This window comes from Phalacrocorax carbo, chromosome 3 (assembly GCF_963921805.1).
Source record: "Phalacrocorax carbo chromosome 3, bPhaCar2.1, whole genome shotgun sequence".
Lineage (NCBI taxonomy): Eukaryota > Metazoa > Chordata > Aves > Suliformes > Phalacrocoracidae > Phalacrocorax > Phalacrocorax carbo.
Genome location: NC_087515.1, coordinates 58,415,831 through 58,559,709, shown reverse-complemented (window position 1 = coordinate 58,559,709; position 143,879 = coordinate 58,415,831). Strand labels below are relative to the sequence as shown.

General features: G+C 41.9%; 5 protein-coding genes across 11 annotated transcripts; 2 read left to right on the top strand and 3 right to left on the bottom strand.

Annotated features, from left to right (window-relative positions):
• Nucleotides 1–23,590: 23,590 nt before the first annotated feature.
• CCDC170 (coiled-coil domain containing 170) lies at nt 23,591–69,790 on the bottom strand. Of its 2 annotated transcripts, none has more exons than XM_064447041.1 (11): nt 69,661–69,790; nt 61,708–61,839; nt 58,855–59,111; nt 54,941–55,085; nt 52,951–53,136; nt 42,206–42,523; nt 35,610–35,810; nt 33,639–33,812; nt 32,168–32,410; nt 31,056–31,292; nt 23,591–24,749 (listed from the first exon to the last, which is right to left on the bottom strand). In XM_064447041.1, exons 1-11 carry the CDS (start codon nt 69,748–69,750, stop codon nt 24,549–24,551), a joined length of 2,184 nt encoding a protein of 727 aa, XP_064303111.1. In that variant the 5' UTR covers nt 69,751–69,790; the 3' UTR covers nt 23,591–24,548. The 2 variants fall into 2 exon arrangements, with proteins under 2 accessions (XP_064303111.1, XP_064303112.1); XM_064447042.1 differs by lacking the exon at nt 69,661–69,790 and adding an exon at nt 67,955–69,650.
• Nucleotides 69,791–78,476: 8,686 nt separating this feature from the next.
• On the bottom strand, nt 78,477–88,335 carry ARMT1 (acidic residue methyltransferase 1). Of its 3 annotated transcripts, none has more exons than XM_064447045.1 (5): nt 88,185–88,335; nt 86,467–86,572; nt 85,680–85,921; nt 84,000–84,165; nt 78,477–83,026 (listed from the first exon to the last, which is right to left on the bottom strand). In XM_064447045.1, exons 1-5 carry the CDS (start codon nt 88,259–88,261, stop codon nt 82,259–82,261), a joined length of 1,359 nt encoding a protein of 452 aa, XP_064303115.1. In that variant the 5' UTR covers nt 88,262–88,335; the 3' UTR covers nt 78,477–82,258. The 3 variants fall into 3 exon arrangements, with proteins under 3 accessions (XP_064303115.1, XP_064303114.1, XP_064303113.1); XM_064447044.1 differs by lacking the exon at nt 88,185–88,335 and adding an exon at nt 87,438–87,661; XM_064447043.1 differs by lacking the exon at nt 88,185–88,335 and adding an exon at nt 87,414–87,516.
• Nucleotides 87,568–109,642, top strand: RMND1 (required for meiotic nuclear division 1 homolog). 3 transcript variants are annotated; one of them, XM_064447047.1, is made up of 13 exons: nt 87,568–87,701; nt 89,876–90,039; nt 90,476–90,981; nt 95,535–95,643; nt 98,579–98,654; nt 99,008–99,047; nt 102,519–102,619; nt 103,867–103,973; nt 106,016–106,080; nt 106,949–107,025; nt 108,187–108,307; nt 109,089–109,205; nt 109,450–109,642. In XM_064447047.1, exons 3-13 carry the CDS (start codon nt 90,490–90,492, stop codon nt 109,480–109,482), a joined length of 1,338 nt encoding a protein of 445 aa, XP_064303117.1. In that variant the 5' UTR covers nt 87,568–87,701; nt 89,876–90,039; nt 90,476–90,489; the 3' UTR covers nt 109,483–109,642. The 3 variants fall into 3 exon arrangements, with proteins under 3 accessions (XP_064303117.1, XP_064303118.1, XP_064303119.1); XM_064447049.1 differs by having other exon boundaries at nt 87,570–87,701; nt 89,881–90,039; XM_064447048.1 differs by lacking the exon at nt 89,876–90,039.
• On the bottom strand, nt 102,534–119,619 carry LOC135312573 (collagen alpha-1(I) chain). 2 transcript variants are annotated; one of them, XM_064447051.1, is made up of 2 exons: nt 114,635–119,619; nt 102,534–112,542 (listed from the first exon to the last, which is right to left on the bottom strand). In XM_064447051.1, the coding sequence occupies exon 1, from the start codon at nt 119,190–119,192 to the stop codon at nt 118,281–118,283; it is 912 nt and encodes a 303-aa protein (XP_064303121.1). In that variant the 5' UTR covers nt 119,193–119,619; the 3' UTR covers nt 102,534–112,542; nt 114,635–118,280. The 2 variants fall into 2 exon arrangements, with proteins under 2 accessions (XP_064303121.1, XP_064303120.1); XM_064447050.1 differs by having other exon boundaries at nt 102,534–114,777; nt 115,523–119,619.
• On the top strand, nt 118,788–128,192 carry ZBTB2 (zinc finger and BTB domain containing 2). The gene is made up of 3 exons (XM_064447046.1): nt 118,788–118,907; nt 122,989–123,172; nt 125,153–128,192. The coding sequence occupies exons 2-3, from the start codon at nt 123,000–123,002 to the stop codon at nt 126,513–126,515; spliced, it is 1,536 nt and encodes a 511-aa protein (XP_064303116.1). The 5' UTR covers nt 118,788–118,907; nt 122,989–122,999; the 3' UTR covers nt 126,516–128,192.
• Nucleotides 128,193–143,879: the final 15,687 nt, after the last annotated feature.

Sequence of the window (143,879 nt, the reverse complement as noted above, 5' to 3'; positions counted from 1 at the left end):
ATATGGACCTGTAAATAGCAGGAATAGGACACAAGAGCTATTGTTCATAGTCATATGGTTTTATTTGTATGTTACTTGGATTGAAAAAATTAAATCTTGCCTATTCACTTTTTGCTGATTCTGTCTGTTTAAGGCATACAAAGTGGGGAAGTAACATAATTAAAGCTCTTATTCTGAATTCAAAATTTCAAAATTGCTAAGTGCATCAAGGAGCTCTCAGCACAGTGCAAACAGAATTTGCTCTTAGGAATAGGCTTAATTGCAACATTGTTCCAATTAAAACATATTTTTGGGTTGTTGTTTCTCCCTGTTTACCATTACAATTACGATGACCTAATGGGAACTCAAGCTTCAACATATTCTCCAAAATTATAACCATTCCAGTTCTTCATAAATTATAAAATCACATACCTTCCACTTGCTTGTGGCAGAATTTGCTCTGATTTTGCAAGAAGTGTATGAGCACTGGCTGCTGCACCTAATGAAAGCAAGTCTCATCATTAAGGCCTTCTCATGACAGCTCTGCAGTGATTAAGTGTGAACAGGACTGTCTCACTAGACACTAACAGATTACTACCAAAATATATCACACTGGTGAACTTTAATTTGACAATGCAACTTTTTCTTGATATGCATGTCTCATTTTAGTTTCCTATTAGTTAGTGAAAAGAGGTGGGTCCTAAACTACAGACTAAACCCTTTCCATTGAGAAACCATTCCTAGAAGGCACTCAAGTTAGGTGCTTTTATCTAAAAGCATGAACCTTCTCCTTTGGGTGCAAGCTGCCAGCATCAGGTAAAGAATATTAAAATATATGAGGGCTTTGTTCAAACAGGGAGCTCATTGTCTGCTCATTAAGCAGGCAAAATCTTCTAACAGAAACAGAAGTAAACCACCTAGTAAGAAACAGTAAGAATAAAGATCTAGGTAAACATTTGCAGAAAAATAGGTACATAAAATGTTTCATTCTTTCAAGCAGATTCAAGAAGTAAAATAAAACTACATGCACACCTGCCGATATTGTGAGGGTGGAAAAGCACCATATTTTAATGTGCTTTAATTAAATACTGGTCTGCTTAAAATGTACTCATCAGACACCATGGTAGTAATTCAAATGCAGATGGTAGTTATACACAGCTTTTGCACACCTTTAGGTAATGTCCACAGGGACAGTTTAGTGACTGCCAGATTCACTCGTGTGCTGATCCACTGTCATCCACTCTGCATGCATACTATAATATTGCTGGAGTGTCTTGTGGAGACAACCAACTAATTTCCTTCAAGACAAGAATTAAAAGAACATTATCAGAGTTGCAAAGTCAGGCATTCAAAGTAAAGGAACATCAAAGCTAAAACCAGTTGTCTTTTTTCTTTCCATTTGTATATTTGCACCGCCACTTTGCTGCATACAACTTAAGATCAATTTCATTTTCCTCTTGGTTCCAACTGAACAGCTCAGTTTTAAAAATTATTTTCTTCATAAGTTGTTCTAAAATCTGACATACTATTTAGGTCAGAACAAGAGACTTTTTGTCACCTTCTCCTTTCCATCTGTTTTAAATATAGGTGACCTATTTGGTAATTCTCTAGTGAAAGTACCAGCCAGTGTGATATATTTATTAAAATCCTTTGCTGTTGGCCTTACAATAACATTAAGAGAACTGTGACATGAGCTTTCACAGACCATTCGGTCCCCCTATTTTTTGCATGTGTTAGGCAAAGAGAAATATTTTCAGGATGTAAATAAGCAAGCCCAAAATTAAGGCTCCACAGGGTATTTTATCTCTGGAATCTACTCATTCTGAGTTTCTGACACTGCAGAATTGCTAATGCATTTAAAATAGATGTCATGTAGAGTTTTTTCATTTTGAAAATAAAACCTAATATCCTTCCTTTCACAAAAATTCAATTATGTGCTGCTTTCTGACACCCTCAATTCATGTGAAGAGCTAAGAACTATGGATCCACCACAAAACCCTCTTCTGTCCCTTCCCTTACAGGCTTTCTTAGGCCGGTGTTTCCTCACACATAGATCTTCCCATTTTGCCTTTCTTAGCCAGTTTTGGTCTTTACTGCTTAGCTTTCTGATCAGAGTTCAGTTTCTCATAGACACTGGAGTGGAACATTTTTTTTCACTTTTCCAGTCCCTCCCGCAGGAAACACCTGCTTAGGCTGTATGGCCCACCAGTCCCATTTCTTCTGTGCAAGATTTGTAAAATAGCCTCTTGCTATCTATGCCTTAACTGCCTTCCTTATTCCTTCCCATCACCTCTTTGTCCAGCTGATCTTGACTGCTAAGTCCTGGGATTTTTTACCCAGCGGAGTAACCCGGATACCCAGTTTCCACTGCTGCATAAGCATCCAGTCCCTGTAGTTCATGGTCTTCTACAACCAGATCCCTTGTCCCAGTATCTTGCCTTGGTCTCTGGGGGGCCAAGGTCAGGTCCTCCTCCATTATTCTTTTCAATTGTATAATTTTATGTTATAATTTTATGAAACACAGGCAATGAAGAGAAAAAGGCCCTGGTCTTCACAGCGATGTCCAGAGCCAGCATAGCCAGCAATACTCCAGGAACTTCCGTTACAGGAGAGGTCTGCTCAGCCCTGCACCATCCCAGCCTGGGTGTGCAGAGATAAACGTCAGGGAATAAGGCTGAAAACATCTAGCAAGCATGAGCATTTTTGAATTATGCGTTCTTTAAGCAGCTTACAGCTTTGCCAGATTTGGGCTGATTTCACAGAGATAAAAGCTGTCCTTTAGCCAATGGCCACTTCTCTTCCAAGTGTCAAGTCTCCACTCAGAAAGCACAGATGCACTCAAGCAAGAAAGTTTCCTTTAATGAGGGCCAAGCAGGACTTGAAAATACCTTTGGCAGCCCACACAGCATACGTGAAAAAATCCATTAGGGTCCACGTTTTATACATTAATACAAAGCCTATGCTAACTCTCCTCCCACTAATGAGATCATGAAATGATGACCTGCAGATCAAAGATCCCACAGCTCCATTTAGAGTTCCACAAAGAAAATATTATCCTCACTATGCAAAACAATTTCTCCAGTCTTATTAAAAAAATAAAAGGGGGGGGGGGGGGGGTCAGGACACCAATTTTCATTCATTTCTACATGAAGCATTTCAATTGGAGTTTTCCCAAAAGACCTGCATCAGTCATGCACCCCAGCATAAGGAGTCAGATTTCAACTCAGTCAGTTATAGTTTGACTACATTATAAGCATCTGAAAACAAAATGGGAAGTGTCAGGCAACTTTAATAATAGGTGGGGCTGATATAACCACTTTATCTCAGGAAAACACACTACATATGCAGAGAGATCAGCCATAAAATAACCTCCTTCCCGTTATTGCCCTGCAGATCCAGTAGCTTCCACACTTCAAGCCACTCGAACTTTGGCAGCCCAGTGACTAACAGCCAGAAGCACAATTTCAAGCCAATGATAAAACATGAACCTCTCAAAACAACTCATAACGGCTTTTCCAGCTTGTGATTTTCAATGGGTGAAATTAACAGTAGTTGTACACTTGCTGCTACATTAAATGTTCTAAGTCATCAGTAATTTCTGGAAATTTCTCAAAACCAAAACCTGTAGCTGATAGATATTTTCTGATACACTCCAGAAACACACTTTGAATCTAGACAATAGTTATTATATATTATGAAGGATAAAGTTATCTCATAAGTGCTTCCTCAACCCAGTGCACAATGTAAAAGACTATTCTGAAGCCAATGGGTATTCCTGCAACATGGAACTTCCCTGGGAGCTGTACATAATGTATTTTGCTGGGAGTACAGTAGATAAGCTGTCATTGCTGCTTTGGGAAAAGGGCACCCTACATCTTACTGATTATTGCTCCAGAAGCTAATTCTCCCAAAAGCAGGCTGAGACAGGGTCCTGCTCTCATAGTCTAGAACACAAATGCACAATAGGTGCAGCACAGAAAAACATACATCGCCTTACTGTACATATAAATACAGACATGCAATTAAGTCACAACAGATATGAATCAAAACAGAAACAAACAAAAATTAATTACCTACTTTGACAGATTCATACCTGCAGTCTTCTCATTTTAAAGCAAAAAGCCAGGAGAGAGAATATTCAAATTTCTTGCCCATTTGGATGGCTTCTTTGCACATGTTCCTGAATTTTCAGCTATGATGAGATCCGCTCATTGGCAGTCACCAAGAGGCTGATATGACCATGAAACGAGGAAACACAGTGAATGAAAAATAAGGTACTAGCACCACCATTTGCTGAGGGCCGGAAAAACTAGCAGAAACTTTAAGAGACCGTGTAGACCTGTTTCTATAATGCTAGCTGCTTTTAACTCACTTAGTACTGCTGTTATTGAAGATGCTTGATCAAAACATGCATTCAGCATTAATTACTTGCCAGGAAAATCTTAAAGAAGTCCAGATGATGACTTTTATTCTGAGCATTATAAATCTTCCTGTGTAGAAACAATTCCATACAAGGGGGTTTTGTTAGTTATTTGAGTTAAACAAAAATATTAAAGAGCTAACCATATACTGGAAATGAACATACAGTGGCTGGCAGAGGTGGACTGAAACAGTTCAAGACAATTACTCTGCCCCTGGAAAATGCATATTTTATTGTCATCCCTTTCCATCCCAACACTAAGAAACATGGGATTTCTGTGAAGTGACCCTGGAAGGGATGAGCTCTCCCTGACCAGTGGAGCCCTTGCCTGCTGTCACATGATGTTCCCATTTGTGCCTCTTGTTTCCTGAAGCAAGTCATGTTTGCTTCTAATATAGAAAAGGTCTGTGAAACAGAAAAGTAGCACAAATCTTATCTAAGCATTTTAAAGGAGCACAGTCTGATTTTAAGAGATACTTGTCAAGAAACAGATTTCAACACCTGTATTGCAAAGTGCAAATGAGATCAGAATTGATGTAGACTTTTAAAACCTAATTTGCTTTTGCCTTCTCTGTTGTCTGTTAGTTTCATTTTGCTCCTCTTGAGCAACAGATGTAGCTGTTATAGATGACAACCATCAAATCAATTCTTAAAACTGGATGCACTAAACCTTCCATTTTTTCAAGGAAAAACTGCTGTGGAGGGGAAATGCTTTAATGTGGGATAAAAATAGCTCTACAATTACTACTTTTTTACAAAATTAATACAAACAGTTCTATTGCACTAATATGTTAATAAACTTTTCTGTTATAAAACCATTACTGTTGACCCAAATGACATAGTAAATATCCCTTTTACAGAGGTTTTAAAGTCACATTCTTGATTCCTTACTTTGGTTCCTCCTTTCCTTATTTAAAAAAAAAAAAATTCATTAGATTTAGATCTGTGAAAAGGCTAAAGAGCAAGAAATAGCTATTCCATCTCATAATAATATTATTTTATATCTGCTCAATGCAAGGTAAGTTCAGAAGGGGGTGAGGAAGAAAAACTAAATTATATCTTCCTCTACTTTTTAACTTTCCCGAAAACTATTTAGATTAGTCTCACCACCCCAAGATTATTGTTGCAAATCTGTAGTTTATTTTCTTCTTCTGCCAAGCCTTTCCATAAAGAGCATGCTTTTATCATCCAAAAGCTTCAAAAACCAGATACCTGAAGCTACCGGGTGGGCTAAGGCCCACGTACCAGTGTGGATTCTGGTTACCCAACATCTGAAGATCCCTAAACAATTCCTCACTGTCACAGCCTCAACTTACTTGGGTTAAGAAAGCATCATCTACATTTATTTTTGTAACAGGCAGGATTGCGACATGATGCAGAATGAAGATGAGAAAAAGAGTTCTTTTAAAGAAAACTATTAACTATGGCCTCCTATTTGTCTGGTGCCACCCAGCATAACCCTATGGAAATTAACAGAAACCACTTTGATGTGCACCAATTGAGGTCTTTGCATTAGATGCACAAAAGGACACAGAAAAATATTTATATTGTTTATATATAGACACAATGAAAAAAAAGCAAGAAAGCACAGGCCAATTTTTTAATCAATTTTTTTGATCAGATAGTTTCAAGTATTTCGTATCTTTTATCAATTTGGATAAAAGTTTCATAGCATCAAAATGGATTTAAAGCTATTTCTTTCTTTTCCTCAGAAATTTTCTCCACCTCAGACTTTTCTCTACTGTGTAATTATTTCTAAAGCCACCTTAAATCCATCAATTTCTTGGAGAAGTATTGTCAGGACTTGTCAGGCTCCTTATTGTGATGAACTTTTTCAATCTGAAAAATGCATTTTCCAGTTTTAGTATCATCCCATTTCTTCTGGTCCTGTTGGCTAAGCACTTATTTTTCTCTTCTGACTCAGAAATTGTATTCACACCATTGAAACCAACTCAAATCCTAAAGAACTGCTGCATGCTTTCAATTATATGTTGATTTCTCATCCCCACTGTGAGTGACCCTCATTTTCCTGAAAGTGTAGGAAAGTCCTCAAATCCCATTTCTCAAATATTTTCAAAAATTTTCATCCCCTTCCCAAGTCACAGCTGACAGCTGTATTTGTTAAACTCTCTAAATCTTTCCCAAACTGATTGGGTTTTTGCATCATTGGTAAGTGTATTCAGATCTGGCTCATTTCAAATGTGACTACGATGTGCAGACAGCTGATAATCAGTTTCCCTACTCTTCGATTTCACACACACACACACAGAGATATGTATATGTATGTATTCTCCAAGTAGGCAGGACACAGGCAAACACGGAATAGTGGTACATTTTTTTTACGTTTCTTCTGTATAACTTTTTTAGATTGTTTCTGTAGTTCTTTCTCCTCTTCAACCACTGCACTCTGACTGAAGACTAACATATCTAGCTACATTGAAGTATAGGTCAGCTATGGTAAACACATTTCAAAACTGCTCGGAGTATATGCACAAAATATACGGGGGTCATGAAATAGAAAAACAGAAGTGAAGTCCAGGCTTTGTAAATGACCATACTCCACACCACAAGCAGGCAGTAATATTTTCTAATGCCCCATCAAAATTGTTTGTTTCTTGTCCCTTCCTAGGTTCAGGAAAGTGTGCAACAGCTATCTCTACTCTTACATTCACACGCGCACTCCGAAGGAAATCAGAAATCAGGCTTAAAAAAGGTGTCATTAGGAGCTTCTGCACTGTTGCTGTTTTTTCTTTCTCACTTCAGGATTTTTTGGGAAGGCCACATATTTCTGAACCTGTGGGATTGGCAAGGGAGATAGGATTGCAGTTGGAAAGATGTGTTAGTCGACAGAACCAACTTCTTCTAGATGGACCAGGGCAACCAAGCCCTTCCTTCACAGCCATGTGAGGCAAGTCCCTGCGGGACAGGAGTCAGGGTGTCAACATCCACCTTCTCTCCTCACAGCCCTTTGGTGACACTAAAGACAAAGATGGGAAATAAAGGGAGAAAGATGGCACAGAACCTCAGAGGTCTATCGGACAGTGGAACACTGGGGTAGAGCAAGCTGCCAAACATCCTCTGTGTCCTCCAGGGACATTGAAAGAAAGAGATTGGTGTGATGGCTGAAACTGTAGGCTTCAGGCCCCAAAATACTGACCGCTGTCAAACCACTTTAGAGGAGGTCACATCTCCTTAGACAGAACTGCAGCTTCACACACACAATACTCTCACTGCCATGCACATGTATACAAGTACTGCTAATACACGCATATATACTCAAGTATGCATTTATAGCATGGTGTCACTGTATAAACTGGGGAAAAATACCATCTTGTGTGTTTGGCAGCCTACAGGTATCAACATCTGCTCTACAGTAATGCTGATATTAATGAAGATTCTGCTCACAAACAAGCACATTAACCAGAAATACTTCTGCTGGTTTCCAGCTTAATAAGGGAACAGAAAAAGAAAATAAAGGAAGTGTAAAACCAGGATTTTAAAAAATGTCACTAAATTTGTATTTTCAAGCTGCTGAAACTGGCACCATTTGAGCAATTGAAGAATTAGCGGGCATTTTCAGTAATCATATTTATTTACAGGAATCATGTAAGCAGATATAGTCAGCTTTATTACTGAGGATTTTTGTACAGTGCTTTAACACTGCATTTATGTAGTTTATTCTGTGAAGCCACACATGAAACTCCCATCTCTTTGAAAAGAGGATTATATCCTATCTTAAAGACAGAGTAAATCTTCAGTCCTTTGAGATCTTTGTAAAATCATGACAGTGGTTTTCACTTTTTTTTGAAAAGGCCAGCACAGACGTAAAAACCCCTGTCCTTATGAAAGAAGTGGCTGCAGATAACGGATGCCAGAACTGTGGAAAGTGCAAGGACAACAGACACGGCTAAAGACACCCGCAGCTTAGCAGGGGGAGCAGCTTCGCTCTTTCAAATAAAGAATGTGCATTTCTGGTACTTTATTTTAAAAAATGGATGTTAAAAGAATAAATACATTATTTATCTGTTAAGACAGAACATCCAGTTTGCATGATAGTTATACTGGGAGCTGTGGCTTCCTGATACTTCTGCAAAAACAAGAGCTACGTATTATTTGTTCCCTGGTATGAGGAATGCTGCAACAGACACAAAATACTCCCTCAGGGCAGACGTGGCACAGAGAAATTTAGATCAGCATAGTGATGCAACTATTCAAGCTGACTCTGGAGTTAAACATGTGTCCAGCCGATGATATTGCAAGCAATCACATTTAGAGGATGAGGGGTTTTTTTAATTATTTTCGTAAGAATTCTTTTCTTAAAAGGGAATTGAGCAAGACCATGATAAATAAATTAACTCCCAACCAAGAACATGAGGGAATTTCTTTGTACTCAGTTACTAAGTGCAAACTTCCTTGCATAGGAAAGTTACTTTACAACTGTCGCCTATCTGTGGCGCCCAGCACTGGCCCTTTCCTTTAGTAAGCACCGGCTGTGAGAAAGTATCGATTGGCTCTGCTGGGGCAGGTCCCAAGTTATGTTTTCTAGGCCAACTCTCTATAAAGAGTCAAACCAGTTTAAAGTATCTTCAAATTTAGATAAACAAAAAGCAGTTACAGTTTTATTCTACAATCTGAAATGTAAATCTCTACATAAAATAGTTGCCTATCTTAGGAATAGTCGCCATATTCCTCTTTTCTGCCCCTGTCAGTTTTATTCAGCCAGTTGAACTGTTCGGAAGAGTTTTTTGACTAAAGTAAAAGTAAACAATGTTTTAAAGGAGTTAAAGCATATCATTTTATTTAAACCAAGTTTGTGCTGTCAAGGTACCAAAGAACCACCAATGAAAAAGAATTATCACTGGGAAAGTCGATATTAATATTTCCACTACAAAATTTCATTAAAGTTTTTGTAATTGACGCACAACAGGTGCACCTATGATAACAGTGTATTTTCAAAACAAGAAATGAACTGGCCAGGTTACTTAGTTTGTGTACCGACAAACTGGGTTTTCAATAGTTGACCTTTATCAGATTGGCCAACTGACAGCAATTTGGTTGGTCATTCTGTTGAAGGCAAATGTGTATTTCTTGGCCCCAGAATAAAAATGTTAATTGGTTAACATTATATCAGGCCCTATTTCCCTTCTATACCCTTTTGTTGTTGTTGTTGTTGCTAGAATCAAGTTTCTTTATTTTGGTATTTATCTAAATTACTAGCAATAAAATTAAAGTAAATGTAAATCAATAACTGCCTTCAGAAAATTTATACCAAAGCTATAAATAAAACCCAGTCCTATGGGATATTTCCAACAGGGACTAAAAAAATGCAGGCTACTCAAAGAAAATGTCTATGCCACTAATAACTGGGCTATTCTTATTAATGTCCACATTTTCTTAAGCACAAGGAACAAGACTTCACAACAGAACTCTTTTTAATGCCTACATTGATACATAACATAGTTTAATGTTTTCACCAGGTTAAACTCCCCCAGCCTTAACAGGGCAAATTCTGATACCCTTGGGGACTGAATGCCTTCAGTTCTGCAGGATGTTGCTCTTCCCAGAGGCGCGTGCACTAAGTGGCCAGCCACTGCTGGCTAACAATGCTGGGCTCGCTTTGTTGCATCTGAGAGACGATCTACACCAAATGGCAGTGGAAAAGGCAGCTAGCTGATATATCATGTAAATATGTTGATCCTGTAGTTCTGTGATAGCGACCAACTGATTCAACTAGTTCCGCAATCTTTCGAAGCACTGACTGAGCATCCTGGGGAGTACCAGCACAAGACTTGGGCAACAGCGTCCACATCTCACTGCGTGATAGCCACAGCACTGGTAGCGTTTTGTCTCCCAATGCTTTTGGCTGTTCTTCATTTATACAGTCAATATTTTCCCCCCAGCTGTTCTGAATTTGTGTTGTGTCACTGACAGCTGCTGCCTCCTTCACGAATAATAGTATTGTGCTGACTTTGTACCTGTCACCTGGTTTATTTGTGTTGAAAATTCCCACAGATGTGTGCATATTCTCTGAAAACATATCAGGCAAAAAAGTCCTCAGGTTTTTTCCTACATAGTAACTCCTAAATTGTATTATGCTCTGGCATTCGTCTTCCTACATTATTTCTTACATTATTAGCATGTTTTCATGTTTCACAACAGCTCTTCACACTAGTCCAGCCAGTAAAATGTGACATCTGCAGTAAGTATCCATTTTAGTTTCCTGCTAGTACTTAGTAATGGACTAAAACATACAAGTACACGTATGATGTAATATGTTAAAGAAACTGCATTTGACGATTTAAGGGATTTTGTGTTTCACTCATTTTGGACTACCTAGATTTCTGAGCAGAGGAAACAACACTTAGAAGCAGTTAAATAAGAAATTCCACAATACCCAAAGAATTTAACTTATTGCTAGAATATAATCTCTTTCATTTTAATTTGCCAGCTTGTTTTTTGACTCTTTAAAAAGCTGAAGAGTTACTCTGTTATAGGTAAGACTTTAAAAACAACTGTATATAAAATACTGAACTATAGCTTGTAAGTGCAAACCTGAGGATAGAAACAATACTGCTATAGCTAGTTATATTGTTGAAAATATTGCCAACCTTAGAGAGATCTCTAATACATAATTATGCACTTCTGGATGGAAGAAAAAACCTGAAATCCATCTACTCCAGTCCCTTTCTTGTGACAGGAATGATCAGTTTCTCTCCAGGTGCGGACACATCTGTCCTGCTGATAGGCCTGTCACACCTTGATCACAGGCACTACCACCACTTCATGTGACAGATTTTTCCAGTCTAATGACCATTTTGGTAAACAAGTCTCTCCTTTCTGCCTGTTTGCTACTGGCCTACCACGTATGTTCTTTACCAATCTTTTTGCAAGCTGTTACCATTCCTCTGCTACTAGTCTTTTAAAAAGAAACAAGAATTGACCATTACTAAAGGAATTGCCTTCAGAGGGAGGACAAAAGCATTTTAAGGCACCACAGATTACTGAGAAATGTCATTTGTTTCAAGCAGGCATTGTATCTGGATTTCCAGAATAATAAACCACCATCTAATTGATTTTACATGTGAATTGACAATATCTGAGTTAGATACGGCAAACATCGCCCTATCCTATTTGATGAGCACACACCACAGTCATGTGATTGGATGTATTTAAGGAATATCCATTACATCCACCTAAAGACTTCAGTAGTTTGGGCGGGTCTTCTACACCAGCATCACTTTACCACTTTGCAATCTGGTCCCATTCCCTCATTGCGCACCTCTATGTGACCAATGTCCTGATCCCTCAGGCAAACTGCTTTCACCCATCCCTCAGCGCTTATTAGAGGAACCAGCCTTCATTTACCTCCTCCTTGCTGATACTTCAGGGCTTTTACAACTCTTCCGTTTTCTAAAGACACATTTTGGGCTGTAAGATGCAATGCCTGATTTGAATCGAAGATTTTGGACCTTTTTGCATTTTTTTCATAGCTCGTATATTAAAAACATGGTGGTTTTAATGTGGAACTATGAAACCCGACATGCCCAGCTGGAAAATTATGGTAAGCCTCCAGGAGAGGCAAAACCAAATATAATCTGAGGTAATCAGAAGATCTAGGATTTTAACATTTTGGCTGTTCTTAATTATAAATTCAAAGTCCCCTAACATAGGTTTCAAGAATGTTGCTCCAGCTAAGACCGTCCCACACGGGAGTTTTCTCTTCGCTGCCAGCGTGTAGTGCAGCAGCACTGGCTGCTGGAGCGGCCACTGCCTGGTGTGGGCGCAAGGCTCACCCGCGCTGCCCAAGCAGGGCTCACCCGCACTGTCCGACCCACCGCTGCCCTCCTTACGTCCCAGAGCATCTTTCCCTTCTCTCCGAAGATCAGGTCCCCTTGCCTTTCACCTCTCCTAGTGCATTTAGCTTTTATTCCCTCACTCTCCTCTTCTGGTTCTTTTACAAGTGGCTGCGTGGCCCATTATCACCTGGTAATTAATTGCTGTCTGAATTAACCCTTTCTTTTCTGGACATGGCTTGTAAACTCCACTATGAGATGTAAACTTGCTTCCACTTCTTTCAAGGGCGCTTCTTCACGTAAAAATGAAGCTTTCCAAAATTTTCAGAAGACTGTTTTCTGATTAAGAATGACTGTAAATTTTTTTCTTGTGTTCATCTTAGAACTCCTTATGTAAGCTTGTACTCATTTCAGATGTATTGCAGACATTTTTCACGTACCAATGTTTACTGAGTCACTTTTTATATGGTATGGAACTCACCGATCCATATTTGCTTTTTTCAGAAATTATATTTCTCTATCATTTGCTCTCCAATCTCTTGCCTGTGATAAAAAAACCCATCTTTTCACTAAACCGTGAATCCTGTTTCAGTCTTCTTCTCTTAGAAGCATAAATACAACTTTTTTTTATAAACTGGATATTATCATATTCCTGTTTCTACTTCTAATTCCTCTGGGCCTACTGATATTGATAAACACCCTCTATTTAGGATAATTTACAAATATTTGTGACAATGCTATTCAGATATTTTACAAGGGAGAGTGAAAGCAATATTAAAATTGCTAAATCCTATTCCTGCAGAAATCCGAATCCCTTCCTGCATGGTCTACCAAACAGACTGGAGTTCAAGTGATGGCATTCAGACTGCACCTGAGCTGAACTGCTTTTCATATGTTTCATTGAGAAATGCATCTTGTTTCAGTGAAGCAAACACGTAGTTCCTTTAGCAATTGCTAAACTGGAGGTTTTACTGTACTGCAGGAAGACCTGTGCTCTGTAATAATTTCATGTCGGGAAACACAGCTGAAAAAGGAGCCCTGAACTGAAAAAGGAACCTGATCAGGTCCAGATGCACACAGATGCGTGGCTCGGCACCAGGACAGAATCAGAGCATGCAGCGATCCATCTGCTTTGCGGTTTGCTGCATTTTTCAGCAAGTTACTTTACTTTGTTGTAGTTTCTCTGTCTGTAAAGACAGAAACAATGGGCCAGCAGTCCATTGGCATCCTGCCATAGAAAGTAATACATCAGAGCAAAGTCTTATTAATAGCTAATAAATGACAAGTAATTGTTAATGAATCCTTTTACTGCAACTTAACATAGTCTAGTCATATTTGTAGCTGTTATTTATTGTTAAAGCCTTTGTAAAGAAATATGTTTATTAGAAGTAAGTCAGCATTATCACTTTGTTATCATCATCAATATGACTGTTACTTGATGGACAGCACCGCCTGCATTTTCTGTTCATCACGTCATAGTATTTTTGTATTCTGACACTTCTCTTTACAATGTTAATTTAGTTTACATATGGGCAATGGTGTTAAACCTGCAGTTAAGATCTACAGAATAGGCACCAATTAAGGGAGTACATTACCGTGGTGTTCATTAGTTAGAAAGTTGGTCTCCCAGTAGGTTCTCAAAAAGTAATCAAGGTGGTTAAAAGGAAAATATTGGCAAGTGTCCCCTGTAAACCTTTATTCTTCTCCAGAAACATAATTCCAGCTTGCCAAAGCACAAGAGGAAATGGCAGAAGCTTGGGCAGTTGTGCCTCTGATGCAATTTTTCACTCTTATTTTTATAAAAAATATGAATGTTATCATGAGAAGACTTTTTCTGTTTAACATTGAATAACAAGATCGCTAACCTGTGCCTAGCTGGGAAACAGTGGAGTGGTAAAACCAAAGGAAGTGTTAACTTCTGACTACAACTCTAAGGGAAGCATAGTCTCATTTGTGAAATATTTATTTGAAGTGTACTGTGTTCAGAAATTTATTCTCCAAGGTAGCCCAATTCGCCACTGAACGTATGTGGTCATCTGTAAGACTTTTCAGAACAGCTTAAGCAGGCATTCTTTTAACACTAAAAGACTGTAATTTTGGGGATGTGAAAATTACAGTCCACCTTAGAAATAAATGTCATTACAGTTTATTGTAAGCTAAAAGCAAAACTAGAGGCAAATAACATAGAACCATATTTCCAAATTTTTCTAAAGAAAAAATTCAACAAATTATAGGGAGTCTTATATGTAACCAAATATAAAATCATAATATTCTAGTGCTTCACTTACAAAAATTTTAAAGAACTTTCTGAAGGTGGGTGGGCAACTGTAATTACTTTCCTCTTAAGCAGACAATAAAAACTTCAGTGCTTAAACTTTCCAGAACTGGAGCCTTAGACCATAGAGAAGAAAGGAATATTCTCCTATTATAAAAGAAAAAAAAAATCTCTGGCAAAAAAATAGCTTGCAAGTGTATTAGTGTATTTTGAGGGGTTTGCTGTGACACAGATAAAGGTCAAAGTATGTAAAACCCCTATATTCTTACACATTCTAAAAGGTAAAATAATTCTGATATTCACAGAGTTTTGCAGAATCTCATTTATACAAGTGCTAAGTAATAAAACATATTTGTAACTGGCAAAGCTGGCAAACTTGCAAGATTTGGGGTGGTGAAGGGAAAATATCTAGTTACTAGAGTGCCGGGATTTGTAAAATGCAACAATAAAATATTTGGCATTCATTAAATTTTCCTTTTCAAGAGTAGTGCAAACAGTAATTTTGTGTTGTGTGGACTACACCACTGACGCTGTTAAGGACGTGTGGTAATCACCAGTAATTTTTTCTTCCTGTAAGAAGCATTAATTTATTAAATTTACTAGTTTGTTTTGTTGAGTAGAGTCTTTGTGACAGTATAATTATAATTACCTTTCATCAAAAAGACATAGAAAAAACTTTTAAATTCCTGTTTCATTTAGAAACTATAAAACAAATTTCTCTATCACATGGAGGAGGCACAGGATTCTCAGCCTCTGTTCAAACCTGCACTACCTCCAACCTTCTTGGTCTAATAACATACTGAACGGAGATCCTTCGGTGAAGTGTTTCATCCAGCCGAAACTAGGTGAACTCATCGAGACACCGGCCACAAGTCGAAAGCAATGTCTTTATGTTCTTGTTTCTCCCACCACTGTAATGGGAAGGGTGGGGAATTCTTCCAGTGGGAAAAGTGACTTTTCTTCATGATAACTCTTTTTCATGGAAAAGGCCAGCTTCTGGACATTCTGCAGTTTTCCAAATGGATTAATCAGTATTTCAGCTGTGCCCTTGAGACTCTCACCTCCTGCAAGGGCCAGGCTGTGGAGGGCAGGCAGGGACCAGAAGCCTTGCTGCGGAGAGTCAAACCACAGCACCCTGCGGCCACAAGGTGAAACTGTAGCTTAGTCACCTGTTGAGGCTTAATGCGTGGAAGACTTCTGACTGTGACAGCGAGAAATGGGGGCATTTCCCACAGATTTCTCAGTTTCTCAAAACGAAACAGCAGTTGCCGTTATAACAAGCAAGAAGCTGAAAAGTGCTAGGTGAGAGAAGTAGAACTATTTCTGTCTTAGGAATTTCTGTGTTTCAAAAACTTGTATTTCAAACCAACTTTTCTTCATACTTCCCGCCCCTCCCCCCCTTTTTGACAGTATTGCTGAAGTCTGCCAGAGGCAGGAAGCAGATTATTTTAGCCTTGGTTGTATGTGTTTTCCAAACTCAGTTTGCATCCCTGAAGAGTTTCAGAGGATATTTACCCTCATAACTCCAATTTACTTTTAACAGCAAATATGGGTTCTCTGCACCTCCAAAAACCAGATATTAAAGCCATTCCTATATGCAGAATGCAGGTACATAAACAGAGTGGAAGAACTTCACGAAGCCTGCATGCCCAGTCTCCTGCTGGGAGTAGTGGTGTTCGTGGAAACAGATTTGACTCAAGACAGTCCCTGTGAAAGGTCTACAAGGAAGCAAACTTGCCAAACAGTAGTCTGGCAGCATGCACCACTGCTAGAAGGCACTTGTAGCAACCGCAGTGATGCACACAAAGCAAGAGAGTCCCTGCACAACAAAACACCCTTTTGTACAGTGTTTTCCATCCTATGTCACCTTGCTTCCGCCCACTCTTCCTCCTTCATTCAGACATGTAAGTGCTGATTTTCTCATACAGTTCCTGAGTTTTCCCCTTGCTGCACCCAACAGCCTCAGTCTCCCTCCCTTGGCTTTCCCCCTGTCGTTCATCCTGGTCTGTGACCTGGAGGCTGCAAACTGCTCCCATCCTCACCACTACCAGCTGCTCGTTTCCCAAGCTTCAGCTCTCCTGAACACTCGTCTCCTCATCCCTACACAACTACTGACCCCTCTCGCTTTTTGTTTTCCCTCGCAACCCCCCTTTCCTGTGTCTTTCTCATGAAACTTCCTTTCTCTTCCCTCCCCTGTGAAACCTGCCATAACTAGATCCTTCCTGAGTCTGTCTCTTTTCCCTTGTGGCTTTGAGCCAGACCACTCCTTCCACTCCCACTTGTTTCTAATGAAAAGACCACTGGGAGCCGAGAGATGTGTCAACCTTTGCTCCACCCCAGAGCAGCCAGGAACACTCATTATTAAGGTCATTTTTTACTCTGGCCTGAATTGCTCTGAATTGCCAGATTTTTATTTATGGATATAGCCAAATTATGGGTTTTCCATTAGTCTTGTTCTTCGGAAGGACTGAACCATTTTGGCTTGAATTTTCAAAAGAATAAATTCTGTCAGTTGGCATGGAAGTCTTCACTCCTACTGTAAATAAAAGGAAAGCATCACACTGCATTACAGGCACTGATACTAGTGCTACAGACACATATATAAACTGAACTCCCAAACCAGACAAGAATTTCTTAGGAAAACCAGAGAGGGAACATTTTTGGAGAAGTACAACCTCTTCTTTGACTTTCAGGCCAGGAAGCCACTATAAAGAACTATATTAGAAGTATTTGAAAGCACACTGCTTAAGAATAAAAAAGGTGTTGTAAAAAATATTATCCTAATGGGAGGATTTTGGATCTCAGTCACTTGCTGGAACAGGCATTGCCATTCAGAAAGCCTTGTGAAACTGAAAGGAAGCTTACCCACCTTCATTTGAAAACCAGCTGGGCAGCAGTCCTCAGGCACTTCGTCAGCCCTTCCTCCTGCTCCAGCTTCCCTTTTCCCCTCTACATCATAGGCAGATTTCCAAGGGCAACTAGCTTCTCTTGTTTCTATCCTGAAGCTCATCCACAAGTCAGGAGAAGTTTATAAAGCCCTGCAGTTAAGATTTATCACCAGAGAATTAATCTGCGTAATTCTGAACACATTACATTATTTTCTGTTTAGGTCATTAATCCAAACCCATCTCTGTTTACTGGTTGCTTTTTCAAATATTTATTCTTTTTTTATTTCTGTGCTCTCCATGGCCTGCTATCTTGAACTGTTGAGATTAATAGCTGCTAACAGTAAAAAAGGGAAGTCACCTTCAGGCATGTTTTTAGCCACATGAATCAATCCATTTTAGCTCTGTGACTTTGTGAGATACATCTCAAATGCTCTCTCTCCCCACCTCCTTCCACAAAACCTCAGGCAAATGTCATCAATACATGTTCAGATTTGGATCTATAAATGTTGCATGAGCCACACTACTTCTCCATTCATGCTGAACACTCCCCAACACTGTTGACTATCTTCTGTTCAACTGGTTTCAACCCATATTCTCAAAGGCAGCCAACACCTACCTAGTGGTGTCACACACTGAAGTGACACCATAGAGGCATTGTTTTAAATCTCTGTAATACCAGACAAGATCAAAATGATTAGACATTGATATTATTGTGATAATCTCAGCACTATCTAGAACTTTTCTGCACAGCCTGACTTCGGCTGATCTCCAAGTAAAGCTGTAAGAGACTTTTACACCATAACCTGCAGGATTCCTTCATCTACACAGATGGCCATAGTACTTCTGCTATAAAAATGATTGCAGTCTGCTTCACAGACATCTGCACCTGCACCTGTCTAGTTTGTCTGCTGCCATCATCTTATCCTCATATTATTCCTTATTCTTGCAGCTCCACCTCCCCTACCATGAACCAGCAGTACATATCTGTCCCCTTGTGGTCATATGCCTGACATAGGCTTGCTTAAATATGAGAAAAAACTCCTTTCCTGTGAGGGTGCCAGAGCAGCGGCACAGGCTGCCCAGGGAGGCTGTGGAGTCTCCTTCCCTGGAGACATTCAAAACCCACCTGGACACGTTCCTGTGCCCCCTGCTCTGGGTGTGCCTGCTCAAGCAGGGGGGTTGGACAAGATGGTCTCCAGAAGTCCCTTCCAACCCCTGCCATTCTGTGTTTCTGTGTGGTTCTGTGATTTCACAGGATCCCTTTAGGTTGACCAAAACCTTTCTGCTCTTTCTTCTCCCCACACAAGAGGATACTTACTGCCCCCACCCCAACAGCTCCAGGAAACCACATAAAAGGGGTATGATGCATCTTCAGGTGTCTGCAGCAGTCTAAAAGGCTCTGCAGTCTTACACAAGAAAATGAATGGTATCCTGGTGTCTGCTGAACTCCACGCAATGCTGCAAAGGTCCGATCGCAGCCTGGCTAGAGGTGAGGTGCATAGCGCAGGAGGACGCTGCCAGGGCTGAGGGACAGAAAATGGCAGCAGAGCAAGAGTGTGGACAGATCTCTCCAGCAGCTCAACACAACCCAGCTGACACTGGGGCTTCCTGAAGTGGATGGACTTTAAACCTCACTGGATGAAAAACAGGACTGGCCACAGAGATTTTGCTGCAGGTAAGTGATCTGTGAAAGATCAAGGTGAGAAGGATATTGCTAATGGCAGGAAGTTTAACAGAGCATGTGGAGGCTAAGACAAAACAAATTACTTCAAAGAAAGGTCTGAGAGTTGCTGCAGTATGTATTTCTGTTTGTCCTTTGGGATGCCTGTTGTGTTAATTGTGAGTCTCTGAGAACCCCTAAAGGCAAGAAGCCAGCCAGAGTGGCTGACCATATTAATTTATACTGCTACTTTATAATTTGTACTGCGTATTTTTACACTGTTACTGAAGTATGAAGGATATACAGAAGAAATGCTTTGAAATGTTTGTCTTGGTGCTTCTTACTTCTTCACTGTGCCAGCCTGAGGCCAAGAGGAGTCTGGTCATCAAGGTAAAGCACAGGTTACAGACTGCAGACACTCCCTGTCAGGACCCGAGGAGGTTCTTCGATCTGCACAGATTTACAACGCCATTTGCAAGGCTCTCCTTAACGCCCTGCCTCTTCCCGCAGAGCTGCTGTGGTCATGGTCTTCCTCACAGTACGAAACCATGACCAGAAGGGGAAAGGGCTGAGTCAGCTCTGCTGGTGTGTTGCTGCCTTCATAGCAACACTGGGGCAGGGCTTCCAGCATCCCACAGCTGCCACCACATATTTGTTTTGTAACCAGAGCTCCTAGCACACGGCCTGATGAGCGGCACGGTACCCCAGCTGGCCAGGGTCACGGCCGAGGGGGGCTTGGCAGCCGATGGGCAGAGCGACAGCACGCACCAGCGTGCGCACACCCAGACAGGCCGCCCAGACCCAGGCAGCCCTTTGCAGCGGGCTCTGCTGCCTGCAGGGCTGCTTGCACAGCATGGACAGAGGTTGGCTACACCGCCTGGCAGGAGCGATTGCTCCCAGCAGGCAGCGTCCTGAGTTTGGAAGGGGAAACTAAGCTTATTCTTTTAGGATGAATTCAGGCCTCTTCATTAGAGCTTCTGTCGCTACTAAGGTGTGGTAATAGGAGTATTTTGTAGATCAAGGTTCTTTTTTTCAGATTAAATTGCATTCTGTGGCCTTTTTAAAAATAAAATAAGAGTAAATTGAATGTTTGGTTTATAACCAAGTACACATCTTCTCCACCCAACACACCAACATTCCATTTCCCCCAAAAAAAGCCCAGATCATCACGTTATAAAAACGCCTGTGTACATACTGATATCCAGGGGCCTAATCCTATTCAGCTGCCAGCTTGGTGAGACCTCCTGCCCTCTCATCCCATTCCCAGCATTACCAAAAGCCATCTGACGGTTCGTTTCTCTACCTGGGACTACTTGGAAGTTAACAGTTTGGACCCCATTTGCTCACACTGCAATCTTCTTTTTCTTGTCTCTCCTACTTACCAAAACTGTAAGTAATTACAGGGAAAAAAGTACAAAGACACATCTCAACTGTTTTATTTATTGCCTTCTGAAAATAAGTGTTCTTCTTCATCTCATGGCTCATTAGCTGACACTAAAACTGCCAGAAATGTCATCTATTTTGTTCAAGCAAATTCTCTTGTTTCATCTTTCTTTTATTTCTGACTCAGTTATTCCTGTGTAGTTACGAGTACAGTCTAATAAACTCACTCTCCTTTTCTTTCAGGAAAAAAAACATTGCCATAGAAGATTCTTACTTGTTTTGACAGAAGAACAAAGCAATCTGAAATCTCACATTTGAAAGGATTAAGTTTGAACATTCCAGTTTCTATTCTGGCAAACTAGAATTTTTTCTATTTTCCACATAGTTAACTAATTTTGTTTTCTGTGCTTCAGAAACATCAAAGATCCCTTTTCTCTAAATTCACAGAGAATTTCACTTCATTTTATTCCATTCCCCCCCTTTTTCTCTTCCATGGTCAAGAGAAATGGTCAACATCTGTAGTCTTCAGAAATATTTCAATTTCATATGAGAAACCCTGGGAGAATACAATAGTCTTTTACTCGAGCAATGTGCCTGATCTCCCAACTGCTTTTTTTTATTTAAAATCTATTATGACTTGGGTCATCCATGTTTCCTCTCCCCTGCACCATCATAATGTGCAAAATAATCCAGTAACTGAACAGCCCTAGGAAAACATGGATGACGTACACATCACCCACAAAATGCAAATGTGAAAAAGCAAGCAAACTGCTTTATGCAGTAGAAATAAACTTTAGAGCAACATCGGTCAAAAAGCAATTTAATGTAATCTGTTTTATGCTTCCTAATTCTAATTCAGCAAAGCATTTAAATGCTTTTGCACTTAATTTCTTTAAAGAATCATGGTTCTACTGTATTAATTCCTGTGTTTTGAAGAAGGTATTATCAATGTATTATCAAGAATGTATTATTGTGAGGGTGCCAGAGCAGCGGCACAGGCTGCCCAGGGAGGCTGTGGAGTCTCCTTCCCTGGAGATATTCAAAACCCACCTGGACGCGCCCCTGTGCCCCCTGCTCTGGGTGTGCCTGCTCAAGCAGGGGGGTTGGACAAGATGATCTCCAGAGGTCCCTTCCAGCCCCTGCCATTCTGTGATTCTGTGAACAATATGCTGTAATTCAGTTGCATATATTTTAAAACACTCATAACACTATAACACATTTTTCTATTTGCATTGTGATTTTATTAGTACAATGTTTATGGCATGTAAATTATTTTACTTCAGTATCTACAATTGCAACATTTTAATTTGTTGAGTTTTGCCTTTTTTTAATGCTGCCAATCTGAAATAATGAAGTTGTTGTCCCTGGAGTTGGTTCAGCTATTATTTGGGGGAAAAAAATCTAGCCCTGTAACTGTACCATTCTGTGACTTCACACATATTGCTTTTTTTTAGTATCTATTCTGTTGATAAATCAAGAATCCTTTACCACAGTAAAAGAGTAATTATGAATAGATAGAAAACTCTTAATCCCATACCTTTTATTAATACAAACAAACCCAGCAAAAGCAATCTACTGAAAGAGAGGTGTCTGCTGACACAGCCTTAATACACTTTCAGGTTTTTATCAGATCTGTCTTGTGTTGAATACATCTCCATTTAAAAAAGAAGAAAACATTTCAAACAAATGTTGAAAACATTAATAAGCCTGTTTTAAGTTTGTTTGGGTTTTGGTTTTTTTTCCAAAAGGAGGCCTAAGTTCAATGCTGTATGAAACAAACCTTAAAAAATATTTCAAGTCAGCTTAAACTTTGTTCAGGGGTTAATTAAATTACATAGGTCAAAAATCACCTGAACTTTGTTCATGTCAAATTACTACTTCACTTTTTTTCTTTTTTTGGTATTTGCTTTGGCTAAATGAACAAAGATGTCAGTACTCCTCCAAAAGTAAAGCAAATATAGGGAATATTAATAGTCAGCTAAGACGTCATATTCCTTGATGAGCATTAACATTAATATTTAAAAAAATATGGATTCACTGTGTGGAAAAAAAAAAGAGGCACAGAAAACCCTTATTCTACTTTCTGTAGGCTTAACACACAAGACAGTAATCAAGCTTTGCTACCAGCCTCATGTGAAAACCTGCCTCCTCTGAAATAATTTGGAGCACTTTGCTGATGGCTTGTGTGGGGCTGGAACTTCACTGCTTGTGCCACAGCTGGTCACGGGGCGGCAGGATACCGGACTGCTGAGCATGGCAGGAGATTTTAACTCTCCTGGCAGACATTAGGAAATCATCTCACAACCATAAAATACGGCCAAATATGCATACTTACTTTATGATTGGCACTCTCAGAGACTATTTCTTAAAGTTAAGAATGTACTATCTGGGCTGAGCGGACCTAATTTCATAATGCAGTTTATTTAACTTGGAAAATATGGAAAAATATGCTGTGTGCAATATTTATTAATGTGGATGAAGAAAACAGGTTTCATTGTTTAGGAATAACTCAAGCAGAAGAGAAGTGCCTATAGAATCAGCAAAACACAAGCTGGAACGACTTGTATCTTCTCATGAAGAATTAGAAAATTATTACATCCTTTTCCACCCTCTAATGTCCCAACCAGCATATCGTGCCTAAAAATATTTACATTTCAGTCTTTTATTTTACTTTGAAATTGTGGTGCTTTCCTAAGTTTAAGTCTATATAATTTAATATTAAATTTTTCCTTTATTCCATTTATTAATCTTTACCTGAAACACAGTGTTACATTACAAAACAAGAAAGAAAGAAAACAGATTTTAATCCAGGTAGCCGCAGGAGCGTAAGAATACATGATTTACATTGCCTCCTCAAATGACTGATTTTGCAAAAGCTTGGGTATTTTTTCGTTTTTTACTAACAAGTTACTGAGGAATTATTCTTTAGAGGCAAGTGAAATAAAAGCAACCTATGATGCTTTGAGTCCCTAGCCAGATACCCAAATCACCACACTTACTTGAAAAAGTCTTGTTTTTCTTAAAACAGTGTGCTCAGCTTTACTGAGTGGGTTATCATTTGTTGAGATACTGTACAAAGTCCACAATGGTCAGGCATAAATAGATAAGTCTTCTTTACTGTTCTACACACCCATATAAAACATATAATGGGAAGAGACAACTAAAACCACAGAATCATGTTTCAGTGTGCTATTAAAAGAGATTTATTGTTCAAATTTCTTTTTAAAAAATCATTAAGTTTAACAACACTCAGAAAAGGTAATAGACAAGCAGCTTTCCAGACACCTCATCATTGCTTTTCTGAAAATAATTCAATAATTCAACTTCAGTAATTCAACTACTTTCTGTAGCAGATAAGAATTTTAAAATAACTTTTTATTAACTCAGAAGGACTGCCAAGGGCAAATAAGTATTTGGCCTATGGATTAATTGCCCAAGGAATACAGCATCTAGAAATAAACTTTCAGGGCATCATGACCAAGGGCAACATGCAATTTTACCAAATATATCTATACCAGGCACGTGATTGGACCCTGTGAAAGAGCCTCTGCTGAAAAAGCATAACTTTTTGTTTTGGCACAAGAGCAGACTAAGGAAAACAACAGAAGAAAAAAATCCCTTGTTCCAAAATTGTGACAGTCCTCTAACATCCAGCTTCAGTCTTGAAGCTGCTGAAGTCCTTATGCGTAAAAATGCAGAGAGGTCCCATTTTGCAAGAGGAACAGCAGCGGGACAACAGCCACTTTATTTCATCCCCGTCATCCAGAGGTGAAGCACAAGGAATGCCACTGACGCTGACTTTCATCAGCAAGTACTTCCCAAAACTGTGAGCCCGCCTCGGGCGGCCCATGCCTTCAACGCCTCTGCAATGAAACTGGAGGGCTATACATTGTTCACATATTGCCTATAATTTTCATAACATATTATGCTGCCCAGGGCTTTTGTTTGCTATTTCTAGGCTGCTGGCCTTATTCTAGCCATTCGGCACAGTCTCCCTACTGGAACACTAAAAATTAGCCCAAGTCGGTATCTGCAGAGTAGGGAACAGAAATAAACATCCTATTTAGACATGCTTCCTATGCATGTCTAGCAGTTGAGGAAGCACAAAAGAAAATTTTACTTTGTTCTGTCTCCTTACAAAACGCATGTTTCAGTGAAGAAGCTGTATGTTTCTTTGTGAGAGCTCCTCTGGTGCCCTTGCCGCATCTTTGAGGCAGACACAGGGGAAGCAGCGGTGTTGATGAGAGTGAATCAACCCTTCAAGACGTGTAATGATTTCATAGTCAGGAAGAGCCAGGCTGGCAATGTTGAGGCCCAGCATCTGCGAGACCACCTCCCGGAAATCTGCCAGCTGCAAGAGCAAACAGAAAGGAATTACTAATAAATTAAATGCCAAGCAAATAAGATGCCTCGAAAAACATCTCTCTATATATATATGCATGCATACAAACACAAGCATTTGTATTAGCAGTACAAAATACAGGAATTTCTGCTGTTACCTAATACAGAGAGCTGAAGAGGATGGAAATGGTCTTTTGGGGAGTACCTCTAACAAGAAAACAAGTAAACAGCTGAGGTGCTAAGGATCTTGAATACAAAACACAGTTTCAAGTGCTCTTTAGTATCCTTCACAGGCTGACTTAGCTGCAAAAACTGAGGAAAAGACAGGAAGAGGAGTTGTACTTGACCTAGGTGACTGCAAACCATACAAACAACTGGAAACTTTGGTGGGGACATCCCACAACATAGGCTAAGGTGCTGGTCCTGACCTCAAGCTCCTGACCACTGCCTGCCACCGCTCCCCTCCACCCTGTGCTGTCTTGTGAAACCACAGCAGAAAGGAGGAAGTTAGAAGGAACATGGAGGTTTGGCACATTCTTTGGTCTGACTTTGACTTGGAATCAGGATGCAGCCAAAATTTAAGATGCAGCCTGGGAAATGCTCATTTTTCTTCCGTGCGCAGCTGCTGAAATTGTATCATAGGAAGGGTATTTGGCAAAGTAATTAAAGAAACCAGCTTTCTCTCTGCGGTTCCAAATGGACAGACACCCACAAGTAATTCCCATCACTAGTGACCTCACCAGCTACTAGATTAAAAACTTAAGATCAGATGAACATGAATGCTGATTTACTCTATTCAGCTCACAGTATGGATCATTATAAGTCAAACTTCAATGCCTCTTCAATGGACAATGCATTACACCACCCAAATGACCACTGGCTAAATACCCTTTATCATCAACACACAATTATAAGAGGAAAATACTCCTATTTGAGGAAATATGCTTGTCTTGCTATCTATTTGAACATCAAAATGCCCATTCCCAAGCATGAAAAAGACTCAAAATGTCACAGAAACATCAAAACCATCAAGAGCCTGGAGTCATGCTCTGGTGTGGCAGCACCCTCACTCCATCAATCATGATGACAGCTAACGGGAAGGAGACAAATGCACTCCTGAAACTGAGACAAACCACTCCTGAAATACATGTCCATCCCCAAGAATCACAGAATCACAGAATCGTAGGGGTTGGAAGGGACCTCTGGAGATCATCTCATCCAACCCCACTGCTTGAGCAGGCACACCCAGAGCAGGGGGCACAGCAACGCATCCAGGCAGGTTTTGAATGTCTCCAGGGAAGGAGACTCCACAGCCTCCCTGGGCAGCCTGTGCCGCTGCTCTGGCACCCTCACAGGAAAGAAGTTTTTTCTCATATTGAGATGGAACTTCCTATGTTCCAACTTGAGCCCATTGCCCCTTGTCCTGTCACTGGACACTATTGAAAAGAGCCTAATCCCATCGTCCTGACACCCACCCTTTAGATATTTATAGGCATTTATGAAATCCCCCCTCAGTCTTCTCTTCTCCAGGCTGAACAAACCCAGGTCTCTCAGCCTTTCCTCATATGGGAGATGCTCCAGTCCCCTGATCATCTTCATAGCTCTCCGCTGCACTTGCTCAAGGAGTTCCCTGTCCTTCTTAAACTGGGGGGCCCAAAACTGGCCACAGCACTCCAGATGTGGCCTCGCTAGGGCAGAGTAGAGGGGGAGGATAACCTCACTCAACCTGCTGGCCACACTCCTTTTAATGCACCTCAGGATACCATTGGCCTTCTTGGCCACAAGGGCACAGTGCTGGCTCATGGTAGCTTGCTGTCCACCAGCACCCCAAGGTCCTTCTCAACAGAGCTGCCTTCCAGTAGGTCTGCCCCCAACCTGTACTGGAGGATGGGGTTGTTCCTCCCCAGGTGCAGGACCTTGCACTTGCTCTTGTTGAATTTCATCAGGTTCCCCTCGGCCTGTCCAGGTCTTGCTGGATGGCAGCACAGCCTTCTAGTGTATCAGCCACTCCTCCCAGCTTGGTATCATCAGCAAAGTTGCTGAGGGTACACTCTGTCCCTTCATCCAGGTCACTGATGAGTATGTTCAACAGGACTGGACCCAGCACAGACCCCTGGGGAACACCACTAGTTACAGGCCTCTATTCAGACTCTGTCCCACTGATCACGACCCTCTGAGTTCTGTTGTTGAGCCAGTTCTCTGCCCACCTCACTGTCCACTCATCCAACCCACAGTTCCTTAGCTTGCCTGAGAGGATGCTATGGGAGACAGTGTCGAATGCCTTACTGAAGTCAAGATAGACAACGCCCACTGCCCTCCCTTCATCGACCCAGCCAGTCACACCATCGTAGAAGGCTATCAGTTTGGTCAAGCATGATCTTCCCTTGGTGAATCCACATTGACTGTTTCTGATAACCTTCTTGTCCTCTACATGCCTGGAGGTGGCCTCCAGGATGAACTGCTCCATCACCTTTCCAGGGATGGAGGTGAGACTGACTGGCGTATAGTTCCCCAGGTCCTCCTTCTTGCCCTTTTTGAAGCCTGGAGTGACATTTGCTGTTCTCCAGTCCTCAGGCACCTCTCCTGTCCTCCAAGACCTTTCAAAGATGATAGAGAGTGGCTCAGCAAGAACATCCGCCAGGTCCCTCAGCACTCACAGGTGCATCCCATCGGGGCCCATGGATTTGTGACGATCCAGTTTGTGTAAGTGATCTCTGACCCTATTCTTCTCAACTGATAGTAAGTCTTCCTTTCTCCAGATTTTTTCTCTCTCCTCTGGGAGCTGAGATGCCTGAGGGCCAGCCTTTGCAGTAAAGACCGAGGCAAAGAAGGCATTCAGTAACTCCACCTTCTCTGCATCCTGCACCACCAGGGCCCCTTCCTTGTTCAGCAGTGGGCCTACTGTATCCCCAGTCTTCCTTTTACTGCTGATGTATTTAAAGAAGCCCTTCTTGTTATCTTTGCCAGATTTAGTTCCAAGTGGGCCTTGGCCTTCCTTGTTGCATCTCTGCATAACCTGAAAACATTCCTCCCAAGTGGCCAGTCCCTTTTTCCACATACTGTGAACCTCCCTCTTCCATTTGGGTTTCTCTAGGAGCCCTTTGGTCATCCATGTGGATCTCCTGGCTCCTCTGCCTGACTTCTTCCTCCTGGGGATGCACCGATCTTGATCTCAGAGAAAGTGGTCCTTGAATACTGTCCAGCTCTCTTGGACCCCCCTGCCTTCCAGAGTCCTAGCCCATGGGATTCCTCCTAGCAGGTCTTTGAAGAGGCCAAAGTTGGCCCTCTTGAAGTTCAAGGTTGTAATCCGACTAGTTGCCCCGCTTCTACCACACAGTATCCTGAACTCAACCATCTCATGGTCACTGCAGCCAAGGCTACCACCAACTCTCACATCCTTAACCAGCCCTTCCTTGTTTGTTAAGATAAGGTCAAGCAGCACATCTCACCTCATTGGCTGCTCCACCATTTGCATCAAAAAGTTGTCCTTGATGCGCTGCAAGAACTTTCTGGATTGTGCATGGCTTGCCATGTTGCTTTTCCAGCAAATATCAGGGTGGTTGATGTCCCCCATGAGGACAAGGGCCTGCGATTGTGAGTTAACTTCCAGCTGTCTGTAGAAGGCTTCATCAACTTCCTCTTCTTGATCTGGTGGCCTTTAGCAAATGCCCACCACAGTGTCACCCATATTTGGATGTCCCTTAATTTTTACCCACAAGCTCTCAATTTGTTCTCCTTCCACTCCAAGGCAGAGCTTGATACATTCCAGTTGCTCCCTCACATAAAGAGCCACTCCCCCACCTCGCCTTGCTGGTCTGTCTTTCCTGAAAAGACTGTAGCCATCCATGACCACATTCCAGTCATGTCAGCTATCCCACCATGTCTCTGTGACTGCAATGAGATCATGGCCCTGCGACCACACACAGACCTCTGGTTCCTCCTGTTTATTCCCCATGCTGTGTGTGTTGGTGCACAGGCATTTCAGAAACATGCTTGAGTACACAGGTTTCCCCAGAGGGGTGTACGAGGACCCACTACAGCTATGTAAACCCTTGAGGTGGTTGGTCTCCTGGTTGCCATCGCATGAGGCCACCACGGCACCTTTATCACTGCTCAGGTTGTCCTGTCTTATTCCCCCATTGTGTGTGGTGGCATTAGCATTGCCAGTTTGTCCCCCACCCCCCGGGTTCCTCAGTTTAAAGCCCTCCTGACCAAGTTTGCCAGCCTGCTGCCAAAGATTCCCTTGCCCCTTCCAGACAGGTGGAGTCCATCCCTCCCTAGCTGTCTATGGTTGCTGAAGAACATCCCGTTGTCACAAAAGCCAAAACCCTCACGTCGACACCAGCCACGTAGCCAGGAGTTGATTTGTATTATCTGCCTATTTCTAGTTGCCCGTTTTTCTCCAGCAGGTGGTATGGAGGAGAAAAGAATACTGTGCAGAACTCTAAAGCAGTTACAACATCTGCAAAAGCCATAAAAACAAGATATCGGTTCCAAGACTTTGTCAAAGACAGTTTGTTTCATCCCAGCACAAGCCCTAAGGAGGTACCATCAGTTCAAAAAAAAAAACAAATATGGAAACCAAGACAGTATAGGGCAGAAGGATTTGAGATGAATGGATGGATGCCTTGGATGAAACACTGGAACAACGTAACACCAAAAACCTCCAAGTTCCCATATATTCTCTTCAACACCAAGTTGGGAGGTCACTGGTGTGGGGTTTTGGCAGTGTGCTAGGTGAAGAACTACACAAGGCTCAGGATAAGGAAGGAATTCTCCTTGGGTAATGGTTCAGGAGAAGTCAGGAAAAAAACTAATGTGTTAATTAGCGAGAGATAAAATTTAAAACAAATTCTCTAACAACAGTAGCTTTATTTTAGGGACAGATTTTAGCTAAGCAAACTGATAAGATACAGGACAATATGCTATGAATATTACAGGCAATTCTCATATTCTTAAAATGCCATTACTGCTAATCAGCACTGCTCAAGTACCAAACCGTTGTTTTTGTGAACAGCTTTGCTCCCAGTTTAGCAGTATAGTTCCACCTGCAGGTATTGGAAATGTCCCTGTGATGCGGATGACTGTGGATGCTGGTGAATTTTAAGTTGACATTTTTCTTTCACTATCCCAGACAGCTTAAGAACTAGTGCTATGCTGTGCTTGAGCATACTGCACTTTGTAGCCCACTTACCTCATTTTTCCCATGTTCTTCAAATTTGGCCAAAGAACACTTCAACAGTAGTGGCTTGAGCTGCCTTGTGTCAGTAAAAATTCAACATTTGTGTGTTTTTAGTAAGTACCCAATATATGACTCCATGGAATAAATTCCTGAATATAATTCATACCTTCTTCTGTGTGCAGTATGCTTTGTTGCCTCATGGGACATCTGCAGAAATTAAATTTTCCTGCCAAATTTCTAACCTTCATTATAAAACAAAACAGTGCTAAAGCTTTCCTGGAAGAAAGATCCCCAGGTTGTTGTTTTTTTCTCCATGTGAGCACAACGATACTTTTCTAGACTCATTTTTTGAAATAACATTCTTAAATTTCATCCGAAGTCATTGCTAAGGACAACATACAATGTAAAAATTTTAGCTGGAAAAACTAATAAAGCTCTAAGCAGTTAGAATAAGGAATTTCAAATTACACATTTTTTACTTTAAAGAAGTATCCCATTCACTTTCAACTGTTATGCCATCTATGATGTTGCTAAAAAACCACAATATGCAGGGCAATTACATACATACTTCACAATTTTTTTAAATTAGAATGGAACACACTTACTAATGTGTTTCCTACAAACTCCTTACACCCTCCCCAAAGTGATTTACCACAAAAATTTTTCTCACCTAAACTGTAACGAAGTTGTATGCCACAAATCGATACAAAATGGTTATAGTCAATATTAAGTTTGGTTTGGGTTGGGTTTTTTTTTATTTTCTGATCTTTTCCAACATTCTTTGCATTTATGGCTTACACATGGTAACATGCAAGTAAGTTTTATAGCTAAGATATATGGAAAAAACATACCTTAAAAAGATACTGGGATTTTAAAGCAGTTTTATACTTCTCCAAAACGTGATATAATATTTCGTGGTGAACACAGAAAACAATGCCCGTATTTATTATTAATTCTGTTGCATATATAACTTGAAGAATAGCTTTGCCTCTCAGAATCACAAGTGTGAGCTAAAATTTCCATGTTTAATAATGTTCATGAAAGTTTTCGGCACAGCTGGATATTTGGTCCACCGATACCATGTTCTTATATTCTAAGTGATAGCTGGCACTTGTCAAATACCTATACACCTACCTGTCTCTCTCTTTTTGCTAATTCTGCAAGGGTTGTTTTAAGCACCTTCATCTCGCTGGTAACTGCTTCTAACATATTTTTGTTTTTTTCTTTATCTTCAGTAGCTTTACGCTCCTTTAAAAGAAGTTCTGATTTGACAGAGGTAAGTTTTTTCTCAGCCTTTTCTTTCATTCTTTCCAATTTGCCTTGAGTCTTATTGAGTTCTTCTATTGTTCTGTTCTGCTCCAAAGTTTTGATCTGCAATAACGTAAAGCAATGTTAAATTTGTCACCCTTTTTCATCTAACATGAACAAATAATAATCATAATCATGAGTAAGCATTTTAATGTGGTTTCTTATGGGTTCTTGATGAAATCACATGTACCTGTGAACTGAAAATTATTAAAGGAGACTGGCCAATTTCATCTCAAAGATTTTTGTTTCAAAGACAGTTAGTTCTCTACAGCTTTTGTGAAAAGACGTAACTGAACAGATGAAAACCCACAGTAAGAGTTTACTTTCTGCTAACCCCTGGAAAAATAGTATGAAAAGAGCTGCTAAATGTTTTGCTGGTAAAAGTCCTTCAGTTGGAACATGCACTCACTTATCTATTTCACCCCATCAGCCACAAGAAAAAAACTCACATAAAATCAATCTTCCTTTCTTCCAGCGGTGACAAGCTATCAATGACTACAAACTACTTCTTTTCACTTAGTTAAAGCAGGTAGTTTATTACTGCTGCCATGTAATAGAACACAGGAAGAACGAAAATTTAGCATCTTGCCTAGTTGGTGTGGGAAAAAAAAAACTTCCCCCCCCAGAGGCATCAGAATAGATCTTCTGTAAGCAATGTATGGGAAAACATAAGATTCCATATCAACAGGAAAGAAAGGGATGCATATATCATATTTTTATTACACTTTCCTGAAAATTTACATTGTGCTTTACAGATGCTACTTAGTAAATCAAGACAAATTGCAAAATACCCAAAATACTGTAATACGGTATTTGCTTTCCCCACCTAGATGGATTTGGGCAGTTCTCCATGATCACATTTATTGTAAATGGACTCCAGCTGTATCCAACTGGAACAGAAAAATGGATAGAAGCACAAATGTAACCTTTTAACTCACCTTAAGTTCATTGGTTTCAGACAACTTGGCTTTGAGATCGGTATTTGCTTCCCTTGCTAGATCAAGCTGATTCTGCAATCTCTCTATCATCTTATGTAACTTTCTGACAGTGAGATTGGCCTCATCCCTCTCCACAGCTAAGGCAGTCCTTACTTGCTTCTCTCCTTCCAGCTGAGTTATTTTCTGCCGCAGAAGGTTCACGTGCAGCTCCTTGCTTTCAAGTTTTTCTTTCTGAGTCTTCAACTGGTTTTCCAAACACAAGGATATTCGGAAAAATGTATGTGAAAGACAATGGCACTACACAGATTGTTTCGCAAATTTAATCCCCATGTTGCATATTTAACCTCAACTCCCACTCAACTCTTGAAAACTCAGTAAAGTGGTAAATACATATATTCTCTAACTTGATACCTCTTATATTACCAATTGATCATGCTTCTCCATCCCTGAATTAACCTTTTAGAATTAATTTACATATAGACTGCACCTTATTTTAACATAAATACTCATGCATCATTCATAACATCTGAGACTGTCTGAGGTATAAGACACTAGCCAAATGCAACAGGTAAGAGAGAGTCATTAAGGAGACAGTGGTTTCAGTGGTGGTAGTTTAAGATATTTCCATCTTTAATCAGCTAATTTAATCGGCTAGTGTGCAAGAAGGAGAATCAACATACAGAAATAATAAAACTTTCATCCACTGTTCGAATACAAGGTCCAGCAGCTTAGTTTTGTAATTTTGGTGCTCAGGGAGCTACTTGTTTTCAGTTTACCTCAGCTGAGCTACCCAGGCTTTACTCTGGAACATCTGAGGAGTATTAACATACATATTATACTCCCTGATAGAGAGGCAGTTGCTTCCAGAAAAAATAGTGTTGTTTTAAACTTTAAACAGACCTAATCCGAATTCTCAACCATTCTGATAAGCCTAAAACCAGAAGATCTCACTCTGCCATAACAGGATGATGGAGGGGTGTCTGACCAAATTTGAATAGATTTGCTCCTAAAGGAGCACAGTTCTTGTTGGAAGCGTTGAAATCCTTGGTGAAATACAATCGACATCCTACTAGTTTCTAGAGAAGCGTGTGTAAGATGTCCCCCTTCCCAGCAGATCCTTTTAGATTTAAATGTCGACAGTAGTCCTTTACAGAAGTATATTATAAATGTGTGTTAAAAAGTAGGCATATATACACATATAAGCATGCATAACCTTATATATTTATTTAAGAAGTTGTGAAAAGCAGTATCATGTATTTAACCAAATGGTGGGTTTAGGTATTTTAATATGCAGTCTGTTTACACAGTTTGCAAACATTTATCATCTTCTTTTTATGTAAGGGACATCTTTGAAATTCTTTGTTTATCTATGAAGCTCCAGTCTGCTGCCTCTAGCAAGCCACGATAGAAATATAGCCATAACAATGTTTATCTCTGAAACAAAGAGAAACAGTATGTCTTTTTTGCCTACCTTCCTTCTTAGGCTATATGCCATAGTCTTGTTTTCAATCACTGCATCACCTTCCAGTTTCACTAACTGCTCTACCCGGGCTAGAATCGCATCCACATTCATATCAAATCCAACCTCTGCTGCTAGGCTATCCAGCTTCATCTTCTCATTAAGTTGCTCCAGAAATTTCAAATACTAAGATAAGATGTGGAAAAGCAGGTAAACAAATAATAAGACTTCATTAAAAGTCCTGAAATGCAATTTAAAAGCAATTCCCCCTATACTGGCAACCAACTGTACATAGCCAAGTCCACCACCCACAAGAAATAATGTAATGAAAAGGGTATGTTTATAGTACACACTCCTGACACAATTGCAAATTCTCCATTTGTCCTTTTTTTTTGTCAACATTTATTTTGTTTATAAATCTCTGGACCTACTGTATTTATCTTCTTAGCAAGACCAGATTGTTTTTTGCTCCTCTGCGGTAAGAGGAGCACTAGGTATGTGTGTTGGCTTCTGACTCCAGTTCCTGTCTGTGGTTCTGATGCTTTACACGACCATGCATTGGCAGGGAGAAGTTAGAAAGGATGGCTACGTCCCAACTAATTGCACGTGCTGTGATCACCCACTGCTGTGAGCTCTAAAGAGATGAAACTGGTACCGGGGATGCCATAGGTAAGATCTGATGTAGTCTGAGGAGACGCAGGAATGTTAACGTGGTCAGTCTTTTGCCCTTCTTTGGAACAGCAATGTTTAGAGATAACAGTTGTTGGTTTACAAATTTCTTTAAAGATTATTTTAATTGCATCTCCATCTGGTTTTCTGATGTGAACACATACAGATATAAAATATTATTTAATATGTTTTTTCCTTCCTTTGTCCTGCCTTGCTAGTTCTTTAAAATTGCATTACTTCTCTGGTCTCAGTTAGCCTCTCTTGCAAAATCCAAAGCTCTCCTCCTTTCTAAGAACGGTGTTTGCCCTTGTTTACTCTTACTTCTGTTGCAGGTCACAATCTTTGCAAAGAAACAACAAAGGGGGAAAAAAAACACAAACCAACAACAAACCAGCTCCATAGCTGTTGCTTGAGCCCAAGACGATAAAACATAGCAAGAATATAATTTTGGTTCATGATGCTTCTAGTTCAGAAAGTTAAAAACAGCAGCAGCATAAGAAAGCACTGTAGCTATTCATTAACAGAAAAAAAATCACAACAAAAATCTCTTTATTGCAGCAAAATCTAGAGAGAAATTAAGAAACTACAGCCAAATGTTCTTCACAGAGGAAGCAGAGGGGAAGGAACAGCTCCCTTTTCTGGTTTGCTCCCAATGTGGTGGATGCTTCATTCATAAAAGTTATTGTATCAGAGACTAACGCAAAACAGACAGCACCAAATTGTTGATTATTTGCAAATTCAACTTTCTAAGTGTTGATCTTGGCCGGGTAACATGCTGCAACTTTGTCTTTCTTAGCTGTACTGGATGGCTGGTTTAGCTTTCCAGGTACTATGTCATTTTCAAACTCTTAGCATGCAGATCTGTTGTAGGCTAACAGTGTGTTCATTCATACAATAAATAAAAACACCCCTGGTAGCCTTGACAGTCTAAGGATATAAAAGAACCAAGGACTGCAAGATCTTGAGAGACTGCAGACCAAATGATATATTAGAAAGACAGAGAGATCAGAGAAAGCTTTGAGATCAGAGAATCCTTGAAGGACTTCTGACATATTCAGAGACTTCTTTTAATCTGGGCGGGATGTGGGGGGGTTCACATTAAATTGACTTTGAACTCAAAAGCTTAGCTACTTTTTCCAACTAAAATTGTTGGTAAAAGAAAAGATATTACTACTCCCTACATGATGCCTGACTTTCCTAATTCGCATTACTTGCAGTACTGTGAGTAATACTCCCACTGATCAACACAATATAATTAGCTGTATCTCTGTCTTTAGTGACTTTTAAGCCAAAGAAAATAATGCATGCAACTACTTTCTGTTTCTCAAGCTTCAAACCATCTTGCATCAGATCTACAGACAGTAATTCCTCTTCCAAGTGTTTCAGTTGCTCCTGGAAAGTCTCAGAACATTTTTCAGCTTTCCTGCTCCTCTCCAGAGCTTCTTGGTACAATCTGGTCTGGTTTTCCAAAGCTTCAGTCAACTTCGCTATTTGGGTTTCAAGCTGAGATACCATCTAGGGGGCAAGCAAACCAGCAATACATATGGGGTTAGGTGGGTGTGGAAATGTTAGAAAGATATGAAAGATGCATTCTCAAATTATTAAAAAGAAGGTAAAATATCCATCTTTAAAATATACACATTTAAAAAGACAAAAAGATAAAAATCTACTGTAACCACCAGGAGAAAACTGCAGAAATGGTGACATATGAGACACCCAAGAGTGAACATCAGAAACCATCTTTAAGATGAGTCAACTGATTAAGAGGAGCTTATATCTGTAAAAAATTAATACAAACTAATTTAGACACAAAATTTCCAATGCTGTTAGCAAACCAACAATACCTGGCAGTCAACTAACATTCTTTAAAATAAGCCAGTACAATCACTGGTCTATCGACCAGGAGCTGAGTGGAAAAAACAGATAAGAGTGATTTAGAAAATACAGCATGTAGGTGAGAATGTAGGTATGGATAGCTAAGTCTCAGAGGACTGCTTCCCAATTGTTAACCTTTGAAGAGTGTTTTTTAACTAAAAGAGTTTAACTAAAAGAGTTTTCTAGAAAAAAAAAATTCTGTAATCTAGCGAAAGCCCAAGGCTAAAAGGATAAAATTTCATAACAAGAAACTAGACTAACAATTCTGAAAACACTTCTAGCTCTGCACTGTTAACTTTGCAACACCTACATATAATGTAATTGATTTTAAGTTGTAAACTACTTATAAATTAAATGCTTGAAAACATCTGATTACAGTACTGCCAAATACTGAAAGACAGTTCTATCCAAAATGTTGCTTGCTTCCCTCTTTCCCTCCCTCCTTTTCTTACGGTCATATAATTATTTGGTTATACAATTAATTATGTTGCATTTGTTACTGTGTTCAGACACTCATCTCCAAGCAGTCTCTTCATGTTAAGTATCTGTTTGCCTCCTGTCGATAAAATGAACAAAAAGCACACAAAACTCCCATTAATTTTAATGGCACAGAAAGGGCTCCATCTTAGACTGCAATTAAATACAAACACTAGTTTGCACCCAACGCGCCTGAAAAACACTGAGAAATTACTGCTGCTCATACAGCGGTAGAAAACACTAAACAATAATAAAACTGCAAGAACCCACACACACATTTTATGCTCTTCTGCATCACATATTGCTCAGCAGGCAACAGAAAAAAGCTTTCTGTAGCCTGTGCTCACAGCAGCACACTGCTGCCGGAGACCCCAGAGCCCCTCCATCAGGCTGCAGAGCAGCTCTGGGCACAGCGCAGCCACGTGGGACTTTTACAGGCTTCAGAGGTCCATAAGCACGAGAAGGTGAGGAATCATACCACAGACGGTGAGACCACAAAACCACCAAACTGTCAGTTTATCTTCCAGAGCATCCTGGAGTAACCTTCATCCTTGGCTTAGGGACAATCAACAACTTAGGGATTTCCTAAAATAAAGTCGCACTCTTATTACCCATCCATCCAGAGGCTTTCAAAGACTGCATTTTTGGTCCTGCAGTTCTGACCTCCCCAGTTCCCTGTGCCAATGGCTTGTGCAGCTTGACCAGCCAGTCTGCAAAAAATCACACTTCCTGCTTTTTGTTTCATGCGGCTACCAGGTAATTTCAAACACAGACCTTTTATTTCTTGTGCTACAAGAAGTCGCAAATACTCATTTCCTACCTTGGGGCAGCAGGGTTCATCCCTGCTGCAACTAAATAGCCCTCAGTAAAATCTTCCTGACCTTTATTTTTCTCTTGCGCTAAGCTTTTATTTTCTCTTGTGCTAAGAGGGCATGTGCAAGCACCAGGCCCAGCCCCACAGCACACCAGAACAGAAAGATGGCTACAGCTATGCACTCAGTAGGGCATTTCCCTCAACAGCCCAAAAGTCACAGGGACAGGCACGTGGTGGACTTAGGATGAGTGCAAAAAAGCAGTGCGTAGGACGAAGTTACAAGGTCCATCACATCATAGTGGCAATTTTCTTTCCTCTTTTCTAATATAACAATTAAATATTCTAATCTTCTTAGTATTATCTTGGCAACCAATAAGCTATACTCTTGTGGGTTGGTAATACATCTTAAACTTCCACTGTTTTATACGTACCCATACACATGTGTGCACCTAGTACAATTTGGGTTTTTTTTAGATCCCTACCAGCTTAAAAGCATTAGAGCTGCCACATCTCTTATTACGGTACTTACAACTCGTATTTTGCTTTACTGCATTGCACTCACCATCCCAAGGTGAAAAGTTCTGGCCTTTGAGTCACTCCTTGCATGGAAGCCTCCAGACACTCTCATGGCCCTTCCCAGTACTTTCTGAAGGCCCTTTTTTTGAATGAAATTATCGTAACTGTGTGTGCTACTCAGAATGCAGCAGGCATGGATTTATACAGTGGCATAAGTATGGTTTTCATTTTCTTCTCAACTGTTTTCCTAATAATTTTTAACATTCTAATTGATTGGGGTTTTCTTGGTCAGCCCTAAGTCAGTATGTATATTACTCCGCTTTTATCAATGCTTAGTTTAATTTCCCAAATTATTTCCCACTCAATTCTTTTGTTTGGAAGGGTAAAGTGGATAAATCCCTAAAACTAAATACGTATTTATGACATTGCTATAAAAATCATTAAGAAATGAGAACAACAAAAGATTTTAATGGGAGCAGTAGTAGAGCCTAATCAATTTTGGCATTTAGGAGTCTGTATATCAATATATAATTACAAAAATTAATAAAATTAAGACAAACTACAATCAGATCAGATGTTCCTATCTCAGGTCAGATGGGTAGGTAGTCAAAAGAAACAATTTTGGCCATATGAATTTAATTTGCTGCAACAGATCTGCAACAAAACTTGTCAAACAGAAAGGCCCTGAACCCAGAGACCTCATACCAGGGCTGGCTGAGGTCTACATGAACTGAGAACATTTGCTTGCCTTGGACTCCAGGTGCCCGTGAATCCCTCCAGTGTGTTACAAATAATAAATGACAATAAAACCCAAGAGCTGTCCAAACTTATTCAGATGATACACGTCTTACTATAACTGCTGAAAAAATCATTAGGACACAGATTCAAAGCAGTTTCTTAATCCTGCAATAAAATACCTATCACTGGACACTGTCAAAGCATATGCTGATTTTTTTTGAATGAAATTACAATTTTTGCTAATGATAATGCTAAGAGCTAGTATACAGACTATGGCTAACTCAGATGCCCTTTAGATACCCAAATCACCATAATTAAGAGACATAATCTTCAAGAGCATTTCAGATTTCACAGAAAATCTGACTACAGCAGTTGCAGTGAATAGTTTTCTCACAGGCCTTTTAAAATTTAAACTTTTCACAGCTCTGCTTGACAGGTGCATGTGCAGAGGTAAGCCAGACATAGCTGACCAGGCTTGGATGTAAAGATGAACATTTTGCCGGTTCATCTAGCCTATATGATCCTATACACAAAACTCCCAGAGGGGCTGCAGTTATTATTTACAAATGAAAAGCCAAAACCTGTTTACAGAAGGCATCAGACTCATACAGGGAGGGTCCTTTTTTCTCCCAGATTCTTGCATAGTCTGTGCCGGATCCCATTAATCTAGTTTGCAAAGGCAAGTTGCTTGCAGCAATGTCCTGACAGAAATGAAACAATCTTCACTCAGGGAAAGGAAACATCTAATTGTAATCCTCCTCCCGTTATACATTAGGGCATTCATTAGCACATTTTCAATTTCCAGCAGCAAGACTCTCAGCTGCTGGATTCACACCTACCTGTCCTGGCATCGCTGCTGGGTTTCAGCCAGAAAGGGGCTGTTTTAAAACAAGCTAGCTTGGGCACCAGCATCAGTACAGGCTAATCTACCCTGACAAGAAGTCTAATGACTGACTTTAGGGTGTCTTTTATTTCAGTTTACTGAAAGGTTTATAAGAAATCCTATCTGAAGACAATTAACATTTTTTCTTGATTGACTGATAGTAAAGCATACATATCCTAACACTGATGTTACATCCAAATCCTGGAAAGAAATTCACCCAGAATCATAGAATCATAAAGGTTGAAAAAGACCTCTAGGATCATCAAGTCCAACCATCAACCCAACACTACCTTGTCTCCTAAACCATGCCCTGAAGAGATGCAATAGAAATCTGATCAACACAGATATGCCAACATGTATATTCCTTACAAATGGAACCTTAGAAAATGGGGGGTTTTTAATTCTGATTTGCAGAAAGAAAAGCAGTTCACTGCAAAACAACTTTTTGATGAGAAAACTATGTTCTATTAGAAACAGATTCATAGCTGCATAATATTGGCATTTTAGCTTAGTTATTTCAAAGCCCCTAATCTTAATGTAGGAAATCTGAGATGCCAGCACTGTTTTAGTAACATAGTTAATTTTGGGCAATGTGAATAGTTTTTTCTAAATGAGTCATTGCAGTAAAACATTAAAGCTTGATCATTTAACATACTTAGCAAATACAGTGATCCACAAAACTTTATCATTCAACTACAATGACCAAATTCACCAAGCAATATTAAATTTACAGCTAATATTTACAGTTCAGAAAACTGAGCCGCAATTTTTTTTTAGAAAGGACTAGCATTTTGGGAGTATTGCTAGGAGTATAGCAGGCAATTGCTGTACTTGGTAGCAGAGGCAGAATGCTACACTAGACATACCTGACACAGCTCCTCTAGTATATGAAAAATAAATCAACAAAAGCTGGCAACTGTAAGATCAGCATCTTAGTTCCAAAGCAAAGATTTAGGCAGCGGCAGCTTGGAGCTGATACCTGCTCTGTCTTAGTAACAAAGGCTTCCTTTTAGCATATATATTTAATTTTTATAGTAATAATACTGAAAAAGAAATCTGTCTCCATCTTCAGACCCCCCACAAAAGAGGGAGTTATTTTCCATCGCAAAAGTCAACAGGTCTTTCTGGGCAGGGGGGAAGGAGAGAGAGAAAGGTTAGAGCATAGAACCCAAATAAATGAATTTTAACACTGTTATGGGAAACTCCCTGATTTGCTGAACAACAGTTTCTTTACCTCTAAAACAATGACAGCAGTTTAGAAAAAAAGAAGTTGACTATTGTATATTTTACAGCAGTTCTCTGTAACAGAACATGACTTGTCCAAGCAATGCTGTTACTTGGAGAACCAGTCACGTTCCTCTCAAGCAGCTGGAAAAGTTCCTATCTCCAACAAAATAAAGACCGAGTTTGAATCCTCCCCAGTGCTACCAATCCGCAGGGGCAACCCAGCATGTAAAGCTAATATTAAGGAATAAAATCAGGAACAATAGATCTGAAATAAGTAGCATGCACTATGCATTTTTTTATCCACAAAAAGACTAACGGCTGCCCAGTGTAGTACGCGAATGGACTTAGCCCCAGCTGAATCTTACAAAAGCAGCAGGTCACCTGAAAGCACTCCCAGGCACAAAACCTTTTCACTCAATAGCTACCAGTCAACTTAAATTTCTCTTTTTCAGCAGTTCTCAAAATAATCACCATCTCAACAGAGTATGCCAAAACACCAAATAGTACACACATCCACATAAAATTTTCATTAGATTTCAATTTGAAAGCAGGAGATGCTAGAATCTTAAAATCTGGCACGGACACAGAAGTTGGTTTTCAGTGGCTCAGTAAAAACAGCTTTTGCTTTAGTGCATGACTTCTAATTAAATAATAGTCCTCGCTGACAAAATTAATATCTGTCCATGTGAACAAGCAAGAAACTTCAGTGCAGTGTCGGGATACTGACATTGGTCAGACTGTATTCTGGCTCCCTGCCTCCTGAGCTCTCCCTTCTCTACCTGTACATGCAAACACACCTTTGCAAACACTACCAGCAAAAACCCCTCAAGCCAGAGCATTAGAATACCCAGCTGCCTTCCTATTGCATTTCTCCTGGATGGTGAAGTATATTTCCACAATGTTTAACTGTAGGCTAAACATTGCAGGTGCAGGTTTTGAGAATTTGGGGGAAAGAAGTTGCCTGGGCCAACTCATCAGTTATGTCTGCTTTGAGAAACAGGTCGGTCCTTGAAGTTGCTATTGTAGCAGCAAATCCATACTTGTTCACATGTTCCAGCAAATCACAGGGATCACACAGCCACTTCTGATGTCCGCTAAGTGGCACTGAAACCAAATTTCAATGTCTTAACTGAAAGACCATTCCATGTCTTTTCTTGTTAATAGCATCTATTATTAATTCCATTTCTGACCTCTTCCTATGTAATAAAACATAGATGCTTTTTACCTACTATCTCAAATCAATAGACAACAAAATTAAAGGATTCTGTCATTTCAAAACCTAAGCAGAAGGAAACAACTCTCTAACAGATTAATAAAATGAAAAAGGATCCAAAGAGAATAAATTCACACATTGGGTGAGTACAGCAGCTGTTGACTTACTATTTCTTTACCCTCCTCTTTGGAATTTATTTCTCGGATCCTCTCCAAAATGGCCTTCTCGGAAGGTTTAACTATTGCAGATCCACCACTGAGTAGGGTAGCAATTTGCTCTTTAAAAGTCACTAAAGAGCTCTGAGCAGTCCTGGCCTCTTCTCTGCTGCTCTTCAAGCTTCCATCCAGCTCACTGGAAGATTTCTTCAGATTGTACAGTTCCCGCTTTGAGGCATCCAAAGCTTTCTGGTTAGCAGCCAGTTTATCTTGGAGGTTTCTGATCTCCACCTCCAAACTCTGTCTCCCTATTATAGTGCTGTCAAGATCCTAAAATACATGAAAGATTAAACCAGGGTTTTAAAATTTGTTATAACCCCTCCCCTCCACACACAAAGCAGGGAATAACTCAGAAGCAGGTACTGCAGGTAGAGAAATTAGACCCATATTGTTTATATATGTCAACAATATTGACATATATATTGATATATTATGTACATTGTCTATATGGGTCAACATCATAGGAGAACTCCCACTGAAATTGATGAAAATCCACAGCCTGTTGTAATCACACTATAGACTAACCTCTTGCAGTGGCCTGCAAGAAGTAATACACGAATAAAATCTTCATGTAAACAAAAACAAGTTTTTATTGTAAAACTATTGTTATCTTATTTTTTCATTCAGACAATATGACTTAGAAAACAAACAGTGAACAAGATGTAACACAATAAATCCAAAGTACTATACCTCGGAGGCAAGGGGAAGGGAAGGAAAGGGAGGGGAGTGAAAGGAAAGGGAGAGGAGGAGAATATTTCAGTTGGAAGGGACCCAAAATGATCCTCTAGTCCAACTGTCTGACCAATTCAGGCTGACCAAAAGAATACACACACACTGTTTGAATACAGTGTTAAGAGCAGAGTTAGAGGTAATCTCTGAGATCAGTGACAAATTGTGACAAAAATTCCTGAGAGTATTTATACACAGAAATGGAGATTGAGGGGCCAAACAAAAAAAAATTATTATTTTAAGACAGCATAAAAGAAGGTGCAAATGCTCAAATACCAATTTCACCTCAAAGAAGAAATCCTTAGATTTTGAAACACTTAGAAAAATTTTGAAAAAGGGAACTATTCTGAGCTATGCCATCTTCTGAAGAAATAAAAATCCCTATTGCCATAAGGTCAAATTTGCCTAAGGAATAGAAGAAAGTCAGTGAAGAGCTATGTGTCCTTCCACAGAGCCTAAAACTGTCCCCATCTGCTGCTCAGCTGGGCTGCCAGTGTGCAGAAGCATGACTGGGGAGGACTAATGCGATGGCGGTTCTACCTAGTACCCTTGTAACTATTTTTTTTTAAGAAGTCAGTGCCTTGCATTTCAGAAGTAATACACTCAAAGACGATGTCATCTTCAGTAGGGAGACTGGGTACTGTAAGATAAGGCTACCTGGTGAATAGCCCATAAGATTTACTGCTCATGGACATCCTCAGATCTTTGGCATTTTGTCATGGTTCTCGTTCAGCCCGACACCTATGATCCTTTCCTTCTAAGCCCAGAGGTTTTAAAAGTTATTTCCCTTTATCTTCTGATGAATCAAGACTCAGTTTGGAAAGAAGAAAAAATACCCAGTACATATATATCTATACCAGTTGTATACAAAATATTGACCCAACAGGGCACACCAGACAGACAGAACTGTGTATCCCGACCCATGATGCAAAAGCAAATTATGATAGAAAAATGAAAGAAACCTAACCCATTTAAACAGAAATAAAAAAAAAAATCTCTCATTCAGTTAGCTTGTGAACCTCTTTCCTTTCCCCACAATACCAATATTAAGAGAGCTTATACATTCATATACAAGAACAACTAATAGTATAGCAAAGATTAGGTTTTCATTCCTCAGGGTATTATCTGATTGACGGGAACAAATGGGAAAGAATATTATAAAGGGTGGGTGTCAGGACGATGGGACCAGACTCTTTTCAGTGGTGCCCAACAACAGGACAAGGGCAATGGGCACAAGCTGGAACACAGGAAGTTCCAGCTAAACATGAGAAAAAAAACCTCTTTCCTGTGAGGGTGCCAGAGCAGCGGCACAGGCTGCCCAGGGAGGCTGTGGAGTCTCCTTCCCTGGAGACATTCAAAACCCACCTGGACGTGCCCCTGTGCTCCCTGCTCTGGGTGTGCCTGCTCAAGCAGGGGGGTTGGACAAGGTGATCTCCAGAGGTCCCTTCCAGCCCCTGCCATTCTGTGATTCTGTCATTAGTTCACATAAGACACAAAATCATGCCCGAGGATGGCATATTTATAGAGTGATTGGATTTCTCTGGAAGTTTCAGTTGTTTGGTAGAGGCTCCGTAAGTGGACACATATGAACTAAGATTGTGTACATTGGAGTTAAAGAATTGTTCCTGGAGCAGCTGTGAATACAGTGACCACTCAGGGGTCTCTCAGGGTCTACGTGTGCTTGCTGTGTAGCACTGTAAGTAATTTTTATTAATGGAATATGCCAATCAAGTAGTAAATCTAGGAGTATTTATGTAGATCAGCAGTGAGGATGGACGAAACGTGAGTTTGGGAGGCACCCTTGGAAATAAAATATAAACATACAATACTAAAAATACTAAAATGTTTAAATAGCTTCAAAAAGGCAAACATGCAAACACATAAATCAAAATAAACCAAAACAAACCCTGTCATTTAGGAAATTATTTGTTACTACCCTTCTCTAAAGCAATCGTAGAACTCCCTTGGAAACAAATGTTGGCATGATTCCTTGCCATTTTCTCTTTTCTATTCTAAACACATCCTATTAATAGAAAATTCCCACCTGTGCTCAGAATTACATTATGGTAATTACAGCAAAGAATAAAGAGTGGCTTATTTCAATTACAGTTTTCAACAGTATGTATTTTTCCTTTCAGAAAGGCAGTGCAAAAGTGGTTTGCCACTACCACGGCGCTTACCTAATTACAATCTTGTTTCAAATTGTGAACATCTGCAAACACACACAGCTGAATTAAGAGATCAAGGTATAAAATAAGGAACTGGGAAAAAAAAAAACCCACCCAAAACTAAAAGAAACAAACAAAAAAAAAAACCCAAAGCAATTTACAGAATAAAAAAAACCCATAAAACTCAAAACATTAAAATTCTGAACAAACCTTCTTGTAAACTTCTTGAATGGAGAGCATTTACACTGGGTAGTTTCAGCAAGGTCAGCCTGAACACTGAACAGTATCCGGAAATTTAGGAACTGTGACACGTCGAGGTGGTATCCCAACTAGGAGCAAACCCCTAAGGGCCCAAGAGATCAGTGCAGGTGGATAACACAGCTTCCACTCCAGAAAACTGGAAGGATAGAACCACAACAGCTCGTGTTTTCTTTTTGGCTCCTCAACATTTATGGCTCATGTCTCATGTCTCTGAATTATATGAAGGTTTCAGTATGCAGCTTGTAGGGTCAACATTGACACACAACAAATTTTGAAAACAGGAATAATTAGGGAAATTTTTGTTCATAGGAAACAGAATTAGGCATTAGGTGGATTTACCCGGGGTAGACTGTGCCAATGACTGGCTGTTAGACACAAGAGCTGTGGCAGATCTACCATAGCTGTGCTCACCTGCAGACATAGAAAGCAGCACCAAAGGTTCTTTGACTATCCAAGATGGAGCGAAAGGGCTCATACGGCACAGCGCTGTACTTAGTTACCCACTCCGGCAGGGACACAGTCTACCCGCACTCACCCGCTAGCACCCTACCTGCACTAGACTGGAGAAGAGGTAAGAGTACCCAGATCATTGCACAAGGCACTGGCAAGGCCTCCTTCATGAGAAATCATGTGTTCAATATTACCTCAGCTGCATTCACAGAAAATGTGCTCAAGCTGTAACAGCTGGGGAAAATTACTTCTGTCTTTTAAGCAGAGAAAGAAAGGGACTTTCATATAAAGAACAGCTATAAGAGCTGTATTTAACACTGCAAAACAAAATGAGGGAGATATGATCACATTAAAGAGGCAGACAAAAGAAAGAGAGGAAACAAGAATGGATAAGATCTTTAAAGTATTAATACATATCCTCACTCTGTTGATCTCAATATCTACAATGTGGGTTTTTTTAAGTTGTAATAACTCTTCCTTAATATACTGTATTCTTTCATATATTTCAAGATATCAACTAGCATGTCCTATACACATACACCAGGTCTGTTGGTCTGTCATTTCATCCAATAATCATTTTTTAAAAAGTGAATAGTAGTCAAATTAGTGACTATTTCTGAGGCAGTTTTAAGTGTCAGAGTACATGCTATAACTAATAATTAATTTATTTCAATTTTTAATTACTTTAGAACATCTGAGTGAACACTACCTTCTCCAGAAAGATTCAGGTGTTCAAACTCAGGTTCCCAGGGCTTTGAATTACCCCTCTAGTTCTCCCTTCCTAAAGCAAAAAAAAAAAAAAAAAAAAAAACCCCAACCCCAAAACAAACAAACAAAAAACAAGCAAAAAACCCACCAGCACAACTGAAGCAGATTCAGAGAAAACACAACAGGTCCACATCCCAAAAGCACTGTAGCATTTTATTATGGTTGTAAGTAAGCACAAATTTAATTGCTCATTTACCTAACCACAAACTGCAAAAATAAAAATCTTTAATTTCATCTCATCCAATAGAATAAAACAGGCTGTGAAAATGGTTTTTCTCTAATTATTTTGCATGGCATTACAGAAGTATACCACACCCTATTAAAAAAGCCACTATTGTGGCTTTGCAGACAAGGTTATGATAATACTGATTTTTATCTCCAGCACCAGCTTTTATCTTAACTTCTAAAGAAAAAAAAATAGCAAAGAAGGTACAAAACCTCTCTTTTTGTACTGAAATTTTTGGCCCTAGGAATTGCCTTGTTCAATTTAAAACTGCTGAGAAAAATTGTTTTTATTTACATGAATTTTTTAAGTCTGTGGGCTTCCAATACTAAAAAGTATCCAAACCACATTTTCTTATCAATTTACACGTTGGAGTCAAGCTCAGGTGCTTGCAAGTTTGGCAATGTTCAGTTTCAGAAGCTCTGCAAAAGAGAGGATGGCGTGAAGGCTTCCCTTTCCACTGAGCCCTCTGAAGAGCTGTGAAGCTTTAATTAACAACCTGTCAGGAACCAGCAGCATTCATTTCTGTCTCACTGTTCCTCCACACACAGTAGCTCCTAAAACAATTTCTCACTGAAAGGGAACCTGAATCATTTGCTGTTCAGGTTAAAATGGAGAGGTTTCCCCACAGACTGCACATAGACCACGGCCACCTAATCACACCGTCTGTATCACCCAGCAGCCCTGTGGACAAACTACGTGGACACTCTCCTCTTGAACCCCGTGATCTCAGCCGTGGCTAAAACAATGGGCAGCTGCACCAATGATGTTAGAGGAACTCATTCTCTCCTGATTCAATGTAAACTGTTGTAAGGGTTTCTGTAGAAGAGGTTATCAACTAGGCAAGCCTCTATAGCTCCTCCTTAATTACATACATACATACATCAAAATTACAATGATATTTAAGTTCTGTTATGAAAATATGATGTATCAATTGTGCGCACGGCATGCAATTTTTTCAGATGTCAAAATTATAATTTTCACAGAAACACTATAAGAGAAATTACTCTTCTGAAAGCTATTTTCATACTTGATATCAGCTTTGCTGATGGGGGAAATCCCAAGCCCACTTAAACTGGTAACAAAAGTTTCACTGACTTCTGTGGAGTCAAGATCCCACTGTTTGTTTATTGAACAAAAGAAAATTCAAAGGCACTTTTAGCAATAGTGACAAAGTTATGCTTACTGTAAAGACACTGGCTTTTTTTCCTCAGATTTAAAAATAAATAGAACTTTAAAATATAGTAAATACAATCCAGAATTTATGGAAACATGAAACCTAAGATTTGCTACAGGAAAAGCAAAAAATTTAGCAGAGAACTGAAATGCGAATTTTTCACTTCCAATGAGATAAAGAGAAACACAACATTGTAAGAAGGTGGCCGCAGACTTGAAAGCTCAGGAGACAGATGAGGCCTTGCCCGGGGAGCCCAGACCTTTAACAGCAACAGACACGAGAGAGTGTCCAGAGCCTTACTTGGACGTTGGCAATATAGCTGTCCCACGTACAGAACTGGAGGAATTACTGATTATTTTTGGGCAAAATTCATTAATAGTGAAGGGATTTCATGAGATTTTATGTGAAACATTCATACTGTAAGATATAGTAAGAGCACCAGCTGTTAACATAGAGATGCAACCTCTGATTCAGGAAGCCCCAGACTGATGGAAGCTCAGAAAGTATATGGCCAGAAGTATTTCTGAACACTTGCCCACACATAAGGTACTGGCCACTCTCACAGCTTAGACAACAGTTATTTGGCCTGATTTAGCAGATTCCTGCAAAATCACAGTCCTTCACCAGCACCTATCACTTTACAACCCCTGCCACAACCACAAGTCCATCTTCGCTGTTTTATTTCTTGGAGCAGCCATGTTGTCATGGTTTTAGCTGGGATAGAGTTAATTTTCTTCACTGCAGCTTGCAGCTAAAACCACGACACATGTGTTAACCGATGCCTTTGTTACCATTCCAGAGGAAACTGTGGGCTTTTGGGCTTTCTCCTATTTTGAAGAGAATAGGTGAGAATTTGAAGAGAATTATTTACATTAATTAATTTGGGAGGGTTTTTAGACCAGAGAAGGATTTGAACTTATTTCATCATCATTAATACTGGCACCTCAATCAGCATCAGGGATTCCACACACTAAATCAATTACACATACATATACAACACCCACCATTAAATTAATAGTAATAATAAGCTATAAAAGAGAATGCAGGTATTGTCCAGATGAATTCTTACACAAGCCACATCTCCAGTTACCACTGTTACACCACACAGACTCTAAACTAGCTTGCTCTTATCTGCCATCTTCTCTGATGATTCAACCTGGAATCATTTGTGATGCCTGCTGAAACCTGTAACAATAAAAAAATCCAGGTTCTGAGAAACTTATTACTTTATTTATCTATTGGGACAAGAAAAACCTGTGTCTCCTACAATCGAAGTGTTTGGGTATATGCAAAATGTAGGCATGTTTCTCAAGTTTACTCAATTTCCTTAAATAATAAGTTTATATTTTAATTTACTATGTTTTCATACAATCAATTGATTTGGATAAATTTATACTGATTAGCTGCTACTTAGATAAATTCTATTCATAATGACATAATTTAATACATGTCAGTACTGAACACTGAAGAGCACCTTCATGGTTAATTTTGCATCGCTAGTACATGTAGATATATTTGTATTAATTAAAATTGCTTGATTATATTTCAAATATGTTCTTTAAAGACATTGCATAGTGCACATCTTTGCAAAACATGTTTAAATTAACACTTCAGAGGGAAACACAAATATTTCCAGGTTGAATCACCAACAAAGATGTGAAACAGATCAAGACATTTTACTAGTTCTTGTGGTTCATCAATGGCAATGCTGTACAAAGGGACAATTCATCTGAAAGAAGAATACATGCATCTTCTTCTATAACTTAAATAAATGCTGTACACGAATTTAGGAAATACCAGAAAGAAACTTGGTTAGAGCAAATAAGACATTTTATAAAGACCTACAGACATTCCCGAAGAATGTCATAATTCTGTAATTATGATTACCATAATCAATAATCACTGTCTGTGCATAAAGAAAGAAATAACAGGTGTTCTGATTCTCAGTCTAGAAATCTGGGCAGCTCTTAAAAGTTATTTTCCATCAAATGCAAATTTTATATTCAGCACTGTCAGAATAAAGGTATGCACAATATTTACAGAATTCCAGAAGCAAGCTCTTGCAGTATTTGGTCAGAAATGTGAGAAGTTCAGAATTCTAAAAGAAAAGCAATACATTACAACAAAAACAGCTTGATGGCTTGCTATTGTTACTTATATTAGCTTTGAAATTATATTAGTTTCTGTTGCCTGCTGTTTGATATTATGATGCAGTGAGGCTAAGAAGGGAATAGATAAAATTACCTATTGCTAAAATTATCACTTGCTAATGCTGCTCAAATAAAAAACAGCTAACTGCAACAAATACTCAAGTATCAAATATACTAAAGAATGTTCTGAATTACTGTCACGTATTAACGTTATAAAATATTCCTTGAATGTAACCAACCTGGCTTTCATTTTCTTCATCAAGAATTTCAGAATCTACAATCTGCTTAACTGATGATTAGATAGCTGCCTCCTCCTGGGATATAAAGACAGGCACCTGGTCAAGAATGGGAGTTTAGAGAAATCCCAAGGAGCAGGAGTGAAGAACCACCTAGCAAGAAAAACTGGCGATGATTTAGAGATGTGGCAGGGAACAGTGCCGTGGCTGAGGCTTGCTGGAGAAGGCTGACAGAACAGTGTGATGGCCTCTATACACCTAGGAAGAATTCTGAGACAAAACAAGGGAAAATGGGCCACCATCTGTAATACAGAAATGGCCAATATGTTTGGCCCTGGGAGCTTCAGGCAAACACAAGCAAGAGTCACTTGTACTCAGTCTGTGCTGGGTAAACTCTGCCACAGGCAATTCAATCAATCAAAGCTCAGAAAACAGTCCAGGAACACACAGCTCGCTCTGTGTGTGTCTTCCAGCACTCTGCTTTTTGCTTTCACAGGGAAACATGTCACAACATGTGCATCTCTGTTCCTGTGCTTACTTAAACTGCACAACAAAGTATATGACAAAATCAAACCCACTTTAGATGACTGATGCCCTTCCTGTAACCTAATAAGACACCAGTGAGGGAAGCAGGGGATACCATACATCCTCCTTTAGATATGTGGATTTAAAACATTTTTTGTTTTTTACTTATTGTTTCAATACTGAATTTCTTAATATGCTTTTGTGAACACAAAACCTTCTCAATAGATTTACTCAGTATCTGTAAATTTAAGCAGCTAAACTGAAACAGCACCGGAGGAATCTGCAGCCTCCAGATAAGCTCTGATGGCATACACTTCATTTGAAAGGCAATGCTAGTAATTTAGCAAGACATTTCTGTAAAATGGGTTGAATAAATTACTTATTTGGCATGTGCACAATAATGATAGGAAAATATTTTTCATACAACTAGTTGAACTCTGGAAATGTTTTGGCAGTCAGAGCAGACTTGCAAAACAAGTCACAAATGAAGCCCTTATCTTGGTTTAAAGCATCTCCCGACTGCGGCTTACCTCGAGAGCAACCTACAGCCTGCCCTTACTCACACTCCTGTGTTGGAAGTGAAGTACAAGAACAAAATGTTCTCAAAAAAAAGTTTTTGGTAAAGGTTCTCTCTCAGTCCCATTTGAGTCTTAGAAAATTTTAACACAGCTTGGTAAGAAGTATTTTCAGCAGTAAGTAAAATTTATGACCCTTGCGGTACTTAACATTTATCTTCCCTACAACAAATTCTTTTTTCTCCAGAGCACACTGTCAGCTATTTCTCATCTCCTAATTATTTTGCCTACAACCAAATTAGAACACTTTATCCTTTAAAGTGTATGGTGGCGGTCTTCCGTTCAGGAATAAGTAATGCCAGCGGAGTGGGGAAAATGTTATATTACATTTGAAAACTTCCTTGCAAAAAGTTGCCTTTATGTTAAAAATTTCTATAAACTCAGTCACACACAGCTTAGCTACGTATTTTGCAGTCTAAGTTTCTTCTCTTTTTTTCTCAAGTTCTGGCCATCACTGCTGTAGTACCTGTGGGAAATTTTCATTATGGTTCTAGTAAACTGCCCCCTTTCCACAGTTATCACTCAAGGTAAAAAGTAATAAGGAAAACTGCTACAGAAGATCACTTTGTCCATCCTTTGCAATGTACAAAAACTCTTAATGGTGAGTTCTTCTGGAGCAATTAAATCCTTAAATCACATACTTTTCCTTTCCAAATCACACCTAGGTGAATTTGGTGATACTTGACTTAGAAAATAACTTACATCTCTCATTTAAGCACCGTTCCTGCTGCACAGATTTCCTCTATGGGTTACCCACAGCAAAACAGTGCTTTCCTGCAAGAGCCATCCTACTGCCTACAACCTTCTGGGTATGAGTCAACTGAACATTTACAGTTATGAAATATAAGCTTATAATGTAATGAAACAAGATAATGTAGGGTGTCTGGAAGCCAAGACACTTTACTTCCAGTTCCGAAAGAGAAAGAATAAAAGAGTGTTCTAGCAATTCCTTTCAATTTCTCATTAGAATTTTTAAAGAAACTGAGTAGAAAAATTCTTAGAAGACTTGCAATATCACATAAATATTATTTGAAAGAGTATTTCTTCTTTGTTCCATGCTTGTGCCTCAGATATACTCATTAACTTTATATGTTTACACTGCTTTAAAAAGCATCTGTTTATTTGCCTCATTGTACAAGCACAGCAAAGGCTACAACAATACAAAGGAAGCAAAAATAAATATTTGCAAGCATCATCAGAAGACATCAAATCTAAATCAGACCTATTTTACACAATATTATTGTCTAATATGTATATATTCTCAAGCTTTCAAAAAGTTGAGAATAACCTTAGAAAAATGTCCTTTTTAGGAAAGACCCTAATCACTGGAAATCTTTCACAAGAATTTTTTCTCATACAACTATTGAAAATTAATTTGAAAATCTGATAAAATATTTGAAAACTAGACAAACATATACATCACACAGTTATGTACCTTATTAAGTTTTTCTATATCTTGATAGCATCCTGCTGCCTTTTTCTGTTCCTTGGTCACTTCTGAAACAAGCCTCATAATAGTTTCTCTGCTAGCTTTGGACTCCATCTCATGGACATTGATAGCTTCTTGAAAAGCAGCAACCTGGTCTTTTAGTGTCAGATTTTCTTTACATATTTCACAAACCTAGAGAAATAATTCAAATATTAGTAACTTTTTTTAAGCACTTAACAATGACATGTATTCATCCCAGTACACCTGCTCCTAATCATCCCAATAAAGACATGGTGTTCCTGGTGATGCCTAGGTCAGATTTATAATTACGCTCTACTATTCCTTTCTAAAAGGAGTAGGAAGACAATTAAAATGAGAACCATATTCCCGCTAGAAACCCACAACTTAGTGTAATGTGTTTCATATTTACTCCCACACAAACTCCAAGATCTATTAAACAAGTGGAGAGCTACTGTTGCTGCATATCTGCACGTGATATGGAGAGGCCAGAAAAATGAAAACGGATCATGTAGCTAAATTCATGTGAAAAGCAGAGCATTTCAGGTTGACATGTTGAGACTTATCTGTCTCATTTGGAACAAGAAACTGAAAGCTCCATTTTATACTTGAAACTGTTTAGGCACAGGGAGATTTGAGTTAGTAACAGCTATTTCATAAGCATATTCAAGGGCAGGGCCAAATAAATGGTGGGCTGCTGTTCTGAGCAGCCAACACCTTGGAAAAAGGAGTCGTTTCCAGGAGGATTCTAGGGCTGTTTCAGTACACCACGTTATTTCCAAGAAGTGGAATAGATTAGTGTAGGCACTTCAAAGAGTGCATAAAGTAAAAAAAATGTACTGACTCTTACTGGCAAGACATTTATTAAGATTAAGTTAGATCAATTCTGTCTTAAATAAAACTATAACGTGGAAAAGAAGCTAAATAGACATGCCATGGCCCCAAACAGAAAAATGAGCTGCTCAGTTTTCCTATTGCACATGGTTTTCAGCACAAATTATATTTCCCAATTAGATTTATTATTACATTGTTAAAACGAGATGTGAACGTATACTATTTTTTTAAACTCCAGTTATTTCCTTAACTTAAAGTATGTAAGAGTTACAGCTTAATACAAACATCTTTACCTCTAATGACAGCTAGCCAAGTTTTGTTAGAGTATCTATTACAATTTCAATATGCTTGCAATATTATGAGGGCAAGGACTGTAAGAAATCAGTGCTACACACCTAGATAATCCTAATTTACTAAGTATTCCTTATAGCCAGAACTCTTATATTAATATGAATAGAATGAAACAAAATTTCCCAAAATACCTAGTATGCTCCCAAGTGAAGAAAAATAGGATACGAAGACTAGCCAGAACAACAGAAAATACATAAAATTAGGATAAATTGCCCTTCAGCAGCATTGGTAAAGGTTAGAAGAGTCTACGAAGAATTTTGCTTTCCTAAATGGAAGCTTGGCTTTTGGAACTTCAGAAATATCCTGAAGAGAAATAATAAAGTTTTACAATTAGGTTTCAAATACACCACACAGCGATTTACAGCATTGTTACAGGGCATAGTTAAGGTTGTTTTAGGGTATGCCATTTCAGATGTTCCTACTTAGCAGTATGTCGGCTCAAGGTAAGCATTAAGATCTAATGTCCAGTTTACATGTCACCTAGTGACTCACGTTGTTAATATTTTTAGAAACGCTTTCAACCAAGTATGTAATCAGGATTGTACTTAGGAACTGCAGGTTGATAAAATATTTATGCAGATAAGACCAGACGGAGTTCACTGTGGTCTGTTAGTGTTCAGCACCTTTGAAAATCAACCCAAGATGAAAATAAATCTGTCTTAAATGACAGCACTGTCCACAAATCATTATTTAACACAAAGATTCCTGTCTTCATCAGCTGCTTTATTTCATTGGCAACCAAATATTATTCTATTATATCCCTACACAGAAACCCTTGCCTACACATAATCACCTTCAACATTAAATGTTCCTGTGGTTTCTCTTTTTCTCTGATGTCTGTGTCCAAGAATTCAGAAAGCTGTGTAAGGAGGTCCTCATATTTTCTGCTGTTTTTAGAAGCTTGAGTCATGCTTTCTTCACATTCATTCAAATATTTACTAATCATACAGAAAGAAAAATACAAACATCAGGATTAATGTTCTCTGAATCAGAATTCTAGGCAAAAGACATTATCCCAAGATTATTGCTAGCTTCTAAAAATGAATTGTTAAAGTTACATATAGTTCACTATGTCTGTTATGTAACTTTTGTTGTTTTCTTATGTGCTAATATTTCTTCATCTTTGCTTTTGATTAGTACTTTAAAGAATCCTCAGTGATCCCAACATCATTCTCAACACAAGATTTCAATAAAACACAAGAACCAGGTAACCTCAACAATGTCTTCAAGAAACTGGAAATGGAGGCTGCAAGCAAAAGCTTAGAAAAAGTAAGGGGGAATAGAATAATCAAATTATAGTAAAAATATCCTAAAAGCACTTCACATCCCCTCTCTCTTTAATGAAGCTGATGGTGCTGATCAACAAACTCCACGGAAAGAGAAGCCCCTCCAGACTAATGGAAGTGTAGGACATCCAGAGTACCTGCAAAGGGAAGATTACCAGCAGAAGCAAATGGAAACGAGAGACAAAACTTTGCTGTACATAAAGTCTTCTGCAGCATAACACTACCCATGAACACAGTGTATGGAGATAAAGAGGGGAAAAAAGGCACAGACTAGATTCAGAATAAAGGGATCCATTAAAAAATACCAAGCAACTATGACAAAATTATGAAGAAAAGGCAGCTTTTTGTCATCAGTTTCATCACTCTCAAAAGGTGCCTACCATGCAGATACATATCCCACATGAAACATCTGTTATCAGCCTTACAGCAGGTATTGGCTTGTAAATGCTCTGTAAGGACAAATAACGAAATAACAGAGCAGTCAGTTTAACTCATCGGCATAAACGTGGTTACATCCCTGCTGTTGCCAGGGACAAAGTCCAGCAAACAAGCACTGCCACAGTCTGCACAGGTAGCAACCATATAGATCTAAACCTCGCTCACAATGCTGCAACACTGAGCATCACTCCTGAAAAACTACAGAGAAATAGATTAACAAAAATAGCCAACCAAGCAAAGCTCAAAATGTCCATTAGGGTAATATAAATATCAATACCTCCTAGATCACACCCATGAGAGATGTACTTAGTGGTAAAAATACAGCGCAAGAGACAAAACTATTGAGCTTCCAGATGAGAAACAAGGTATTTTCTAAAGCAAATTCTTCACAAAGATTTTAATATTAGAATTAAACAAGATGTGAGATATCACCAAACAGCTGTCTAGAGCAAATATTTTATTGAAACTCTTTTGCTTATCAGAGCATAGCACTATTCTTAGTTTTCAAGGTGGGCATGCTAGCCATTTCCGGACTCATTCTTTGCCATTTCTGATTTCTTCCTCTCTAGGATGGCAATCAAACAGGCAATGGAGCATCACTCCATAATCAAAAAGCAGCACGAGACTCCTATAGGAAACACACAGTGAGTGTGAACACAGTACATTAAATGGTTACAAATCACTAAGCAAAAGAGACGGTCCATAAAAAAACTTAAGATGTTGCCTTAGGAGGGAGATCAGCACAGTTGTTGTCAATGTTGCAAAGCAGAAGAGAGTGGAAGAATAACAGAGAGGAATGGAAAACATTAATTACTGCTCCGTGAAGGATGGGGATAGTTCCACGTAATGCTGCACAGCACTCACCGTGAGCCAAAAGAGCTCTGCCCTCTGCAGCAGGTACTGACCCTCAAAAAACTAGTGCCCCGCATTTTTCTCACCTCCAGGCACCTTCCCCTCCTCTATGGCCCCAGAAAAACTAAGCTGTGAGATGGTAGCTAAACTGCTGTTTTGAGGAGGCATATGTCAGAAGTGAAAAGGTACAAGACTCCAGACATGCCATACATGCACGCCTGTATGTTAGAATATTGTATGAGTTTGACCACCAACCCCACAAACTGTTCTGTGGCTCTGAAAAATGGAGGCACATCACACACAGAACCATGCCTGCTTCTAAAAATAAACAATCTGAAGTACAAAGCACATACTTGACAACTCTTCGAATAACCTCATTACCTCCAGTAGGGCCATAAAGGTGTGAGCACCTAGAAAATAGGCAATCAGGTACAAAAAAGTAGAACGCAGCTCTTTCACAGTTTTGCTGGCTCTTCAGAACTAATGAACAAAGAGAAGGGGAGGAAAAAGAAAAAAAAAAAGCTTTTCACAGTTCAGGCTCTAAAAATACCTTGGCAATAGACCTGATGAGTAGAAAAGCACCATTTTCAATAGGAGAAGTGTAGATCTTGGAAACCAATCACAGAATTCATTAAACATTTTTTACTGTATCCCTAGGTATAGAATGTAAATGTGCGTTTCAGGCCTACTGGCTTGGTCTTCCCTTTTATTAGTGGTTTTCAAGGAAAGTGTTTCTTGAATACCTAATTAGGACTAGTCATGTGCCACTTGCTACTAAGGTGACCAGTCTAAGAGACTAAAGTTCATTAAGTCAATATATTGACTGGTACTGTGGCACATAGAGCCATCAGCTGAGGATGAGAAAAAGCTTTGAAAGCATATGCTGTAGATTCATGACCAGTCCAACATTTTTGTTCCTTCCGAAAGAGCAGACTCACCCTCCATTTGTCCCTTCCCTTTTGCCAGCACGCCGGTGGTACGCTCCAAGTGCACAACAAATTAGACCTGGGATTGGTAAAGCTGGAAATTAAGCTTTTAGTTTTATTTCTTCTCTCTTGGAGCAGTTCCCTGGTCCTGATCAAAATCCAGCAACACAAATGGAAGTGCTCACACAAGTGTCATGGGCCAAACAGAGTGGCCAGGACAGCACTGGGAGTGACAGTACAGATTCATGCCACATAAAATTGATCATATCACTGTAACGATAGGCTAGTATTATACATAGTATTTTGGCATTTACCTCCCAGTGAGTCAGGCAAACAGGACAGGAGGCTTTTCTTCCTTTTATTTCTTCTTTCCCCAAGAAGTAGTATTTTAAAGAATCTTAATTATCATTATCTCAGAGACTGATGTTTTCTATGTTGCTAGGATGCATAATACACTTCTTGGCTTAACTATCTCCTCACTTACATTGGGGTCATATCTAAAAACTTTTGTGATCAGCATCAGCCCTCTCAAGGCAGGGCTTTTGGCAAATCAGCTGGTAATAGAAAAGTGCACTGCAATGTATTTCTCTAGATTTTAAAATAACCTAATTATCCACTTCTAACACACAAAGCCTGGAAGAGCAGGGCAAAATACTGATTTGGGAAATACAGACACCTGATGAACACTCACTTTGCTCTTAATTAGACAATACTGAGAGAGACATGGGTATTAGCCTTGTAATGGTGGGGAAAAATACATTACAAAAGTCTATAAGGTATCTATTAATATACTATGACTGACACTGATTTTGGAATTTTAGAGTTCAGAATATTTTCACACCAATCAACTTTATTTGTGATCAACGTTGCTATTAGTCTCCATCCCACAGGCCTGAAATATTAGCAGTTATGCCAAATCAGTGGCATATGACAGATCAGTATGACAGATCAGTGCTCTGACACACTGTCCTTAGAAGAGTATAGTTAAGGATACTATCTTTTATTAAAAGTTTTATGCGCCAACAACTCAAATCAAAAAGCAAATTTCAATACCTTCCACACACTCAAGCACAACAGTTGTGCAAGGCATTGTAACAGAATTCAGATCTGCAATAAAGTCTGTCCACCAACATACTTTTCTGCATTGACAACTGCACCATTGTCATCCCCAAAAAAAGCTGTTTCTCGTGTCACATGAATCTTACTTAAGTTTGGCATTTTGTTCACGAAGCTCCTCCTTCAGCTCCAAATTTTCCTTGAATGCCATCTGAGCTGTCAGCTCAGCCTGGTTTTTAGAAGTGGAGAGCACACATGCCTCTTCCTCCATCTCCTGAATTCGGGTTTGCAAAGACAGGAGGCGAGACGTTTGCCTAGCATTGTTTTCTTTGTAGCTTTCAGCTTCAGCCTTCAGCTCTTGAAAAGAGACTTCTTTAGAGGCCATCCTGGATCTGAGTTCATGAAGCTACAAACAAAGAAGAAAACTCATAAAAAAAGGAAGAATAATTTTGCGCAGGCTGAAATAAGTGACTGCACTGCAAGTTTAGTCATGTGACAAGAAACACATTTTGGAACAAAAGACTCAAGAGTCTTCTATCACTACAAGCCTCAGTGGAAGGACACAACTTTATTTTCATATAACTAGGAAAACAAGCAATGGAAGAAAGGGATTTGCAACACCAAAAGCTGCTGTCATGTAATACAATACAACTTTTCAAGATAATCTTTTACAGGAAGATAAATTTATTTACAAAATCAGAATTTAGGAAAAGCATGCCTTAAGTTCTGCTGCCCAGCCTTAACGCACTTGCATTACAAAACAGTCATTAACACCACTATTCCCTTTTTTTTGCCTGCCTCCTCCCTGCTCCCCGTTATGGTGCACAATTGCACAGATAATCTATAGCTGTGGGGAGCTGTTACAGCAAAGTATTCTGTTGTATGAGGGTGGAGCCTTTTGATGATTTGCAGCATATTCAGAGGCAAAGAAATTTTTGGAGAGTTGTGGTATAGGCAAACTCTTCTCTGTTTCTGCCAATAGTTATTTTATGGTCTGATAATCTGGTTATATGCATCTGGATTTACACAGAAACAGCAAGAGAGCCTTTCAAGAAGGGTGGGAGGAGGGACATCACCACCAAAAGTCAAGGATCTGTTCCAGAGATGATCTTCCCAACAGTTCACGGAGTTCAGTTGTTTTTCTTTAATTTTTCCCTCTCTCTTGGTTAAAAATTCCGTTTTCCATCTACAACCTTCTCTAAAAGACTGGGCTTGAGGCAGACACACCACACACATAAAATTTCAGTGGTTTTTATTTTCTTAATAGGAACAAGTAATTTTAAGTGGATTTTTTTTGTCACAAGAAGTGTTAATGCATGCTTCAGCTTTCCTGACAATTCCAATTGTAAGCAGTTTTAAGATACAATCGGAAGCATTTACCTCCTACTACATAAAATTACCAGGCACATAATTAAGCCACATTAACTGCTCTTTATGACATGCTAGAGCTCTTAACTTGTGGGAAACATTTCAAGGCAATAAATATTTAAGACATTAAGCTGCAATTCAGGACATCGGGAAATTCACAGCTCTGCCAGAGGCTTCCAGTGTGACCAAACCCAAGAGACTCAGAGAAATTCCAGGAGGCCAGTGAGCCAACTGAATACAGACTGCCTTGGAAAAGGGGGCTCCTGCTTCTCCTGCTCCCAGACACGCACGCCTGTCCTCTCCCTCGCACCAGCTCTGGTATTTGTCCAACTCCTCCACAAACAACTTAACTAATGCAGCTGACAAAAGAATTCACTTTCCGCAGAGGAGGAGGAGGAAGGGGAGCTGGCCACATCACAGAGAAAAGGCTGAGGAGTCAGGTAGGAAGATCACTCTTGCAGCAGCAGCATAGTCTCTGATGAGCTTAAGCTTCACCTGCAAGCGCTGGTTTATCAGACACTTTGGAGCTGGCATAAAGCAGCAATGATTTTGAGAAAAGCAGCTCTGCCTTTACCAAGGCTCATGGATTTCTTTTCCATACTCCACCCTCTTTTTTGTTCTAGCAGAAGCACTTCTATAGCTATGAGATGAAATAAGATTGGGAAACTGATCCGGCTGAAAAACAACCCAGAAGAAGAGGCTTTATTTTTCAGTTCCATCAGTTCCCCAACAGCATGGTGCACCGTAAAGCTACACATACATCTGTGCCAACACAAGGGATGGGGCAGTGTGGGGAAGGAAAGGAGCAGCTGAAGGAACAATAGGATTGCTTTGCTTGGCAGCTGGACCAAGCTATGGTAGCTTAAAGCATTCACAACTTTAAAACTTCTCTGTGGTTCAACTCCCCATCTGCAAAATGTGATATTTTTTCCTCTGTCCATTGTCTTTGTGGTCAGTTCCACCAGCAGAAAAAGCAAGAATAATCCCATATTATGAGTTTTACAGAGCACTCAGCAGAACAGGGCTCTGACCTCAGCTGGGTCATGTAGGTCTTTATTAACAAGAGCATGAACAGCTGCTTTCTTGACTATTCTTTCACTTTTGCAAGCACAGTGCTGAAAGAATCTATAAATCAGTCAGTCATGTTGGCAATAAAGCCATTCAACATTTCCAGTAATAAATTCTTTCTATAAGAACATGAGATTCCATATGGCATTTTAGAAGTGAAATTTAAAGCACTAATCCTGGATAGCCATTAAATGTAGGGGACCTCTGTAGTAATTTCAGGTGAAAATAGGCAGTTATATCTTAACTTATGAGCAACAGAGGACATCTACCAGAACTTTTATGCAACCATAATTTAGAAATATTAACTTTCAGGTTTAATTACAAAAGATTGCATTTTGATGATGATTATAAAAAGCTAGGCTGCTTCAAAGCTTTTAAATATAAGCTTGTAATCAGAACACAGAAGCAAGGAGAGTAAAAATTGCATGGAAGTTCTATGTTACAAGAAACACAAGTTCTGTATCAAAAGCAAGAAGCTTTAGACTTTCTGCAAATTTTCTGTTCTCTGCAGAAAGTGACTGCAGAGAATCCTCAGGTTTGGAGAAGGATTTGGGAGTATTTTGTACCTCTGACTGGACACAACTGTACTTCACTGAAAGTGCTGCAAGTTCACTTTGAGCAGTTTCAGCTGCAGCTCGATAGTGATTCATCTGCTCTCTCGTGACAGGAATATCCAAAAGAACGTGACTGTGAGACTCCTGGCAAGACAGAGCACAAAAACAAAATCATTAGACAATGTATTTTTTGAACATTTTTGCTTCAGTGCTTCTTTGTTTGATTAAGCTGCTCAAGGGCATCTATTCCAAACACGTTATTCCCAGAGTAACTGACCCTTACTGCAAAATAGGATACACGGTCACTTTTCTACCAGTCATCATTTTCATCTGCAAGTTCAGCCATCAATGTCAGTGATAAAGTACATCAGCACATAAGACATTCCCCCTCAACAATCCCAAAGCCTCCCACTATTTTCAGCTCAGGTTGTTTCCTGCAGTTTCAATGTATTTAGCAATATTTAAAAGGTCCCTCTTCTACAAACCTACCCAGCCACTCCTTCAACCCACATAAACTTTAACCCAAAGGGAGTCCTCAGGTGTCTCTTATGCAAAGAACTACTTTGGGGTTTAGACTTCAGTTACGTTGCACGCCCCCTCATTTTGCTGTTGGAAGAAATGGTGAAAAAAAAGCAATGGCTATCAATCCTCTCCACGCCACTCACAATTTTGCAGATTTCTGTCATATCTCACCTCCACAGTCTCTCTACAAGGTTGAAGAGTCCATGCCTATCCAGACACTCCTACTTGCTCCTCAAAGTCACTTTTTCGCTTGCCCATTTGTGCTTTTACTTCTAATCAGCCAAAGCTAAAGGCCCTTTTGAACTCCATCACTTGGACATAACTTCAGCTTTCTGCATGATGCTTTCTCGTCACCACAGCAATCACCACACTGACTTCCTTTCACCCTTTTTCAAACACTTCTGATAGATGGCAAGGCTGGCTCTGTGCTTCTAGCACAGTCTCCTTCACACCACTTGTATAACTCTTTTAGGTGTGCCTTTTAGATGCTTTACAGTAAGCGTTCTCATTCTTGTGTGGTTCTGCTCTTCTACAGTAGAGCAGAAATGTGTTGGATTTCTTGGCCTTTGTTACTTAAATCTTTCAATATGAAAATTCAGACCTGAGGTCCTGATAGGAGTTTTACTAGACAGAACATTTTTTTCAATTGACAGTGACTACAAAATGATAGAATTTAACATCTTCAGAACAAGACTGTGTTTAGGTCAAGCAGGGAGCATACGTGGCAGAGGACAGAACATGGCATTTTTATTCTATCAGCTCCCACGCAGGACAAACAAAAATTCAATCATAGAGCACGTAAGCATATATTACAAAATGCAAATCTCCCCCAGTTAATGGCTGCTGTTGAAACAAGGTATTTCAATTGTCGTGGTTTAGCCCCAGTCAGGAACCAAGCACCATGCTGCCGCTCGCTCACTCCCCCCTGGTGGGACAGGGGAGAGAATCAGAAGAGTAAAATGAGGAAACTCGTGGGTTAAGACAAAGACAGTTTAAAAGGCAAAGCAAAAGCTGCGTGCACAAGCAAAGCAAAACAAGGAATTAATTTGCTCCTTCCCATGGGCAGGCAGCTCTCCAGCCATCTCCAGGAAAGCAGGGCTCCATCAAGCATAACAGTTACTTGGGAAGACAAACGCCATCACTCCAAATGTCTCCCCAATTCCTTCTTCTTCCCCCAGCTTTATATACCAAGCATGACATCATATGGTATGGAATATCCCTTCGGTCAGTGGGGATCAGCTGTCCGGTTGTGTCCCCTGCTGACTTCCTGTGCACCCGGCAGAGCACGGGGAGCTGAAAAAGTCCTTGACCAGTGTAAGTGCTACTTAGCAACTACTAAAACATCTCCACATTATCAACACTGTTTTCAGCATAAACTCAAAACATAGCTCCATACTAGCTACTGTGAAGAAAATTAACTCTATCCCAGCTGAAACCATAACACAATAGAGACAGAGACAAGACGCTCTTCTACATCAGTGTTGGTTCCAGGCCGAGATAAATTACAAGTTCGGCTTCCACCCATTCTAAACAGAAATAAATCAACAGCTTTCTAAATAGGAGAACATCTAGTAAAATAAACCTCTACCATGAAACACACAGAAATCCCTGGGGAATAAGGCAAAACTACTGGCTTGGGCTGTAGCAGAAGACGAATTACCAGATTAGTTCCTCTAATATTGTCAACTCCTCTTTAATCTTTCTCCAATACACTAGTACCCACTGGATTAGATCCATCATGTTTAATCACATTCATCTCCCTCAAAGACACTCATCTGTGCTCTTTCACAAAGGAGTTGCCACTCTCATCAAGACAGACTGATAGACGGAGCACAGCTCACAGCCATGTACAACATAGCACACAATCTCCAAGATAAAAGGGCTGCTCATTTTCTCAACACTTTATCACCATTCTGAGGGAGTCAGGGAAGGCATGTGCCATCTCTTTGCTACTTTGTCTTCTTTTTTGCTTTACTCCACTTGTTTCACATCGAACAACCACATGGAATTCTTTGATGTAGAGAGGGGTTTTTTCATTCTGTAATACACCAGGGCTCCACCATGGCTGGAGCTTGCCAACAGTAACACTATGTTATTTATGTATGTTATTAAGTTTATATTATGGTATTGATGTATGTTTTCTTTTTCTTCCCTAAACAAACATAACCACTTATGACTCTACAGAAAGAAGGAATACATCTCAAAACTGATGAAATAAAAATATATCAGAGAATAGCTGAAGAAAGAAGTTCCCTGTTCAGCAGCAATAATCAACATAAAAAAACCCTTTACAGATGGACCTTCTGAAAACTACCTTTGTCATACAAATCCAGATTTTAAAATTATGAGCATTTTAAAGATGCACGTACACATCCAGAAGGACTTAAAAAGAGGTTTAAATGAAGTCAGGTGCAAAAGTCAATGGGAATTACTGTTTCACTCATTTACAGTCTTAGTGAGATTTACAGAAGCAGACCTCTGCATCCTCCAGTGCCTTAGTAAATGTGAAGCTAATCATACATGGCGACACCATGCTAGGAAAGTTGGTATGCTGATTATCATACCTTTGGCAGGGAATGTGCATGCTTCAATATTTAAGTCAATAGTTTTCTAAGTTTTGCCAGCAGCCGTTCACAAGTCTGATCATTAATCATACCTATAACAATGCAATTAATTTGGCATGACTCTGCTACAGGGATAAAATGTGTAATGCAGATGTGGCACTTTCGTATCTCTGGAAGAATTCAGATTTGCAATTTCCCGTGAGCACTGTGTAGTTTATACTGATTATTATTAAGAAAACAGAATTAATAAAGTGTTAAAAGAATAAGAGGCTGTAGACAGGAGAAGCCTTAATATATTATCACTCAACCAGCTCTAAATAATCTAGGTTTTGGGTGTTTCTCCCATTCACATTATTAACTTTTTTGATCTCTTTCAACTTACCTGCAAGAAAATGAAGTTTTCATTTCATCTCAAATGCTAAACAGAAGCTAAATCTATATTTACAATACTTAAGAGTAATATCTATTTGGCTTTATTAGCAACAGGCGTTCTTTAGAAGATAAGCAACATAAGATCACTGCTGTTATTGTGGGTTTTTTTGTTTTCATGTTTTACCAAATAGCTACTTTCACCTCCCCAGAATCTGGCCTGTAGTGGGCAAACTTCAGCCGATTCAGAAACAACAGAACTTCAACAACATTCAGTACTTTTATACCTCACCACATACATTGAAATCAGCCAACTGTTCAAGTCACTCACTCCCGTTCTGCTTTTGTCAGGTTTTCTTTTATTTCCTGCTATATTTCTTATTTCAACCCAGGCAAATACTGCTACCACTGCCCACCCTTTCCCAAAAGATATATTTTTAAAAAAAAAAAAATTCTATTGAAACAGAAAGCCCTCAGCAAGCATTTAAGCACTGACCACTACCCTGAGTGACTTGCCAGTGCATTGCCTCTACCCCATAGCAGGTGGACACGGGGCAGGGATTTCTTCTTCCCATCTCCAAAGCACCTAAGCACACTGGTGTAGGCAAACCAAAAATAATGACTCATGAACCTTTGTCGACTCCATTCCTCCTTTGCTTCTACAGAACAAATGGGAGCGGGGCGGGGAAGAGAGGCTGGAAATTAAATAGATTTGCAATATGATGACACATGACAATAATTTTCACAGACCTGCTTTACTAAACTATGCCATAGGTCACAATCAGAGAAGTAGGACATAAAAGCCGAACATTACAGGAAAGCTTCCTTAGTAGTCTACGAGCTTTGATGGCCTCCACAACATTCAAACCCACATCTAACTAAAACAGACAACTTTGACTCCTCTGGTTCACATTCACTGGTTCAGCTGCACAGTCAGGCTTTGTGCAGTTATCACTTCCTTTTGCCTCTGCTTTTCATGTGCTCCAAGGTTTTATTTCATCTCTCCTTTTACCCCACATCTCTTCTACACTGATAAATTTAAAAAAAAAATCTGAGCAATAAGCATGTGATCTATCTTAACTGAACATCTTGTTTCCTCCTCAGATGTTAAGGTAACTAGTGGGCCCTTTTCACCTACATATTTATACAGGACTTACACATTGGTTGGACTCAGTGGGCTATTCAATAATTTCTACAAATCCCAATGTTGTAACAGTTCATATTCTTTTCAGACAAAATGAGATATCCTGATTCTGTAATATTTCTTCCTAAGACAAATTCATGTTCTTGGGTGTATATGTGCATAAAAATTGTTCTAATTTCTGAAAATACGATGCAGCAGCACAGTCTATTAATATTATTATTATTTGCTGCAACCAGAACAAAGATGACATCCAACATGAAGTACTGGGAAGAATGTGCAGTTGAAAAACTTCCATGCAGAATTTATCTCCCTGAGAAATCACAAGGAAATGTTAGTCCTCAAACCTGCTATTGGATCCATGGAGGCTAAGGTGCCCTTCAAGACAATGGGGATGAAAAGGAATTAATTTTGTACAGGCTGAACTGCTGGAAAAAGGATCTTAAACATTATGTTTTGATTGTAACTATTCTAACTACAGCTAGAAACTTAATATTAAAAGTTTGCCATCCAGAAGCTAACTAGCTTAATGTTCTGATTAAACAATCAAAAATGTTCCAAAAAGGCTGTTTTCAAAGTTATCTTGTATAAATTTATTTTAAAATGAAAGAAAATTCTGCTTCAGCATGCAGGGAATATTCAATTTCCATTTTATTTTGCAAAATAAACTATCCTAGGATAAAGAAATACAAGTTTTAGCAAATAATTTTTTTCATAAGATCTGCAGGATAAAAAGCAAGTTTTTATGCAAATAACTACAAGTTACATGACAATTGGGCACTGGAGAGTTTTTAGAGATTCATTTCTAAGTCAGATGGAGGGAAGGCAGGTAGCACTTGGCTATTGCAGATTTTGCTTTGTAGAAGCAGCCAGCCAGCCAGCACATCGCTTCAGGATAGCCACAGGAGCTACATGCACCAATGACTGCAAGAAGGATAAGCCACTGTTACACAGTTAAGTCAGATTTTGTTAGCTCATGTGAGAACAGACTAACGTGAATTGGAGTGATTTAGAAAAAAAAACAAAACAAACAAACCAACCTGTTCACAAATTAACCATCTTGTATGTATATTTTAGGTAAGGTTGACTTCTTTGTAGATAATACTTTGCCCAATTTGCCAGAGATCTCAAAATGTTTGTATTGATAATGCTTTATTAACACCAATTTCAGAATTTGCAAGTAACGTTTCAAAGCCATTTCAGTTCTGTCAGTTTCTTTTTCACATTATAAAATGCCAGAAATATCCAATTACTTTTGATCACTTCCCACTCAGTGAAGCCTTCTTTCCCCATACTGATCTCTCCCTATAACTAGGTCCAACTCATTGCTTGCAGTTTTTGTGTGTGCAATTCTGAAAAGCTCTTTTTTTGTTGTTGCTACATGCCCGTGGAGTTTTTATCCACTAGTATACTATTCCAGAAACATGTAAAACTAAGTAATGTGTTCCCCACAGCTCAAATAAATTACCAGAGAGATTTTCTAAATTCCTTTCAGAAGGGTACTGCTTAGCTCTACCCTCCTCCCTTTGCAGTAATCATTGAAAGGTATTACTGAAAGATAAAAATCTCCCTCTAGTGTTGCTCCTCTACTGAAGAGGCCAACTTCAAGCTTGATTAATGGACCCAAATGAAAGTTTCATGACTATCAAAATTTCAGTCTTACCCGCTACTGTTACAAGAAGCAGTTAAAGCGTTTTCATCTTTCATTTTCCTGTTAGGATGCGGTGACTTTGCATCTAAATACAATAAATACATTCAATATGATGAAGGACAGCAGTCACCTCAAGGCAATTACAGAGACGCATCACCTACTGAAAATATTACTTGACATGGTTTTTGTTTTACTTCATCCTTTGCCCGTATGGCTAAATCAAGGAATTTGGATCTCCCCTGACACTTTGTCTCACAGCTTTTCCAAAATGATTAACAAGAAGGAGCTGCTGTGTTTAGCCTCAAAATAATAAAAAGGGTAACTGCTAAGACAAAATTTAAGATAAAAATATGACAAAATTAAGTGCTTATGCAGGGATTTTTGCAAACCACTTGTCATTCTATTGTTTTTACTTTGAATGGAATTAAATAACTTTTATAAAAGAATAGCTTAAATGAGAGATTTAAAAAACAGACCATTGTGCAATACCAACGCTCTTGCAATTTTCCTCCAATGCCTATATACTACAGTCAATGAAAGGCAAATATTTAGATATATTTAAGTGTGTTGGTATATACACAGTTAAGACTGAATAGTGCTATAGTTTGATTTGTCTTTTGTAACCCACATTTTAATACCTAGTTTCTGATGTGCTGCCAGTCACAAAAGTAACATTCACAAACTACTTGACTTCAGGTCAGCAGGATGTAGAGCAGGTTACTGTCAGCTCTGTAACTAAGCAGTGCTAACAAAAACTTTGCACTCGGGTCAACACAGTCATATTTAATATAATAGCCTTGATTTTGCCATGACAAACTACCAAAATTCTGTATTTTTCATCTCAGAACAATACAGCATAATTTAAAAATTGATGTTTGACTATCAAGGAGATACTGAGTTGTTCGCACACTAATAAATTGTTTATCCTTTGAAATACGAAACCATTACAAGTTTTCTACTATGTCTTTAGTACAAGAGTTCTAAGCAATATCCTCAAGCCTTTAAATTCACATCAAAGCCAGTAAATCAGTTTCAAAGGAAAAAGAAATGCAAAGAAGAAATTCTCAGATAGCTATAAATAACTACTGCATGAAAGATACTCCCTTCTGCAACACTTAATAAGAAAAAACTTTCGTCCTTGAATTTGTAAAGATAAGCCGTAACGATCAGCTGAAGTTGCCTGAGCCACAGCTGAGGCGCGCGCCTACCGCCGCGTAACGCTCTGCAGCTACAGAATGTGTTTAAAAGAGGCGAAATTAAGTTTAATATTACAACGATAACTTGCGGGGGGCGGGGGGGGAGGTGAGGGGGGCGGTTCACAGTCAGCCTCGATGCCAGTCACCCTCCACAGAAAGAGACGGCACAAATCTATTGGAGACCGGGGGCGGGGACGGATGGTTTTCCCAAAACCGGAGCTTTATTCTCCGATAGGGAAACTGCAGAAAGGCCCCAAACGAACCAAAACTCTCTACTCTTTCTCAGTTTCTCCGATCCCGCCCGGCCTCGCCCTGTGCCGGGCGGCGGGCCACGGCAGCCCTCACGGCAGCCGCGCGGCCCGGCCCGGCCCGGCCCGCCAGGCCCAGTCCCCGGGGCTGCCATCCCCGTCCCGGTTCTCCCCCGGGGACGCGGTGTCCGGGCCGGCCGCGGCCTCCCGCTCGCAGAAGCCACCGCCGACCCCGCAGGGCCGGGCCGCTCCCCAGCGCCTAGTGCTGCGGTACCTCCGCCGCCGCGCCGCCGCCCCTGTCAGCCATTCGAGGGGCGGCGGAGGCCGCACGGGGCCCGCCGCTGCCGGCCCCGGCGCTGCTCATGGAGGCCGCCGCCGTGCCGCTGTCCCCCTGGCAACGCGAAGCGGGCGGCGCGGCCTGCGCCCGCCTCCGGCCGGGCGGGCAGACGGGCGGCGGGGCTTCCAGCCGGGGGGGTCGCCGTGGGGTTCCCTGGTTAGGGAAGGGGGGGACGGTGCACGGTGCCTGGAGGCGAGCAGTCATTACAAAGCGATGCTCACATAAACGTTTTTTTTCCACTTAACTAGACATTACAGAACAAAAACTTTATAAATCCGAGAAAATGGCCTCAAAATTTTCCTAAATAAAATCAAAACGGGCAAGCAGAGCAGATGAAACAGCAGCATGCTCTTACTCGGGCAGGGGTGCCTTCTCCCTGAGCCCACAAAATGAGCACCTCCAGGGAAAGCAGCCTACCTGCATCACTGCTACCATACCTCTGGCTGAAAGAGGACCCCCTCCTCCTCCTCGTCTCCCCTCCAAATAACGTGGATAAACGTGGGAAGAGAGGGACTGCAACTAGCAGTATAAGAAAATTAAACCTTCAGGTGTATCAGTGTGGCACATCGTTTGCTTTGAAGACCCTGTCAGCTAGCGGGCCTGCCTTGGTGCCTCTGGGGATGGTGCCGTCTGGCACCATTTCTGTACTCACAAGTCAAAAAGCATCTCACCTTTCTTAGAAACACTGACTTACCCATGTTTCCCAGAGAAGAAAATGGAAAAGCTAGGAATAGCACTGATTTTTTCCCTCTTTTTTTTTTTTTTTTCCTCTTCTCTGTGTGCTTGACACCATCTCACTGCTGCTGCCAAGGACAATGAAGACCCCAGCCCAAGCAGAAGGGTGCCAGTGTGGATCATCACCCTATTTAAAATGCTACATTGCTTAAAGCACACAGCTAGGCCGTGCGATACCTTGGCTGGAATCTGCCACTAAACTCATAAAGGAAAGGAGAAAAATCGCTGAATGTGAGGAAGCAGTGCTGGGAGCAGATCAGGGGAAACGGAGGCCACACAGGTCTGACTGAGGCCATGCAGCACTGGCAGCAGGACCAGCGGGAGCCACCGGCCTCCATCTCAGGGAGCGTCTGGGGAAAGACGCAGTCGCCATCGATGTGTGAGGTGACAAGAACTCCCTGGTGGCACGTTTCCAGTTCATCCTCATGGGCGAAGGGTGGGCTAACAGCAATACCGGATGGCATACAAGGTATAAAAATGTATTACAAAAAACATTGTTCTTGAGGGCTGTCTACACAAATGCTGTTAATGTTGCTGTAGCAGCAGAGTGAAACCAGCAGGGCATTTCTGAATCAAAATTACCCAGTGCTGACAGAGTGGATGGGGGTCCAGAGAAGGTAGCTGCACGCAGCATGCACTGCAGGCATCAATCTGAAGGGAGACAGCCCCTGAACCCAGCGGCTGCTGCCTGGGAGGAGGGACCCTAGTTTTGCAATGCTGAACTCTCAGAAGGAGCCAGAGGAGAAGAGCAGGGACCTTAGCCAGAGGGGAACTGTGCACCCACGCTGTCTCCATATGGTTCAGCAAGAAACGCCCAGGCATTTGCTAGTTCCGAGTTAAATTGCATTCAGTTCCCAAGCCAAAGTTTATCCCAAAGTAGTATAAATCTCGATTAACACAAAGCCTTAATATTTTTGAGGATAATGTTCCTGACTTTTTTTTCCCCCTCTTCTGTGTCTGTGACTGTTCTATTATGTGAGGTACCTAAAATATGCTGCTGGCTAGGGAACCCAACCAAAAGTTTTTATAACTTCAAACATGGTGGATCAAAGCTGCTACCACCACATGGTGCAAAATGTCGATCCAGCATAAACTCATTTTGCAATTCAAATCTATTAAGTATTTTTGACAGGTTAAATTTTTACTGGCAGTCTTACATAAGACCAGCATAAATCTGGCACAAATTTTAATGTCCTCTGCAAATTTAGACAAACATATCATCCTGGATTTGTCCAGCATCTGACTACAGCCTAATCTGTCCCACTACTGGAGCAGCATGCAGATGCAGAATTAAATGATTGTGAAACTTTGTCCTAACTTTCTTACGCACGTGCTTGAGTACACTCTCCCATTGCTAGTCCTGCAGTGCCACGGCTGGTTCAAGAGCTATACTTCAGCCACTTCTATGCCCTTGGTGATGGGGAGAGATACTTACACAGCTGTATCTTACAATAGATCTATAAAGTTATTTGGCTTTAAAAAGAAATGCTGAATCTGAAGAACTGTAGCAAGAGTAACAACAAAAGAGGAGAGAAAAAAAGGATGAGTAGGGCAGTCTGAGGGGGTGCAATACGCACTCTTCAAGCCATTTGACTAAGTAAAAAAAGGTATCCTATTACAGGGTGCTCACACTTTAGAAATGCTTTCGGCTTGTTTGCTAAATATTACAGGTAGGGTACTCTGTTTCTTTTTCCTTAACAGGGGCAGGAAATAACAGCTTGGAAGGGTCACTGCAGGATTTTTAGTTAAAAATAATTTCAAGGAGTCATTTTCATGATGTTATGTTACAGAAAATGCACGGACAGGATGTTCTCAGCCTTTCTGAGCAAAGGATGATGCAGAATCTCTTGAATGTTGTACCTAATAAAGTCACTCCAATTTTTAAAACAGGAAATAATAATTAAAAAATTACTAAAATCTTTACCTTCTGTGAAAGAGCTCAGCCTTGGGGAAAGACACTAAAACTGACTTGGGATATGAAAACCCAATTACAGTAGCCAGTAGACTTCAAAATCTATCACTTGAGATAGTTCTGCAGGTTCCTATGTATCTGCTCCTAACTGAATTTTCTGTAAGTAAATGGGAATGGACGTATCAGAATAATTTCAAAGGTACGAGTCACACGATGATGTGGATAACTTGCCCCTCACTCAGTGAAAGAGACATCCTCTGTATCTTGCAGATATGGATGGATGGAGAGCAATTGTTCTGAGTACCCCCACAGTAACATCTTTCTGGACACCCGATCCAGAGATTCCCTAACAAGTGACACAAATTAGCTCAGCTTGCCTTTCAAAGTGCTTAGTACGCCACAGGCTAAAATGACATTCCTGTATCAACTTCTGTATTTTGCTAGCAAATCAGTCTGCAGACTTTTGAGAACTTAATAAAGGGACAAGTGAGTTGCATAAAATAAGAGCCACAATTTAAAAAACAAAAACAAACAAAAAAACCCAACTTACTGGGGCCTGCAGCAGCACTGCAAGAATGATTCCTACAGGTGCACGGACATTGTAACAGGCAGACCTGATCTAGGAAAGAGGTCCCTAAAACACTATTTCTTTAAGAAAGAAGTCCTCAGAGCCAAACCCATTCTTAAGAATGGAATGATTAACTCCTTAATGAAAGGTGAGATCTTATTTTTATTATTTTAATTGCTTTTAAATATTTTCATTAATTTAAAAAAAATCAAAAGCACTACTAGGAAATGTGTCTTTTGGCATTGTATTTTTAAACCAATTTCAAAAGAACCAAGTGCAATCATAATATTTAAGCATGCAGACATACTGCTTTAACAATATTTCTCTCAAGTCCGTGACAAATCTCAAGCAAATCTGACAGAAGTTACATCAGAACGATGCTTACTTTCCTGTAAATATTGTGAAACACGGACAGTCAAGCACAGAATGAACACTGAGATGCCCCAGCTGTGTGGAGAGTCTGCAGTATGTTCCAATGTGTTATTACAATCTGTACTGAAATTTGTTTGGGGGTTTTTATTGGTGGGGTGTTTTGGTTTTGGGTTTTTTTCCCCCCAAATGCCCATCAGGAAGTGAGGCAAACTACCATCTACCATGGGTCAGAATCTGGGGGAAGAAAAGTTTTGCTTCATGAATTCTACTGTTCACAGATCTTGTCATTTAAATACATTTTAACATTGATTAAAAGACTGAATCAAAACATTTAATATTAGTTTTTAAAACAAAACTTTTTTTTACTAACATTACAAAGAAACCCAAAACTATTATTATTAACCTCAAGCCATTGACATGAACACCGTATTGAAAAGATGAAGTATTTGTGTTTTATCACGCACGGGATTTCCAAATGATTTCGTGAATGCCTTTACACATTTCAGGCACTCTACCTAAAAGCAGCTATAGCCGAGGTAGAAAAGGATTGTACACTAGCAACATTAAAAAAGAACATGAAATGTATTTCTCCAAAAGAGATTCAGGGGAAATCTAGTCCACAGGACACTGTTACCTACAAATTTGGCTAGAATAACTAAAACAAACACATTTTTACAAATACATGGCATGGAAGTCATGGGCACAACGTCCCAAGGCTCTCTTTTGTTCTCCTTCCAAAAGGTATCAACTCCAGAAGCACAGTATGTCCCAACACCAAGCTGTGCTCCTCCTCCGCCCCCTCAAATCACTAGCATCACATCCTGTAGTAGAAAAAGTTTTATTGAGGAGTGCCTTATCCTCAGCTTACCTACTTCAAAAAATAATACAGAAATCAAGAAGGGACTTATTCCCATTTCTTTTTTGTCAGCTGACACAGAAGTCTGACTCATGACCAGTGAGAGACGATTTGACGTAGAAATCCTAAACGTATGCTTGAAAATACAACTTCAGTTAAAGAGAGATACTGCCTCCCTGGAGGTGATTGCATAGCACATTTCCAGATTTCAGGGTGGAAAAGGTATTAATCCAATTATCTTATCAGGAAAAAATAGGCTCATATGGGAAAGTGGAGAGACGACATCACTAACTAATATGATTAGGATGCGTGTGCATGTTGCACGTGTGTAAATTGTGTCTGATACCAGTTACTATTGTAAATCTGATAGTGGACAAGCTTAAGAAAGATTAACTAGTCTGATTAAGTCTAGCTGTTCCTCTGCCTAACCAGAATAGGAGTCCTTTTTCTCCGCACCAAAATAGTGAGTTTAACTCTGTCCTCATCCTACGTGAATTTGCACAGCTGAGCTAAACTGACGGATACATCTTGTGGGGTCAGTAAATCCTCTGAAGAAAATAAGCCAGCTGGTTTTACAACTCTGGACTCCCCAACTGGGACAATGCTGGGTGGTGAAAATGCAGCGTGCATAGGGGGAACTAATCAGACTTGGGAAAGAAGTGAGATTTTAACACAGAATCTGTTTAAGCGTGATTCTCTCCCCCATATTTCAGGTTTGAGCAAGTCATTTCCCAGACCATCAGGGAAAGAAATCACTTCTGGAGAGGTTTTCCTGGAGAACCCTATGTGGCAATAAAACAGCTTGGCCTGCTCATCAGCAGGTATGAAATACCTTTGGATGACAAAACAGTAACCAAACATTTTTATGAGAGCATTACTAGGTGCCTTCTTACCTCGTAAGGGCAGAATAACCACAGACTGAAACCAAAAAGTTAATTCTGAAACACAAGGCAAACAGCAATAATGAAAATGCAAAGCTTCATGGTGGAACAAACACTGTACCTACACTTCCCTAAGAATATACTTGGAAGTTTTGAAGTTACAGTAGAAATTTTATACTTGTAAATTCAAGCATTATATCCAAAATACAAGATGTGTTTTAGGTGAAGGAGAAACAAGAGCAGTACTAAGACAATGTTCGTGTAAGCAAATATTTGGTTAAAAATACTTCAGGCACAGACTACCATATCTCTATCTATCAATGAGTGGAGACCTAGGAGAGAGAGGACACAGAATAAAACCCTTTGCACTGTTCCTTTCCAGCTCAGGACATCAGCAGTAAGCACACAGTGTTAAATGAAAGCAAAGGCAAAAAATTCCTTTAAATGATACTTGGAGATATTGAAACACAAGTATGGTAAAAAAAAAAAAAGTCAGGAAGGACAATTTATAAGAAATTATTCTCTTTGAAAACCTAAGAGTTTCTTCTTTGAAAACTGCTGCTGACATATTAGGTCATTTTCAGTTTGGGGAACTCAAGTCAGATGTAGTCTTTGAAAGTCTAAAGTCAATTCACACAGTTAGTTTGGAAATTTTCTGTATGTGGAAACCCCTTCGATTTGCACTGGGCAACTAGCTCCTGCTAATGCTCCATCACGATCCAGAAAAGTAGCAGCAAACCTTCTTCTAAGGGCCAAATCCAATGCTACTGGTGCAGTCAGAGCTGCATATCCCATGCATCCCAAAGGCGGTCAAGCACAGCTCGAATTGGGGTTTGCTTGAAATCAGGAACGCAGCCAATTACAGAGAAATCGGGATACTTTTTGTTCACGTAGCTACTAGAGCCCTTGCAGCAAGCTGTAGGTCCTTCTCTGCCTGGAGTAATTTGAACTTTATGTGTCTCCTAATTCCCTAACCTCAGGCCATGGCTACACATGTACCCTGGGATGAAATAGGGCTGTTACGCAGGTACTGCAAGAGTCACTGGACAGAAGGAAGAGCAGGCAAAGGGATCCTCCAGCCAGCTTGAGGGACCACTCCTGGACCCTAACCCTTTTTCCAAAATTGTTTTGTATTTTACAAACACAGATCCTAGACCAAAATAACAATTATGTATGTGCATAAGCCATCTAGAAGCAGAACCCAGTACATTTCCTGATCTACGACAGCTAAGACATTTTCTTGGGAAGTGGGAAATAAGAGGTGAAACCTATTCCAGGCCACCAATGGCTGTGAAAAGCCAGTTCTTAGTTTCCTGAACCACATTTCTATACACAGCACCACTGAGGAAAAGCAGGGACTTACCAATTTGCAGGTCCTTCTCTGCTGCGTTATTTTAATATACACAAGCATTTTAAAGATTGACCTTTGCTCAACTATTTCAAGGAAACTCTACGTGATCACCTCCAGGGCATTATTCTGTATGTTAACAGAGAAGAGGGCAGGATGCCTTTCTCCACAGGTGCCTGGACATCATGTGTGAGAGCGTGGAGGTGATCCTGCACCTTGTGTCGGCAGCAGACAGCACCGCACTGAGCACGCGGGGGTTCTGTACAGCCATTTCCATTCACAGAATAGGAGGCCTGGATGCCTTCTGCCTCTGCTCCATCATCCGTCTGCCGAGGTGTCAGGCACTGCAGCTCTTTATTTGGTAACAACAAAGTCCTCCTTTGAAAATAATCCCTGAGCGAAATACAATTGCAGGCAAAACTCAGTGTGAGTCGCATGCTGAAAGATGCAACTAAGTGTATTATCAGGCCCTTTATCAATTATGTATATATAGTCACTTGGAAAGCACCAGCCTTACCTTGATCGTATGAGAGCAATCGATTAGTTAACATTAAGCAATAAAAAACAAAAAATCCCATAATGTATACCTTGATCTGTCTTACCTTAGTCTGCTCAGCTCTTCATCTTTTACTTCATTAAAGACTGGGAAGAAGTAAGTCGAATCCCAGGAAAGATAACAGAAATTCCTACAGGCATGAAAATTTTTCTCCACAGGAAGTGTGAAAGACTATGGTTATTTAGCTTACTGAAAAGTGATAAAAACAAAAGCAGCATGCAAGTACTGAATATGTTTACTCATTGTATACAATCATAAAATTACATTTTGTATTTCTTTCCCCGTGGAAACAAAGCCAGATGAGCCAAACCTCAAAAAGAAGCATAAATAAAAGCCCTTCTCACAATATGTCTGCAGAATTCCCAACTGTAAAGCTGAGATAGTATGTGGATTAAGTCACAGAATATAAATTTTTTTAAGTGGCCTTTTTATTTCCAGGGCTGACAGAAATATATCTGTATCAGCTAGACTAAAAATTCACAGAAGTTTTGAAAACCTCTTTCAAGGGATAAAAAAAAAAGCTGCAACCAAACAAGAAAACAGTCAATGGTACAGGAAATCTTTTTCCCCACATGCTTTCTGCCACTGCCACACTGGAAAGAAATAAAAGGACCATTTTAACAAGCACACTTTCACAGTTTTATTTTAAAATCCTTTGGTAAGTCTTAAGTGATTTTGAACTTATATTTTTGCTTTAAATAAAAATCATCCCAAATTTTTGTTCTGTGATTTTAGGTAAACAGACAGCTTGTAAGCAAACAAACTGTTTAGTGAATAAAACCTAACATGTCTGTACAAAATTCCATTTGGGATTTATATTTTAGACGTGATTTAGGTTTTTTTAGATTAAAAACATTTCATGTGGTAGCTTTCATGCAACAGAGCGAACATTTTCCTCTGCTGTCTGACAGAGTACAGGAGATAAATACGCTTCATACAGAACATGTAGTTAAGTAGTTCAACCATGAATGCAAATACTCTATGAACTTTAAATAAACTTTTTCAACAATAGTTCGGGCTTATGGGACATCAGTTCAGTGTGTAAAACAAAGCAATTTGGAAATATTTTGGTTACAGCAAGTGCAACACTAAAATGTTTCCATTTTTTGCTGAGAACACAAGGGGCACCTATGAGTTTGGGAAGTGATCCTGATAACGACACCATCAGCTGCACCAACTTTAATATGTAATTACCAGATACATGTTAAGAGATTCTCAGTGCTTTTTAAGGTTTTGAAATTTGAACAAGAATATAGAGTAGCAAGGTAGAAACTTCCCTAATACTGCCCTGTCCTGATGAAGAGGAACATTATGATATCCATTTCTTGTATCTATATCTTTCAAAACCTCATTGGATAATTATGCTTCACAGGTTTTTGTATAAAATCTGTTGAGAAAACTTCAGGAACTGAGACCTGAATTATTTGAAGCTGGCTTTCCCAGCCACTGAAACAGTATAACGATGTCTGACTTTTGCACAAAATTATGTAATTTATTTCAATATTCTTGCAACAGTTTCCAACCATACAATCAACAGATTTTCCACATCAGTTCATTTTAAGAAGCCTTATATACATACAGCATTATTGTACAGATCTTATCCAACGAATTATCAAGTATTCAGACAGATGTGTTTACTGGCTTTCACTGCGCCTGGGACATTACTTTTCCTCCTGTTTTATCACAAATGAAAATCATTGCTGCCAAAAACTGATTTGCGAATACAGTTGCTCAAAAGGTAGAATAAAAAAAAAAATAGAAGTCAAAAGATGTTGGTCTGTTGTGGTCCTCAGAATTACTAAAAATGCCCTACGTTTTGCTATAAATATTCAAATGACATGTGAAGTGAAATTCTCAAGAATTTGGGTATACAAATCAGTAGCTCCTGAGTTAGGCTGTACAAGCATTTTGGTCAATCAGTTGTAATACAGATGTACAGAAGCAACTTTCTTGAATACTCAAGACAAAAAATTATGATATATTATAGCATATGCTATTGTTATAACATATGCTTTATGTTGTGACACTAAATTCCACCTAAATACCGTAGGCACATGCTGCCGTTTCATGAAGCTATATTACACAAGTAATTAACACGAAGTAGCTACAGAAGCATTTCCTATTTTCAACTAAACTGTAGCTAGCCCAACAGCAGAGCACAGTGCTCAACCGAGTATCCGTCCTCACTGCTTCTTTGTGGCATGGGAGAATGTAACACTGGCATTATAGCACCTTTTGTTGTTGTTTTTAAAGAAACAATCCAAATTTTACAAAAATATAGCCAACCAACAAACAGAAAAGTATGCTGCATATCCAGTTGCATCTATAGATAGCACTTGCAATTACCGCTATAGAAGTCAAGCAACTAAATATCTGGAAGTTATGGCTGTGCATTCCTCACATAACTATGTAGTCACACTGTATGCTACTATATAAACTTCTCTTTGTGAGGGGCAAAAGATGGAAACTGCTCACTTAATGAACTGGAGAACTGATTACCCCCTCCAAGCATGACATCATATCTTAGATTAGCATTCAAATGCTAATCTAAGAATTACATGTCTTACAGTTCTCATGAAATCACCACCCTACTTCCTCAGAAGCATTAATGCAACAATCTCCAATGAGACGATTCAGAGATAGAGCGAACACTGCTGATCTCCTCAGTGATTTCACACCTTGTAGGATTCTATTTATCATAACTTCAGAATATTAATTTTCGCTGACCTGCATGTGAGTTCCTAGAAGGAACAGCTCGAAAGCAACCTGTGCACAGATTAACCACCAGTGAAGAATAAAACTAAGTTTCTCAGCATGTGTAAGGATTGTGCAAGAGGCAAACCTATTCTTCTCAGGTAGTCTCAACACTGAAACAATCCTTCCTCTTCTTGCCCATTAAACACTTTTAAACCTCTCCAGCAAGTTAAGTCAGCACCTTGCAATCTGTCCACAGGCAAAGCAGATTTTTTCCCCTAATAATTTTTTCTCTCTGAACGAGGTGGGAAGTTTTCATTGCACATATTCCACAACTTCCACCCCTCTGTTCTTGACCCAAAGTTGTTGCTTCACAGTGTATCTGAAACAAGTTAACAGCATTTCACAGATTATAAACTAAGGCTCCAGTGCCCAGATTCATCATGTCGTTTATGTATTTGATCAAAGGACTAAAGCTGGAGTCCCCTGAGCTCTCTCCAGTCAAACACCTTCAGCAGCCTGACCTTCAGCTCTCTTGACTGAACTTCTAATTTACACAGTTTAATCAGGTGCCTAAGGATGAGCACGAGTCCATCCTTCAGGAGTACTAAGCCAGAGCTATATAGGGATGAGAACAGTAAACCCAGGTCTCAAAAGTAGAACCCTACCTCCAATGTCACAGTGCCTCCTGAAATTCCTAGCACCTTAGCTTTTGAATACTCGCCCTTGCAACTTTAAAATATTAATATACTTTCAGGTGGAAAAAACACACAAACACAAATAATCAAAGTCATCAGCAGTTGGAGTATATTTATCCGCTGTGTAGATCTTTATTGTATGAGCACAGTAAGCAGCAGGTGGTTCTTTCTTCAGAAGACGTGCTTTGCCAGTGATTTCCTGGCCAGAAGGGGAACCCAGCTTCATTTTTAAAGCCTGAAATAGGTACAAAATACTGCCCCATCTTCCCCCTCCCACTTCTTCAGGCCTGACAAAGCTTACCCTTGTCTTAGGTTAACCATAAGCGCAGGAGTCTTTCTAAATCCAGTTTCTACCAGTCATTCTAATTCCCTTGCTGCAGCAGCACTTCCAGAAGATACTCAAATAAGGTCACTTCTGTGCCCTCCTTTTCGCTGTGTAAGAGGTGTGTAAAACCCTACTCTTGTTATCTATAACACAGACACCTTGGCTACCAGGGGCAAGTTCACTCCATTTTAGCGGCTCTAGACAAGGGCATAACCCAGTCAGACTATGGGTAATTCTGCCCCCATTTTCTAGCAAACCTGTGGTTATCACTGGCATCACATCAGTCCCCTATCAAAGGTCCTATTTCAAACCACAGAAGTACTTTAAGACTTGACAGAATCTATTTTTTTTTCTTGTAACTGGATAATGCATTTCCACTTCCATTTCACCTCACTCTGAAAAACCACTAAAATATCCCTAAATTTTTCCAAAGATTCTCAGTAATTTAAGACCAGGGTAGAAGAGAAAAAATGGACATTTAACAACTCCAATTAGCAGCAACCTGTATGGTGTATGCTTCTTAGCATGTATTTCTGGGTGCAACTGGGGCTGTATTTCACCCACGAAAATAACGGCATTCTTTAAAAAAAAAACAAAACAAACAAAAAACCCCAAAACATTTGACAAATAAAGACAATTATCACAATGGAAAGCGGCAGCAGTGCTTGAACCACAAACACTGCTAACAGGCCACCTTTAAATCAAATCCATATTAAATCTACAATCCAATTAACGTAACTGGTTGGGTTGGTTGGTTTGGGGGGTTGTGTGCTTTTTTTTTGGTAAAGGTTCTTGATAAACAATATCTTCCATATTCTTAAAATGAGATTGTCCTTTCTCCCATTGATCTTCCTACTAGACGGGACAAGTCCCCTCCTACAGGCAAAGCAGCAAGCAACATCCACTTGTATTTTAAAATTAAAATTTAACTTTCAAATTCTAAATTAATACTTACAAGGTATCACCCAAGATCTCTTCTCTTGGGTACAGTGAATTGTACTCAAAACATCAAAAGTTATTTGTCCACGGACACAAGCAGCAAATAAAAAACAATTTACGTAATAAAGTCTTGGTAGAAACCAACTCAATTTTCAACAGTTTTAAAATATGATCCTGCAATGGGTTGCAAAGAGTCCATTTGGAATTAATTTGTGCATTCTCTAAAATATTTTACTTTCATGCAATGCATGCGTGGCACATGGAGGACAAATTATCCTGAAGTAAGTAAATACACGCTAAAGCGGGATTGAGGAAATGGTTTCTGAAGCAGTTTTTTCACTTGTTAGCCATAAACTCTCACCTGTACTGATTAAAAAAAAATTACAGACAACTACATGTTCCTCTTAAACATCTGCTGACATTGGACATTAGGAAAACAAAATATATTGAATTGCAGATTGGTTTATGTATACAAAAACAGTTTGTAAACTTTTGCACACCATTAAAGTCTTTTGTGGAACAGAAACAACAAATCACTTGGGAGGAAAAAGTGCAAACAAAAAAGAATCTTTGCTGAATCCAAGCACAGAACAGAGAAAGTAGTTAAAACTCAGACTTAATCTCTCTTTCAGAATATTAGGAACCTTTTAGCTAGACGGCAGCATCAAACTGAACTACCCCGTATTTTCCGCTTACCATCCATTCAGGTTCAGATGCCTGAATTTTTTCACCTTGTCCAGGTTTTAGGCCAACCTGAGTGTCAGATTTCAGTGTTCTCACACTACAGAGAGGCGCAGGATGAAACTTGTTCAAGGCTTGATGAAATGGTACAGTGTACTCCCATTTTCTATCTCCTGTTAATTTTCTATAGTTTAGATCCCCTTTGAAAAGAAGCAGGTTTGACTTCTGTAGGTCAGCATACAAGTCAGGAGCAACTTCAGCCATACTGGAAAAGTCATGTGGCAAAGTCCAAAACATGTGATCATGGTAAACCCAAACTCCCTTTTTCAAATTGCCCTCCCAGTTTATCCCACATCTGGACATCCACATATGATTAGCTGACTGTAATTGTCTAATAGTCCAGTTAAAATCATGCTTTGTTGTATCTGACACATACCATGGAATACTTTTTCCATGAAAATGGACTTCATCAGCTAGCTTTGATGATAAGAGGAAGTCAGCCAACGCAAGGTCACTGACAAGTTCAAATCCCGCATTATCCAGGATTATGTCAATTCTAACATTACTTTTTCCTGTATTTCTTTTTTTGGTGTTTACAAGCAGTGACCAAAGTTTTTCCATATCATTCACTAAGATGTATGGTATCATGTTTTCCAGGGATTGTAAAGGACTAGATTTCTGAGAGCTGTCTTCACCAGCTGAAAAAGAAAGGTCACACTTATTGCCCCACAATGACACCTAGAAGGAGGAAAAAACAAAAAAAATTTGCTAAGTCTCACTGTAGTTACATTCTAAACCTCACATACACTAAAGATTTTGTCTGGTTTTATTTTAGGGACCTGAAGGCTCTAGCTCCACATTTTCCTCCAAGCTTTAATAAGATTCAACTTCTCGTACAGAAATCTTAATGTAGATGAGATTTTGTGGAAGAAACTAAACAAAGCCCTGCATGTATGCAGGCACCAGAAACATGCATCAGAAGCAACAAAGATGGAAGATTTACATCAATGTAAATACACTGATCGCAAAGCTTAGAACACAAAGGTTCTCCATACCGAAATTCAAAAAAATATCCGTGGGAACACAGACAAAGAAGTAATAAAAGCTGGTTTATTTTTTTTATTACATGCAGCAAGTAAGAACTTGTATTTTAAGTACATGCTAGTGAGGTCTTTATAAAGATTCGCCAAATACTTGGTTTGCACTGTTGTCAGCTAACGGACTTATCTGATATTTTGTATTCTACCCAAAGGCATTATATTCCAAGAATCATGCAGTTATAAAGCTTTTAAAGCACTTCTGGCCCAGACTGACTTATAAGTACTTTTCCAAAGTAGTCTAAAATTTTTTACAGTATCAATAAAATTAACTGTGTTAATATTTTACAGTTGAATAACTAAAAGGCCATCTGAAACTTGGCTTAAAATGTTTTAGAGATACTGGTTTTGAGGAAGAATAAGATGTGTTTTCAAATACACAATGAAGACCATCAGTATGATGAAAACATCACATTTAATGCAAATGACCAAAACTTAAATGTTTCCAGAGCAGCACCAATATAGTATGGCTGTCAGGATTTCATCTCATTTTTACAAAGAAAAGAGCTATATTTTAATTTCCTTATGAGGTTCAGATTCTTTATAACCTCAAGGTTTTGCTCATTACATAGGAGAGATATCTTAAATTCTTACATTAAGCACTACTAGTTTACCTGCAATAGCTTAAAAAGTTCCTCCTGAAGTTGCTTTTCATCTAGATCCTTGATGTTTTTAAGAAGTTCCTGAAAGTAAGTGCATAAGGCAATAACAGCCTCTTGGGATTCAAAGAAATTTTGAGCCTTTCCTTCCTTAAATACATCAAAGTTGTCAATAGGTGGGCTAAAACCAGAGAGGAAAACAAATATATTAACATACTTGCCACATTTTCCATGACAGCACATGAAACACACCTGGAAATGCAAGATCCAAGCTCAGCTTTTTTAGGCTGTACTATGGGCCCTAGTTAGATTTTCCTCTTCTGATTTTGTCATACTAGATTTTTCACACATCTCAGTAACAGCCTGATATCGTATCTCACTGAAACAGACAGCGTACAAGACATCTTTGTATTTCTAGAAATATATTCTGAAAGCAAACAAGTGCTCAGTCACAACAATTCTGGGAACTGCACATACAGTGACAATTTTGAACTCCAGTCTTCAGACACCGAGAATTAAAACTATAACATACCAGTGAGCTAACGCAGTGAATTGCTGGCCCAATTTTAAGCATGTTTGTGTGTGCAGAAGTGTATTTCCCATACCGAAGTCTCTTACAGTGATATGAAAGTTATTCTTATGAAGGTTTTTAACTAGGACTTTAGAAAATTAACATGACAAAGATGACAAAACAATTTAGTTCTTGTAATAGATGAGTCTATACTTCTTATATCTTACGCGACATATTTGCACATACACCTTTTGGCAAATGACTGAACTTCCACCCAAGCATATACCTAAGAGCAGCTAAATAATGGAGATCAAGAAACTCAGAGCTTACTAACAAAAAGTATCTGCTTAGGTTTTTAAGCACAGTCCAGCTGATCCCTCTGATACTTGAAGGTCTTGCTACACGAGTTCCAATTACGCAATACCTCAGTAAAAACAGAGCCCCATTACTGCGTTTGCGTCTCTGTAACACTAAGGGCAAATGCAGTGCGTGTGGAGCTTTCCATTTTTGTCAGCAGCAGCAGGACCTTAGACTGCTCATTCCTACCCCATTACATCGTACTGGCACCTCTCCACAGTACCAGCACAACAAGTTTTTCCTGCCAAGTTCTTTTTAACCAGGATCAGCTCCCAAATTTTGATGCAATACATGGTCTGCAAACACTGCTGTAACTAAGATGATGGTGTAGAACGAACAACAGGGGCTGGTTAAGCTGTGTCTATAAGAAACAATTCTCAAGCGGTAACTTCAGATTTCAAGCAGCAAAACAAGTTAGAATCCCCAACAGACTACTGGCTCTCACATTCTGTGTTTTAGGCTAACTCATGTCTTAAAGAGATAATTCTCGACTAACAAACCCTTTACAAATGTTACATAACTTTCATATCTCAACGTACATTAATCTGCAAGAAGGCCAAGTCATACAGTTAAGCTTAAGAGCTTTTGCTTAGACCAAGTCACAGAAACCAAAGCATAAAAAAACCCTAATAAACTTCAAATTCTGCTGCATGGAAGAAGAAAAAGTATTAATTTTAAATCTGAGGTGAGAGACAAGGGAAAAGGAACACAGTAAAAGTTTAAGCTTTACCTTTATCTTACTCCCCAGGTGTCTTCCTTTCTCCTAAAATAACAATGGGAAAGAATAACATTTTGCAAAGTAATATACCAAGCTAGTAAATACTTACTTCTGTACTAGTGCTGCATGAATTCTTCGATACATGTAACACTCTACATATAACCAAGGGGACTGAAACCAACTTGGTTCTCCATTTCCGTTTGATAAATTTCGTTGGTAGTCTAGGTATTGGTTCCACAGAGCAGCATCAGGCAGCTCATCTTCTAAAGGGGTCACCGGTTTGTCTGTTTGCAGTTCATTCCGCAGTTTGGAGAGGAAAGATATAGCTCTCTTCTCTGCTTCAACACCCTTCTGAAATCAGTGGAGAACAAAAGTTCCTATTATGAACATTTATTCCTGTAGAGACACAGATCAATTTTATATGAAAGATTAAGTGATAAGTTTTAGTTGCCAAATACGAGACCCCAACAAATCAGAGCTTAATTCAGCCAAACACAGTTTGGTGACTGAAGCTCATCTTACACCTCACATCCTAAAACGAATAGCACATGGGACTTCTTTCCAAATTGGACTTTTTGCTTATCAGAAGGGAACAGAGTACTGAAACGCTGCCACATTCAGAAGATGCTACTGTCTATTAAACACTGCACCAACACAAAAACCTGAGAATATGAAGCAGTTGCAGAACAGATAAATCAGAAAAAGGTTAGACAGAAAGGTGAGTTACAAAATTAATTAAAAATAGCTAGAAGAAAGATGATAAAGAAAAAAAAAACAGACATAAAGATTAAGACAGACAAGCAGTGATTGTAATAAGAAACCAGTAAAAACAAGACAGAGAAAGGGTCTCAAGGGTTAGGGGCAAAAAAAGTCTCAGGCAGAGACTTTACTCTTACCTCACCATGTTCTTCAAAAAATTCATTTTTGTGTCTATGCAGTGTATCAATAACTCTTGTGAGGATCTGGGGCAGTCTGTCTTTAATTGTAAAATATGCAAAGGACCTAAAAAGGAGAGGATCAAAATGTCATTATTGAGAGGAAATGATGAAATATCTTATATATAATTTAAAAATAAACGCAAGGTCTCAAAAGTAGATTCATGTGCCTTTAAAGCAGTAGACAGAGACACCAATAAAAACCAACCAACCAAATCTCATATTGGTCAGGTTTTTAGGTCTACTTTTGAAGAAAATTATAAACGGCAGACTTTCAGGGAAGAAAATGCTAAGTTTCTGGCCCTGCCAAAAGAGCAAAAACCACAGTAAACTTTAGGCTAAAACACATTCTCCAATTGCTCAGTTACCCAGATGTAAAGTCAAGGAAGTGTAAAATTAAAAGCAGAGAGATTTGTTTAAGTGTATCGTGCATAAACAACAAAACCCACGCTACGCGCTCTCCACTACACGCTTGATGCAAGTTTTCTACAAGCGCTCTTTAGAGACGAGGAGGACAACGAGCAAAACGCGACCCGCCCTACGGAGGGCTCGAACCCAGCCTCACGGACGGCCTTTGCTGAAGGTTTTTCTCCCGCGGGTCGGGACCGCGCACTGAACAGAGAAACCCAGGGAGCACCGAGGCACTGCTAGCGCCCGCCGAGGCCTGCCCCGATCGGGGGCGGCAGGGACAGCGGCGGCGGAGAGCAGGTCCGAGGCGCGAAGAGGCCACCCCGAGGAGCACGGCGGACCCCACAGCGCCGCCTCCCGGCGACGCGGCCCCGTCCGGCGCCCACCGCTAGGCCGGAGGCCCCAACCAAGAGGCCCGGCGCCCGACAGCAACCGCTCCTGGGCCGAGGGGCATCGGCCGGCCCCTCGGCTCCCTCCGTCCCCCCGCCCTGCTGCGGTACCGAGCGCGCGGGGCCGTGACGGACCCCTTAAACCTGCCCGACAGGGACACCGGTAACGCCGCTACCGCCGCCATCTTGCTCCGCCCCGCCAGCCGACCGACCGCCCCCCGGAAGTGGGGCGAGGCAGCCGGACGTTGCCGCTGAGTCAGCCGCGCCCGCCGAGCCGCGCGCCGCGGCACGGCACGGTGACGGGCGGGGCCTGGCGGCCCGCGCGCCCTGCCGGAGTGCGGCGGGCGGTAGGCGGGGCTGCGGCTCGCGCGGCGGAGAGCGGCTCGCCCCCTCCCCCAGGTCAGTGCTGGCGCGCGGCGGGAACCGCCTCGTCTCGCCTCGCCCCTCCCGCGGCGGCGGCGGCGGGCGGGAAGGGAGCGGACGTGGGGCGGCGCGGCTGCCCTTGGCGGGTGCCCGCCGCCGGTTGGAGCTGCGGTGGGAGCTTGTGCTGCAGGAGGGGGGCTAGGTGCCCCCCCCCCCCCCATCCCTGGAACGGGGGGGAGGGCGGCACAGATACCCGCAGGAGGAGGTGGGCGAGGCGGGGCGGCCTGGCCTGCCCTGCCCTCCCCGCCGGCTCTGACCCTGCCACCAGCGGAAGGGCCCAACGCTCCCCCTTCCCCCCCCTTCAAGTGCGGTCGGGCGCGGTGGGGGGCAGTTTCGGGGGTAATAAAGCCCTGCCTGCGGGAGGGGGGTGATTTCCTGCCCCGTCCCTTCCCCCGCCCACGGGCTGCCCCTGCCGGAGCAGGAAGGGCTGCAGGGCCGCTCCCCTGCCCCACCCCGTACCCAGGTACAGCGGCTCCGTAGGCTGCCGCCCGCTCTGCCGAGCCCTCCGCGGGCGGTTGGACCGGGCGTTGGGGCATGGCGGGGAGGCCGGCCCGGCCTGTCGGTGGCGCCCGCGCGGGGCGGGGCGGGTCCCGAGGCCTGGGCTGCCGGCGGGGGCGGGGCTGGCCTCGTTCTCCCCTCAGAGGCGGGGCGCCTTCGTCTTCCGATTGGATCCCCGGCGGCCTGCTTCCCGTCCCCCCACCCCGGCGGGCAGCCAATGGGAGCGGGACCGCTCCCCGCCCTGCGCGCAGACCACGGGGGGGCGCGCGCTCGGGGGTGGGGGCGGGGCTGCCGCCGCCGCTGTTTCCCCGGCGGGCGGGGGCTGGTGAGGAGCGGGGCGAGCCGGCCCGGTTCGTCGGCCCGCCTTGCTGGTGCTGCCGCAGTGAGCCTGGGCTCGCGGCCGGGAAGGCGACGGGCGTGAATTAAGTGTCTTGGGTTAAAGAGGTGCCGGAACATCGAGCTTGGCGTCGCTGCTGCTGGCAGGCGGCACCCGCCGCCTGGGGCCCGCGGCCCTTTACCCTGCTCCTTCCTCGGCTTGCTCCGTCCTGCGCTTCTTGGCGGGGTGCCTCTGCTGCTGCAGGCCCGCCGTTAAGGCTCCCGGGCGGAGTTCACTCCGTTCCGTCCCTGCTTCCTTGTGGCTTGCTGTAAGCCTGCACAGTTGAAAATCACCCCTGGGATCGCTGTGGTTCGACACAAGGTTTTCTTGGCTAGGGACATACAGTTTTACCCAGCATTTTTTAATCTCTTCCCACTAGCTACCCCGCGCTACCGCAGATTCTCCCCTTCTCCTGGCCCTCGGCCGCCTTGGCTGGCAGTGTCTGAGTTTTTCGGCTCTCTTGATTAGGTAGGAGGCCTTTTCAAAAAGGTAAACGTGCCTTGTCCTGGGCAGAGTCTTCTGGGTCGCTTTTTAAATACAGGGCAAGTTTAAAATTAAAATAATAATTAGTTGATTCTAATAAGTATGTAAGTAACAGGCTTACAAATTGGGCAAAAAGTTACGAGCAAAGAGCATGTAAAATTATGCCCAATATCAGTTACTTATTCTGTCGTAGCCGAAAGGTGTTTTATGACTTTTTTTTTTTTTGTAGAATTGTATGCCTGTTTCACCAGAATTTGTGTACTCTCCTTCCATTGAGTTATGTCAGGATGAGGTTTGGTTTAGTGTTTGTTTTTTTTTTTTTCTTCAAGTTGTATGTGTATTGTGCTGGCATCTAGGTATCCTTGTCGGGATGGAGGGCTTGTTCCAGCCAGCACACAGGGATTTGTTCTCACAAGAAAATACTTATCTGAACTATTATGTTAAATGTATGGGTGGTATTGAAGATCCTCTCTGCACAGTTTTTTAAAAATATTCTGAAATGGGCAGTTTTTTCAAACTACACAAATTGATGACTTTTTTTTGTCGTTAATAACTTGCTGAAGATGAATTTTGTATCAGGAGGGAAATGTTCGTGGCTAATAAAAGCAGATGGAGGCAGGGACTTGACACTGCAATTCTTCAGCAAGTGAAACGCACCCACTGAAGTATTCAGTCTGCTGTCTGTGAACACTTTTAAAGTTTATTCAATTAGCTCATGCAATGTAGTGTAAATATATTAAGCTTGCTCTTAGTCTGGAATAACAGAGTAAGGACACTGTTGTGTTCCCATCAGCACAGGTAGATCTGCAAGCAGGCCTTGCAGTCCCTGCTGCACCGGTACAGGATCAAGACCGTAACCTGATTGACTCTGCTGTCACCCTAGTCAAGACAGATGGACAGGGCTGGATCCGTGTTTGGCTGTTTGCAATACAGCAGTTTGAGCCGATGCTGATCAGTGTATGTATTCTGTAGGTGACATTCCTGTACAAGCACGTAGTAATCTAATTGTTGTTTTTATTATGTATAAAATAATGATTCACAGAGTCTGATGTCCTCTTTAAGGTTCGTGCTTGCTCATGAGTGATTTTGTCAGTGGGGTTACTGAGAGTGCAGACTGCTGTGCAGAATGAGCAGCAGAAGGAAAAGATGCCTGCTTGCATATTGACATAGCAACCAATTCTGCTTTTTCACCATGTGTTGCAAGCACACAGGTCAATAATGTATTTTGATCTTAATTAGAGTATTTTCATTGGAAAAAAAGCTGTGTAATCCCACCAGTGTGCTAACACATGGAAAAGGAGTATGGGTCACCATTTAGATAAGGGGAAAATAATACTGTTTGTTTCCAAAGGATTGATGGATGATTTTGTTTCTTTGTTTTTTTTAAATACAGTTCTGAGGGAAGCAATGAGACTGAAACTTCTGGGCTTTCAGACTAGATCTTTCCATGCTTTAACAACAATATGCCAATGCCAAAGCTTTAATAAAACTGGACGTCTGGATAACGAAGTTGACAGAACAGCTCACAGAACAGCAAAGCCTTGGAATTTGTATGCTCTGAAAACTGCTTCTCCTAGTTTGACAAGTCGATGTGTGCAAGTCAAGGACTGGCAATTGCTCCAAGGAAATGTATCGGCTTTGGGAAAAAATGCTTGTTATCAGAGTGGGAAGGGTTTCTTTCCATCCTGGAAACATTTTGGTGTGGCAATGGTGGAAAACTACAAGCTCAGTACAGAGCATATTAAAAAGCTTGGGAACGTATCCTCGAGATTTTACTCGGTTGTATCAACTGGTAAAATTATTCCAAGACACAGTAACCAGCCAGTTAAGAGGCCACCAAAGGCACCAAGGACCAAGCAGCCATCCAGAACTAACCAGCCACTACTGTCAGACATGGAGGTAAAGTATAAAATTTGCAGTGTGTATAACGTTAAGGGAACTTCATAAATTTAATTTAGATTCAGATTTGGGTTTAGATTAACATTTTAATAAAATTAACAAGTTTGTTGAGGAAGATATGTGGCCTAGTGTGGCCACAAAGAGGTTGGAATTCTACAAACAGAAACAAGCTTGATAGAAACTAGCATGTCTGCTGCTCTGAAGACAAAATGGGAGATTTATTAGAAATGTGCAAACAAAAGTGGAGGGAAGATAAGTGGTTATTTAAGTGGAAAGATTAAATCCTTTAAAAATAATCAGTGCTCTCAAATCACATTTAATATTGAGAAACAAAGTCTAACTTTCAGAGGAATTTAACTCTCCCTAGGTATCCTTGCTTGTCCAGTTCTACCCAGTTTTAAGGCTTCACTCAAACAGAAATCAAGATGAAAAGTAAATAGTATAAAGTTTATATTCAGATTAAGTTTCAGATGGGAAATGGAGGTGCAGATGTAGCCTGTGTTACTTGAGGAACACTATTCCATGAGTAGAAACAGCACCTTGATCTCCAGACTCCTGGGTCTAGAGTAACTACAGCAACAAACTGTTTTGGATAAAAGGAGACACAATTAAGTGGCCCAGTGCATGCTTGTGACTGTTTCTCCTTAAGACAGTTCTTTGCAAGCCTCAGTACTAGCCAAGGCAGACCTTAAGCATACTTGAATATGAGATCTCCAAGGAACATCCTGATGTCAGAAGTGTCTCAGTTCTCCTCAGGCTACAGCAGCTGAGTTCCAGGGTATTGTTAATAAAATAGTATTATAGATGAGACTGAAACAAGTATTGTGCTTTCAGAAATAGCTTCCACATTGCAAAGTATGTCTATTACATGGTGTACTGAATGCGAGCACATAAACAGAAGTTTTAATGCTTGGCTTCTTGTCATCTAAGCTTCTGTTTAATATTTTGTATGATGAGCAGGAGTATGCTTTAATGTCATGTAAAGGCTGTGTTATAGACAATTTAGTTCCCACTTGTATTTTCACGTTGCTTTGAAAAAAGCAAAGAATATTAGTCCTGAAACACCATATAATGTTTCAAGGTTGTATCCGTGCTCTGACATTACATTCAGAGGTTCCTTCTTTTTGTTGTTGGGTGAATTGAAGTGACAATTTTTTCAGATTCTTGAGGCTTTTAAATGGCAGCATAGAATGCAAACAGTTTCTTTGTTTGACATTTTCATATATATGTATGCAAGTAATATGCACTGCTATTTTTGCTTCCTTCCACTGTGAAGAAATGGAGAAAATCCCACCTGATATACTGAAATAATAATATACTTTCTGGGGAAGCTTCCACATGGCAAAATGCTGTGCCAGAAATCAAATTAATTCAGACCTAACAAAAACACTTGCTACTTTTGAATAAACCCTGTGTGGTTTTGTCAGATATGTAACCCACATCTACAGGGATGTGGAGAAGCTGTTGCCTTGACTGCAGGCTGACAGTATTTTGGAATAAGCTTTTTTTTTTTTTAACCTGTTTGTTTATTTCCATATACATATGTAGTATAGAGAAATAACTTAAAGATGTGGCTGATTTCTGCAAGTTGTAGAGCAGACAGAGAATCCCCAAGGCTTCTTCAACGCACCGTCAGTTTTCTCTAAATCCCGGTGTCATGAAAAAGCTGGTCTTGCCTTCCTGCACGTGTGTGGAGGTGACCAAGAACCCTCCGGCAACGCAGGCCTTATCGGCAGAGCAGTTACCTAGGGGCAGGCTGCTGTGTCTCTCCTTCCCAGTCTGCCCCTTGACACGCCAGCTCTGGGACTGCTCCTGAGGCTCTCAGCTAGAGGAACCCTGAGGATCTCTGTTTTCGGTCTGGGAGGGCCCGACAGTTGATACCTTTCTTTTGCAGAACTGTTGGTGAATGAGGTCCTTCCCACCCCTCCCCAGCACCGGTCCTCTTGCGGTGTTTACAAGCAGAGTGCTGAGCACCAGCAATGATAAATGGTCATAAGACCACTTTTTCAGGATAGATGGAGGAGTTACTTGAAAGTAGTTAACTGGTATAGTCAGTCCATCAGTGAGTAGTACCACTCCTCAGTGTAGTTAATCTCCTAAGGTCTGAGCAAACTTTTAATAATATAGCCATGTATTCTAGAAAAAGTTTGCAAATCAAGTAAAGATGATGTATTTACTGACTGATTCCTTTGGTGACATGTGGATTTAAGTTCATCCAACAGGTTTTCTTTCTTAAAAATTTGTGTATGCTTATAGTGGAATGGATGGGCTAGGGAGAACTATGGTTCCATGAGCCTGTGCAGTTGCTGGGGTCATGATGATACAGAAAATGAGTTGTTGAGGTACTTAGAATGGCTACTTGGATAGCTGTTGTAGTGCTCTGGATACAATCTCAATGAAGCCCCTGCTGCAGGCAGAAAGGATGAGGGTGAACTTTCTTTCTAGCTCCAAAATAACAGTACAAGATCTGTACTGAAGTTTGCAGGTGAAAGTGACATAGCTGAAAGCACAGGATTAAGGTTGGCCAGCCAGTTAACGCATCTGTTTTAGGGTTAGCTGAATCACTCACTAGAATACAGACTTTTTGGCTATATCTCCACCAACTGTCATGGGAACTTAGGCATTAAGAGTACACATATATTTAAGGTGTCTTAATCTCAAATTACACCTAATCCAAATGTTCCCCTTCAAACAAGATTTTAGTAAAAATTTAAGTGAAACAGTGTGTTGTAAAAACACAAACCAGTGCCTATCCAAAATGCTATTTCAGGCATGTGGCCTTAGCAGCAAACTTCTGGTTCTAACTAAATGTAAAGTCTTTAAGTTGAAACTAAAATGGCAGCAGTAAGACAGAAAGTCTGTCCTGTAGTACATCTGCTTTGAAATTAACAATAGCACAAGTAATAAACGATGGGAAGTGTAGAGCAGGGTAGAGATTTTTTTCAGGTTCTATTTTTGCTAGAAGGCAAGTTTGCTCCCTTAGCTCTTGACAGAAGAGTTTCATGGCAGAGCATGTGTACTTCTAATAACCAGAGCTTTCTGGAAGAGTCTGAAATACATATTTGCATTGGCAATTTAGAGATTGGGAATGGATTTATACAGATGAAATTGTGGTAATGCAATTTCTCAAAGGTACTGCAGCAGGGGAACTGAAAACACAATTCTGTTCCACTGTTAACTCACGGTTAGCGCAGTCGTGGAAACATGCCTACAAAATTGCCCACCGAGTATTGTAATTACTTTTAAAGTTTATTTTCTGTTAGTGATCACTGAAGTAAGATGATGTGTTAGCAAAGCTTTGGAAATGTTAACAGAATGTTAACATTAAAAAAGAAAAGAAGGTTTAAACGTGTGGCCGTGATCTTGGTGACAGGTAACAGGCCCCCCCAAGGAGTAGAACACCTTTTTAAGCCTTGCTGTTTGACAGTGTACGAGTGCTGCAAGACTATAATTTGGATATTAAGTTGAAGTGTATTCTGGGTATAAATGCTTGCAGATGAGTACAGTTCTTTTGTTCATTTGTTGTTAGTTACATCCCTGTTTGTATTAGTTACAAAAAGCTGGGAACTAATTGATCCACAATAAGACATACTGCTTTCTGGATATCTTCCACTACATTGTACTGAAAAACATTTGTCAGGGGACATACATGATACCAGAACAAAGAAATCCACTTAAAATGAGTAGTAGAATTTGTAAATTGGTTTATTGTGACTTGTTTGGTTAATCAAGAAAGTCTTTACAGGGATGACTTTCTGATTTCTTTGCTGCACGTGAGTCACTCTCATTGCAAGTCAGTATGATTTTTCCAGTTGTTTGTTTCAATATGACATTTTAGTTACTTACCATTGTGGAATATTGAGCCAGCTCTGGCTGTTGTACACTGAGTGTGGTGTCAGTCGAGACCACGTTGTTAGTGCAAGGTTCAGCTTGGGGGGGACACACAGGCGCGTGCACACACACACTGTAGATCTGCATCACCTGCAACTATCCTGGAAGATCTCCGGTTTTCTGTGCTGCAGTGGCTCATACCCTGGGGGTTACCCGGGAAGGGAGCTTTGTGCTTGGAAGAACAGGATGTTTGTGGTCAGAGCTTCTGTTTGAACAGCAGGCTGGGATAGTCAAATTCCATTTATCTTTAAAATACAGATCTTAAAGCTGCTGTTGGGGGTGCCTTGCTTTTGATTTTGGTGGTCCGCTGAGTACGTTATGGACCATAGGATGGGAGAGCAGTAGCAAGTGTAGCTCTACTGTTAAAGGATTTGATTGGCCTTCAGGGAGAAGGGTTCATTTTGTGGTTTTATCACAAAGTTCTTTGGTGTGACTTATGTCACCTGGTTTGATCTCAGCCTGTGATTTGCTTTCCCACTTAGCAGGGAGGAAGTAATCTTGTGGGTATTTGTACAGCAGGTGGACAGCATGGCAATGATTCCATAGAAAAGAGTGAATAAATGAAAAATGTCACTCTCATGATAAATTTGAGGCAAACAATTGTCTTATGAACATCTTGCTTCAGCCTTTCCCTAACTCAAATCTTTATTCCTTTGGCACAGAATCTGATGCAGTGCACAGCCTTTGCAACAGCAGATGAATATCATCTTGGTAATCTGTGTCATGACCTGACTTCACACGGATATGTTGAAATAACAAGTTTGCCTAGAGGTAGATTTTTGAAACATATTAAAAGCAATGTTATAACTTGGGAAATGAAGTATGGGTGAGGTACATAACTTTTATAACTCATGTATTCTTATTCTGGTAATACCCTGGAATATATCATACTGCCTGTAAAAATATTGCTTTGCTTAAAAATTCGATTTGCTTAAAAAACCTACAACTAAACCTTTCAGAATAGCAGTATAACCAGCACTTGCTGGTTATAATTTTTCCCAAAATTACAGTCACACTAAAAGTATTGAAAAAAGTAGAAGCATGTAGGAAAAATAGATTTGGAAATTTTCTGATAAAAAGAATTTCTATATAAATTTACTAACTGAAAAAAATTCTGAAAGTTTTCTTTATTTTAATTAATCTTTCAGTTTTGTGATACCACAGTGCTTCAGCTGTCAAAACAATTTGTAATTTGAAGTGTTGCATTTTCTTTCTATACCTACACTTCTATTAATGTAAATCACTGAGGGCTGGAGAGGAGGGCATGCAAGAGAGAATCTTGCTGACTAAGCAAAACGAAAAAGACATACCCATAAATGCTTAGTTCTGGTAAAGAGAATGCAGCTGATACTTCTTTTTATTGGGCCAAATATACCTTAGCAATTGTTGAATGCCTCAGTTAGTTAGCCTTCAGCAAAATAATTGATTCCGTTTCCATACAAAGTATCTCTGAAGACGTGGGAAAGTATGGCATGGGAATAGCTGAAGTATATTACAAGAGAAAAACAAATGGGGCTTTTTATAGCTGAAAGAACCTTATGCCCTAGAACAGCTGTGATTTTTATATGTTGGCAGTAGAATGCTTTTTTTTTTTTTTCTTTGAATGAACAGATTATATGAAGCTAAGAGAATGACACAGCATTTACAAGCATTTCAGCAGAGGTTATCAAATATCTGGCTGCCTCTCAAACACTTAATAATCCAAGTGCAATAATACTCCAGTGGGTGTCTTTCAACACAAGATTTATTAGTGATCATCTTGCTCAGAAAGATGAACACGGAAAGACATGGTGCTGTAGAGCATAGGCTTCATGTTCCTATGCGGTGTCTTTGTATTAAAACCAACACTGGTTTCACAGCTTTGGGTTAGAAACTTTGTATGGTCCCCAGCATGACCGTGAGTTATTGTATGGCAAATGTTGCTGTCACTGGTATTTTACCCTGGGAGCGTGGGTTTTGCCGGTTCTTTAATTTCTTCATGGTGTGTTTTTGACTCCTCACAATAGATACTCTGTTTATCAAAAGTTTGGAGAAAGTAATGATGAGAGGATATTGGAGTGTGCCTGCAGATGGGATGTATTGTGGTAGTTGGCTTGTGCACGTAGCAGTGGTTGGTTACCAACTCAAACAATCAGTCTTGGAAAATTGAAAACTGTTAGCACATAGAAATTAAATCAGCAATTAGTGTGTGGATTTGTTGCTTTGTAGTGTTCTTCATAAACATTATTCTTTGTTTTGACCTCTGTAAAAACATTGTAGAGGCAGATCCCGTACCTCCACTTGCAATGGACCAAATTATCTTCAGTTGTGTATGTTTTGGCTGGAGTGGATAAATAAAGATAAGGGTGGTATTTGAAAAGGCAAGTGAGAAAATGCAGCCAAATGTTTCTTCCATGGTGAACTCCAACTTTACACCCAAAATTTGCTCTAGGGATTCATCAAATCTTGTGTTTCTGAACTGAAATAGCAAGTGAAAGAAAAGTCTTTAAAGAGTTCATACAGACCAACTGTGTGGTCTCAGTTCAGGTATTAGCAAAAGTATATCCGATACTTAGTCATCTCTCTCTGCCGCCCTAGTCTACCTGGCCTCTATGGCTTGAGCAGTAAAACAGAGAGTGGAATTTGACACAGGCTGAATTCGATGCCTTGTTGCTTGACTTGTGATCTTTCTGCAAAGGGGTTGGACTTTTCAGGCTTAGATGTTAGGCCCTGCAAATTCCTCTTTGCCAAGTCTCATTTATAACAGAGGTAGTGGGTTTTACTGGTCTACCTTCCACTAGTTCTGCAACAAAATGAATCATGCTGGAAAGTAACCTTTTGTTTTGTTTTGGGTTTTTTTGTTCTTGTCAGAACCACATCAGGACTTCTAAAACATTGTGTACGTTAGCGACTAGCACAGCGGAGCAGGCCTGTAGGGGGAAAAAACCAAAACTCTGTTTTGAGAACCCACATCCACATCTTGTAAATTTTGGGGCATTCTACTTACACTAGCTCCAGTCTGGTCCTTTGTAACAAATCCCTTTAGTGGCTGAAGTACCACAGGTGCATTTTTGGAGCTCCTCTTTCACTTTAATGCAAAAAAAATCCAGTTTCTGTACTCTGCAGTGCACATCAGAAGTGTGGTAAATGAGGGTGGCTGGAAATTTTGTTTCAAAAGCATGCTTCTGATCTGAAGGAGAATGCAGATGTACCCTCTCCTGTCTCGAGGGTATGCTCTTTCAAGTTTCTGACTATCAGCAAAGCAAAGTCAGCAAAATTTGAGTCCAGATTAGTCCCTTGGTGTACAGAAAAGAGAAATATCTTCTGGGCAAGCAGATTTGAATGTTAATTTCTCCGCAACTGTGGGCAAACTTCCATAGTTTGCTCACGTTGTGTGTCCACTTCTGTAGTCTGTTCCTGGTTATTTACTACGCCCTGTATCAGTTCTGAAGAACAAAAGACTTACGGGAAAACTTACATTTCATTAGCTAAAGATTCCAGTGAAGTTCAGCATCAGTGGCCGAGTCTGCCTAGAGTGTGGCATTTCAGAGAAGCAGCGTAGTTTGATATTGTAGCTGGTTCCTGGCAAGCATTTCTATCAGGAAAATAAAATACGGGACTGACTGATGTGTTAGCATGTAACTGTTAAACTGGAATTACATGCTTATAGCTATCATGTTTAGAAGTTTGAATAATTCTTCAATTTCTTAAACTTATTTCAAACTAGATGCTGCAAATGTTTTGGTTATTGGTACTGAGAAATCTGCAAAAGAAGATGATCCTGGCACGATTTTTTTCTTCAGGTAAGTTATAAACCATGCCCAAAATGTTATTTTGTTAACAGCAATGGTGTGAAAGTAGTGCAGCTTGCTAGATCATCGCAGCATATCACTCATGAAACTCAAGGAATAACTGTACAATCTGAGTGACTAAAAAAAAAATCAGAATTATTTAAATGGTTAAAAAATAACTTATTTTCTCATGTTTTTTCATTACAGTATGGTTAAAAAGCAACTATTACATGGTTTTTTTTGTGAGGATAGTATTAAGTTTTTTGATTTACAATGACAAAAATTGCCACTGTATAATCTGAGTATTGCATTGAAATACATTTAAAACAGTATAATTACACCTCAGTTTTTCCTTGAATTCACAGGGAAGGGGCTGTTGTGTTTTGGAATGTGGAAGAGAAAAGTGTAAGTAAAGCAAAACTGTTAAAATGTCATAAGTGGATGTTTTGTCGGTCCCACAAAGCCCAGCATGCTTGAGCTTAATTTGGGAGCTTGGATCTCTCCCTGAAGGAAAAGGAGACATTCTTCTCCTATCAGTGCAGGTGCTTGCCTGCTGCTGCCCTCAAGTGCGTGGGTTGCTGATATATTGGCTGTGAAACTTGACTTGTCTGCACAAAATGAGCAAATGTATGTGTAACATACAAAGTGGATAACATTTTCTACTTAAGGCCAAAAATCTGAAACATTAATATGGTGAGACTGACAAAAAGAAAATTCTTGCAGCTCTACATACTGAAGTAGTAGATCAGAAAAATCAACCTGTGAATGGTTGTTTGAAAGGCACTAATGTAACAGAAAATGTGTTAGAAAAAAGGATCGTTCTAGAGCCATTTAAGTCAGAACTGTTCAAAGCTTAGTTTCAGATAACTTTGAAAGAGGCAAAATTTGTAAGCGACTTTTTAATATGGTTTTGTGTTTCCACCAGTTAGCAGTTTTCCTGAAGGAAGATTTTTATTGGTTGGTATAATTGTTAAAGTATGTTGGTATTGAAATGACATACCCCTTATGATAATTTGGTGCTCTTTGCTGACCAAGAGGGGTATGCCACAGGTATATCTTTGTTTTTTTTTTTTTTTAAATACATTGATTCTTATTACTGTGGATAAATAAAAGTGGATTCTAGATACAAAGAGGAAAAGTACCAATCTTACCTGTAGGCCGAGTATGTGAAATTAAAGGGTGTATTAAGAGGATGATACTGAGATGCACAGAAGTTCACAGGAGGATTTTTGTTAAGGTAAATGAAAATACAGAGCAGTTGTTTCCAGATGCGAACAATTTCTGGATTCCAGTTCACTTTTTCTATTTCAGACCTGAAATGTTGCTGATTTCCTGTCTGTTTTGGGAGGTTTCAGTATATCAGCTGGCCCACAAAAAGATACTAGTTCTCCCTTCCAACCTTGCCTGTAGCACACTGAGGATGCTATGGCTGCAACTATGCTACTGATTCATAGGTATTACTGAAGACTAGCTGACTAACCCTGGTTGATTTTTGAGTTCAGCACCTCCAGCCACTGGAGTACTCTGAAAAACCTTGCCTTGTTGTACATGCTTAAGTACCTTTGAAAATTTGATACCACGTTTTTCTTGTCAGTACTAGTAACTTCAGTTGGTCCCTTGCTAGCTTTATTTGTAAAAGAAGAGGAAAACTGCCTCTTTCTGCTTATTGAAATCATAGTCAAAGTTTTAACTTCCAAACAACTTGCTCAAATAGAGGAGATATTTTTATGCATACATTGTAATGAACTGAAACAAACAAAAAAAACCCCAAACTGGTCTGACAACAGAAACTGAAAGTAATTCAGTACAACAGAACATAGAGAGTCACTGTGAATGGACAAAATCGCGTTTTAAAAGTACTCCAGAATGACTGTTAGGAGAAGAAAAACTATTTTAAACTAATGAACACTTAACAGGAGAAGTAGTAACTGCCAACTGATCGTGAATAGAAACTTAAAATGTAAAATACCGTTTTCAGATACCTGAGTAGGGAGGTTGTGCAACAGCTTCCCCTCCAAAAATAGCAAGGGCAAAAAGCAAAACTAGCTTTGAGGTGGAGTTTCGTCTGGTTGGTTTCTTTTTTTTTAAAGGAAATTCTGTGACGTGATTGCCTGTAATAGCAAGAGTTTGCATTTAGTGAATCCAGAACATCTCATTATACGTACTGTGTCACAGGTAGTCCCTTCTGTAAAATTAGGCTGGGCCTAGAAGAAACTCACATCAGTCAGTGGAAGCCTTTGAATTACTCTGAATAGAAAAAAGAAAGCTGCCACTGAAATACAGATTCTCATTATCCAGAGCAATGGCAGAGCTTTGGAAGTGTGCGTATTACACAAGATGTGAATTTCACAGAATCGGTTACAGTCTGTAAAGCTTTGTTAAATCTTGCTCTGTGCTGGTCTGGGAGGCCTGAACTGGCTGTAGTTCTGGAAGGGACTGTTAGTCTAACAGCAGCATAATTACCGCTGTATTAGTAATGACTTCACAAAGCCAGCTAGAGCACCTGGATCCAAGTGATCACGCTCTGGAAGCCTGGCATGCTATGTTATGGCATTGCTTTAGCGGGGTTTGCACTGCTGAACTCTCCCTGGGCGCAGCGCAGCTGGTGGGCCAAGCTGACTGGCCTAACAGCCGACGCTTCCTTGCTTAAAAAATGAAAATAATTTTTCATACCCTTTTCTACCACAATTCTTGGACTATATGGCAGGTCATGGTAATATTAAATTCAGGATTATGAAACAAGCGGTTGCAGCTGTAGGGTTGGGGTGTTTTAGTGAAAAATGTTACCTTAGCTTACGTAGATAGTATCACAAATTCTTGAAAGCAATGAAAAAAGCTAGCAAGCATTGCAAACAAAATCTGTCTTGCAGGTGATCCAACAGATTTTTCTAGAGTACTTAACCTGGAGAATATGCTTCATTAACAATTTACTAGCATACAGTTTTGCACTAAAAGGTTAACTATTATCTATTGTTTGAAGAGAGTGTTTTAAGTATGACTTAGGAGAAGTTTCACCTCTTTAAAGAATTTAGGCAACAAATATGTATTGTCTTTTGGGGTATCTTTATTGGCTCTTCTGTAGCTAAATGCCTTTTAAAAATCTGTAGGTGAGTGCCTTTTTTTTTGTTCATGTTGTCTTCTAATTGTAGAATGATTTTTATGAGGGGAGCCTTGTAGCATATAGAAGGGAACAAGGATGAGGGATCCTAAGTCAGACATCAGGAGAAAGTTGTTTGAGAGAAAAGGGCTCTTTCTTCTTGCATCAGATTTTAGTGTGCATGAGAATAAAATGACAATGAGATTATTTCTGCAAGTAAAACTGCACATTTAACTGTTTACAGGGTTGAAAGTGGGCAGCTGAATCCATTTTTAGATTTCTGTAGTGGTAATGGATTTCTGTAATATAACCCAACCTCTGGTAGCTGAAACAAAACTATTGATTTTAGCAGCAGACTAGTAATTTTGGCAAAAACAGCCACCTGATGTACTTATCCTAAAGGTTCATTCCCACACTCAAGACATCTGCCAAAGTCTTGTACAGCTCATTTTTGTAATACTGAATACGTCCACATTGTCTTTACTGCTGCTGTGGTGAATCCTTACCCTGTTTTATATATGCAGGCATTAAATGACATTTTAGTTTTCACAGATTCCTTGCAGTCGTTTGTAGCCACAGATTCTTCCACACAGCTACAGACAGCTTCAGAAGTAAACTGTGTTAATGATGACTTCATTACTTAGCACACCTGTTCATTGTTATTTAAATAACTTCAGCATGGAAGTTGTTTTCATCAACCAGTTATACACTAGGTTTTTGCAGAGTGACAGTGTGCTGCATGATAACCCTTCCTGTGTGTGCAATTGTCTTTTTCTTAGATGAAGAATATCATGCGAGTGCTCGAACAGCATGAAATTCAGCCATATGAAGTTGCACTAGTCCACTGGGAGAATGAAGAGATGAACTATAGAATAGGAGAGTAAGTATCTTCAGGCACTCTTGATAGAAAAGCTAACAGACATCTAAAACAAATTCAAGCAAAAGCAGCTAGTAGAAATATACTTTTCCTTACTCTTTTCTCCTTTCCTTATTTTAGTCATTTGAAAAACAGTAAATCTAAATTGACAAATTTTGGTGAACTGCTAAACTTGCAAATAATGGCCTTTGTGACTTGGCTATGCACTAGATTTTGTAAATTACGAAGCTCCATGCCCATACAACTGACCATGTTCTCCAACAATCCCAAACAGAAACTACGTACCTCTTAGAAAAAAATTAATGGGCATTATTGAGTTTTAAAGAGGATTTTCTGCATAAGCTTTCCTTAGTGCCCTCTAGGTTCATATATAAAGATGTAATTCTGCACATACTTCACTTCCTAGGAAAGTTATAACTTGAAAACTGGAATGCTAAACTTGGTAAGTTGTCTTGCCTTGTTAAATAATGCTTTTCTTCATGAGGAGCAAATAATCGCTACAGAAGTATTTCTCAGTGTAAATTATGATAAAAATTATCTGTAATTTTCCAACAGCACCAAAAATCAACTTCTAGACAGGACATTATAACCCTAGGAGCTGAGCTAATGAGGTTGAGCTTGTTTAAGGTAACCTAATAAGAGGACAGCTTTTTGGTTTTGTTTTTTCCTGGCCATTTGAAAACGGCATGTACTATCCAGTTGTGTAATTTCTGATTCCTGACATATTCTGTTGTGTTTATGCAAGTTTCATAGAGATTGACATGATAAATTGAAGGACTCTCATGCCCCCTTTTCGTTGCTGCTGGCCCCCTATGCAACAGAGGTTTCAGGGAAAGTAACATCATAGCAGGCAGGGAGAGACGCTGATAAAAGTGGTAGAAGAAAAGGAAAACAAACAGAAAGATGATACAGGAGATAGCAGGAGAGAGGCCAGCATCCTGCTTACTCTGCATTATCTGTGTGTATATAGCAATGCTGTAGTTGCCATCATAGCTTGCTGCAGTTTCATTTAAATCTAGAAAATTTGGTGATAATCTTAGGCTTAGACTGAGGAACTATTTTTCAGTTATTTGTTTTGGTTATTGTCAGGTTAAACATGAGTAACATGCGAGGATGGGGACGATATCCATATAGACATGGCATGCTTTATATTAACAAATAACCAACCTTTCTTGCATTGTTGACTGTTCTTTAAATGTGCCTTTGCTAGTGGCTTAATCAGTGAAGATGCTTCAATCCTGTTTTAACAGAGGTCAGTCAAAGCTTCATAAAGGAGAAATCTTGTTAAATTCTGAGCTGGATAGTGATGAAGTTGTTCTGCAGAAATTTGCCTTTTCAAATGCCCTTTGTCTTTCCGGTGAGTTAATATTGCTTGTAGTATCGGCCTATGCTACAGATTTTGTGAAATGTCATTGTAAGTACAACTTGTAGAGTGACAGGCTGGAGAAGACTCGGTGTTTGGTTGAGGCAAACTGTGTAAAGATTCATTGTGCTTCAGTGGGAGGATTCATTTTCAAAGCTTTTACCTTGTTTTCTGTAAATTGGAATTACTTCATTCAATGTAAATTGTCTTAAAAATGAACAAAACCCATTAAGAAACATACTTTGCAAAAGATATGCATTCTACTGTGAGCATCCTGTTCCCCACCCTTGAGCGCTGTTCTAGGATAGCAACGAGTGCAGTGTCCAGGATTAGAAACCTGTCAGTAATCTTAAATAATTCATCCGGATGCCGTTTCCTGCTAAAGAAGTGATTCCCAGCTGGGGAGGAGTCCCAGTATCAAAGGCATAGACCAGAGTCACAGGTGATGCTTTGCTGGCTTACTAGCCACGGCTGTGTGCTAGTACTGTGTGGTACTTCTGTCAGGAGGCACCAGCAAGAAGTCAGGCTCAGCAGTGGTGCTGCTGCTTGAGGAAACACACACCTCTGCTGCGTCAGACCTCAGATGGGGTAGGAAGTGGGAGTAGAAGCGAGCAGCAGTAAGGCTGTCCTCGAAAAGACCTTTAAAGGAAATTTGGTCTGTCTACCCCTACTGCTTTTAGGGTAAATTACAGGATGCCTGTAGTATTTGGGGAAGCATGCCTTCAAACAGAAGGGACATCAACAAGCAGAACATGTGTTTTTGAAGTGATACACCATTTGATCAAGGAGTACAGCATAGCTAAATGGTTCTTGACTGCTGAAGGAAGAGCTATTGGAAAAAAAAAGCCTTTAGTTCTCTATATAGTTTTCCTATTCATAAAGTCACCGCATGGAAGAGTGGTGCCGCATGTGATGGAGGAAGGGATTCATTCCCAGGAGATAATTGGTACCAATTTATGTTAGTGTGAGACATGCACATCATAACGGAAAACCATTCAATAATGTTCAATAAAAATAAAGGATGCAAGTCCAGTCCAAGTCAGATTTATGACCCAGCAGAAACCAAATAATCGGTGATAGCTGAAATGCCTATTGGCTTTTTTTTCCCCCAGCGGCTAAATTAAATGTCATTTAAGTCACTGACTTGGATTAGGCCTCTCTATTCAAAAGATGAGTGTGAAAAATGCTCGGCCTTGGACTTGCTACCAGTGTCCTGACTAGATGATACTAACTAATAAAGAGTTAATATTGATAATTACATCTTCCCAGATTAATTTTTCTGAGTGAATAGGGTTAAATTTTGATCTGTTACTACTTCATTCTTGTCTGGGAATCTGCAGACTAAGGAACAAAGGCCTGAGTTGTATCGTCTTCCTGTAGAAACATCTTTCTAGGCTCAAGCTGAGGCATGGTAGAAGTTGTGTTGTCATTGCCTGCGCTGAATGGCTTCCATAGAAGAGAAGTTGTATCTTCAGTGAATGGTATATTCACCTAAAAACAAAATGGGAGATTGCTGAAGTTTGAATTTAGCTTCAGCAAGGTGGTGTGTCTGTACAAGCTACCCCTCCATGGTTTGAGCATGCTGCATCAAATACCGGGCAGATGGAGAATGAGAGTTCTGCAGGACACTGGAAATGCAGTGGAGGCTGTTGAGTGGCACCACATGAACTCAGCCTGACTCCAGCACAGCTCATTATCTCCAGCCGTCTTGGAATGTAGTCTGCAAAGGCTTCATACATACAGTAGAGCGCTTAAAAGACACAACTCTTGAGCTGAAGCAAAAACTCTCCAGGATCTGATCACTTAGAGAAGAGAGCTGTGCTCAGGGTGGTTCTGCATGCAGAGCTGTGTCAGCACACAGCCCAGATTGTCCATAGATGTATGAATGTTGATTTCATTATACTAACAGCAACTTGCTACAAATAATGTATGTATCAACGTGCCTTGAGGCAGCATGTTGGCAGGTTTAAAGTTAAGATCATTGGAAAGCATATGTATCTCTCTCACTGTTCTGCTTTGTCACCTCTGTGTTGCAGTAAAGCTGGCTATTTGGGAGTCATTATTGGATAACTTTGTGGAATCTATCCAGTCAATTCCTGAGGTGAGGTCTTGTTTGTACCTCTCCCCTCCTATTCTCCTGTGGTCAATCCAGATACGGCCGAGGATATGGAAAAAGCAATTGAATGCTTAACACACATGATGGTAAAGCCATCGACACAGAGAAGCTCAGACCTCGTGCAGAGTGGTGGGACAAGAAATCATCAGTCTCTAAAGGGCTGAGGGTGGGGTTCTGCACTGGAACGTTTCCATGTTTCCCATGTTGTGCTGCTGTCACCTGCCGCCGTCGAATGTGTGCATGTAACTGGACAAGCAGCATTTAAAAACCTGGCCAAACACAGCGTGTGGCACCTTGGGCTGAGAGCAGTGTGCTTTAACTTGACTGTAATGAAGAGTTTGAGTGAATTACTTAAACCACAGTTTTTCATGAGACTTAATTAAGTACAAAGTCCATATGATGTCACATAAAAATGAGATTTATGGGGTTCAAAAGAGAAATCTTTTTTCTTTTAATGAAGGAAATAAATGGTAATACATAGATGTCAGGAAAAAGTCTATAAAAAGGCTAAGTAGTGGCAAGGTAAAATAACACTGTCATGACTTAGAAATAACAATAGTAGGAAGAAAAACCAATTGATCTCTTGTTCAGGAAATCATTCATAGAAAACACTTCAGGATTTTGTATTGATACTGATGGCATACTCAGCGATTTAAAAACCTGGATGAACAGTTGCATGGCGATGCTCTTAGAAAGCTAGATAAGCAAGGCACTAAGCAAACAAAACTCAAATGTTAGTAAGTATGATATGCATTCAGATTTTAACTGATATACGTACTTCAGCCTGTAAAACTCCAGACTTCTTAACTACATGCTACTTGATCAAGTGACAAAAAAACTTGTTACTTTGCAGATACTGAAGTCACGAAGGAAGGTGAAACTGTCTCATGCAGATGTAATGCAGAAAATCGGAGAACTCTTTGCATTAAGGTAACTTCTTGGTTATACCCAAGACATTGTATTACACAGAACTTAATTTTTAAGTTATATGTGATAAAAAGACCAAAATACACAGTAAAGGCACCGGGGTGGGGCAGGGGGGAATTCCTTCAACCTTCTTTTGGCTGGAGACTGTGTGTGCAGTTATGTTAGTCAGAGGACCCACTGGCTCACCATCTCACCACTGGCATCTCTGCTATAGACAGGCATTAAGCAGCATACTGTAAATGGCCAAATTCCACACCCGTTTCCCTTCCTAGGTCCAGCAATACATGTCTTATAACCAATATAATAGATACTAGAGTACACAAAGGATACCAGGAGGAAGCACAGGCGTAGGTAGAACTGTTAACTACAGCCTGGAGTTAATAAAACTTCTCTGCAAGCTCTGTTCTTCCCTTGACTTACTCGGAAACGACTGCTACACTGTAAGACTTTAGTGGGGTTTTTTCCCTCTCAAGTGAGATTCGGCCATTGGGAATACAGAGCATCACACATTCTTTTACAAAAAAAAAAACCTCAATCAGTGAAGAAAGATAAATTAAAAAACCAATTCCTATTTTAAACATTGGATTTTATATCCCTACTTGAAGGACTGTTCAGTAACGAACAATGATGTTCTAAGTGTCCAAAGATTTATGTGAGCAGCAGGTTGAAGGTGAGAGATTTTTAGCTCTTAGCCTTTATAATGTTGAGACAATAGCCTGGTTCTGAAAGGTGTGCTGTGCTCACAGAGCCAGCATGCAGTACCAGTCACACTTAAAGAGTTCCAAGATATAAACAAGCTGTTAAGGAGCTCCGGAGTAACTTCAATTCATGTACTACTTCAGCTTCAGCAAGCTACTAGCAGAGTAAGGACTTCTCTGCAGATATCAAAAGTTAAGGAAGGTGACAGGTTGAGGGAGCAATGTTGACAGCAGGCAAGTAATTTATGTTCAAAACTGCTTAATGGTACAGTATTCTCAGCAAAGTTTCAGGGCATGTGATCAATTTGAGACAATCACTACAACTGTGTTTTCATTATGAGATTCTTTTCATATTTTAGTTAAAATCAGAGAAAAACTTTCCTGTTTCTTCTAACTGCTATGTAAATATTGGCTCCCACGTTCATCAAAAGGAAGTTTGAACTACTGTAGTACCCATTCTTTTTAGACACCGTATAAATCTGAGTTCAGACCTGCTAATAACACCTGACTTCTACTGGGATAGAGAAAAACTGGAAGAGCTTTATGACAAGACTTGCCAGTTTCTCAACATTAATCGCAGAGTTAAGGTAGGTGTCTTACTGTTACAAGAATTTTCCACACTCAGATCAGCTGTCTTTGGCTCAGCAGGGTTACAGACTGTTCCATGAATGTCTATTTTAATTGTAGAAACTGAATAAAGAACAGGATCCTAAACGCCATCGCCTTTTCCATATGTTCGTAACCCACTCACATCTTTTACCCAGTTTAGGTTAACAACCCTGCTTCACATGAATGGATTGTGTATTTCCTGAGCCACTAAATTAGGCTTTAAATAGTAATAAGAAGAGGAGATTTAATTCTTGTTCCGAAATGTGTGCAAGAAAACAAGTTAAAAAACTGAGATGTGACGCAGTCCTCTTACTGACATGATCATCAGGTCAGTTCATTGAAGGGCAACATAATGCTCACTGCTGAAACCAGAATAAGAAGCACAAAAACCACCTCTTCCGGTGGTACAGCAACCTTAAATTTTACTTAGTTACTTTCGAGGCATTTCCTGTAAGCTGCATCTTCTTTTGCTTGTGCCTGTTTTCATGAGTAGGTGTCACCCAGAAGCAGTTTAATACCTGCAGACGGATATCTAAATTTCTATTATTTTTGTGAACCTACCAAAATAACACTCATTTTTATTGAAACTTCTGTTGCTTGTGAATGTGCCTCACAGAACCTTCTGTTCCACTCTTCCACAGAAGAGTGTTAACACCTTTCTAGTTGTCTTCAGTGAGCCCTTCTGTGGATTGTGTTCCTTTAGTGATCTCATTCCACTTACGGAATCCACATTTGCCATATATTTGGGATCTCTTGCAGGTAATGAATGAAAAGCTTCAGCACTGCATGGAGCTGACAGACCTCATGAGAAATCACCTGAATGAAAAGCACGCTCTACGCCTCGAGTGGATGATAGTCATACTCATCACCATAGAGGTTGGTGGGGTTTTTCCACTATCATACTGAAAGTGTAATCAGTGCAATTTATATACTTCATAACTTGAGAATCAAGATTATTTTATTAATGTACTCTAAAGGCAATTGGTCTTCAGTTCTTTGCAAATAATGTTTGAATTGCAGCTATAGTTATTTTTCAGATTATGTCCTTTACAATGTAAGCTGTTTTAAGGATTATTAAATCGAATTTAAAAAACATATCAATGTGTTTGCTATTCCACAGGTTCTGTTTGAACTTGCAAGGGTAGTTTTCTGACGACAGAATAAACTCTGAAGAAAACTGACAAAACCATGAAGACTGTATGGCCCAGAAACTTCAGGTCTATCATACGTTTCTGGAAAACAGTGGATCTGTCTATTTATAAATATGTACATCATCTACTCAAATAAAAAAAAAAATCAGTCTGTGAATGTTATTGCTAGTACAGCAGTTGGGAATGTTAGAGAAGTCTTAATCTGTGGATGTGCTAGTTTAAAGCTGAGATACTAATGATGCATTTGTAGGGTACACTTTCTAGTGAGGAGGCCTGGACATTTAGGACTGATGCAGGGAGAGATCTAGCTTTGTTTCCTTAATAAGCAAGGACAGAAGGATGGATGCCTTCTGCGCTGACTGTATTAATTTGATGGAGGATTCTACTGCTGTGTCCCCTTGACAGTTAAAAAGGCGCTGGGGGCTTAGCTACTTTGTGCATTTCTGACTGATGATGAAGTCTTCCCTCATTTTCCCCAGCTCCTTGGATGGCTGTGACACTGTACCAAGCTTGGAAACAGCACTACTCTCTCTTCTTCTTGAGTTACCTGGCGTGATTTTAATATACCTGGCAGGTACACCTAATGTTATGTTCTGCCTCATCACAAAAAGGTATTCACATACTTGTATGGGAATACACTTATTTAGAAGGCATCTATGTGAAAGAGGAACTAGCTGACCTTTATCTCAGGTCAGAGGAAGCTGTAGCACAATGAGAAACTAAAGTTCCCCAAATTTCTTTTATTACTAGACTGTCCACCTTATCCTATTCCCTGATTCTTACCAGTACAAGTTGAAAGGAATGAAGTAGCGTAGGGTAAGATGTCTCAACTATCCTCTAAGGCAAAAGTTTCTTTTGTTTTTAAATCTATTCATAGTCCACCGGTCTGTAGATTGCTATCTCCAGAATGTTATCACTTACTCTTGTGAGAGGATGAGAAGGTTTTCCCCCAGCAACCTCTCTTTCTAAACCTGTTTTCAGGAACTACAACACAGGAACCTAACCTAAGAATTTTGTTAAAAGCTCCTGAAGGATCATTAACAAGCCACGATGACTAAATTCAGGCTAGAAGTGAGATTACATTTGCAGTAGCTTACTGTTCTCTCTTTACCTGAAAACAGTATTTGAGTGTGATATTAGACTCCTGATGAATACATCCAACACATACGTGGGGAAGAGAATAGAGTCAGGCAGAGCTAAGAAAAAACATCTGACTACAAACCCATCCTTCTGCCATAAGTTGTGTTACGAGTGCCTCAGGAGCCTCTTGAGAAGATGCAGCAGCTGTTAAGAGTAGGCTTTCTCCTCAGAGCAGGTCATACCTGGAGGTCCTGGTCCTGGAACAGCTTAGCTACTGCTGCTCTGAACTGCTGAGGTGGTCTGAACTGTCAGCCCTGCTCAGGGAAGTGAGCCGGTCAGCACAAGGGCTTGGTGACAAAGTCTTACAGTACACTGTGGAACGGCTCCTCGGCACCAATCTCCTGACTTACAGGGGGTTATTACAGAAATAGTACATTAGATCCTTTGTGCAATAGAAAAGCCTACCAAGCACTGCTTTATCCCAGTAACAGAATTAGGTTACATTTTAATTGTACTTTTTCTAGCTAACATTTTTCACACCTTCAGACAAAGAGGCTTTTCCTGCCCACACCCCTCCCCCATATGAGTGTAATACTTAGGCTCAAGAATGTAAGTTCCCATTCATCTCACATTTAATGTTTCAGTATTTCAATTAAATTGCTAAAATGCAAATTTGCAGGCCAACTGCATCTATCAGGGAAAGTGGTTTTAACAAAGTCATCTGAGAACTCCTAGATGCCCTGTAAAAGCATAAAGTGTCTAGGCTTGATTATCTCAAGTGTTTTGTCTTGGCACTGTAAGAGTTACCAAGTCAAACGTGTCAAAACAAGAGAAGCACCTTTCTATCAGCACATAAAATAGCCAGTTAAAAAAAAAAATCCAACTCTCCTCTTCCCGCCAAGCTCCCAACCCCATTTACTGTGTTGAGCAGCTGTCAACAGTTTTGCTGCTTCAGTTAGGCTTTAACTGTCCATTAAAACTTTGTATCCATCTTTTCCACAATACCCAGTGGCAGCTGCATCCAAGTATGAGGGTTTTTTTTTCTAACAACTAACTACAATCTCTTACAAAGCCAGCGTACTGTCACTGCATTACACAAAGAACCAAGACCAAGCTGGGGAGTTGAGTGCGTCAAGAACGTAACCTGAGCTTTCACAGCTCAGCATGCACAGAGAGCCGAGCCCTCAGGAAACTTCCCATCTGCAATTGTCGTTTCTGCTTGAACCTGGAGACCTCATGGGGACCCCGTGCAAGTGCACACATGGCCTGACCAGGAGGAAGTTTTATGGCAGAGCCAAGAGGAGAATCCCATCCAGAACTAAGACAAAACTGCCTTAGCTGTGAGAGCACGCTGCCTTCTGTCTGCCCCATCCACCACACGCCTTCATAGTGTAACTGAAAAGAACCATCTTCCTACGCAGTTTGTGCAGTTCAGGTCTTCACCAAAATGGGTCTATTCTAACCAGCAGGGGTTGCCTGGGGCAAGGGGGAAATTAAGATGCAATAGCATGAAATACAGAATACAAAAGGAAAACCAGACCAGAATCCTGGTATATCCAGAACTCTCAAATTTTAACCTTTTGAACAAAATGAAGACTGAATGGCAAAATTCTGTTATCTGGAACCTTGTTAGGCCACCGTTTATAAGAATGCCAACTGTGCAGACTGCTTCTGTCTGTGCTTTCTTCCATCAGATGAGGTAACGGACAACTTGGAGATGATTTTCTTTGGCAGGTCTGCTAGAAAGTTGTCATAAGACTGGGCTATTTGTAAAACAGCAAAGAATGCTGAGAGTTGGGACTCCCACTTCCCAGTCCCAGTTTTGTGAGGTACAAGCTCTGCTGGCTGGATGAGCAAGTGCAGGTACATGCCACCTTCCTGGAGAAATCTGTCTTTCTGCAAAAATAACCTATATTCAGTCCAGCCAGCACATACCAGCTTCTAAGAGAAGGATGACATTCTCGCCAACTTAAAGCACCTGCCTGAAACACAAATACAAGAACACTAAGACATGTAAGAAAGAGTCCCTCTTCCCCAATTCTACCTTAGTCCTAGGAACTGAACAAACTTCAGCTCCAAGTTCCTTAAGGGGAAAAAAAGCCAGATACTTTGTGCCCACCCAAATGAGTTTATTTACTGATAGCTAAGTAACAAAGTTGCCTTGTAAAGGAATGTACCAGACATTAAGACAAAGCACAGACAGATGTCCTTTGTAGTGATAATGGTTATGGGGAACCTCTTCCCTTTATGGACCCTTCATGCATAGGCCAGTTTAGACACTGCCAAAGGCACTGGTGAACTGAGCTTGCCAGTTTACTTTTCTCACTTTCCCTAGACCATCAAGATATTGTCCAAGGAAAGTCTATGGGCTGGAAACTACCAATCTCTGAGTACTACCTTCCTTCCACAGATGGCACTGAACATCTGCCGAGAGACTCATCCTTGCCTACAGACTGATTTATCATACTAGTGTGACAACTACCAAAAAGAAATGCAGAGTCCGAGGTACTCGGGTACAGTAAGTGATAGGCACAGGGTTTAAAAACCAAAACTACTGCCCAACACACTTGTTGTCTTGGGGAAAAAAAAAAAGAAAGCTTAACTATCCGTCTTAACTATCTTGGAGGGGGGAAAAGTGTCTTGAAAGGTATATAGCCCCTGCTGAGAAAAGGGATTTTTAAAGGACTAATTCTTTACAATCAGCAGGAAAGCAAAAGTCTTTGTTAGCCTTAGAAAATCATTCTGCCATAGCTATACGCTGTGAGGTAGCCTTTTCCTCCTGATACCCCAAGTGCCTGCCAGAGACATACTTCTTGACATTACCTGTGTACTCTGTACTACACATGAAACCCAGGTGGCTGAATCTCAGAAAATGAAGCAATTCCAACAGCTTGGGGTCCTCCAAAGTTTTTGACAGAGTAAGAGTTGGACAGACCCAGTCACACTGGGGAAACAGAACAAAAAATCCCTCTCCTCGCACACACAGCATGACAACCACCCCCACTTCTGAGTCTTTAAACAAGCTTTATTAAGCAAACCTAAAACAAGGGCAAGAATTTTTTCCATGACTCTGTTTTGAGCCGTTGAAGGCATTGCAGCTACAGCTAATATCACTGTTTGTCTCTGTTAGTGCTCAGTCATTTGCCCATTTCTGTCTGTCTTCAAGCTCCAACCATTCAAGAAATACATTTTCCAAACTAATGAAATACGACTACTAAATGATGGTAACCACCAATTACTATTGCCCCTGAAATGCTTTTTAACACTTTCCTACGTAAGCTTGAGTCAATGCTGACAAATGCTCTTCGAACTGTTCAAAACTGTTTATTAAGCATCTCATGAGCTTAGTCACCATTTAGATGGTGTTACACAGTAATGTGAACGTGGTATCAATGCTGTTTCACTGAGAGCATCTTTCTCTACAGAACACCTCAGCTGCATGGGCTTTAAAAATGCACTCAACTACACTTGCCATCTGAATCCTTTTTTCTAAGGAAAACAAAACACACAGGTACATATATTAGTGTAACTAAATTTATAGTCATGCTCCGTTAAAAACATCACTCCAGCCAAGAATGCATAGTCATGTTTGAACTTTTCCAGTTAAAAGTGGGCAGGGCCCATGCAACAGGCTAATCTGGGACCAAGGCAAAGCCAGAAAGCAGAGGGCTAATCTGCACTGCAGGAGCTGTGTCAGTTCGGTTACACCAACAACTCCTGACGGAGATGAGACTCAAACAAGAAGAAGTCTATACATACAGTTAAACCATTTCCTTAGATGACATACATTATACTAGCAAAAGGTTTATCATTCGTTTTTCCCCTAGTCTAAATTGCAGCTACTCGCTAGCTGTTGATAGAACTTTGTTCGCTAGGTGTAGAAACAATTCCTCATTAACATACTGATACCAGCAAACCAGCTTAGCCTACAGAATGACAATTCTTCATTTTTTCACCTTATACAGTGTACACAAAAAGTGGTTTACACACCACAGTACTCCACCTCTAGGACAGCCAGACCTCCTCACAACAAAAATGTGAAAGCTCAGATCTGCTTGGGGGCTGACCACTCACCCCTGACGGATGTACCCCGACAGCCTCCCTGTGGCAAGGAACCCAAGGCAAGAAAAAGCAGAGCCGTTCCACAACCACTGCTGTACCCGTACGTCAGGGTTTTTCTTGGGGATCACTTTTACGTGCTTCATGCTTCCAATGCTCTGTGAAAGAGGAGTGAGATTTGGACCAAGTACGTGAAAAACTCTAGCAGGGAGGGAGGATATCCCTGGATGAAAGGGTTGGAGACTATCCGAGGTACAACATTTACTCATCTAGCAAGAAGCTACTGCAGCTGTCATGCTTCCCACCGAGTCTTCTCACCAACATAAATCAGAAGTGGAAGCGTTAGAAATGGCAGCTGTGCTAATAAAATGGATTTACAGCATTGATACAAACTCATGTTTTGCTACAGTAGTACCAGCGTGGAAGCAGTGCCCCACACCTTCAGGGAAGGGTTCCCGCCCGTTGCCTGGGACACATGCTCCCAGCTCCCCACGGCTTCGGCAGAGCCAGCAACGGTCCTGCGGGAGCAGGTTGGCAGTGCCACAGACAGTAGTGAGCGGAAAGCTCTTCAGGGCAGGGACTCTGCTCTCTCATTTTTCAAAAATGCTGAGAAGTTTGAAAACTCACTGAAAATCCCAGCAGTTTGAGCCTCATTAACATCTCCACAGCTGTTAAGGTTTTGACTAAAATGATAAAATCTAGATAAAACCATAGACAGAATCTGTCCATTCCAGATACTAGCTGAACTCTACCAAAAAGACATGCTTACAGGACTTGAGTCTGGATCAAGCTCCTCCTACTGCTCAAGTGAATTTTTACTCAGATTAGCAGACACCTTCGTCATCCTATTAACACTTAAATCATCAGCAGTATGCTTATTTACAATGCAAAATATGATCTTACCAGACAAAATTCTGGCTTTAATCTGGGTACGTGCAGACCAACGTGAAACCAAAAACCTAGGGGCTGATCCTATTGCCAACAGCAACACAACTCAGAATGCTCTCAGGTGTGCAGCAATATCTGAATCAGTCTGGACAGTCCTGTCAAAAAGTGGTAAAACTAGGAAGAGAGTCCTAAACAAGGACCTCAAGAAACTGGTGCAGGAGAAAATCGGCATATGAAAACTGAAAGCACAATAATACCACTTAATGAGACAAGGATAAATTTTAATTACAATTTCAGCTTCATAGTCACAATCCATGTTAAAAAAAAATATACCTCAAAAGACAAGATGGAAGTAAAATTTTTGATTCACATCTTAAGTCAGGTGTCCACAATGCAACAGGTGAACTGCTTATCGCTCCCTGCAACACAGAAGACATGTCTCAGGTGGAAGCATCGAAGGTGTGAAGTTCAGCAGCATAAAACTCAATACAGAAATCTTTCTACAGATTTCAATGGACCTTGTATCAGACAGGACACTTTTAAATTAAGAATTGCATTATTTCTAGATTAAAGTATTGCAGTCCAAGCAAAGGTGCTTTAAAGCTAAATTATGAACTATTAATAAAAAAGCATAACTAAATTAATTTTTGTCCAGTTTCAGAGATAGCACGGAGGAGAATCCCACACCAATGCCGATGCAGAAGTACTCAAGTGCAACATCGAAGAGAAAAAAACAGGCCACAAAGCCTGCCAGATATCTGCCAGAAATAAACCAGTTTTCCTAAGTAGCCTGCTCAATTTAATTAAAAATTATATCGCTTTCACCATCTTCCACAAGAATGAGACAGATCATCCGCTACTAAGCAACTTAAGTTCAAACGTCCATCTACTCTCTTTAATTTGTATTCAGTTTGCAGAGCTGAAATGCCAGTGAAATGTACAGGGAAAAAATTTGCCAAGTAGACCAGTTAAATACACTCTATAAACATGCGCTCACATGGCAGAACTCAGAGAGCTGTTAAAAATGCACCCCTTGTACTTCAGCACATCACGGGTACCCAAAGTGGGTCCCAAAGATGCAGTTCTGTTCAGCTGCTTTATTCAACATACCACAACTGCTGCAAATAGACTATCAGCTTTCAGCTCCCCTAACATTACAAAGATGTTGGGTTTTGAGGTTGGATTATTTTTTTTAAGGACTTAACTAGTTAGTTTTCTACTGCAGCTTTACTTGGATAAATAAATGAATATTCATGAGCTATACAGTGCAAATGGACTCAAGCTGTGTCTATCAAGACTTCCATTGACTTCAGCAGAGTTAGACTCACATAAAACTGGTCCAAGTCTTGATCAGTTTAGATCCTGTAAAAATAACAACAGCCTGGGATGACTACAATCATCTGTTGAATTAACCAGACAAGATATGAGATGACTTCTCCCTCTCTCAGCACGCTTGCTGTTGTCAAGACTCTACATTAAAAAGGTTTGGGCCTTTTTCCCCCAGCACATCTTATTTAATTGCTGTGGAAACATCAACCCCAGCTACAGCTAGCCCCCTACACGACTGCTTAGGTAAGTACCTTAAGACGGTAATAATCATCTGGACCTAATTCAAATAATTGACACTGTAGTACGTGCCATTCCTAAGGAACAACAGAAAGCACACTTAAGGATAGGAGCAGGCCGCAGGGGCAGGGGGTACAAAGGAACCCTCTTTAACTATCGCTGGTCAAATATCTTCCTACAAGATTTTCAACAACAAAGTTTCTCTCCAAAAACGGTTTTGTCCGTGCCACGGCTCCGGTTAGCAGATGTCACCTTACAACAAGGTACAGATCCAGACTGTGCCTGGACCAATACTCTGACAGAGAAATCACACTCGAGCCTAATGCAGGGCTCACCCTTCCATTACTTCAGGGATTCCCGGCCTCTTACCGACAACAGCCTCCCTGCCCCGTGCTAACAACCCTGAGTTAATTGCTTTTGCAAGACTGACAATTTTTTTCCATGTAATGCAGCATCCATCGGTGCATTTATTTGTGCCGTTTTATAAGCATCCACAAATTCTATAGCATGCCTTAGATTTGGATGAAAGGCTGCCTGGCTACAGCTGCCTTCACCCCGCGCTCCACCACAACCCAATCTGCCTTTGCACAAAGTTGCAGATTTGATTTTTAGGGAAGACTGCTGTGTGTGTCGTCCCCCTCTGGAGTTAAAAACATCCAGCTCAAATAGCTTGCCCACCTGAACAGACGAAAAGCAAACCTAAGCTTTCCACGTTTGTTCCCTAAATCACTCTTTTTGTCAAGCGACCTCGCGACCTCCCGACAGCTCAACCGAAGCGCACCCCGGAGGTCTCCACCGAGGCCGTCCCTCCGAGCCCCCGCGCCCGGCGGCGGGGCCCGGCCGCCGCCCCTGCCCGGCGCGCCGAACGGAGACCTTCCCGTAAACGACGCCTGGAGAGAAGCCAGGGGACGCGGCGCAGGGCACCGGCTGGCAAAGTTCATGCCCGAGAGCCAGCAACACGGCGGGGCACCGCGCTCCGCTCCCACAGCCGCCGGTCTGCCCGTCTCGCCCGTCCCCGGTTGCTCGGCGGGGAGCGGGGGGACGCACCTGCGCCCGCCACTTCTCCCTGGGCGGGGGGAGGCCGGGGGACACCCGAGGGAACCCCCCGCCCGCCGCCCCGAGTCTCCCCCAGCCGCCAAGCGCCGCCCGCCGGGAGTCGCCGGCTGCCCCCCGGCGGCGCGCGGCCTCTGCCGCCGCGGTGAAGCCGTCAGGGCGCCGGGGAGGCGGCAGCAGCGGCGAGGGAGCGCAGCGCAGCGCCGCCCCGTCCCGTCCCCGCAAGCTGCCGCGGCCCCGCGCCGGGCCCGCCAAGGAGCCGGCAGCGGCCCAGCCCGTTATTCCTCAGCCCGGGGGACGGGGGGCGCTGGCAGCGGCGGGGCCGCCCCCGGCGAGAGCGGCGCTGGGCTGGAGAGGTGGGGGTGCACCGGCCCCCACCCCCGGGAGTTTTAAAGGGGCAGCGCGCCCGCCGCGAGCCCCGCGCCCCGCTCAGCCGGCCAGGAGGAGGAGGAGGGCGGCGGCGGCGGGGCCGGTCCCGCCGGTGCGGCCCGCGCTGGGCGCAGCGGGCGGGGGAGGGAGGGGCGGGCGGGGGCTGGGTGGCTCCTGCTGCTGCTGCTGCCGCCGCCACAGCGCTCGCCGCCTCCCCTCCCCCCCGGCGGGGGCTCCTCGCTGCAGCCTCTGTGCTCCGCTCTCGGTCATGTGACCCTAACGTAACCGGACAGGAAAAGCCGCCGCCGCCGCCGCCGCCGCGCTGACTCCGTTGTTGCTGCTGCTGCTGCTGGGCGCGGAGACGGCGGCGGCCCGAGCGGCACCAGGCGCCTCGGCGGCCCGCGCCCCCCAGGTGAGTACCGGCCGCGCCGCGCCGCGCCCCGCGGGGAGAGCCCACCGCCACCCGCACGTGCGCCCGGCCCCGCCGCACCGGTCGCGGCCCGGGCTGAGGGGGTGGCGAGCGGGCGCGGCGGGGCCTGCTCGGCCCTACCTCCTCATTGTGTGCGAGGGGCGCCCGGCCGCGCCGCGGCGGGCCGAGGGGGGCGAGGAGGAGGAGGAGGGCCGCGCCTGGCGCCGCCGGGGCCGCCTGGCCTCCTGACAAACCCCCGCCGGGCCAGGCCGGGCCGGGCGGCTCCATCCGGGACACAGCCCGGGGGGGGATGGGCCCGCGCCGAGGGGAGGGGAGGGAAGGGCCGGGAGGGTGGGCCGCGCCGGGGGGGGGGAGGGGACCGGGAGTGCGGGGGAGGGAGGGGGTGGGAGGAGGGGGGGCGGCCGGTGTCGCTCGGCCTGACCGGTTGGGGCCCGCGCGCCCGCCCTCCCTACCGCCCGCGGCGGGGCGGCCCCCCCCCCTCCGGCGGCATCCGGCGCAGGGAAGGGCGGGGGAGGAGGGCGCCGCGCGGAGCGGGAGGGGGCGGCCCCGCCTGTCTCTCCTCGGCAGGGCTGGGCGGCCCCGGCGGCGGCGGCGGTTCCCGTCTCGCGCGCCCTGGCGGCTCCGCTCGCGCTGCGTCTCGCGCCGTCTCCGTCCGTCCGTGCGCGCGTGGCGTGCACAGGGGGGGGGGAGGAGGGAGGAGGAGGGGGGAGAGAAGGGGGGAGGAGAGGCGGGCGGAGAAAGGAGAGGAGGGGCGGGGCGCAGCCAGTGAGAGCGGCGCGCGGCCACCCGGCCTTCCGTCCCGGCGGCCAATGGGAGGGCGCCGCCACCTGTGCCACAGGGGCCGAGCGTGACTGCAGGGGGGAGGGGGACGGGCGACAGGCCACGCCCTCGGCCACGCCTCCCACGCCGCCGCCGCGAGCGGCGCCCCGCTGAGCGCGCTACGGCGCCGGCAGGCGGCGGGAGCGCCACAGCGGCGCGCACTCTTTTCCCCCCCCTCCGCCTCCGCTGCCGGCGCGCGCGCGCGGGCGGGCCCGTCGCGCCGGGCGGGGCTGTCCCGGGCCCCAGCGCCGGTCTCCCGCTGCCGCGCGCCCATCGGGATGCGGTGGGGGGTGGGGCAGCCGGGTAGCCCGCAGCCCCCAGCGGCTGCCGTCGCTCCGCGGGAGCGGGGACTGCCAGGCGTTGGGGCGTGTCTGTGAGGGGCCGGGGTGGGGCCGGGCCGGGCCGGGCCGGCTCCCCCCGCCGCTGTGGTGGGCCGGGGGTCTGGTGTCCGCGGGGGCGCGTGGGGGCGGGCCCGGGAGTGGCGGGCCGTGCTGGAGCCGGGCCAACAGCTGCTTCCCGTCAACACGGCCGGCCTCCCCAGCCCGGGCAGCTGCCGGCGCGGCCCTCGCCTCCTTCCCTCCGCTCCCGGCCCCCCGCTCCTCTCGTGCGCCCGCCCGGTGCCGGCCCTTCTTCGGGCTCACACGTGGCTTGTGCCCGCCGCTTTTCCCTCCGTGGTCTCAGAAATAAACGTACGTTTTCCAAAAGGACTCGGCCTCGCGTGGTTTTTCTCCCACCGTCGGGCAAACTAGGTGATTTCAGACGTTGTGATAAAGCTGAGCCGGGCCGGCCTGTCTCCCGTATGACGGGGGGGACCGTCGGCCACAGGGTTTCAGGGCACGAGAGGTATTTTGCGAGGCTGTTGAATCGGCCAGCACTAACATACGGCCTTGCCGGTGTTTATCATCATTTTATGTAGCTAAGGGTAAAACTCCTGAAGGTACCCACACCTATAACGTACCCCTTTAAATATAAAGGGAGACAAAGTGCTGTCCATACTCTTTGGCTCTGCCGTATGAATTCCTTAGAGTGTAATTATTCTAGTGCTTTCAGTTCAAAGCATTTAAATATCTTTTACACACACACCAAAACTTAATATCGCGCACGCGTATGAACACCGTGTCATTTTGTGAAAAGATTAATTCAGGTCTCTGATGAAGGGCAAGAGCCTCAACTGCCACGGTGACTGCTGTTGGAAAAGGGTGAAACGATAAGCTGAATAAACTTAGGATGGTAATAACTAGAAGGAATGCCTTTCGGGCTTAGAGTTCCCTCACATCGGTGGTTCGCTCTGCTGTCCAAGTACAAGCGAGACTCAACACTGATGATTTAAAAAAATGTGGTGTGCACAGAATAGTCTAAATTGAAGCTACCATAAAAAAAAAAAGTGGCATGTTTTCCATAAGGTCACGAAGTCTACCTGCGTGGAGCATCTTGCAGGATTAAATAATGATGAATATGATTTTTGCTACTGCTGACAGCAAGTGTTCCCTCTTTTGGAGAGAGGGGGAGGATTTTAGCATGTTGTGCCTACAAACATAATTATCCAAACAGTAATTTAGGGAGGGGAGGGTGGACCTGAAAAGAGTTGGAACCCGGGTTTGTTTTTTTTTTCTTTTGTTAACTGTAAGAAAATAATCAACTGTACCTTAAATTGTATTTCTTTCTTTGCCCTTACACCCCTGACTCAAATGAGTTCTGGTCGTATGTGAATGCAAAGGAACGCATTTGGTCAGCCTGGTTATTGCTTTAAATATGAGGGCAAGTAGAAATACTTGTTTCTCCAATGACTAAACGCATTGGCATATGAGGAATACACTTTTATTCTCCTTCCCCAAAAGCCACACTCCTACTGTGTAGAAGAAACAAGCTGTTTGTACCTTAGCTGAGATTTTGATAAGTGTTAAATTTGGAGGGAAAAAAACCAAGACTTTTTATAAATCTGCTGCTTTCGATCCACTTCTCCAGGTTTCACCCTCTCTTCTGTTCAGACAGCATCTGCACTGTTCTGGGCATAATGTGCCCAGGTATTTTGTTGATGTCTCTTGCTGTTTTACATGGTTATGTACAAACCTACATTACTTTATGCTTTCAAAGCTCTATTTGTTTTGGTTACATTTATATCCATGTGTTGATCTTCCTAGCCATATATTCCATCCATCCAACTGTATGCAGCCGCCCTAATTCATTTCCCTGGCTACTTTTCCCCAGAGTAATCAATTCTTTCTTCCAAGGCTGCCCCCGAATCCTTGAGAAAAAGTTTATAGCTCTTGGGTTGTTCTTTGAGGGTGGCCTCCAGTAGCTGGTACAAGGAAGCGCAGGGAGGGTGGGGGGCTGTGGAAGCCCTGGTTTAGAGGGGCTCAGGTTGGTGCCGTGTTCCACCGTCAGTTATCCTGCCTTGCACCAGGAGCCGGGGATGGATGCAGCCACACCTCTCACCCCTTGGGTTTCTTGATTGCTAGGCAAGCACAAGGCACTCCGGCACGTAGGCTCCTCACAAAATGTTGTTGTAGCTGATCTCAATAAATAACCCAACAGTTGTTGAGTGAAAAGATTAGCCCCTCCTGTTCTGATAGTCCAGAGGGCTTACCAATACCTGGAACAAATTCATTGTTTCAGCCTGGGAAGACTCAAGTATGTATCTGGTATTTCCCAGGAGAGGGCATAACCATCAGAAATGCTTGATTTTAATGTTGGGTTTGGATTCAGTTGGATGGACACATACTTTTAACCTGAATTTTCACTATCTCTATATATCTTTTCTGTAAAAGTTATCTAATTTGTCTTCTGTTGGGTTCTGCTCTTGTTTCTCCCACTCAGTGAGGTGAGGGTGGCTGATACCAGAAGGGAGATATATTTTTCCTGTTTGAACAGACAAGTGGTAGCCAAAATACTTCATTCTTCCCATTACAGATAGATGCTTTTACTACTTATTAATATTTCTTCCTCTCCTTTAGCTCTTTACATTTCTGTATCCAAGTCCTCCCCCATGCCTCTTCAGAACTCTTTAGTCTTGGCTCTGCTTTGCCTTCAAGCCTCAGCAAACCACTTGCACCTTTGTGAATGCCGTTTCCCATCATGAAATCCTTGCCTACATGTAAGGTATCATTTATACAGTAGGTTGGGATTAAGGGGTGTTACTAAAGCGCGATATACGGGTATGAGGTAAAATATCTGTTAAGAGACATCTACTGTTGCATCTGTGCATCTACTGTTAAGTTTTACAAGGAAGTCATTTGCTTTTCAGAGTGTAAAAAAATGGATTTGGCCAACCATGGACTTATTCTGCTGCAGCAACTAAACGCTCAGAGAGAGTTTGGTTTCCTGTGTGACTGCACAGTTGCCATTGGTGATGTCTACTTCAAGGCACACAAATCAGTCCTTGCTTCTTTCTCCAACTACTTCAAGATGTTGTTTGTTCATCAAACCAGGTAATTATAAAAAGGTTCACTGTTTAAATGTTGTTCAGTTAGCTAAGCTAAGGAGGTCTAGCAACATCTTGAAACCTGAAAATGTTCTTTTTTCTTCTTGCTATAATATAAGGAATATAAAATCTAGTCTTATCTGCAAACTAGAATCTCAGTTTAAAATGTGTTAAAGCTGAACTGTGATTCATTAACATGGATGTTACAATTTAGCACAAGTTCTTTATCCTTAAAAAAGGAATAGAATTCCTAGAATTGAATATTTAAAGGATCCTGTCTTCACTCTTGCATGTCCCTTCACTATCCTCCACTCTGTCTTGGCGCTATTCTTGACATTTCCATAACATTATATACAACCCAATAAGTATTTGCTAGGAGATTTTGAGAAGTGGACTTATAAAAGAGGTTAATATGTTTCTTTTTTTTTTTTTTTAAACAATTTACCAGAGTCAGTTAAATAATAAAATACTACGTAGTGGTGGAAAATAAGGGAGCTTGTGTTGTTTGTGTTTCTTCCTGGGTTGTTGGGGTTTTTTTGACAGCAGCCTTACATGGAGGGCATTGAAAAGATACTGAAAGTGTAAGAGTGTTTTAGAGATTTTTTGGTCTTTCCTTTCTCCCAATTATTTGAACTATCTCAAAAAGTTTATGTTAAGTGAGTGAAACTCTTAACTCTTTGGCTAAGAGTTCTTAGCCGAAAATAAACATCAATGACGTAAGTGCATTTGCACTTCTGAGACAGGACTGTAGGCAGATGTATCGGTCTTGATGCTCCATCAAGATCCACAGGCATCTCTGGAAGACAGCATTGCAAAGTTTACTTTTGAGTAATATATGAGAATTGAAAAGCAGTCAGAGGAGAAAGCTCAAGAAGGATGAACCTCAAGAAATGGGAGAACTGGCTATAATTTCCTCCTCAGCTTGGTAGCCTACTGTGGTTAGAGCGTTCAGACCACAGCATGCAGTCATGTCTGTTTCTTCTATTTAATATTTGTTTAATAAAAGAGCTACAAATAACTCTGAAAAACTATTAGAATCCCTGATTCTCTCCTGTTAGCTAACTGGCCTAACCCAGATGTTCCTGATTTTCTTTCTTTTTCTGTGAACCTTGCCCCTCTCTCTGCAAAGAGGTCCGGCTTCAGCAGGAGGAGTGGTGGGTGTTTCAGTCAGAGTATCTTAAAGGGTGATGCACAGGGCATGCTCTCAGCTGGAGGATGGTGTTGGTTTCAGTCCTGTTAGACTGAAGAGGGCATCACAGCCGAAGCGACTCTCTTTGACTGCTCCAACCAAGGGACTGTTAGGCTGACCAGGCATGCCACTGCTGCTTCTGTTTCTTCCTCCCTATTCAAGGAAAGAAGCTGCTGTTCTGCTTTGTAAGGAGCCTGGCCACCACAGGTTAGATGTGCCCAGGCTACAGATGTTGCATCAGATCACACCCTGTCCTGCATGGTTTCTGGATCATAATGATCGTAATGGAGATAAGGTGATACCACACATTTGCAGAACTGTAGCTGTAAACACTAGTAAGAGACAGAAGCCAAACAGGCAGGTGCCAGGTGTTTCCTGGGCTAAGTACTAAGCAAAGTTTAATGGATTGTGAATTTAGAGTCCAGTGCTAGCAGGTCTTAATTTAGCTACAGACATGTTTGAATCCAACCAAAAAAAGGGGAAAATACCTTTGCAACTTTCTAAATATATTAATATATCTCAACAAATCTGTAGCATAACAGCAGTTTAGAAAGGTGTAGATTGCAATGGGACAGCTTTATCTTCCAAGCCAGTTACTTTCCCAAGGGAAAAAAAGTCGCCTTTCAAGTGGCCAATAAGATTAGCTCTTTTACATTAAAGCATTTCTCTATATTTCTTGAAGATTCTGTCTTTTGAATTTAAGTAGATGCATCTGATTTTTATCAATGCTTGAATAACTTAGATCTGGTAAAAAATGTTTGCCTTATCTATTACTGATCATTTTGCTTCATCTTTCAGTGAATGTGTCCGTTTGAAAGCAACTGACATACAGCCAGATATCTTCAGTTATCTCTTGCATTTGATGTACACTGGGAAGATGGCACCGCAACTCATTGACCCAGTTCGGCTAGAACAGGGAATAAAGTTTCTGCATGCATATCCACTAATTCAAGAGGCCAGCCTTGCAAGTCAGGGAACTTTTTCTCACCCGGATCAAGTTTTTCCATTAGCATCTTCATTATATGGCATTCAGATTGCAGATCACCAGATAAGACATCCCACTAAGGTTACATCAGCAACTGACAAACTCGGGCGAGAACCAAGGCCACAGACATCACGGATGACCCAAGAGCAGGTTTCTGAAGGTTCACAGCTCTCACAGTTAGCTACAACTCTGCCACAAGTGACCCGGACAAACATGTCCACTTCTGACCCATTGCCATCTTCTTTATCTCCAGAATTGGTATCTGCTGCTGGTAATAATTCACCTGCAGGAGAAGAGGCCAACATGGAAGCATCATCTTCAGATGAACAGCCTGCCTCGCTCACGATAGCACATGTCAAGCCAAGCATTATGAAAAGGAACGGCAGCTTCCCAAAATACTATGCCTGCCACCTCTGCGGTCGCCGGTTCAATTTGCGAAGTAGTTTGCGTGAGCACCTGCAGATCCACACGGGAGTTCCCTTCACATCTAGCCAGCAGGGAGAAAGTAATATTTCTTTGTCTCTTTGTAACAACACAGCTGATAAAGATGCCGTGGAAGTGCCTGAAGCAGGGATGATTAGTGACAGCGAGCTGCAGCAGATCTCAGACTCCCCAATAATTGATGGGCAGCAGCAGTCAGAGACACCGCCCCCCTCTGATATTGCAGACATAGACAACTTGGAGCAGGCAGATCAAGAGAGGGAAGTAAAAAGACGGAAATACGAATGTTCCATCTGTGGTCGCAAATTTATTCAGAAAAGCCACTGGAGGGAGCACATGTACATACACACTGGCAAGCCCTTCAAGTGCAGCACTTGTGACAAAAGCTTTTGTAGGGCTAACCAGGCTGCCAGACATGTGTGCCTAAACCAGAGCATGGACACATACACGATGGTGGACAAACAGACTCTGGAACTCTGTACTTTTGAGGAAGGCAGTCAAATGGACAACATGCTAGTACAGACCAACAAGCCCTACAAATGTAACTTGTGTGACAAAACTTTTTCAACTCCCAATGAAGTAGTCAAACATTCGTGCCAAAATCAAAACTCTGTCTTTACACTAGAAGAAGATCGCTCCATTCTGCTAGGTGGTGGGGACACAGAAGCCACAGAGACTGATAATGCAGTGTTAGCCTCCATCAAAAAGGAGCAGGAAGCAGTGTTGTTAGACTGAATGTGAAACCTATATCGATTTTTTTAAAGTTTCTTTACTCATTTTTTATGAAATCAATTTTTTCCTCCCCCCACCTCTTGCCTCACCCTTGCCATCTTTTCCACCGGCCTCCTTCCCACCCTTTGTCTTCAGCAACCAGAACTGTACTGGCACATTAGCAAATTGGACTTTGCCTCTCCCACCAAAACAAACAAAAAGCTCTTGCATCAAACAACAATATAATTGATTTTAATACAAAGGAATGTGTGAACAAATAATCCAGCTAACTATGTTGGTAGTATTAGTTATCCAAATTTAATAGATTTTCAACAACATTTAGATCGCTTAAAAGTGTATTTAGATACAATGATGAGTGTAATGAGAAACAGAGTATCCATTTGGTAAGCAAAGATGTCCCTGGTAAAAGGCATTTCGAGAAGATCTGGCAAATTCAACAGCATGCTTTTTAGAAGTCCACCTGCCAGTTGGTTAAGGTTATAACTTAAAACCCTCAGAACTTTTCTTGATGAATGCAAAAATCTCTGTCCATTGAGTTAAAAAGTGCTGAGGGTGTTGGGTTTCTTTCAGCCTTATGTTTTCCTTCAAATATGCCTTTGGGTATCTGTTTCAGATAGCATAGAGTCAAGCAAAGTAGTTACTTAGTCAAATTCTGACTTAAGTAGCTGTAATAATAATGTGATGGCAATCTTTATATATATATATATATAAAAAATACTGTATATGTATAAAGATTTATATATATATATATATAGAAAGTGTTTGTGTGTATATTTGGTACAGGTAAATAAATGCACACATCCTTTTTCAGTAACTGGCCGTCTACTCTCAGATTCAGCCTGGAAGGTCTTTCAGGTGTTTGACAAAACTAGTCATTGCACAGGTTATTTTTAATCAAATTTAAAACATCCCAAGCTGTGTGCATTTTTATTGGCCTGTTGAAGAGAAGCTGATAGGTAAGTGTTGTCACCCAAGCTACAAAGGAAACTAGAGAAGTGACGTACTGGTGAGCACTGTATCGTCATTAGTACAGCACATACATGTGTCGTTAGCTACAGGTTTGTGTCATTCTGGATGAAAGGAGAGAGAAAAGCTTTATTGCCTTACTCAGGCAAGGAATGTCCACGATTTCATTTGGTCTAATGGCATAAGTTAAGAGGAAGAAAAAGTGGTGCAGAGATGTTCTAGCAGCAGGGGATCATGGTTGTTTTAAAATGAATCTGTAGTGCTGGCTGGCAACTCCTGCTCTGTGAGAGTCCCATTATTTTCGAAGCCAAGACAAAGTCTGCAAAAACTGAAAGGGTGAATTCCGTAGTTTTAGTTACTGCCGATGGTAGCACTGCATCTTTGTGTTTAAAATCAAGTTGCTGATTCTTATTATTTTATATAGATGCCCAGATTTTTTGCTGGTAGCCTAAAAACCTAAACTGACAGCAGCAATGAAGCCCACCTAGCAAATACTGGGCCAACAGAATGTGTAAGCGGACAGAACAAGTGCCCCATCGTAAATGGAGACAGTGTGTGTTTTGGGGGGAGGGGCGGGAGAGGGCAAGTCACAAACCACAGCTCTTCTCTGTGTATACGTTTAAACTGAATATCATCTTTTTGTGTATAGTTAAGTTCTCAGATTTGTAAGTTTTTATACATCATTTCATTGAATAAAAACTGAATTAAATGGGATATGCTTTACTGAGTTGAAGGTGAAAGGTTGGGTTTCGATCTTCCTGAAAGAGCTCTTACTGAATCGGTTTAAAAGCCAAGCAATGTACTCTGTGCATCAAAGTAAAACCTCCGTCATACAGGTGAACAAATAGCTCTACTAAAGCTTAAAACGGTGGATTTAGCACAAAGGGTCACTACGTATTCATTTTTTCAAGTTTATTTTAACATGACAATTATTGTAAAGTTTATTGTGAGTGGTGTTGAGTTTATTATCTCTCTTGTAGTAGAGTAATAGATCTAAAATCAATTGATTTTACTTCAGAGTATGAAAGTGTTTTGAGGTAAAAAAAATTAACATCTTACAGAATTATTTTAGTGTTGCCCTTTTGAAAACATTTTTAGGATCTTCATTTACCAATGTAATTTCTTTAAACGTATCTTTTATTTCATCTCACTTAAGTCTGAAATGCTCTCAGAGCAGGAAAAGAAAGAGTAAATCTTTCCTAATTCAGGGTAAGGTCAGCTTTTGAGGTAGCAGTGGTTTAGGGGATAGTCACAAGTTCATTTCCAAAATTACTACAGCTGCTACAGGTGCTGCCACCTCAGCTATTAGCTACTGCTTAGTCAGATGTGCTTTTTTTTCCTCAGAGCTCCAGCTCTGCTCCAGTGCAGAGTACAACAGTTTAGCTCAACTCCCCGGCTGGCTGGTTGTATCAGAAGGGTACACATGGGCACACCATTTTCTGCGAGGCATTCAGCAGCCCCGGGCCCTTACCTTATTCCTGCTCTCACCTCTCCTTTTCCACTGTTTGGAGAACATGATGTTTGCTCAGTTACATGTTGAATGGGCTCGAGTGAACTGATTCTGCTGAAAAACAACCAGTCTGAAAAAATTCTATTTTTCTGTCAAATCTGTTCCCTATTTTAGCTCTGCAGAGGGTTGCAGATGATTCACGGATGGTGCAAGGGCAGAAATAAACAGGGAGGAGGCTCACTGAAGCCAGTGTTGCTGCTGGCAACACGCAGGGTGAAGAGGGTGGGAAGCAGCAACTCCCACCCGGGCAGGTCCCTCACCTGGTGGGCAGTGTGGCCTCGCAAGCCGATGCACTGCCCAGAAAGAGGGGGTGGTGTAGGGCAGGGAACAAGCAGCTGGGGAAGAAGTTGGTTATGACAGCAGTGCTGCTGCAAGAAACATGAAACTGCAGGCTCAGCAGAGATACTTTCACCTGTTAATATTTATTCTTAAGAAATAACACTGTCAGGTAAAGAGAAAAAAAATCACAATAAAGAGATTATTTTTATATGTGTTCAGCTATCATCATGGTTTATTCTAAATACCCTTTGTTGTCTGAAGCGCCACAGTTTAAGTGATGTTTGAGTCATTGCCTCTCACTGCTTGAGCAGTTTTGTTTCTCTACAACGGATTAGAAACAGTATACTCTGGTTATTAACAGCTGCGTCAAGAACTTGGGTAATTACAGCACAACGATAGTTTTGTTCAAGCTTCTTTGTTAAATCCCATCTGAATTATTTTTAGAGATAACTTCAGGCTTTAAACTTTTGACTCATTCAGTCTGCTCACCTGCTGAAGTGAATTTTCTAACCAATGAAAGACGGCAGCTTTGCAGGAACTACTGAATAATCAGCGGAAATCTGCCACCATCCGAGGCTGTGGGCTGGATCTTCAGCCCCAGCATATTTCCACAGGAATAACTTCAAAGTTAATGTCCCTGGCACGTCACTTGACAAGATACCTCTTCCTTGACTTCAAAAGTACCAAACACCTACAAATATACCTGCTCAATGGACATAACGGATGATTATCACTTCTGATAGTGAAGATTGCGGTCCTTTGCAGACAATCAATACTTTTTGTCAACTTTGTAGTGAGTATCTTCTTTGTCGCTGGTCTGATAATCATTCTGCTTCTACTGGGGGAGAATTTAGTGTTAGATAGTACTGTTACAAACACTGAGTAGTTTAAACTCTTCTCCTGTTTACATTGCACAGCCTTAAATTGCTATCCTGATGTTTAGAAAATCTGCTTTCTGGCTCTTGAGCTCCAAATCCCACAGAATAATACATTCAATCACAAAAGGTTGTCAGTCACAAGAAAAAAAAATGAGATTTCTTTCTGTTTGCTTTAAATAACTTCTTTGACATTACAAAAAAATTTTACATTAATTAAGGGAAACCTGGTTAGCCAAGAGCAGGTTCTGTGGTGCCCGGTAGCATCGCAATCCCTTGCGATGCTTCTTCCCAATCTGCTTAACAGCAGGATTACCTTTTTTAGGTACTTGGCCTTTCTGGAGGGTAATACAGTTCTTTAGTTATCTTCAGCCCAAGCAACTGAAGACCAAATTGATTCATTCTTAACCAAGCTAAAGTATTTTTCCTTGACTGTATTTCCACATCTTAAAAAGTCAACACAGCTAGGAGAGCGTTCATTTTGGAGTTCTGTCATTGACTCTTGTTATTTATTGCTTCCTGAAAGTCAATATTTCCATCTGGCAAGATCCTTCATAGCTATGAATGATCAGGGGTATTTAGGTTACTTAAAGAAAATCCATTTCACGTCCCTACTTCAACACTGTAAACATTACACTGTTAGTTAAAGCAGCATACCTTCATAATGAAATCTAGGTGAGGTACTACCAGTGGTGATAGAGGTTGGCTGTTCAAAAAGGCCAGCTGTTGTCCTACCTGAGGCAGCATGTTTCCAGCCTTTGTTTTGTTAATTTGTTTTTGTTTGTAAAATGCCTGTTGTTGTCACTGGATAATGAAATCCCACTCATACCAAAAGCAGGACAAAACGCAGAAAGAAGAAGTCTTTTGCAGCATGCCTCATTAATGTATATTTGCCAGTTGATCCATGATCATCTCTAGAAGAGAAACTCACAGTCCTTAAATAGGGGCTTCTATCAAGCCTGCCATTATAAAGGACATATTTTAATGAAATATAGCCAAAGCCATGAAACACACTTCCTCCTCAGTACAGCCTTGCTGCCGTGCTGTCTATGCACCCATGCTTTTGAACAGATCATGTGTGCTAAGAAGCTGAGCTCAGCATGGTCTTTCTGCAGCTGCAGAGAGCGATTGCCACTCCTTGCAGTGCCCCTCTGTTAGCCCTGGTGCTGAAGGAGCTGCCAGCAGAAGGGCTTCCTCATATTCATTTCACATCTGAAGCTTTCCTGGGACCTTAGGAAATCTACTCAGAGAAGAGAGAAGCAGAGCCACAAAACGCAAGTTAACACAAATATACACTTACTGTACTGCCCTGCAGAGTGTGGAGGAGGCATCCCGCCGCTCCGGCAGCCTTCAGCACAGACACACAGCCTGCCTCTGGTCTGCTGACTCTGTCAGGCTTGGTTTTATAGCAGCCCCTACGCTTTCTAAGGGAGGTTCCTGATAAATCCAGGTTTCCTGCAATATGGTCCCTCAGTCTCTCAACCACATGGTTAAAGCATTTTCTGTTTTGTTACTACTGTATTGTCCAGCTTCAGCAGTGAATTATTTGGTGGATAGTCACAGTTCACATGCATCTCCCAACCTCACAGGGTGATATATTCTGTAAATCAAGCTTTATTTCATGAGCTTATGAGGTAAAAATCAAACAAGGGCTCAATCCCCTTTCGACAGACTAAAGCATCAGTTCTCTAATTTATTTCTTCAACAGTTCACACATTAGCTCACAGAGTCACTACCCCACATGCTTACGAGCAAAAGAGCTGCCTGGCCAAGGATGAGGGTGCTCATATTTTCTCCTCCCCTTCTCTCGCCCCGGCTTCTGCTTCTATCACATGCCTTCTGCTCTGCCAGCCTCGAGGTGACAGAGCTATAATGACAGCGCTCCTCCTAGGGCTGGTGCTTTCCTCTTGCCCCTGCCAGCCAGGGAACAGGGTCTGCATTTTCCCTTCACAGCCCACAGAAGCAGCCTGAGGGCAGCACCTGAGCAGGGGCTGAGTGAGCAGCCGCTGCGGGTCTGGGCCTTCATTCTGCTGTTGCCTTACCGTTTCCTGACCTGATTCGGGCTGGCGCTGGATGCAGCTAGCAGTCTGGCACTGAGTCTGCAGCCTCCCTTCACAGCCCACAGAAGCAGCTCGGTATGCCGCGCATTTTATGGACATTCATTGCTGATGCGAGCTAGCGCCGCGTCATGCTTCTTCCTCTTTAACAACTGCCCAAGCAGGACGGAAGCTCACCTGGCAGGGGAGGCAGCGGCCAGAAGAAGCTGCTGCCTTTGCCGCGTTAATGTCTCCAGCTCTCTGGGGTGTTGTGAAATAGGAAGCAGAGCAGCCCTACGCGCTGTTGAGGTGCAGCCCAGGTCGGCTTGTGAGGAACCAGCTGAGCCTCCTTTTGGCCGGAGGCAAGCGGCGAGCGGCAGCGGAGAGCACTAGGTGGTGCCGTCACACCGGCGCAGCCACCGGCGCCGGCGTCCCGGCTCAGGGCCCGGCAGCCCTCCGCGGGGGCGGGAGCTGCGCACCCCGGAGGGCACTTCTGTCCCAGCACGCCTGTCCGAGGGGCGCCCTGGAAGGCCGCAGGGGCGGGAAGGTCTCTCGCAGCCCCGCCTCGCAGGAGCCTTGCCCCGGAGGGCGAAGCCGGTTGCACGGCGGGCCGCAGCACGCTCAGAAGCACCAAGTCCCGGGGCTTGCGGTAGCAGGTACACGGGGGGGGGGGGACCTTTTCGCGCCTTCAATGACAAGAGAACGTGTCATTTTAAATATTAATACATATGGTTTTACACAATGCGTATACACATAAAAAAAGTATCGCATCTGCCGCTCAGGACTGACCAAGACCATTTCCCCTCAAAAGGAGTTGACTCCAAACCGGGTCGATTTCGTGGTGGCATAGTTAGTCAGCCCCTTCAAGTGCAGCCCTGGATGAGGACACGTGCGTGGCTTTGGGCAGCCCTGGACACTGACACCGGTCACCAGCCTCTGGGCTGGTGTTAAACTGCCAGCGCGCGCTTCCCGTCGCCCGGCACAGCGGGTCTTTCCTGAGTGCCCTGCAAGAGAGAGCCTGGCAAATGGGGAGGGCCATACACAGCGGGTCAGGTCCTTCCACCCCAACAGCAGTACTTGGAGGGCGTGAAGGGAAATCCTCACGCAAAGCATGGGATTTGCATGCGCTGATGAGGGGCGGAAGGTGATGCCCCCTCACCAAACCACCAGTCCCTGGCACACAGGCCTCCACACCCAGACGTGTACACAGAATACGGAGTCATAATTGCTCAATAGTAATCTTATTCGATGTGACTGCATTCCTATGCAGAACTTTTTTTTTTTTTTTTTAAAAATAATCTCATTTTGAGGCATACACGAGACATCTTTGGCAGTATGGATAAAGAGGCCCAGGACAAGTCCCGGTTTGCATACATGAACTGAAAAAGAACCTTTGGAGAAACTTCACCCTTGTTTGCTGAGTTTATTAAAGATCAACGTTTTCCTGCCCTACTTACTATTTTTCAATAAAACTGTAGTACAATCTGCATTTAAAATAAAAAATCCCTACCACAGTGTCGTGGTTCAGCCTCAGCCAGCAACTGAACACCACGCAGCCGCTCGCTCACTCCCCCCCACCCCTGTGGGATGGGGAAGAGAATCGGAAGAGCAAAAGAACTTGTGGGTTGAGATAAGCACAGTTTAATTATTACAATAAAATAATAATTATAATAATAATTATTATTATAATAATGACAATAATGTTACTATAATAAAATGGAAAAGGAAGGGAAAGAAAAAAAAAATAGGAAAAAAACCAGAGAAACATGAACGGTACAGCCGCTCACCACCTGCTGACCGACACTGCCCATCCCCGAGCCGTGATGCTGCCTCCCTGCCCCGGCCAGCCCCTCCCAGGTAACATACTGGGTATGACGTTACGTGATACGGAATATCCCTTTGGCCAGTTTGAATCCGCTCTCTTAGCTGTGCCCCCTCCCCTCCCAGCTTCTTGTGCACCCGGCAGAGTATGGGAAGCTGGAAATGTCCTTGACCAGTACAAGCACTGCCCAGCAACAGCCAAAACATCTGTGTGTTATCTCAACATTTTTTTCCGTGCTAAGTTCAAAGCACAGCACTATACCAGCTAGAGTGAAGAAAATTAACTCTATCCCAACTAAAACCATAACACACAGATATGACTTGAAGGGTCTAAGTGTTGCTGTGCACTGCTCTCCTGTCATGTATGAGGTCTGCTTTCATAAGGAACACATTCTCAGTCAGGGTCACAGCGTGTGTGGGTGCAGGGACGTTTCCCCTCCTAGTGCTGTGTCTCTGAGGAGGGTCGTGGGCTTGCCCCACCCAAAACTGGCTACTGGCGTGGGTAGCAGAAATTGAGTCCCTCCAGTTGGCTTAGTAACACCGCAATTTTCCTTTAAACTCGGCTGAGTGGAGCAACATATCATCTTTACCACTGGCCAGAGTGATACTGAGGCCAGAGTGTAGGTGCCCTGGGGAGTACCCATGGGTAAAGCTGTGTCCCGGAGCAAAGGGACACAATGTCACCCGTCTTCCCTGAGCTCCATCTGCAGCAAGCGAAACAAAAGTAAAAATCAGCCAAAGGAATCAGCTGAAATCTGGAATCAGCTTTCGTCTGTAAGCAGAGCTGTGCCACGCAGAGTATACAGCTGATGTGTGGTGAAACAGCAGCTCAGACAAAACGGGGGAGGGGGGGAATGAAAACAACTGAATGGTTGCTCAGCAAGCAGCAACCTAAGCTGTTACCATGCCTCTGAGGACACCACCTTTCTGTTTTGGGGCGAGGTTTCGTGTTTTGTTTTGTTATGTTTTTTTACATTCTGTTAACCGTTTCCTCCTAGGAGAGTGGAAACATACAAGGCACGTAAGTGACACTGGAGTATTTTATATTTATAGAGGATTTTGACATTGCAGAGGTTCCTGTGGTAACTTTGCAGGGCAGATACGTCGCTTGGGCAGCTTGCAATGACTTTCACTATGGGGTCGGAGCATGCCCCCATCTTAGAGCAAGACTGGAAGCAGGGGCTTCTGCCTTTGAAAGTCTTTCACAGATGGAATTGAGAACACATGGCTTCTGCTCTGCCAGCCTTGGGGTAGCAGCGCTGTGATGATAGCGCTCCTCCTAGGGCTGGTGCTTTCCTCTTGCCCCTGCCAGCCAGGCAAGAAAAGGTGCTATCAAATGCAGTATAGTTGCCCCAGAGAATGGGGGCACCACCTTCAGTTATCAGTAGCTCCAGGGTCAGAAATGTCTCTGCATGGGATTTGTATCTGTGTCTTAAAGAGAAGAGCGTACTAGGAATTTGGAGATGGTGGTTGTATTGATGTTTTTTTCCCCTTCAGAAACTGTGAGAGGTGGGTCCTCTTGTTCCTAAAGGAGTTGCTTTCTGCTCCAAAAAAACAGTTGTCCCACAGAAAATTAGAAGTTCTCAAGACCTGTATTTGTGTCTCAGCACAAGCCCTAGGTAGACCCGTAAGAATGTCACCTAGTGTTGCAGTGTCATAGAGAACGTTTTCCTGCTTCTGATACTCCTGCAAGGGAGGGTGAGGTGGTGGCTCACTCTGCGCCTGGCCACACCCTGCTGATGGGCTCCTCCAGCGTGCTTCCAGGAGCTGAGGTTTTGCACGGTGAGAGGAAACAAAGTGCAGCTGCTGCTGCCAAGAGGATTTATTTGCTGTGTCATGTAGCTGCTGGTAGCGGTACTCGCGTGCAGTGCCACACCTCGGTAGTGATTCTTATGTGAGAAATGAGCACATTTGTTTCCTATTGCTGTCCAGGAACATGATTACACATGGCTCTGAGGACCAAGAAATAGGGATACGATACCCCTGTCACCTAGCACTGATGTCTCTGCCACTAGGCATAAGGGAGAGAGGTCGTTTGCAAAAGAGAAACACTCCAGGCCTTAAGCTGTCTCCTGGGTATTGTTGAATTGCTCTGACTGCAGCAGGCGGTTTTGCAGAAGTGCCAGCTTGCAAGCACTATAGAAGAGGGCACGTACTCGGTTTGTCTTTAAAACCTACCAGGCAAGTGGCAAAATCCTTCTTCGATGTCTGATAGGACCGAGAGCATGCATTTCTTGGTATCATCCTGCTGTAAGAAATGCATTCAGATTACACAGGCGAGTTGCTCCGGCTACTCAGAAACCCAAGAGAGGCTCCGGGAATAACCTGAGCAAATCAAACACCTGCTGAAGAGACAGTTGGGTCCAGGAAGGAAAATGCCTCTCCAGCTGACTGGGATGTTTGTGGCAAAGGCTTACGCTGCAGCCAGCCACCCTGGACCCGTGCTCTCTTAGACTGCAGGTTTGATGCAGAAAAGGCACAACCTGGAACAAGTAATCTAAGCATGACTGGGGGGCCACAGTCTGCCCTCCCAAAGGGTTTTTCACCTTGCGCCAGGGCTGGGGGTTTTGGACAAGGCTCAGCTCTCAACCAGGGTGTAGGTTTAGGATTAGAGTTAGGGTTGGGAGAGAAACAGAGCGGGAGCCTCTCAACTGGAGTGGGGCTTAAAGGAGCTGCCGAAGGAAGGGGGAGGGTGCAAAAAAGTCTGTGTAACAACTGCTGGGGAGTGCGGCCACAGGATGCTGCCTGTTCAGCTGGAATGACACCAAACGAGTATTTCAAGCATTGCAGCACTAAACAGAACGCGTTTTTCTCCCCCCCCCCCCCCGCCCCTTTCTCTGTCTTTTCTAATTTCAGCTTCAGTTTTCCCTTTCACCTGAGAGCACGTGCAGGAGATGCCCCTGTTTCTGTCCTTGTCTCCTCGTAGGAAAGGGGAGCAGGAGGCGGGGGAGTCCTTGCTGCCCCCCGCTCTGAGGCGAGTGAGTTGAGATATCTGCCGGCATCTTTGGTCAGTTGTGCAGACCTTTCCATGGAGGCCACGCGTAGCTGTACTGAGCAGTAAAGGCTTTTTAATGACCATGACAAAAAGGTGGAGTCTTCAGAAGAGCAAGTGTTAGCATCCCTGAATTTGTCCTCATGGACAAAAGCTCCTGGCTCTGCCACAGCCTTGCCAGTTTTTCTCTAATGGCACGTGAATGCTTAGCACATCCAACAGAAAGAAGACAATTTAAAAAGCTTTAACAACAACTTACTCTCTCAAGACCATCATATTTTCCCAAGCAGTTCTCAGAGACAACGAAGGTCTCGGTTAAGCAAGTGCAGTAAATAGCCTAGGGAGAGACTATACCTATCATCTTTTCTGACTCAGATTTCACTGAACTGCAAAAAGCTTTGGGAGTGAGGCATTCCATACTTACCACGGAAAGAAACGTTCATGCTCTTCAGGATTTTCTAAAAGCTTTACTAGAGGGGAAGTGTATTTGCCCTCATGATGACCCCACCGCCCAGTTTCGCACTCTTCCTGCAAAGACATAATCTCTGGTTTCCTATTAAATTTAGGTTTTCTTTTCATAATTGTTTAATAGTAGTCTTATTGTTGTATACGACTGCATTCTTACACAAAATTCCACTGTGATTTGGAGCCCAAAGTGATGGGTTATTTTGTGGATCCAGGCAGCCCCTATTGCTCTAGGCCCCACAATATCCTGTCTCACCCACCTGGATGTGCAGTCAAAAGGGTCACGTAGGACGGATGAGTACCAGTGACTGACACACATTTATGTTTTTCTTTAACAGTTCTGGGGCCTTGTTATGCTGTGGGGTCCATTCCCAGATTGCATTTTTCTTTAGTGAGTTATGGAGTGGTCAGACGATTATACTAAATCCTGGAATATGTGCCCTTTGAGATCCTAAAGTCGCTAGCATGGCGCGTAACTCCTTTCTTATTCTGGGGCAGGGGTAACCACTGGATTTCTTGTAGTACCTCATCAGGGGCTGTTTTTGTCCCACCTATTCACCTGATCCCCCAAGATATTAATTTGTGACTGGAGCCTTGTTTCTGTTCTCCTGGTATCTCTACCCCAGTTGACTGGGTGCGTTGTGGCCAGCGTCCATAGCTTGTTTACAGATTCTGCCAAGTAGCCTCCTCTTAAGACATCACCAATGCGCTGCCCCACAGTGACCTCTTGTGGAAATTTTAATATTTCCAGCTCTTTAGCCAATGTAGCATAAACTACAGGTGTGGTGGGACTATGGTTTAAGCCTTGCAATGGGTGAGTAAATGTATACTGGAGTCCCTGCCAGATGAAAGCAAACGTCATCCTGTCTGCCTCTGGTGCTGGGACCATAAGAACCATATCTTTCACACCAATGGTTGCCATCCATCACTAAGAGGACTGACTATATCAGCTATACTGGGAACAGCCACAGTGAGCAAGCAGTTTGGCAGCAATGGTCAAGCCTCCCGTAATCTGCCTTAGGCATCTTCTGAGGCCACACAGGGGACTTGTAGGGGGATGAGATTTGCCAATGATTCCCTGTTCTTTTGCCTGTTTTGTCAATTCAGTAAGAGGCCGGATGGCATCAGGAGGGACTTTGCAATGTGGCGTGCTCGCTAGCCTGCTATGGGCTAAGGCAGCATGTGTTTGTAACAGGCTTCCAGGAGTGCGCCGACAGGAGGCAAACTGTGCAGTAAAGGCATGGTTGTCCTTGTTTACTATTTTCCCCATGGGTCCATCCACAACTGACCCTTCAGTTAACCCATACCTGAAAGGCACCTATGAGGAGGACCTAAGAGAAAGGTCAGGTGGACTGCTGGTCCATCAGACAAAATTAATTTAGCCCTGGTTAGTAGGTGGGTATTGACTTACCCATGGACGCTTATAACTGAAACTAATGGTTTGCTAAGTGAAGGCTATGCCTGGTAAATGCCCTTATCTACCACCTACATTTGGGCTCCTGTGTTGATGGGGAATGTCATAAAGCAGTGGTCATTAACTGTCACCTTAGTGTTTTGAATACTCAGCAGGGCAAGTAGCAGGCACTCATCTCTGACTGCCACAGGATCAAACCTGGACCCTGGTTTCCTGCATATCCATGGTCTAGGGCCAGTGCTGATAGATGTGGCTACCCCAGAGCTCACATCCCTAAAAGCCTCTGCCTTAGTCATTACTTCCTTAAGTCGTACTGTGTCACCACCATCTCTGGGGACAGATCCCAGAGGACTATCTCGAAGAGTCGTTGATGTGGCAAACTCAGCCAATTCCTGTAAAACAGGTGTTGTCAATGCACTTAACTGACTCAGAGATCGCTCTTTATCCAAATGCATTTTTCCATAACCACTTAGGCTCAGTGGTGACTGCAGGTGCTCCTCTGTTTCCCCATTGTACTTTCTCCTTTCTGCATGGAGACAGCCTAGCTCTTTTTCATTACATTTTCTTTATCTGGGGTTCTTCTCTGTTTTTTTATCATCTGTGGTAAATACTGGTGTATCTGTTAACATATGCTGGAGTACCTCTTGGAAAGTGTCACCACTTAACCCTGGCTAAGGCTAAAGATTCCAATGCTCCCTCTGCTCCATTTCCATCATGCTGCAGGTGTTTCCTCTATCACCCCAGGAAGCAGAAGAGCCTCAGCAGCACAGCTGCTGGTGAATCCACTGCGGAAGGCTTTCTGGGGTAAGCTGGCATATTCCCGCCTTCCAGCTTGCAAGCCTGCTCTACACCTGGCTGTGGCTTGTTTCAGTTACTGCTGAAGACTTTCAGGCTTATCAGAAGCTACCAAACAGTTACTTTTATAAGGCTTATCTCTTTCTGGCCTCAGTATCCAGCATACACGGGGGTCTTTCTGCAGCCGAATGGTGCTGCTCCCTGCACACATCAGGCCTTAGAAGGAGCTGTGCCTGAGGGCAGCGCCTGAGCAGGGGCTGAGCGAGCAGCCGCTGCGGGTCTGGGCCTTCGTTCTGCTGTTGCCTTACCGTTTCCTGACCTGATTCGGGCTGGCGCTGGATGCAGCTAGCAGTCTGGCACTGAGTCTGCAGTCTCCCTTCACAGCCCACAGAAGCAGCTCGGTATGCCGCGCATTTTATGGACATTCATTGCTGATGCGAGCTAGCGCCGCGTCATGCTTCTTCCTCTTTAACAACTGCCCAAGCAGGACGGAAGCTCACCTGGCAGGGGAGGCAGCGGCCAGAAGAAGCTGCTGCCTTTGCCGCGTTAATGTCTCCAGCTCTCTGGGGTGTTGTGAAATAGGAAGCAGAGCAGCCCTACGCGCTGCTGAGGTGCAGCCCAGGTCGGCTTGTGAGGAACCAGCTGAGCCTCCTTTTGGCCGGAGGCAAGCGGCGAGCGGCAGCGGAGAGCACTAGGTGGTGCCGTCACACCGGCGCAGCCACCGGCGCCGGCGTCCCGGCTCAGGGCCCGGCAGCCCTCCGCGGGGGCGGGAGCTGCGCACCCCGGAGGGCACTTCTGTCCCAGCACGCCTGTCCGAGGGGCGCCCTGGAAGGCCGCAGGGGCGGGAAGGTCTCTCGCAGCCCCGCCTCGCAGGAGCCTTGCCCCGGAGGGCGAAGCCGGTTGCACGGCGGGCCGCAGCACGCTCAGAAGCACCAAGTCCCGGGGCTTGCGGTAGCAGGTACACGGGGGGGGGGGGACCTTTTCGCGCCTTCAATGACAAGGGAACGTGTCATTTTAAATATTAATACATATGGTTTTACACAATGCGTATACATATAAAAAAAGTATCGCATCTGCCGCTCAGGACTGACCAAGACCATTTCCCCTCAAAAGGAGTTGACTCCAAACCGGGTCGATTTCGTGGTGGCATAGTTAGTCAGCCCCTTCAAGTGCAGCCCTGGATGAGGACACGTGCGTGGCTTTGGGCAGCCCTGGACACTGACACCGGTCACCAGCCTCTGGGCTGGTGTTAAACTGCCAGCGCGCGCTTCCCGTCGCCCGGCACAGCGGGTCTTTCCTGAGTGCCCTGCAAGAGAGAGCCTGGCAAATGGGGAGGGCCATACACAGCGGGTCAGGTCCTTCCACCCCAACAGCAGTACTTGGAGGGCGTGAAGGGAAATCCTCACGCAAAGCATGGGATTTGCATGCGCTGATGAGGGCCGGAAGGTGATGCCCCCTCACCAAACCACCAGTCCCTGGCACACAGGCCTCCACACCCAGACGTGTACACAGAATACGGAGTCATAATTGCTCAATAGTAATCTTATTCGATGTGACTGCATTCCTATGCAGAACTTTTTTTTTTTTTTTAAAAAAATAATCTCATTTTGAGGCATACACGAGACATCTTTGGCAGTATGGATAAAGAGGCCCAGGACAAGTCCCGGTTTGCATACATGAACTGAAAAAGAACCTTTGGAGAAACTTCACCCTTGTTTGCTGAGTTTGTTAAAGATCAACGTTTTCCTGCCCTACTTACTATTTTTCAATAAAACTGTAGTACAATCTGCATTTAAAATAAAAAATCCCTACCACAGTGTCGTGGTTCAGCCTCAGCCAGCAACTGAACACCACGCAGCCGCTCGCTCACTCCCCCCCACCCCTGTGGGATGGGGAAGAGAATCGGAAGAGCAAAAGAACTTGTGGGTTGAGATAAGCACAGTTTAATTATTACAATAAAATAATAATTATAATAATAATTATTATTATAATAATGACAATAATGTTACTATAATAAAATGGAAAAGGAAGGGAAAGAAAAAAAAAATAGGAAAAAAACCAGAGAAACATGAACGGTACAGCCGCTCACCACCTGCTGACCGACACTGCCCGTCCCCGAGCCGTGATGCTGCCTCCCTGCCCCGGCCAGCCCCTCCCAGGTAACATACTGGGTATGACGTTACGTGATACGGAATATCCCTTCGGTCAGTTTGAATCCGCTCTCTTAGCTGTGCCCCCTCCCCTCCCAGCTTCTTGTGCACCCGGCAGAGTATGGGAAGCTGGAAATGTCCTTGACCAGTACAAGCGCTGCCCAGCAACAGCCAAAACATCTGTGTGTTATCTCAACATTTTTTTCCGTGCTAAGTTCAAAGCACAGCACTATACCAGCTAGAGTGAAGAAAATTAACTCTATCCCAACTAAAACCATAACACACAGATATGACTTGAAGGGTCTAAGTGTTGCTGTGCACTGCTCTCCTGTCATGTATGAGGTCTGCTTTCATAAGGAACACATTCTCAGTCAGGGTCACAGCGTGTGTGGGTGCAGGGACGTTTCCCCTCCTAGTGCTGTGTCTCTGAGGAGGGTTGTGGGCTTGCCCCACCCAAAACTGGCTACTGGCGTGGGTAGCAGAAATTGAGTCCCTCCAGTTGGCTTAGTAACACCGCAATTTTCCTTTAAACTCGGCTGAGTGGAGCAACATATCATCTTTACCACTGGCCAGAGTGATACTGAGGCCAGAGTGTAGGTGCCCTGGGGAGTACCCATGGGTAAAGCTGTGTCCCGGAGCAAAGGGACACAATGTCACCCGTCTTCCCTGAGCTCCATCTGCAGCAAGCGAAACAAAAGTAAAAATCAGCCAAAGGAATCAGCTGAAATCTGGAATCAGCTTTCGTCTGTAAGCAGAGCTGTGCCACGCAGAGTATACAGCTGATGTGTGGTGAAACAGCAGCTCAGACAAAACGGGGGAGGGGGGGAATGAAAACAACTGAATGGTTGCTCAGCAAGCAGCAACCTAAGCTGTTACCATGCCTCTGAGGACACCACCTTTCTGTTTTGGGGCGAGGTTTCGTGTTTTGTTTTGTTATGTTTTTTTACATTCTGTTAACCGTTTCCTCCTAGGAGAGTGGAAACATACAAGGCACGTAAGTGACACCAGAGTATTTTATATTTATAGAGGATTTTGACATTGCAGAGGTTCCTGTGGTAACTTTGCAGGGCAGATATGTCGCTTGGGCAGCTTGCAATGACTTTCACTATGGGGTCGGAGCATGCCCCCATCTTAGAGCAAGACTGGAAGCAGGGGCTTCTGCCTTTGAAAGTCTTTCACAGATGGAATTGAGAACACATGGCTTCTGCTCTGCCAGCCTTGGGGTAGCAGCGCTGTGATGATAGCGCTCCTCCTAGGGCTGGTGCTTTCCTCTTGCCCCTGCCAGCCAGGCAAGAAAAGGTGCTATCAAATGCAGTATAGTTGCCCCAGAGAATGGGGGCACCACCTTCAGTTATCAGTAGCTCCAGGGTCAGAAATGTCTCTGCATGGGATTTGTATCTGTGTCTTAAAGAGAAGAGCGTACTAGGAATTTGGAGATGGTGGTTGTATTGATGTTTTTTTCCCCTTCAGAAACTGTGAGAGGTGGGTCCTCTTGTTCCTAAAGGAGTTGCTTTCTGCTCCAAAAAAACAGTTGTCCCACAGAAAATTAGAAGTTCTCAAGACCTGATTTGTGTCTCAGCACAAGCCCTAGGTAGACCCGTAAGAATGTCACCTAGTGTTGCAGTGTCATAGAGAACGTTTTCCTGCTTCTGATACTCCTGCAAGGGAGGGTGAGGCGGTGGCTCACTCTGCGCCTGGCCACACCCTGCTGATGGGCTCCTCCAGCGTGCTTCCAGGAGCTGAGGTTTTGCACGGTGAGAGGAAACAAAGTGCAGCTGCTGCTGCCAAGAGGATTTATTTGCTGTGTCATGTAGCTGCTGGTAGCGGTACTCGCGTGCAGTGCCACACCTCGGTAGTGATTCTTATGTGAGAAATGAGCACATTTGTTTCCTATTGCTGTCCAGGAACATGATTACACATGGCTCTGAGGACCAAGAAATAGGGATACGATACCCCTGTCACCTAGCACTGATGTCTCTGCCACTAGGCATAAGGGAGAGAGGTCGTTTGCAAAAGAGAAACACTCCAGGCCTTAAGCTGTCTCCTGGGTATTGTTGAATTGCT

Excerpts from the sequence above, each read along its gene's own strand:
- CCDC170 (XM_064447041.1), bottom strand. The coding sequence starts at position 69,750 with ATGAGCAGCGCCGGGGCCGGCAGCGGCGGGCCCCGTGCGGCCTCCGCC. Across the intron at positions 31,293-32,167 it reads CTGAAACCAATGAACTTAAG|ATCAAAACTTTGGAGCAGAA; the intron begins GTGAGTTAAAAG and ends ACGTTATTGCAG. Across the intron at positions 24,750-31,055 it reads TAGCAAAAAGAGAGAGACAG|CTGGCAGATTTCCGGGAGGT; the intron begins GTAGGTGTATAG and ends TTGCTCTTGCAG.
- ARMT1 (XM_064447045.1), bottom strand. The coding sequence starts at position 88,261 with ATGCCCCAACGCCCGGTCCAACCGCCCGCGGAGGGCTCGGCAGAGCGG. Across the intron at positions 86,573-88,184 it reads TACGGAGCCGCTGTACCTGG|GTCCTTTGCATATTTTACAA; the intron begins GTACGGGGTGGG and ends TCTCCTTTTTAG. Across the intron at positions 83,027-83,999 it reads AACTTTTTAAGCTATTGCAG|GTGTCATTGTGGGGCAATAA; the intron begins GTAAACTAGTAG and ends TCCTCCTTCTAG.
- RMND1 (XM_064447048.1), top strand. The coding sequence starts at position 90,490 with ATGAGACTGAAACTTCTGGGCTTTCAGACTAGATCTTTCCATGCTTTA. Across the intron at positions 98,655-99,007 it reads GGCACGATTTTTTTCTTCAG|GGAAGGGGCTGTTGTGTTTT; the intron begins GTAAGTTATAAA and ends TTGAATTCACAG. Across the intron at positions 108,308-109,088 it reads ACATTAATCGCAGAGTTAAG|GTAATGAATGAAAAGCTTCA; the intron begins GTAGGTGTCTTA and ends GATCTCTTGCAG.
- LOC135312573 (XM_064447051.1), bottom strand. The coding sequence starts at position 119,192 with ATGGAGCCGCCCGGCCCGGCCTGGCCCGGCGGGGGTTTGTCAGGAGGC.
- ZBTB2 (XM_064447046.1), top strand. The coding sequence starts at position 123,000 with ATGGATTTGGCCAACCATGGACTTATTCTGCTGCAGCAACTAAACGCT. Across the intron at positions 123,173-125,152 it reads TTGTTTGTTCATCAAACCAG|TGAATGTGTCCGTTTGAAAG; the intron begins GTAATTATAAAA and ends TTCATCTTTCAG.